Raw genomic sequence first — 144,179 nt, 5'->3', positions numbered from 1 at the left:
TGCTCCCACAGAGTCCCCTACTATTTCCCCTTGGTCAACCGCTGGACCCCCTCACCAATCCATGAGCCTAGTTTCTGAAGAAGCTGCTGAAATTGAAGATTATGAGGCTCCAGAGGAGTGGCCTGTCTGGGGATGGATCTGCATAGCACACTGAGCTCCTCTCTCTCCCTGTACAGCAGATGATCCCTGCCACTGATTCAAGCCATCTTTGGCTGGAAAATAGTCTCAGTCTGTTCTTTTGTGGATTTTGCTGCTCTAGGAGTTGTCTTATGGCATTTGTTTTGATGTATGTGGATGGATTTGTTGGAAGCTTGGAGAGTCATAGCCTTTCCTTCACCATCTTGGATCTGCCATGTGGTTCAGTTTTGAATTTCAAATTATATCTCTCATTCCCTCCCATTTCCCCTCCCTGAAAAGGGAAGCAATCTGGTATAGTTTATACATATGTAAACATGTAAGACATTTTTATATTATTCACTTTTTGGGAAAATAATAAAAAGAAAAAAAGAGGGAAGATAATATTCTTTAGTCTATATTCTGATGCCATCAGTTAGAAAGACAAAGAAAGAGAAAGAAAGATAGAAAATGGTATGCTTCTGTATATTCATATGTTGTCAGTTCTTTCTCTGGAGGTGGATAGTACTTTTCATCATGAGGCCTTTGGCATTTTCTTGAATCATTGCATTGCTAAGAATAGCTGTCATTCACAATTGTTCATTGTACAATATTGCTGCTACTCTGTAAAATGTTTTCATGATTCAGTTTACTTCACTTTGCATCAGTTCATATAATTCTTTCCAGTTTTTTTTCTTGCAATTATCCTGCTCATCATTTCTAATGACACAATAATCTTCCTTTAAAATCACATATCTAAACTTGTTCAGCCATTCTCTAAGTGATGGGCATTGCTTCAATTTTGCGACATGTGAAATTTAATGTGGTTACCTTATTTCTGTCTCAAGTTTGGGGGAAATGACCTGGGGTTTCTAATATATTTGTTACTTATAAATTAGAAGATTTAGCACCAGTTTTGGGCATTAAGCATTTATTAAAGCATACCAAGTGTTAGGTTTTTCGTTTGGGGGTGTTTTTTTTTTTTTTTTTTTGGTGAGGTGATTGTGGTTAAGTGACTTGCCTAGAGTCACACAGCTAGTAAGTGTTAAGTGTCTGAGGTCAGATTTGAACTCAGGTCCTGCTAAATCCAAGGCCGGTGCTTTACCCACTGTGCCACCTAGCTGTCCTATGCCACCTAGCTGCCCTTATACCAAGTATTAGTAAAAAGAGAACACCTGGCTCAGAAAGTTAAGAAAAGGCCTATCTAGCCTAGAGCTCCAGCTTGGCCTGCTTCTTCCTCCAAATCTTCCACCATGAGCCTTTAAAAGCCAAACTGAGAGTAGAAGCTTTCTTTGCTACATGAGGAGAGATGGTCCTTATATACTGATTCAAGATAATTGGCTAGCATCACCCAAATCCATTGGTTCACTGGACTTGAGCGTGGTCTCATGTTGAGGTCAGAATTTACAACCTCTGAGAACAAACCCTCTTGAGGGTCAGGCAGATGTGGTTTTAATTGAATTAACTTTAAGTGAATTAATCAGTGAAGTCAGTCAGTTCATTCAATCTTACCCAATCAATCCCCTTGATCTTGGGCCTTTGGGCTTCCAAAACCCATTATTTTCTCAGAACTTCTAATCTTAGACACTACAAAAAGAGCTCCTCTTAATATTTTTCTATAAATAGGTTCTTTCTCCCTTTTCAGACTCTCTTTGCCATATAAGGGTCTTTATGTCTTGAAATGTTCGTGTTTGTTGATGTTACACTCTTTTTATCCAAACTTTAAGCATTTTCATTGCTTTGCCCAATTCCTGGAATATACCTTCTTTATTCCAACTCCTGGATTTTTTAGTTTCCTTGAAGTCTCTGCTAAAGTTCTACATTCTGAAAAAAGCCTTTCTTAGTTCTCCTTCAACTTGATGTCTTCCCTTTGACATTACCCTCAACTTATTACACATATGCAAGCATGCCCCTCCCCATTGATCTATCACTATCTCTATTTCTATTTATGTATCCCTAATCAAATCAACTAAACAGTTATTGTGTGCCTACTATGTGCTAGACATTGTGCTAAGTGCTAGAAATGTAATCAATAAAAATGAAAGGCTTCCTTGACCTAAGGAACTTACAAGGAGATTATAATGCAATGGGGAGGGGAGAGATAATACACAAAAGAAGGTAGAACTGTCATAGTGAAGACCAGGGGTTTGTAATGATTGGAATGACACTACCTTCTTGCTGGTAAGAGCACCACTGAAGCACTTGGTGCAATCTCAAGTTCCAATAATTTCTTTCTGTAATCTTCTTTGGTAAATTCTCTCCTCGGAAACATGGTGGCCAAAGAAAAATTGCTATAAGTATTACCAACCATCTGTGCAGCAAATTGTCTTGCTTCTTCTAGAGGAGCATCATAATGGATCCGATTCATCAAGGAAAAACCCTGTTTCTTGGAGAAACAAAGGGGGGACTGTAACAATTGGAATGACGCCACCTGCTGGAGACTTACTGTAGAAAAGCTCTGCCATGAGGAGAAGGCCTCTGAGGGGAAGCCATGCAGTCAAGGTCTTTAGCATCAGATAGTGATGTTTGTTCCTGGGTACTGTCTATCAAGGCTACCAGCCAATCAACTTGAGGAGCCTCCCATTTCTGGGAGGAGAACACAAAGTAGGAAGCAGACGTGGGTGAAGGGGTTCTGTCTCTTTTGGTTCCTGACCTTGCCATGGTGGGTCAGATGATAGGGTCTCTTAGAAATAGTTAGATTTTTACCTTTCTCTCTGATCCTGATGCTCTGTAATAAATACTTAAACACTTAAATACTCTTACTAAAGTTTATAATTTATTGGTGACCACTCATTAGATTTTAGATGGTATAGCTAGAATTTTAGCCCCTTGCGGGTTACTGGCATGGGGAATCTTGTTCTGTACAGTTGATACCTTACAGAGCATCAGATGCAGAGTGGAGTGAGCCAAAAATTCCAATTGCTTCTCTCTTTAAAGCATGACCTTGGGAGAGGTTTGATATTCTACCCAGCAATCAGTGGGGAAAAGAAGGTGAGAGCGTTCCTATCAATAAGGCTAAAGTTACCAGCATGGTGAAAAGGTTAGAAATGATGAGCTTAACCTTGGAATTGAGCTAGGCAGAAAACCAAATGCTGAGTATAATGAGAAGATCTACCAATCGTCTATCTATCTATCTATCTATCTATCTATCTATCTATCTATCTATCTATCTATCTACCTATCTATTTATCATCTGTCTCTCTGCATAGTTGTCTGCATGTTGCCTCTCCTATTAAACTGAGTTACTAGAGAGTATGGACTGCTTTGTTTTTTTGCCTTTGTATAACCAGTTTTTAGCACAGTATCTGTAGTTTATTAAGTCCTTAGTAAATGCTAGTTTACTGACTGAGAAAGGGAAAAATAAATGAAAAAAAAGACAAAATGTAATAGTTTGACCATGACACAGCAAGTTGCCCTTTTTTACATAAGGGTGTTCAGTGATTATTTGCTTAGTAGGAATGAACATCATCACCTTATATGAGTACACATCAGCCTACCTATATGGTTATTTTGCTTATTCAGTTATATAGGCCAAATAAAAATGTATGCTAAAAAGAATTAACTAATGCCAATTTTATTATCATTTAATTTCCTGCCACAGAAGTAAGATTTATGAAATGATATATAAACTCATAAATTATTTGTGTAGACCTTGTGTATTGACCTGTGCTATGAATTTCTTACATACTAATGGAAACAAAGGGTGGTACAGAGGAAAAAACAAAAACAACAAAAAAAACCAACAAATGATCCAAATGTAATACATATGGGCGTATGTGTGTGTATATATATGTCTTTATGTCTATGTCTATGTCTACGTTTATGTTTATGTACACATACATATGTATGCATATACCTATTTCTTATTCATGATGTTATTTTGACAGCATAAAATATTTTATTAAATATGTGTGGTTTTGGATAATAGTCAATGCACTTACCTATTATGATTAAACATCAATAACAATAAGCACAAAAACAAGCTAGACTTCTAAGTTACAACTCCCTATGTATGCTCTCTCCATCAATAATAAGTATAGTATGGGGGATTATGGGCCAATGCCTGACTTAAAGTGACTTGTTTTCTAGCCCTGCTTCTATGCCATACTAACTCTATAATCTTAGGCAAGCTACTTACTTTTCTGAGTGTACCAATTTTAATCTCCCATTTATATTGTAAAGCATCTATCAATATATATATATATATATATATATATATATTGTTAGAAGAACTTTCCTTACTACTACCGTCCTATAATTATGAAATAAATGTAATCACAGATCAAGATCACATATAACATGTTTAAACAGAAACTACATTGTTCACATATAAATGCAAATGAGTATAGATGTATGCAAAATTAGACATGTATACATATTGCAAATGTCTTCCATGTGTATGTGTGGATATATATGTATTCATTTTTGTATACATGTATATGTATATATTATAAATGTATATATATGAATGATTGGAATGGAACACATGATTTTACTTGTTCAAGAATTCTAAGTATGTACATTCATTCTATTAATGAAGATAAACCATTTGTAAATTAGGGTCTTATAGAGACTAACATTCTTGGCACACTGAGAAGTAAAGTGATTTTTCTAAAGAATACAGGCAATAGGTATCAGAGGTATGACTTGAACCCAGTTCTTCCTGATTCTAATATAAACTCTCTTCTAGACAATTCTGCCATTTGTGTGTATATTTGTATGTGTGTGTGCATGTATGCCTTACAGAAGTCCAATATCAATTAATCACCCAGATTTAGTGGTGACTCTGTTTTCTTTGAGTTTCTGCTAATAGGAACAAGCTCCGGACTGATCTATCTACCAAGTTGTGAAGGCCCCATTTATAGGTTAAGGGAAGAATGCCATCACTCTTGCTTGAAAGTCAGTATTGATCTCATTGAGGTTTATCATCACCACCAGAGGTATGCCCAAAAGGTATTATATTTTTTTAGACACAATTCATGGTTTCCATCTACTGAGAACTATTACATTTTCCATGACAAAGGGAATAGCCACATGAATAAATTGACAGATTTTATTAATTGTTTTATATAAATATATATGTATATACATATATTCACAGATACATAAAATAAACATTAAAATCAAGTAACTAAAAAGGAAAAGCTATATAAAGGATACCACCAAAGAAATATATAATTGAATGAAGGGCATTGTTCTTGGCTGGGCCTGACTCATTTCAATCCTTTGTAAGTTTAAATTCAATTATAGAAGAAAATAAAACACTCATTTGTCATTCAGCACTTAACAAACAGAAAGGTACTTAGCTATAGCAGGTAAAGGAGAATCAGCAATGATAGTCTTTGAGGACCCCTTAAATTGATTCACTTGAACAAAGCTCCCTTGCCTGAGTAAACACAGAATGATTTACCAAGCAAGTATCAAAACTGCACCCTCACCCTCACTACACTTGCATCCTACATGAATAATCTGAGTGCTTTATCTCCTGAGCCAACCAAGTATCAAGGAAGGTCCCAATACTTTGGAGGAAAAAAAACTAGCCCAACTGAATATTGCTCCTACCATAAAGCAGAATACATCTTCAAACATGTATATAAAGATATGTTGCATGGAGCATATGGAGTTTGCCTTGGTTTAAGGGAGACTTTGGATGAACATCCCATATTTGACATATTCTGTCTAGGTGCTTCTAGACAAGACATTTAATGTTCTAGTGACCCAGAACATTCTCTAAGGGCATAAGATGCAAAATGGGGGATATTCTTTATTAGTAGAAGAAGTTCATCACTAGGAATGATCTAAGGAAAGACTAAAGAAATCAATATTTGTACTAAACCTGTAATTTCACCAGATTAGGTATACACAAACACACACAAGTGTATATACACACACACTCAAGTGTAGCCATTTTTTATAAATGTGAATATTCCCTACAACCATGTATACTACAACCCATAAATAACTCTTCATACATTGTGACTCTAGTTCATGCCTTTCAATACACCTGAAACAGAAGCCCCACATGATGTGCTGGGAGGTCTTCTCTGAATCTCCTTGAATTTGTTTAGATACCCTTCATCCATCTGGTGTCCCTGACTCTTGCTGTTTGATAAGACTATATTTTTTTTCTACTACTACGTTTCTCTGGTGGCATTGTTTATACCAAATCCCTAATTTAATTTCTTGTTTAGTGTGTCATGTGTTCCAGTTTGGTCATATCCACTATCAACTTCTCCATTGTCCTGTTGTTTATTAATATTTAATAATTTAATCTAACTAAATCCTTCAAAGAATAAATTCCATGAATTACATTTTTATATCATCAACAGAAGATTTTAATTAATGAGATGGACCTTTGTTTCAAGAAGAAACTTGGAGTTATGACAAGAACTAAACACTTTTCCAAGGGCAATCAAATGCACTCACTTTTTCTGTTCAATTCTTCACCTAGGTCATTGTACATTTTGCATACTTTTATGCCTTTCTCTCCATCTACACATAAAAGCATGTATTTACTCGTTAAACTGCATGAGAATTATTCAATTTGTACAATAATTTCTTCACTTGTGACTTTGAGTTGCTACTTGTACAAAGATCATGCAATTTTGGAGTCCCTTATTTATAAAATGATCATAGCATGAAGAAATTAATAAAATATTCATTTTGTTAAATTTAACATACATTTAATATTCTGAATTAAGACATCTGGCTAAACACAATGTGATGTGCAACATCTTATCTGAGGAAATTGTTTGCTTTTTTCTTGAAATACTCATTACAGTGATTCTGGAAGTGGCAGAAAATGGGGGTTTTAAATTAAATTAAGTATATCAAAGACTGATTCTGATGAACATAGTTTTTACTGGATGCCTTTACCTAAGAATCTTCAAATACATTTGACAGAATCATTGTATGAACCTTAATAAAGTGGAGCATCTAGGAGAAAAAAGAACATTGAAGGGTCACTAGGGAACCTCAGTTTCCTGACACTGTGAGAGCCTATCTTTACAAGTGATTTATTAAAGGCCACAAGACAAGACTCCTAATATTTGTGAGACTACAGAGAAAAAGTACAAGAGTTCCATCTCTAGAGATACTCCTTCAGATATGAATGTCTTTCAGAACATCGGCTTTGGAACATGTAATCCCACGTACATGAGGCTTCAGGGAGGTTCAATGATTTTTTCCAACTAGAGGCTTATGTTAATCCAGTCAGTAAAGCCAGTAATTTCTTGAACACACAAGGATGGCAGTCTTTTGGGCTGCTTGTGTTTGTTTTGTTCTTATAAACTACATTTAATAGAGAGTGGTCCCTTGGGGCAACAATAAATTTGTCTATAGGGAATGAGCAGGCCATAATAATCTGATTACCTGTGCACTGATTATAATATTAAGGAATAAGGGTGGTTCTAATTACTGGGTTTTATTGTATTTATTTGTTTAGTATGGTTTAGGTTTTTTGCTTATGCAATATCAAATCTCCACAGGAGGTAAAACTATGATAATACAGATGTATCAGATAGATCATTGGGGGAAAATATCAGTAGTAACCAGGATGTAGAGAAGAGGGTAATTGTTCTCAAAAATCTGTTCATAGTGAGTTTAGTAACCAAAAGCTACTACTACTTCCCTTTGGGAAGAATGGCATGGATGTTAATGATCTCAGTCATTAAAGGGGCAATATCATAGATATTTGCCATTGTTGCTGCCATAAATTGAGTTAAGCTTTTAATATATGTTTATAAAATACAAAGAGATCCAACAATAACAAATTGCCAGTGGTGTCACAGAGCTTTTAGCAGAATAGGATTCATTTCATGTGTTGAGTTAGTTGGGGATGGGGGGATGGGGAATGGGACTCACTATCTAAAAAGAGCAAGTTCAGTGTAGCCTAGTCTCTGGAATTATGAAAGAGTCAGATTTTTTCCTCTATAACTTTATATCAGATAAAATGACTTTTCTATTTATAAGATGAAAAAAATGGGAAATTACACACATGGGATCTGTTGAAGAATTTTAGTATTTATATATGTGCCTTGACAACTCCCAGAATAGTCAGTTAAGAAGCCAGTAGCTTCCTCTCTCCAGTAGCTAAAGCCAAGTTCATCTTATCTCTGGTCTCCTTGACACTGCTATATCACTCTTTGATATATTTTATCTGTCTATCTATCTATCTATCTATCTATCTATCTATCTATCTATCTATCTATCTATCTATCAACCTATCTATCTAATCTGTCTATATGTCTAGAGGTAGAGAGTGGATAGAGATCCATAGGAATCAGTTTAAGTGTTTCTTATTCCCCATCATGGAACCTTGTATTGTGTGCTACATATTAACTTTCCACCCTGAACCCCAAAGCTTGTTTTCAAAAGACTATTTGAAGCTACATTTTTAATTCCTTATCTTGGCTAGGAAAATGACTAGCAATGGTTCTGGCAATAGTTCTTGATTAGAAAGCTCAAGAGTATGCCTTTTCTAAGTTCTATCCTCTGTATCTAAATTTTACTCAGAACTCTATAGTTTCTGTCAAAGACTGTTGCCAAATTCACTGTTGTGTTTTGTGTAACTACAAGTTTATTGATTCCTTTCTGTACTTAAAAATGACATCACAATTATGGTTCATGAGCCAGATCTTTGTTTCTTGGTGAAGGGCACATTTTGAGGAATAAAGATACTTGAAAGAAAATGTGTTGGATCCAGCGTGAGAATTCCCAGATTGCTAATCAAGCTGAGATTCATATGAAGGAGTTCTTCAATTTATGCCTATATCATTCAACTTGTTGTCAGTATGCATCATTCAAATAAGGCTCATGAGCAACAACCCTAATGCCTTCTCTGTGCTCATTTGAAGGACAAAATGAATGACAGAGACATAACCTCCTTTAGACCCTTCAAATATTATTCCAAATGTGATATTTAGGGGACAAATTAAACCCCACAGCCTGCTTCTTATAAAACCCTAAATGTGCAGAAAAATTGGACAGATGAAATTAGTGTAAGGTGAAAAATTCAGGCAAATTCAAACAGATAATTTGTACTATTCTGGAATTTTATGTTCAATTAACACATGGTATCTATAATATTATATCTCATAAGACAAATTAGAGGGATTGATAGTAAAAAGAGGGTTACTAAGCATACTTCTACTTGAAAACTATTTATCATGTAGGATCACAGATAGAGAACTAAAATAGACCTTAGCAATAATTAACTACAACCCCCTCATTTAATAGGTAAGGAAACAGGCAAAGAAAGGTCAAGTGATTTTTCCAGCTTCACTTAGTAAATAAACATCTGAAGACATTTTGAACCAAAGGTTTTCTGAATCCAAGTTAAATGCTTTATTCACTGCTCCATGCTTTCTTTGTGCATATCAAAAGATTTAAAAAAAAATTTTACCCCAATTAATATAGTTAATTTATAGAGATAACTGACTCCCTTTTTAGATTACTATGAATATGACTTGGGTGATAAAATGTTTATAGATTTTAGAATTACAATATTGTGTCAATTCTTTAAGTTATAAATATCTGCCAATAAGCTAAACATTTAATAATGAATACCTCATGACTGGAACTTAATCTCCCATTCTCATTCATTATATGAATAATATAGGAAGTGCTCAAGAATGAGTACTTATGTAATGCACAGACTTGATTACATGAAAATAAATGAAATTAAATGCTTCAAAACATTACTTATAATGGGTTAATTCCAACCTTTTTGGTAATGGATCACAGTCTGTCAGTGCTACTTGAGCTGATTTTTTAAAAGTAATAATAATGGTACAGAACAGAAACATACAATATATATTGGTGATATTTGTCATTTTCATCACCCTTCACAAGTTCAGATCTGCAGCTTTTTGCAGTATTAAGGAAGATAGGACCACCTCTGTTTACCTCTGATAAAGTGTTTCAAATTATTGTTTGAAGATTTTCCCCCTTCTGTATTAGGGAGTCACTGCATTTATTTTACTTACACTCTGTAGTGATTCCTTATGATACTGTATATTCTCCTTCTAGCTAACCTTTGAAGGCAAGCTGTCATACAATGATAGTCTTGCCTTTGCCTTAGAGCATTCTTGGAATAGGCTAGATATAGCTGACAATCCACACATTGCACATTTACTGCCATCTAGTGACAAAATAACAAATATCTATGATCACCTCAGCTTTAGTTCTCAGTGAGATATTGATTGGATTTGGTGTTTTGTATGTATGCAAATTTCATACTAGTTGTATTTCAGTGTAGCTTTGCACTCTAAAGGTATTTGCACATACATTCTATACTTAATGTACTTTTTTCTGATCCAGTAGCATCTCTGTAGCCCCTAAATATCTCATGCTTTCATTTTATGTGTTTATGCACTAGTCAATGCATAACTATGCAATAACTATTCATAGACCGGATGCATAAGTGTACCTAATTTTCTTGTCTATGTATTCAAAAATAGTGCTCATGGGTTTTTTTCACCCTATGAAGAGTCTTACTTAGATACGTAGGAGATTGATGATTGCACTAGTGAAGAATTATCCACCCCCATCCCGTATTAATCATATATGCTTCTTGTTCCTAATTTTCCTTAAGTGTTGCACAGAGGAATTACTATTTTGGAAGCCTTTCTTTGATTTTGTTTAATGTCTCTAGAGTTCCAATGGAGTAAACAGGTCATTTATTCATTCATTCAACATACATGTGTTTATCTTGGCCATATAATGATCTTACCTCATGTTCTGCATGTTTTCTGTTACATATTTCAGAAGCATAAGTCCATAAAATGTCAGTGATATGGCATGGCCCATTTACATCCACTGTGTTTCTTTTCTATTGTTATTTGGACTTCTATGTAATTTTGATTCTTTTGGGACTATAGTTTTTTATTACCAGGGAAATATTTTTGTTTAAAGAAGTAGTATTTTGACAGATAAGAAGCTCATGGTCAATCATCACTTGAAGCAATTTCTCAAAAGGGATCAGGCTTTACATTCTCCTAGTACTTAATTATAGCCTTAGGTTATTTAACTGTCCATTTGTGGCATCTGTCCAGGCTATGTCATCTGTCCAAGATAAGTGTGTGTATGTGAATATATGCATGCATATATGTGTATGTTAATATACACACATGTACATATATATATTTATAGAAACATATACACTTATATTCCTATTCACGTGCATACATAGTTTAACTCAGTGAGTTACTTGTGCCACTGAATATCTGGTCTATATATGTTTTTTATTCCATTTATTTTTTCCAGCATGCTGGTAGAAAAATCTAAATCTATTTCAAAAGTCAATGGATTTAGCTGAGATAACTTTATATAGTCCATAGAATCAGAGATTTAGTGCTCAAATGGACCATGGAGGACATCCATTACATTTTCTTAACTGCCCAAGATCATACACACATTAAGAAATAAGCAGGGTTGCAATTTAGTTATATTAACTTCAAATCCAAACCTCTTTCCAATTGACTTTGAGGCTTTAATCAATTACTACAATACATAATGACTTCAGGAGTCTTATTGATATGGACACTCCCTCCATTCATGCAAATCATAGACCAACTATTCTTATATTCCAGGATTCTTTTCCTATGTCCTTCCATAAATCTACCAAAAGGCAGCACAAAATGTGCTGTGTGGAGTGCCATGCTAAAAATTTTGGTCATGAAGACATAAGATACAATGGTATATGTGGGCGTGCAAATATAGGGATGTTTTAGAATGATGGTGTGAAGAAAGAAATGTTAAGATTTACCAAGTAATTAGATATCTGAGTTAAGTTAGAATGAGAACTTGAAAATAACTCCAAGTGGAAAGAATGATGGTGATATTTTTCATTTTCATAATAATTGGGAAATTTGGAAGAGTGATTGGTTTAGGAAGAAAGATAATGCATTCCATTTTGACATAAATTTAAAATCTAGTTTCATACTTGCAATCCAATAAACAGGTAGACTCAAGACTGTAGATGGAAATAGAAATAGGCTTACAACTACATATAACGTATCTAGCAAAAACAAATATAAGGAGGGAAACAGACCTTTAATGAAATAGAGAATTTTAATGATTTCTGATGAAAAGATGAACTTTGAGAAGTCACATAATTTATAGAAAATTTTGTTCTATCGCCTCATTTTGATTTTATGTACTTTATGCCTTTGCTTTTTAGGTGCATTTATTTATCTTGCAGATTGTTGTTGTTTTTAATCCAATCTAAAACTTTTTTTTTCATTTTCTTGGACTATTTAATCCATTCACATTTAAAGTTATGAGATTTAGCTTTATAATTACACCCATTCACCTCTGGTTTTTTTCAGATTAGGTTTTCTTTCCCCTTTCACTTACCTTGTAAAATCAATACTTTTCTGCCATTATTTGAGATTACCTATTTTTAAGGCATCCCTATTCTCACTGGCATTTCTGATCTTACTCTCAAACTTTCTTCTCCCATGCCATCCCTTTCCTTTCTTCTAGAGTTTTTCTTTAATTAATAATTTAATTTTTACTTCTTCTTAACTAATGTTATAATTCTTGTAAAATCCAATGTCCCCTCCCCTTCAGCTTTTTTTGTTTGGTATTTTTTTTTTGCAAATGTGTTTTTCTATGACTTTTTCTAAAAATTATGTCTTTCCCTAAATTTATTAATTCTTTTACCTTTCTATCTATACTAGACCTTTTGTGTTTTTTGTCTAAATAGTTTCTCTGCAATTTCCTTATAGCAATTGTCCCCTCCACTAAGTATATTGCATTGCAGATTATTATTATTATTATTATTTTCAGCAGGGGTAATGAGGGTTAAGTGACTTGCCCAGGGTCACACAGATAGTAAGTGTCAAGTGTCTGAGGACAGATTTGAACTCAGGTTGGTCCTCCTGAATCCAAGGCCAGTGCTTTATCCACTGTGCCACTTAGCTGCCCCCTGCATTGCAGTTTAAAATAACTAACATGTTCTGGAGGAAAAGAATTCATCTTTGAATTTAAAGATTTTAATTATATTTAAATAGATACAAAATATTTTGTTTCTTTGTGGATAAATTACAGAAACTTTTCGCATGGCAAAAGTATGTTACAGAGCCATCAATGTACAAATAATAAAAAAGAAATCAATAATAAATCATCCTCAATTCACTTTTTAAAAAAATTTCCCTAATTTTTAGCTCTGCCAATTCCTGAAAAATTGTCCATCTTAAGAATTTTCCAATGTTCCAGTTTGTACAATCTTTTACTCCCATTTGTCCACCCCAAGATCATTTGTCAAGACATGACATATCTTCTGTTATTGTGGGTATCTCTAGCCCCAGGAGCTTTGAGTCCTCTTCTCTTAAGACAAGATGATTTGTTTCCCTAAAGACTAAATCCCTATAGATTATGCATATTGAAACTCTTTAACTTTCTTTTCCCATAGGAATACTGTTCATTGGTATACCTCATCACTGAAAAAATATTTCCACCCTTTCTTTCTCTGTTACAGTTTCTTCCTTTTGCCTTTTCTCCAGTGGCCTTTTATTAAATATAATTTTACTGCATTTTTATAAGTAAAATTTATGTTCAATATTTCTTATGCTGCATTTGTTTTATGATTTTTAATGTCCTAATAAAAAAGTTTAAGCTTAATATAAGTATCATATTTAGCTGAGAAATAAGTTCACTCCATTCTATTTCCATTGTCTAATCCACAGATTTCTATTATCTACTTAAAAAAAATAAAATTTGCTTAATCCCTTTCCCTTTTGGGGGATGGGGGGTATATTTACCTAAGTCTGAATGGGCTACATTGAAGTCTCCTACTACTGTTATTTTGATGTATAATTGTTATGTTAATTCATGGTAAATATTAATATTGATCCATCATCTATAAAAATTTTCAGTATAATAAAATCCCCCCAATTTCTCTCTTTTCACATTTTTATTGTCTGATATCATGATTAGTACAACTAGCTTTTTAAGGTAATATAAAGAAAAATAGATTGTTGCTCCTTGCCCGTTATTTAAATTTATATGAATATTAATGTTTAAGGAGTGATTCTTATAAGTAATGCACTATAGGATTCTACTTTCTGATCAATTTTCCTATACTCTTTTATCAGTAGGACCCTCCTATTGACATTCACAATTGTGGCTAATGATTGTGTTTTTCTTTCTATCCTATCCTCTGGCTTTTTCATCCTCCTTTGACTTTCAACCTTCTCTTAAAACTTAAAAAGTATAGTAGTAAAATAAGATTTCACTCTGCTTCTGTGCATATGCTTGCTACGTTATCTTCTACTTCTCTGTCTCCGTTATTTAAACTCTTCCAAAGTTTAGTTCCAAGATCTTACATTTACTTTCTTTACTTTTAAATTTATCCACAGAATCCTTGTGTTTCTGAGAAGCCCAAAGTTACCAATCTCTTCAATTGATGGTGAAGAAGCTTCCACTACTTTCCTTATCACTTTATAGAATGTGCTGTTTATGAACACTGCAAAGGCAAAATGCCTAAGCCAAACACCATGAAAAAAAAATGTTTCTTGATTCTTTTGCACAGATAATAAAACAACTCTGCCAAATCTTTTATTTCTTTCCAAGGAAAAAAATGTGAAAAATATTGTTTTGATTCGTCATTTTATCTGTTATGAGTTTATTTACCATGAGAATGTCTAGATTGGTATGATTCAGTTCCTGTGGTAGTCCACTTGACCAATATAAGAAATCTCATATTCAGAGTCCTGATAGGTGAGTTGAATATTTATAGGTCATCTAAAACTGGTGTGACCTTTAGCAACCTCTTCTCCTTAATATCCCATTTCATTTCCATCATCATGTCTTGTAAGCCTCAAGATCAGTTTTTATTTGTATCTCCACTTCATGGATTGCTTGATGGTGATGAGCATGTAAATATTATGCTACTAAAAGTATCATAAAAACTAAAGTAACTTGTTTATATTCAACCCATTGAGTAAATTAGAGACATTACTATTTTATTGTTAAGAAATTTTTAAAAACAATAATAGGAACATCCCTAGTTGTATATATACAATTCAACTATTTATTTTGTCAGATATACATTTTGAACATATTTACATTATTGTCAGCAGGAGAAAAAGCAACTAATGATCATTAATAAGATGGTTTTAGGGGGCAGCTAGATGGCGCAGTGGATAGAGCACTGGCCTTGGAGTCAGGAGTACCTGAGTTCAAATCCGGCCTCAGACACTTAACACTTACTAGCTGTGTGACCCTGGGCAAGTCACTTAACCCCAACTGCCTCACTAAAAAAAAAAAAAAAAAAAAAAAAAAAAAAAAAAAAGATGGTTTTAGGGAGACCAGCCTCAAAATCAACTGTCCAAAAACATTAGAATTTAAGAAAGCAAATTATTTTAGAAAATGATGAGGGATAGTTTTATTTGAATTGCTAGATCACATATGCCACATTAAAGGTTTCTTGTTTCATTAAACTATTTTATGTCCCATGGTATCCATTTTATTTACACATGCTTATAGTAGCAAATGGTATACAATGTCAAAATCCTGTGGGGATCATATTATTCAGTCCATTTTGGAAGTTGTGAAGATTCAGCACACACACTCAAAAATCACTACAGGAACTTTTTTTTTAAATCAGTGTTCTTAATGCAGTTATATTTTCACCTGATTGACATGTCTAGCTTAGTGATATATGCAAATTTATATGCAAAACTGAAACAGGGACAGTGGCAACTCTGTTTACAATGTATCATTTCTCTTTAGCCTTTAAATTTACTCTGCATATAATTTCAGTGTACAGAAACTTTGAAACAACAGAAAATTATGTATAGAAGGCAGGGGCTATTTCAAAGAAAAATTTAGAAGAAAATTTTATAACATACCTTTGGCTTCTCCAAGTTTTCTGGAATAAACAGATAAGGTGTCCAAATAGTAAAATGGGATTGATTTCTTGCATGATGGTCTCCCTTTAAGGAAGACCTTCTTTTTAAAAAAAGAGGGCAGAGTCTGCAAATACCCTTGAAAGTTTGTTTTGTTTAGCTGAATAGTTTTCTTCTAAGTTGTATGTTTTCTTCTAGCTATATACAACATAGGCCATATATTATCTTATATTGCTGCAAAAAAATTCAGAATGAATAACATTGAAAAAGTACTTTTCAAATGAAGTTTGATTTCCTACTTTAGAAAATAACACCTTTGGTTAAAAAAATATTCACTCACTACAATAAACCACCACAATTGTCCCACACTACACTTTTGTCAGCAGTTTGTAATGGGTTTTCTTTTGTAAGAATATATAAGGTAATAAAATATTCTCAGTAATTGATTAAATATGTCTGTTAACATGAATTTATTAACATATTTCCCCAAGGTATTCACTGTGGGATTAGTGTGCAGGTCATGTAGAAAATAAATTATTTCTATGAATATAAAGCATGTAAACATTGAGAAGATGGTATTTACAGCTATAAATCACTTGAATGATTTTTGTGTTAATTTTCTGCAGCTGAAATTGAGGGGGAAAGTTGACTAAATTAAATGTGTAACTTCATAACTTTGAAAATCTTCCCAAGTTTCTCCTTTAGCATGGTGCATTTTTGAAACCTGTATTCAAAAAACCATAACATTAAGTAAGGTTATTTCCAGTAGTTGCTGATAAAGTAGGAGAGCTAGTTTGCCACTGTGTCAACTGGTCTGATTTTTCCAAATGCTTTCCTTTGTTTGACCACTTTCATTTTCATAATCTTTTTGGTTTAGGGAAAATTTCATGGACAAAGACAAATTACACAAATCTCATTCACTATGAATGAGATTTCTTTGTATAATTGCACAGAACAGGCATAGTAGAGCCACAAGAAGGGATCTGAGAAAACTTGGCAGTTCACCTTTGACTACTTAGCTCAGTCATTTGCTCCGGGGCATTATTTTCTGAGAGCTGTTCTGAGACACAATCTTACACTAGATGAGTTAAAAGTTATGATATGATATGAAGAAATTTGAAAATAGCTTAGAAAAGCCATTTCTTCTGGTCTTTTCTAAAATGTACTTTCAAAAATATTGTGTTTTAGCTTCTGGCAAATAGTTCCTCTCCTATCTGTCAGTCTTTGAGAGTGTCGACTTGACAAATTATTTTTGTTTAATTCAGTTTTTCAGTGAAATGAATAGCAACTATTGCTTTGTTGACACATCATTAGTTTTCAAGTTAGGTAAATAATAACCCTTTCTATGTCAAAAATTAAACATTTTCAATAGCAGTTTTTCTGTTTTGACCACTGTCTAACATTTAATCAAGGGAAAATTGCATTTATAAGCATTAGTCCCTTGGTCTGCCTGTCTTTTTATTTACACACACACACATACACACACACACACTATATATATATATATATATATATATATATATATATATATATATATATATCTTTCTCCATATGGCATATTTGTTTCTCCACTAAGAAATTACTTTTTTATGAAACAAAGCAAAAAAAATCCATATTAAGACTTGTGTGAATTATGAAATTATAACAAAATCTTTATTCTGGTAAAGTTATTATATGGTGCAATTTAGGAAGTAGTCTGTTGTGAATCAGCAGAAGAAAAGGGTGGGAGGGAGTAATATTACATTATGTAGATCTTTCAAAGTGACATATACTATTTTCCCAATTGTACTCCCTACCTTGGATAAAATGATGCATTAAATTAATAATTGGTGCATGATGTTAGCAGAACCAGTACATGAGGAGCCTGGTTGCTTTAGGGACAGGAATGAATTTCTATCACTTTTGTTATAACAAAGTCTGCCTTTATAGCAAGTATGTTTTCTTTCCTTTCATTTTTTTTCCTATGGTTTTGAACAGCAGGTTATTTCACCAATTCAAAAAATATATAAATTTCCCCATTTTCTATCACTTCTATTAAAAATATCTTCATATGCAGGCAAATTTCTAAGAGTTAGACTCCGGGGAATTGTCCCCTCTACCCTTCCCTTAACATTTTTTTCTCCATTTATTTTTTGGAATCTTAATATATCCATCTACTCCAGGGTTCTTCAATATTCCCCCACAAGATTAATCTCATTATTTACTTGAAGTGTTTGTTGTTCTTTGGTTTGGTTTTTCTGTCCAAGCAATTTTCTTTAAAACTGGTGTTAGTAAAAGGGAACCAAGATGGTGAAGGAAAGACATTAAATGCACAAAGCTCCTAATACAATTACCCCAAAAACAGCAATAAAAGAACCCCTGGAGCAGAAAAACCCACTAAAAATGGACTGAGATTATTTCTCAGCCATAGACAGATTAAATACGGCTGTGCTGGACTGTGAGTATAATCCAATTGCATGATCCGTGCTGACACAGACACTAGACACACTGTGCCAGAGGAACTTACCCCTCACTCCCAGAGTCTCAGCTGCAGCACCAGCATCTTCTGGAACTGAGGTTGAGATCAGGTGAGAGGGCTGAATGGCTGGGGGAGGGGGAGTGTAGGAGTGTCAGCAAGACCTAGGGAGGGATTCGGCTGTCCCACCCCAGCAGGGAACCAGGAAAAAATCCTGAGCAGCAGGAGGCCCAGGACGAGGAGGTGTGCGGGCTTGTGGGAACCACAGCACAGAAAGCTTTGCTGGTTGGTTAATTAGTAAGTTGGCTTGAGGTTATCTTCAGACCAGAGAACAGGCCAGGTGAGAAAAAAAACCTGCCCTCCCTCAAACTGAAACACCTGGGACCCTCTGAAGCTTGGAATGGTGTAGCTTGGAAATGGGGCCCCACTGTAAGAAGGAGGAAAAAGTCAAGTAAATTAGAATCAGATTTCAATCAGACATCTACTTCTGGCTTGAGAAAATAGGAGAGATAGAAGAAAGATTTAGAGAGAGGGAGGAAAGAATAGAAAAAGAAATGAGAGTGATGCAGGAGAGTAATGAGAAAAAAGTCAACAGCTTGAAAAGTCAAATGGGAAAGGAGATAGAAAAAATCACTGAAGAAAATAATTGCCTAAGAATTAGGATTGAACAAATGGAAGCTAATGGATTTATGAGAAACCAAGACGCAAAACGGGTCCTAGTTTTCTATCAAGGGTCATTGACTGAGGAAGACACAACACTGCCAGTGCCTGTAGCATTTATTGGGGTTCTAGAATTTTCCCAGCTAGATTACTCTTATTTGCCAGTGAAAGATCCAATATTCCAAAATGGACAATCTACCTGTTTCACTTTTTAAAGATTTCAGTACCACAGAGTGCGTGTGTGTACATATGTACATACATACATAGATATATATATATATATATACGTATATATACACACATATATATTTGAATTTGTTATTATTTTATGGATACTGCAAAGTGATCAATTACTTTTTTCAGACTTTGCTCTTCTAAGAATTAGGTATTCAATTATTCAAATTTAGGGCAATTCCAGCAGAAGATTCAACTTTTCATTACAGAAATCATCTCTGAGATGAATTTTACCACCTGATATTATTGCTTGGCATTCAAGTCTACAAGCATTCAACATATATATGCTTGAAACATATACCTATAATATAACATTGAAGTATATTGCAAATTCTGTATAAGAAAATCATATATTTCTCTAAAATGAATCTGTCATTCTCTTTTCTCTCACTCTATATTTTCCATCAGCATATTCTGCTTGGTTTCAACTCCAGGGAATATTATGCTTTCCCCAGGATAAGCTGATGACCTGAAATCTCATAACCATGCAGATTGCCTAAGTTTTTGATGTTCAATACCTTCTTGACTCCCTCAGTTACCTCTGTTTTCTCATTAAAGAGCAACAGGGTGAAGCAATAAATTCTTCCAAAAGTCTTCCTTTATAGAAGACTCAGAACTTTTGAGGTAACTCTCTTTTCCACCAGTGGTTCTACTTAGATTCAATTCTATTTAATGCAATAGGTCTCCACTAGTGGTTCTTCACCCAAATCCTCTGCTTTTTAGCTTGATTTTAAGTATAATCTTACCCCATTAAATTGTAAATTTCTTGAGGGAAAGAACTCCTTTTTTTATTTGTATCTCCAACATTAAATACAATGCCTAGCACAGAGTAGGTGCTTAATAAATATTTATTGACTTTAATTAATTGAATCTATGCAATATACTCATAGAGAATTGACAGTTTAGGTTTGTTTGTTTTTTTTTTTTTTTGCAGGGCAATGGGTGTTAAGTGACTTGCCCAAGGTCACACAGCTAGTAAGTGTCAAGTGTCTGAGGCCGGATTTGAACTCAGGAACTCCTGAATCCAGGGCCAGTGCTTTATCCACTGTGCCACCTAGCTGCCCCCAACAGTTCGGTTTTAAGTTTTTCTATGCTAAAACAATTCATCTCCTACTGGTCAGCCCATTGTTTCTCTATGCTTAGGTCATTTTGCTCACCTTAGAGTAGACTTAGATTGTCACAATTATGTACTACCTTTGAACCATGTCAGTCTCCAAGGAGGAGAAGGGAACTATAAGGTTCACAGTTTAGCTCAGTTTCTATAGAGCCCAATCCCTATTCCAAGTCTTAAATATACTTCTGGCTTGAGTCTCAGGTACCCTGGCTTTTCTAGGCTTCTTTGCAAGGTTAACTGGTTGTATTATCTCACCTTCAGTCTTGTTCAAAGGTCACCATAGCTCACCAGAATGGCCTTTCTAACATGATAAGACCTAGCAGAGCCTGTAACCTATTGGCACAGCTTTCATTAACTTAGATTCACCTGCACAATATGATGAGGTGTTGATATAGGAGAAATGCATGACTAGAAAAAATACGAATCAGTTAGCCTATGGAGTTCCTTATTAGGAAGCTTCAGTGGTGATTTGGTACACACAGTATATCAAGAGAACTAGAAAAAAGTTCCACAACATATTGGATGTACCCCTTGTGCTAAATTTATGGGAAGACAAGAACAAGAGTGACACAGGATGGTAGACATGACTGGGTTTGTTAGCTGTGTCATAAAAACGAAAACCCACATTGATAAAATCATACATCTTCTCAAGTGGTTTTAAATGTGGTTCAATGATTTATATTCTGGAGAACTGCCTTTCACTGAATTCCATAGAATATTGTTACTTGTTCAACCTTTTTTCATTCATCCATGACTCTTCATGACCCTTTTTGAGGTTTTATTGGCAAAGATACTGAGGTGGTTTGTCATTTCCTCCTACAGCTCATTTTACAGATGAGAAAATGGATGCAAACAAGGTTAAGTGACTTGCCCAGGATCACAAAGCTAGTGTCTGAAGCCAGATTTGATCTCAGGAAGATGAGTCTTCCTGCCTTAAGTTCCAGTACTCTATCCATTATGCTATCTAGCTGTCATCCATATTATATTGGTGATCATTTAATCTCTTGCAGGTTAACCTCATTTTACAAATAATTTTCATTCGCTACTATCCCATTTTGTTGATGGCCCACTAATCATCAACAAAAAGGAATATGTACAAACAGAAACAACATATTGAAAAACAGAATGCAAACAGGAGAAAATAAAGTTATTTCAAAGGAAAAGTATTATCCATTACATTCATTTATTTGTAAATAAACTAAGATTAATTTAAAAATCATGGTTATTAGTTCAATCAATCAACAAGCATTTATCGAATATACAATATGCATTGCACATAGCAGTATGTGTAGTACTGTCATGGCCCCAAAATATATTTTCTTTATATTTCCGTGCTTCAGAAGAACTGGGATTTTATGAACAAGGCTATTGTTTTCCTGATGCAGTTAACATGTCTGCTATACCTCACAAGAGAATTTCAAAATTTGTTTAGGACAAAGGATTCATGCCTAACCCATTGAACAAGCATTTGGTGGTAGATAAGCTTGTTACAAGAAAGCCTCCCCTTGTGACTAAAACCCTCTTCAGTTATATAGTAACTTCCAGAGAATATTCTTTGTCAGCAATACCTTTACAATTCCAAGGTTACCTTCATGCTATGATGGAAGAGCAGTAAGATGTTAGTTGATTATAACCTACCCTTAATAATCTAAATATGTAAGTTTGATTACATATTGCTTACTGCTAATATTTTATTACATATAGTTTCCTGTTTATATATTGAACATTTACTTAGAATATGCATTTTATATATTCTTTGGAAAAAGAAATGTGATGTTAAGGAAATTGAATGTGTGTGTGGGCATGTAAACACATACACGCTTACAGTTAAGCTTAGTTTCTTTTTTTAAATGTTTTTTTCTATCGCTTTAGAATTTTATGTTTTTCCCAAATTACAGATTGTCTTACAATATTGCTGCCATTTTGTATGCTGTACATTTTACTTTGGATCAGCTCATGTAAACCTTTAAAGGTTTTTCTGATAACATCCTGCTCATCATTTCTCGTGGCACAATAGTATTCCATTATAATCTCATCCCACAGTTTGTTCAGCCATTCCCCAATTTATGGGCATCTGCCCAATTTAAAATTCAACTTTTTTTAATCTCTTTTTTGATTCCAATATAGTAGTGGTATAAATAGGTCAAAGAGGATGCATGGGTTTTTTAGCCCTTTGGCCATAGTTTCAAATTGCTCTCTAGAACGTTTGAATCAGTTTTCAACTTTACCAAGTGAATTAATGTCTCATTTTCCCCAAATCCCCTACACCACTTTTCATTTTCCTCTGTTGCCATATTATTCAATCCAATAGGTATGACCTAGTACCCAGAATTGTTTTGACCTGCATCTCTCTAATCAATAGTGAGTTAGAACTTTTTTTTTTTCATATGGCTATAAGTAGCATTGATTATTTCTTCTGAAAACTTCATATCTTAGGTCATCTATGAAATGGGGAATGGCTCTTATTTTAATAAATTTGACCCAGTTCTCTATGTGTTTGAGAACTGAGGTCTATCAAACAAACTTGCTTCATTGTTTTTACAATTATTATTGCTAACTGTATTTCCCACCATCTTATTCCCTTCCCATGTCATTTACTTTATTTTCTATTTTCTTTCACCCCCATCCCTCCTCAAATGTTTTGCTTCTGACTTCTCCCTCCCCCAATCTGCTTTCTCTTCTTTCATCTTTACCACTTTATCCCCTTCACCTCCTATGTTCCTGCAGGGTAAGCTAGATTACTATACCCATTACTATACCTCATATATCTATATCTATCTATCTATCTATCTATCTATCTATCTATCTATCTATCTATCTATCTATTTGGATATGGGAGATTTGACTTTTGACTGCTATCTTCTTCTGATGATGTATTTTGATCTTCCTTGTCACCATAGAAACTTTCTAGGGTCAGCATATTTTTCTGTTTGCTCAATTTTCCAGCCTATTTCTTGAGTTTTAACTCCTTCTTAAACTGAGTCGCTGCTTCCAGGTTAGAGGGCACACTGTCCCAAGCTTCAGGGGGGTTTGAGCAGCTGTTCTCTGAGACATTTCTAGGAATTTGTAAGTCCCTAGATTCAAGGAGAGGCATGTTCACCATGTCCCTGTCCTGTGCCCCAGCCTGCAAGCAACCACAGGCCTACTTATCTTCCTCTAACCTGGAACAGAATCCTGCAATTTCCATCATGCCTATGCCCCTCCCTCACCTGTGCTGCCACCAAAGACTGCACCCTGGATCCAAGCACAAGCAAAACAACAAAGTACCACTTCTGTGCCAGCAAAAGGACCCCTTTAATCTCCTCCAGCCAACTGCTTGACCCCCTCACTCTCTGTGGGCTGAGTTCAGAAGCAGCTGCTGCCACAGCCAATTCAGAAGTCCCCAAGGCCTGGTTCTCTGGGGCAGCCTACCTGGGACTAGATCTGTGATAGCATGGCCTGCACAGGGCTGAGCTCTACTATCACCCTGGTAGAACAGACCTTTCTTGCTATTGTTCTAAGCTGTATTTGGCTGGGAAATGATTTCACCTTGTCCCTTTGTGGGTTCTGCTGCTCCAGCAATAGTCTTATAGCATTATTTGAAGGTATTTGGAGTGGGCTGAGGAGAGCTCAAGGAAGTCACCCCCTTTCCTCTACCCCCTGATTAGCTCAGTTTCTAAAGAGCCAAGTCCTTCTTCCAAGTCACAAACCTACTTCTGGCTTGGGTCCTAGGTACCCTGGCTTCTCTAGGCTTTTTTTGCCAGGTTATCTGGTTGCAGTACCCAACCTTTAATCCTAGTTCCAAGGTCACCATAGATCAAACTCTTAGATTATTTATCCTGGAGTTTTCTGTATCTCTACCACATAGGTGGGTGTGACCTCCCTAGACTGGCTTCCTTCATCTTTAAAACTGGCAATACTGAGGGGGTTGTTCTCTTTCTGCTGAGTACTTTTTCCTGCTATGTCTAGAGAGTGAAAATTGCAGTTCAACCAAGGCATGGGTGCCATGAACTGAATATGAACTGGTGAGAGGGGGAAGAATTATTTATATACCATAGGCAATTTGTAGCTATTTCATCTTTTGCCTATGAGAAGAGAAGATAGTCATTAAGATTATTCCTACTCTTCCTATGGGAATGTGCCATATCAACAAGCACTCACAAAGAATTACATGATGATACTATAAAAAAAAGCCTTTATCAAAGTCATAGCACAACCTTTGCCTAATATCTGGTCCATAGCCATGAAAATGTTTAGCAATGAAACTACTAAAAAAATGAGTTTATTGTGAGCTATTATGATGATATTCAATATTAATGTATGTCAAGTACCAAAAAATAATAACAAAAAGCATTACATTTTATTTAAACTTTTGGTATTCCTATTTAAAGGATATATTGTCAATTGGATATTACTAGAAGAAACCTATTTTCTATTCTGATTTTCTTTTCAATCCAAGGTCAAGGTGTTCACATAAGGTATTCCTGTCATTGGAGAGGAAACTGAAATGCTGTCACCTGGATGCCTGACAATTGCTTTAACCATATAGTCTATTACATACTACATTTAAATATATCATATCTTATATATGTGAAAGACAAAGAGTCCCTATGGTAATTTGTAATTAAAAAATATTGAATCGTTTTTTTCAGGGATAAAGAAATATATTATCAAAAGGTATGTGTGCAAAACTTTTCTATTGATTTTACTCATTAAATTTAAGGATTTTTAGGTCAATTAGTAATCTCAATTTATCCAAAGAAACTTTTCCTATTCAATTTAATCAATGTTTGAACATGCTTAATATTTACTAACATAAAGGCACTCTCCTAGGCAGAGAGGGGAAAACAAATTTATAGGAAAATAAAAATGAACAATTCTTGCCTTCAAATACCTTATATTCTAATAATAGAAATATATATCTTATGTACAGAAAGATAAGGGCACTATTATTTATTTGAAGATGGAGAGAGCATTGACACAGGACTGAGTGAATTAAGAATGATACATGAATGAAAGAAGTATTAATTGAACTCTTCCTATGTGCTAAGTTTTAGAAATACAAATAAATAATAACAAGAGTCTGTCTTCAAGGAGTTTACGTCCAATTTTTGTTGTTCAGTTGTGTCTTACCCTTTGTGACCCCATAGACCATATTGTTCATGGGATTTTCTTGGTAATGATATTGCAGTAATTTGCTATTTCCTTTCTCAGTGGATTAAGGCAAATAGGAGTTAAGTGACTCACCTAGGATCACATAGGTAATACATGTCTGAGGCTGGATGAGAATTCAGTTCTTCCTGATTCTAGTCCCAGTCCTCTATCCACTGAGCCACCTAGATGCCTCCTTTACTTTTCAATAGGGAAAGAAAACTCAGGAAAGATGAGGATTAGTCTGAGAAGTCTCAGGGATGGCAAATGGAGTTATAAAGTAATCAGTTTCAAAATGTATTTCAGGAATGTTTTTTTTTGTTGTTGTTTTTACTATTGTTCTAAAATTAAGAAGTAGACAGTATATGCAGGAGGAAAGTGAAGGAAACTGTAGAGTATTAGAAGGTGATTGGTTTCCTTCAACATACAATGGCATGAAGATGCTGTGATGAAGTAAAATTAAATTAGGGGCTAGTTTTATAAGGTAAACTACCATTATTCAGGAAAACATCACATTCCCTGGGCATATAAGTAAAGATTTCACATACTAGATAGAACCTTAACTGAGCCTCACAGAAATCTAGGGGTTCTAAGAGGTAAAGATGAGAAGGAAATGCATTTTAAGCATAGATACAGACTGGTCAAAGGCAGAGAGAATGGAATATTGAATTTGTGTACTAGGAAGTAAACTATTTTGACTAGGTTATAGAGAACGCAAAGCATATTTAAATAAAACTGAGACATTATGTGAGAATAAAACTGTGAAGTTTGTTTGTTTGTTTTGCGGGGCAATGGGGGTTAAGTGACTTGTCCAGGGTCATGCAACTAGTAAGTGTCAAGTTTCTGAGGTCAGATTTGAACTCAGGTCATCCTGAATCCAGGGCCGGTGCTCTATCTACTGTGCCACCTAGCTGCCCCCTACTGTGAATATTTTTAAAGGTGAAATTAAAGAGATTGAATTTTAGCTCAGATATACTAGGGAGTCACTGAAGATTCTTGAGGAAGAACATTGGTTTGAGGAATATAAATTAAATGGAGAGGAGACTAGAAAAGGGAAGGGATAAAAATTGGATGTATTATTTGACTGGTAAATATTATATATGATAAATACTTATTGACTAACTGTAAAGGGAACCCCTGAGAGAGAATACTACTTCTAATAATGCATGTCAATAACTTTCCTGTAACTAACAATCTAAGATAGCTGCCTGGAGAACCAAGAAGTGAAATGACTTGTTTAGGGTCACACAGCGAGTGTGTTTCAGAAATAGGATTTGAACCTGTGAATTTCTGGTTTCAAGGCTATCTATTGGCTATACTATACTGACTCTCTGTGGGAACCTGACCTAAGGTAATAGAAGTATAAGTGGAGAGAAAACATAGACTAAGGGATGTTGTGAAATGAGAATTAATGAGATTTATCAAGTGATTAGGCATAAAGTGTTAAACACAAGGAAAATTCAAGAATGATTGTAAGATTATAAACATGAGTGACCTAAATGGTCATGCTTACCTCAACAGAAATAGGGAAATTTGTAGGAGAGGTGGTTGTAGGTGGCATACATGAGTTCTGTTCTTAGACAATATATTGAGTTTTAAGTGCCAGTGGTATATCCAGTAGGAGTTATGCAGTAGAAAATTGCAGATGCAAGGATTGATTTGAGAGAAATTATGGATAGATATGCAGATCTTAGAGATAAAATCTGAACTCATGGAAGCCTATTAGACAATAAGGGAAGAGAAAGCAAATAAAGAAAAGAACCAGGGAACCCGAACAGCCCCACCCTGAGGAGAAAGCCTGTGACTTAGCATCCAGGAGGTCAGATTGGCATTGTGAAGTTACTGCCTGTTAGTTGTGTCAATCAGTGCTACCAACTAATTAGCTTGGAGCTGTGGGTGAGTAAGACCTGGCTTCTGTTGTCAGAGGGGGCATCTGGGAGAAGCCACTGAGAAGTGGGTCTTTTGGTTTCCAGACTTTGGCTTAGCAGCAGGGGCAGGGAGAATAGGGAGAGTAGACATATGTCATTCTTTATCCACGTGTTTCCCTTTACTAACCCCTAATATACTTTAATAAATACTTAATGCTTAAATATTGGTGCTATACATTTCTAATTTAAGGCGATCACTCATTAGATTTTAGACATCACAGCTAGAATTTTAGACCTTACAGAGGACTCTAATGTTTACTGGATAAAAGATGGATAATTATCTAGCAAGGGGATGGAGAACAAAGAAAACCATACTGAATGAAAGAGAACCAAAAAAGGGTACTGTCATGAAAGACAAAAAGGGTGAAAGGATCCAGAATGAAGGATTGGATCACAATATTAAAAGCAGCAAAAGAACAAGAATTATAAGAAAGGAAGAAAAGCTATTAGATTTACCAGATAAAAATGATATCCCTCATGGGAGTTTTCATTCTGCAACTTGAATTAGAAGTCAACTTGCCAGGGGTTGATAAATGAGTGGATTTATTGATATGCAATAAATGTAGATAGCCATTTTTAAATGTAAGATCTATGAAATTATTGTGTGAAGTGATATGGTTGTGACCCCACCCCACTTTTTAAAGGATAATAAAGAACTAAGCATATCTATAATCAACTAAGATGGAGCCAGCAGATAAGATGATCTTAAATATAAATTAGAGAGAAGGAATGATAGAAGATTTCATATCTTGGTGAAAACAGGAAAACTAAGGACAGTAGTGAAGATTTTAACTTGTTTAAAAGGTGCAACTCTTTCTCATAGATTGGAGTAAGAACAAGTGAAAAAAGATGAAGTAAGGCAATCATTCTTAATCTAGCTCCATAGACCTTAAAAAACTTGGTTAATTGCATTTCAATATATGTGTTTTATTTTACGCACTAAAGTTATTATTCAAGAATGGGTCATAGACTTCACTGGCCTGCCAAAAGACCCCCACCCACCTACCACAAAATACATACAATATTAATATCTTTTAATGTAAAGATTTGCATTTTTCTTTTAAATTCTTGGATTCATGGTAGAAGGAATACCATATTCCTTCTCCTTCTCAGGTTAGGAATAAAGTCTAGGTAGAATTTTCTTCACAGTCAATGAAAATGAATGACTGAGGACATATCTGAGGATCTCCCTAAAGAGCAGAGTTTTGTGTTCTAAGGAAAAAAGAAGTTGTTTGTCTTCCAAAGAATGATATATTAGAGCCATATATAGTTGTTTTTCCAGTGAGGGACAGAACAAGAAAACGATTAATAGGAGGTAGAGATCCCTTGTTCAGGGGTACCAACCTGTTTGTTGCTGCTGCTGCTGCTACTGTTGCTGATGTGCTTTTTATATCAGTAGAGAAGTCTGTTATGGTCCTGGAGATATATCCAAGACATAATAGACAAGCACATAAGACTTGTCAAAATAAATTACAATTATATATTCCTGAAGATTTACAGGGGTACAAATGACTTTCAAAAAGAATCTAAGAGTATTGCTAACACAAATTATCAAGTATGGTTCAAGAAATTGAACACCATAGTGGGTCAGGTTCTGTTTTCCTCACTGTTACCCATTGAAGGAAATTATGAAGAAGAGAAAAGTAAAGTGGTAAACAGTGGGATAAGAAGGTGGTACTCCTGGATTATAGCCTTAAAATAGAAATAGTATCATTTGTTGACTGGAGATTCAGTTTACTTAACAGAGGAAGGTAAAAATAATGTTTTTCAGTTTTTTCAGACACATTACACTCTTCATGACCCTTTCTTTGCAAAGATAGTGGAGTGGCTTCACTTTTCCTTCTTCAGCTCATTTTACAGATAAGGAAACTGAGGAAAACATCATTAAATGACTTGCCCAGAATTTCACAGCTAGTGTCTGAGACTGGGTTTGAACTTAGGTCCTTCTGATTCCAGGTGCTCTATCCACTATGCCACCCAGCTGCCCACCAGGCAAAAAATGTAGTTTCCCGGTATTTTTCAAAACTAATCCAAAGGGTTTTAAATTAAAAAAGGATAGGGGAAGAGGGGGAGGGGTTGAGCTGGGGAGATACACATGGTTTCACTGTTAGTGGGTCCTCTACAACATGGGAGCTTCTCCTTCAGTCTACAGCACTATGCCGGGGGCATCCACTGTGCAAGGTGTCACAGTGGATAAAGCACCAGCCCTGGATTCAGGAGGACCTGAATTCAAATCTGACCTCGGATACTTGACACTTAACTAGCTGTGTGACCCTAGGCAAGTCACTTTACCCTCATTGCCCCACAAAAAGAATAAAGAAAGAAAGAATGACTCGTCAAACTCTATCTCACTTTCTTCTTTTTCAGTCTATTCTCTAATGAAGAGATAGATTTTGTGATTTGAAATTCAGTCTTTTAAATGGACCCTTCATCCTATTCCCTTCTATATCTTCCCTGAGCTTGTCATTTCAGTCATTCTCTGCCTTTGCCTCTATCTCTCTCACTGTCTCTCTTATTTTGTTACTTCTATGACTTCCTTATCTATGGAATCTTTCCTTCTCCCAACAATTATGTTCAGGTCTATCCCATTACTGAAACAAATAAACAAAAACCTTCTCTAGACCTTCTACCACTTCAAGTTTTCACCCCATATTTCCTCCTCCTTTTCTCATCTAAAGTGTTAGAAAAAGGCATCTACTTTCATTGCATCACTTATAAAGAGTCAATTTTCATTATATGTTAGGGGAGGAAATTCTTAAGAATTACAGCTCTTCTGAAATATAATGGGCTACCTTATGAGTTAGTGGGTTGCCCTCACTGCAGATTTTTATGGAAAGGCTAAATACTACTTGACTTCAGTGTTGAAAAGATTCTCCTTCAGATACAATTTAGCCTAGATGGACTCTGAAATTTTACCTATCATCTTTTAATCCTATTTAGTGACTCAAGACTGAGTAGTTATTTCATTAATTTGAAGGATTTCACAAGTAAACTGGAGTGAATTAGTCTGCAAATAAAACTCTTGTGAAGGTCTCGGACTGAATCCCCCATCTCTCATATACACTTACTGAAAGAACATGGGTAGATGGTCCCAATCCTGTTTTTGGGGTATCATATACCTGGTATCCCCAAATTCAGTGTATAATAGGATTTTTTCTACTTGTGTATCCCCCATATTTTTTAGTTGTCTGCTTCTCTTCATGACCTTTCTTTTTTTTTTTTGTTTAGCAACAAACATTTATTTTATTTTCCATTTACATGTAAGAGTAGTTTTCAACATTCATTTTCATAAGATTTAGAGATGCAAATTTTTCTCCCTCTCTTCCTCCTTTTCCAGAAGATCACAATCAGGTTATATATGTACAATCCACAAGTGTTCTTTTTATCAGTTCGTTCTATAGGGGTACATAGTAAGCTTCCTCATTAGTTCCTTGGGATTGTCTTGGATCATTGCACTGCTAAGAGTAGTTAAGTCATTCACAATTGCTCATTGAACAATACTGCTGTCACTACCCACAATGTCCTCTCAGCTCTGCTCACTTCACTATACATCAATGTTCATTAGTCTTTCCAGGTTTTTCAGGGATCATCCTGTTTGTCATTTCCTGTAGCACAAGACCATTCCACTACAATCATATAGCACAACTTTTTCCATCATTCCTCAGTTGATGGACATTCCCTTGATTCTCAATTCTTAGCCTCCACCAAGAGTTGCTATAAATATTTTTTGTACAATTTTTCCCCCTTTTCTCTTTTTCATGATTACTATTGTTAACTGTTTCCCTTCCATCCTATTCCCTTCCCCATGATAATTATTCTATTATCCATCTTCTTTCATCCTATCACTCTTCAAAAGGGATTTGCTTCTGTCTGTCCCCTCCCCCACTCTGCCCTTCCTTCTTTTGCCCCTCTCTCTTTATCCCCTTACCCTCCTATTTTACTGCAGGGTTAGAGAGATTACTCCACCCAATTGAGTGTGTACATTATTCCCTCCTTGAGCCAATTCTAATGAGATTGAGGTCTTTGGGCCAATTCTGATGAGTGTTAGGCTCATTTACTGCCCAGATTAAATAGATTACTCCACCCAGTTGGGTGTGTCTGTTAATCCCTCCTTGGGGCAGCTCTGATGAGTTTAAGATCTTTGAGCCTTTTCTGATGTGTGTAAAATTCATTCACTGCCCTGCTCCTCTCCCATCTCTTCCCCTACTCCTTAAGCCTTTTCCTGTTACTTTCATGTAGGATTTCACTTCTGCCCTTCCCCCTTCACCCCATTGAATTCCCTTCACCCCTAAATTTAACCCTAAAGATGTTATCATCTAGCTAAGTGACACCATGGAAAAATCATCACTCCTGGACCCAGGGGAATCCCATCCAAAACCCAGCCCCAGACACAAGACACTCGCCCACTGTAGGACCCCAGGTATGTCCCCCAGCTCCAATTTTTTTTGTGGTTCTCTAGGGTCCTGTATTTGAAAGTCAAATTTGCCATTCAGTTCAGGTCTTTTCATCACAACTATCTCAAAGTCTTCTTTTTCATTAAAGTCCCATTTTTTGTACTGAAAGATAATGCTGAGTTTTGCTTGGTAGGTGATTCTTGGTTGTAATCCCATTTCCTTTGCCCTCTGTAATATAATATTCCATGTCCTCCGGTCCTTTAATGTAGAAGCTGCTATATCTTCTGCTATCCTGACTGGGGCTCCACAGTACTTGAATTCTTTCTTTTTGGCAGCTTGCAATATTTTCTCCTTGACCTGAGAGCTCTGGAATTTGGCTATAATATTCTTAGGAGTTTTCTTTTGGGGATCTCTTTCTGGAGGTGATCAGTGGATTCTTTCAATTTCTATTTTAGCTTCTGCTTCTAGAATTTCAGGGCAATTTTCCCTGAGAATATTGTGGAAGATGGTATCTAAGCTCTTTCCTTGATCATGGTTTTCAGGTAGACCAATAATTTTCAAATTATCTCTCCTGGAACTATTTTCCAGGTCAGAAGTTTTTCCCAGAAGATATTTCACATTGCCCTCTATTTTTTTATTCATTTGGATTTACTTTATTGTGTCTTGGTTTCTCATAAAGTCACTGGCTTCCATTTGTTCAACCCTAATTCTTAGGCAATTATTTTCATCAGAGAACTTTTATACCTCCTTTTCCACTTGACTTTTCAAGCTGTTGACTTTTTTCTCATGTCTTTCCTGCATCACCCTCATTTCTCTTTCCATTTGTTCCTTTACCTCTCTAACTTTATCTTCAAAGTCCTTTTTGAGCACCTCTATGGCCTGAGACCAATTCATATTTTTCTTGGAAGCTTTAGATATAGGGGCCTTGATGTTGACATCTTCCTCTGAGGGTGCCCCTTGGTCTTCCTTGTTACTGAAGAAACTTTCTATGGTCCTTACCTTTCTCTTTCAGCTCATCTTGCCTTTCTTTTACTAGACTTTTAGCTCCTTAAAGTGGGGCACTGTTTCCAGGATGCAGTATTCCAAGCTAAAGAAGTCCCAGGCAGTATGATTTAAGGAGAATCCGGTTCTTCCCTCACTCAGCCTGTTCCTGGTCCTAGATGACCCCAGACCAACTTGCTAATCAACCAGCTTTGTGTGTTGTGCTTGTTAGCTCTGAGGAGCCTGTGCCCCTCCCCTACCTGGGCCACTGCTACTTGAGATTACCTCCTGGTTCTCAGCAGGGTGTAAAATCCAAGTTCTGCCTTAGCACCAGCATAGACCCTTGTAGTCTCTCCCCTCCCCAGGGCTCACCCCACTCACCAGACTGTGAGCTTAGTTCCAGACGACACTGGTGCTTCAGCTGATTCAGAGGCTCTGGGGTCTCCTTCTCTGGTGAGGACTTCCTGAGACTGGATCTGTGTCAGCGTGACTGTGGGATTGGGCCCAACTCCTGTATTAGCACAGCAGCTCCCTCCTTCAGACCTTCCAAACTGTTCTTGGTTAGAAGATGATTTCAGCACATTCTTCTGTGAGTTTTGCTGCTCCGGGCATTTTCCTTTGGCATTATTTGGATGTTTTTTGGAGCGATCGTGTCATGAGTTCAGGAGCTCACTGCCTTTCCTCAGCCATCTTGGCTCTGCCCCAGAAGTCCTCTTCATAACCTTTCTATAGAAATTGTTTTCCTTTCAAATTCTAGCCATCACTTTCTAGCTCTATTAAAACATAGTATGGTGAAAAATACATTAGCCTTATGTGATTACCCACAGAAAACAGGATAACAGGTCATTACTTGATTGTCCCTATTGCTGTCTTCTTTGGTCAAAAGGTAATTCAATAATATTAAAATCTAATATTGTTATGGAAGAAGATGCTAACTTTGCCAGATATCCAATTTGTTTTAATTTTGATATACCTCATTTTAGCCTATCTTTTCATTTTAATGCATTCTCTATTAGAAATGCTATGTAATTCAAATGGCATTTTTAAATATTTTATTTACTACCATTTATGTGTTTATGAGTCTATTTTTGTTCAAGGAAATTGGTGTGATAACTACATTTTGGGGTGATATAAATTTGATCTCCCATTTGATGATATTCTTTGGATTTTGGTCATCTAAGCTTCCTCGGACCTCATCATTACTTCTAGAAAATTTGGTATGATTTAAAAAAAAATGCATGCTTTCCTGGAATCTGATGTTCAGATTTTTTGTTTCCTAATATTTTTATTGAATTTTTATAACTCCATGTCCCCCTAAGAGAACAATAGGATTATCATGCCTCTAATATTTGAAACTATGTCTCTGAATGCAGCCCAAGAACACATTTTACTTTGGCACCATGTCATGCTGCTTAATAATGCTAAAAATCCAGTTGACTATATCCCCTGACCATTTTCAGATGACTTGCTGGATGACAGAGTGAAGATTCAAAATTTTTCTGCACATATGCATCTTGGCCAGAACCAAATAAAATTAAATTTAATATATATTAAAGTAGTGTTCAAGTTAACCTCACAATCAATGGTGGACCAATGGGCAGAAGGTAGTTCATATATTAAAAAAAAAACAAAATTGAGAATTTTAGTAAAATTTAAATTTAATAGACAAACTATGATTCAGCAGCCTCTCCCCATTTCCACAATATAAAAAATTATAGAGAGATAGAAATAGAGATGATAGAGAGATAGAGATATAGAGATATTCTTAGCATACATTGCAAGAGCAATAGCACTACAGACTAGGGAGGTGTAAATGTTGTTTTATTATGCCTGGTCATACCATATCTAGTTTATTGTGTCTAATTATTGATTTTATATATTAAGACGATTATTAATATATATGCTGAGCATAGAGACAAAGGAGATCAGGATAGTGATGAGTTCTTAGAAGTATAAGATGAAAACCTTGGGATATCTATCCTGAAGAAAAGAAAACATATGAGGAACATGAGCTTTATCTTCTAGTATATGATGGGCAGTAATATTAAAGTGATATTATACTAGTTTTAATTTCCCAATTGAACAGACTAAAGATCAATAGGTAGAATTTGCCTAGGAAAATCAATGAATGAATTTAAAATACTTATAACATGTTAGCTATATACTAAGGTCTATGGACATTTATATATTTTTTAAAAATGAAGATAGTTTATTCCTTTAAGGAGATGGGAACAAATGCCTATTTGAGAATCATGGCAGGGAAGAGTGTTTTGTTCTGGGAAGTAATGTGTATGGTGAACTGAGTCAGAGTTAGAAACTGATACAATTTAGAAAGAACATTTGCATTGATTTGTTTACTGAAAAGCAATAAGAAGAGAAGGTGGAGCTAGATGTTATGAATACAATGCTACTGGGGAATAAAGGGAAGTAGAACTAGGGCCAGTCTAGATATATTGGTCCATATGAGAAACTTTAATCAGCACAGCTGGGCTCCACAGTGGGAATTGTCTGGTCTGGATGACAAGGTGTATATTCAGAAAATGTCCCAGGAATAAAGTGCAAGGACAAATGTCTTATTAATTAGATTAACCCCAAATTAGAATAGAATACCTTGGGTATTCCTTTGGGCATATCTCTCCCTTATTGAATATCTTCAAGTTAAGGCTAGATGACCACTTACCCTTCAAGTATGGCTTGAAATAAATGGCCACTGCAGTCCCTTCAAATTGTGAAACTGAAATTTTTGTGATTAAAAAAAACAAACAACAAACACCTCCAGTATTTTTAAACCTAAGTAGGAAATTTGACATTTAAAAATAAAACTTCATTGTTTAGGCATACAGAAGCTACAGAAAAAAATCAGACCTTTTTTTGATTCTTGATGTAATTATTGTTTCATATATTTGACTTGTTGGGTAAATTCAAGGTTCCTATTAAGTTTGGTGTTAAATAATAATAAATGGTGATTAAAAATTAAATATATCTAGACTAGGACTTAGAGCATGTAAGATAAAAATATCTGTAAGGAGGAATTAATCTAGAACATTTGACAAAAAACTTCTGCTGGTAATTGTACCTGGGATTTATGAAATATATAGCAAATTATTATTTATATGATGAGAGCTTGAAATTTACTGTTACCCTATTGCTGCCGCTGACTATAAATCTTATCCAGGTAACTGTATACAGATTTTGTGAGTAATGACTGAATTGGCAAAGAAATTTCTTTTTTCATGAACATAATAATGAGCTATCTGTTGTTTATATGCATAGCCTAAGTCTTATTTAATTTCCCTACATTCCTTCTGGTTGAAAAATCATTGTACATGGCCAGAGAAGCATGACAAGTCTTTAAAAATTGAATTTACATACTGGGAAATTGGAGGTAAGAACAAAGAGTCATAAGATATCAAATTTTTAAGTCAACCAAAAAGTTTTCTACTCTGACATGATTTTAAGAGTAAAGTGGTTATATAACATCCCAGAACTTTGGTCTTTAAATACCAGTTTGAAGAACTTCATTGATAGGCACATTATTATATCCAAGTGCAGTATATTCTGCTTTTGGACAGTTTCTAACATTGGAAAGTTTTCCTTCATGTCAATGAGAAACATGCTTTTCAATGGCTTCCATATATTAAAACATCAGAACATAGTAATATGGAAGTCCCCTAAAAATCATATGATATCTTTGACTGTATGAAGATAAAAATGGGAGAATAAGAATCTTTAACTACATTGGCTTGGTTGAATCAAATTGGGACTTTGCTTTTCAATTCTTGTTGCCACATTTTAAGAAGGACATTTAAAAATGCAGCAAGGACAGGAGGTTATAACTGGTATAGTAAGGGGATTGAAAGTTATTCAATTGTAGAAAAGATCATAGAAATTTGGGGAGATTTAGCTTGGACAAGTAAAGAATTAGGAAAGAGATGATAATTATCTCCAAGTTTTTGCAGTAATACCATTTGGGAGAATGGTTATACTAGTATAAATTCATCACAGGGAGAAGAAAGGTATGTTTTAATCTAATATAAAGGTGGGGAACTTCTCATCAATCAAACTTTGTATTGTATATGTTCAAATGAATTTTGGCTCACAGGTATAGAACTTTGCATTTATCTGCATTAAATTTGACTATGTTGCTTTGAGAACATCATTATAGCCTTTAGATATATTTTGCAGATATTAACTATTTCAAATATATTGTCTATCATTTTCAAGTTTACATCATCCATTCAAGGCTCCATCTCAGTAACCAATAAAAAATATTGGGCAGATTGAGATAAACTTTATCAAAGAAGGAGGCATATTGGAGACATGGCAGCAGAAATGACTGGAATTTATAAGATATCTGTGTCCTTTTATCTTACAGCTTTGAAGTAACCTTTAAAACAAAGAAATATATTTTGCTAGACTTGGCATACTATTTGACTACACTTTGGCTCTTATTAATCACTATTTCATAAATGATCACACACTCTGGTGATTTAATAATGATTTCCAGAGTTATAGGATCCACCTATTCCAATGTTTGAAAATCATGACAATGTTGCCCCATCTCCAGTCCTATGACACCTTTACCATTCACAAAGATTTTTCAAAGGTCCTTGACAATGACTCAGTAATCATTTTCACAAATTATTCCAGTATTTAGGGAAGTAGATTCTATAGACCTGGTTATTTGACCCCATTGATGGAAGCTAGGCACATTCTTACAATCTATTCATTTATCTTGAGCTTCAGTTCCCCATTAATCATTTTGTCCTTTTCAGTCCAAAGAACATTGCCTCTACAAAAAATGTAGAAAAAAGGATTTAATAATCCTGGCTTCTCTTCAGTGTTTTCCCTTATTATAGCATACCTGTGCTATAACATAAGTGGCATTTATTAAGCTCCTCTTGCATTCAGAAAAAAATATTTATTTTCTGGGGAAGATTAAAAAAATTATATTATCTATGTTACTAAGAAAACTATTAAAGAATATGATACTAATACACTCAGGGGGAAAAACTACAACATAGGTGCATGAGAAAATTGCAAACCAAAGCTCTTTATGAGGTTTGAATGTTGCTATTGCATGTGAGGGTCAGAACTTATGGAAGAATATGAGTTAATTTTCGAAAATGGAATGAGAGCAAGTATTATGGAGAATGTGAAATTGTGTTTAGTTTTAAATAATGAACACTACCTGAAAAAGCAAAGGAGAAATGAGGGAATTCTGAGCACTGGGAGCAATGTGATCAAAGATATAAGTCTGTTATAATACATCATATATTGAAAGATGGGAAATTCATTTTTTTCTAGAATACAGAGTGAATGATTGAAAATATAATGAGATAATGTTGAAGAGGTAATGGATATAAAATGGGGAAGGGCTTAAATACTGGGCAGATCTATTTTTACCTTTTCTTTGTCTGAGATAAGGTTTGCTACCCCTTCTTTTTTGACTTTAGCTAAAGCATAATATATTCTGCTCGAACCTCTAACCTTTATACTGTGTGTATCTCTCTGCTTCAAATGTGTTTCTTGTAAACAGCATATTGTAGGATTCTGTTTTTTAATCCACTGTGGAAATCTCTTCTGTTTTATGACAGAGTTCATCCCATTCATATTCACAGTTAAAATTATTAACTGTCTATTTCCTTCCATTCTATTTACCCCCTTTGTACTTTTCCCCCTTCTTTCATCCTATTCCTCTTCACCAACATTTTCCTTCTTACACCTGCCTCCCCCAATCTGCCCTCCCTTTTATCACTCCCCTCTCTTTTCTTTACCCTTTTCTCCCTTGCTTCTGCCCTCCCTTCTATCAGTCCCCTCTTTACCCCATACCCTTTTATTTCCTTAAAGAATAAGCTAAGTTTCTTTATCTAAATGAATGTATGTTATGCCCTTTTTAAATTAAATCTAGTAAGAGTAAGGTCGAAACAATGTTCACCCCTCCCCTTCTTTCCCTCTATTGTAATAGGATTTTACACCCTGTTTGACCTCCCCGTTCCTCTTTTCCCCATAAAGTCCCTTTTTAACTTATTAATTTTCTTTATATCATCACATCAAAGAAAATTTATATTTATCCCGTGTATAATCCTTCTGTCGGCCCATATATGTATATAGTTCTCAATATTTATAAGTATTATTTTCCCATGTAGGGATGTAAACAGTTTAACCTTATTGAGGATCCCTTATTTTCCCCCTTGTTTACCTTTATAAACTTCACTTGAGTCTTGTATGTTAAGACAGAATTTTCTATTGAGATCTGGTCTTTTCTTCAGGAAACCTTGAAAGTCCCCAATTTCATTGAATGTCCATCATTTCCTATGAAAGAGAATGCTCAGTTTTGCTGGGTAATAGATTCTTGGCCTCAATCCAAGCTCCCTTGCCTTTCAGAATATCATATTCCATGCCTTCCAATTATTTAATATTGAAGCTGCCAGGTCCTGAGCAATCCTGACTGTGGCTCCGTGATATTTATTGCTTCTTTCTGGCTGTTTGGAATATTTTCTCCTTCACCTGATAATTCTGATATTTGGCTACAATATTCCTTGGAATTTTCCTTTTGGGGTCTCTTTCAGGAGGTGATCAGTGGATTCTTTCAATGATAATTTTATCCTCTGATTCTATAATATCAGGACAGTTCTTAATAATTCCATGCAGTATAGTGCCTAGATTATTTTTCTGATCATGGCTTTCAGGCATTTCAATAATTCTCAAATTGTCTCTCCTGATCTGTTTCCCAGGTCAGTTGTCTTTCCAATGAAGTATTTCACATTTTCTTCTATTTTTTCATTCTTTTGATTCTGCTTGACTGATTCCTGGTGTCTCATTGAGTCATTATCTTCCAACTGCCCTATTTTAATTTTGAAGGTATTGCTTTTTTCAGTGAGATTATGCATCTTTTTTTTTTTCCCCATTTGGCCAAATGACTTTTTAAGGAATTGTTTTCTTCAGTCAATCTTTGTGCTTCCTTTTCCAAGCCGCTTATTCTTTTTTCATAATTTTATTGTGTTGCTTTCATTTCTCTCCCCATTTATCTAAATTGATTTTTAAAATCCTTTTTGAGCTCTTCAAAGAAGGCTTTTTGTTCTTGGGACCAATTTATCTTACCTCTTGAGGCTTCCCATGTAGGCAATTTGAGAGTATTGTCCTCATCAGAGTTTGTATTTGCCTCTTCCCTATCTATACAGGAGGTCTCAATAGTAAGAGCCCTTTTTTGTTTCTTACTCATATTACAGCTTATTATTATTATTATTTTAAAGTTGAGATCCACTCCTTTGTCACCAGAGTCACTGTTTCAAGCTTCCTGTGCTGGGGTATAGGGGCTGTGTCACTGGCTTTTTGCACTGAGGCCTCTATGGCTTGTGGATTTCTCACTGCCCTGGGAGCACTGGGATAGCTAAGCCTGGTTTTACCTGTCTTGTGGGTGACCCTCTAGTTGGTAACCTGCCATTTCAACTGGTGCAGGTGGGTTTATCCACTGTCCTGCTGTGCCACCAGCTTGTTGAGCCAGGATCCAGGGGCCTCAGTTGCTAGGCTGTGGCCTACAGCTTCCTGCTGACTTGCCCCACCCACTCCACACTGCACTATGGTGTGCTGCACATCCCTTTTGCCTAAGTGAAACTGACCTTTCCTGAAGTCCTCTAAATTATTTCTGGTTGGAAGACTGTGTCTATCTCTTTGCAGGTTCTATAGTTTCAGAATATATCCAGTCTTGATTTAATGTTCTTTTTGAGGGAACTGAAGGAGAGCTCTGGCAACTTGCTGGCTTCTCTCAGCCATCTTGCAGAAAGTCATTTAACCTCTCTGTGTCTCTGTTTCTTCATTAATATATTGGGAGAGTGGGTATAAATTATTTCTAATGTTAATGCTACTTCTAAATCTATGACCCAAGTTGTTTATAAATGATACAACATGGAGACATGAACCTATAAGGGTTATATAAAATGGACTCAATATTCTTAAAGAAGAATGAGGCTAGACCATATAGTAAAATAATGGGATATGAAGTATGCTTGGCAGTGAGAAGAAAGAACAAAACAATAGACTGTCACTGTAGGAAATTGAGAAGATAAGAGTAAAATAATTATAGGGCAGAAGATAGATCCAAGCTAATGGTATTTACCACAGATTTAGAGGTGTTATAATAAAAAAAAACAACACTGGATTTGGAGTAAGGAAGACTGTAATTTAAATCTTGATTCAGACACTTAATAACTGTGTTGCTTTATCAGTCTCAACTTCCTCATATGAAAATAGAGAAAATAATAGCAATTGCCTCATAGGACTACAAGTGTTGCAACGAACATATGAAATAATATGTGCCATCTTTTATAATACTTAAAACAGTGTAGTTGTAATAGTAATAGTAGTAGTAGTAGTAGTAGTAGTAGTCATGGTAGTGGTAGTAGTACTAGTACTAGTAGTAGTATTTGTAGTAATATCCATTTGTAATGGCTGACAATAGCTTGAGTTCCTATCTATCTCCAGTGACAGTTGGAAATCTGAAAGCAAGAACATAAGATTCATGTGCTCAGGTTTACCAAGAATGAAATTCTGTGCATTTGGAAACAGAAGAAAAACAATAAAAAAAGATTATCATACAAGAACTACATCATAAGAACAGAAGATATGATGTCCACATGTTAAGAGAATGGTGACAGGTGGAAGACTAGAATGTATCACTGGCATTCACAATCTTAAGAAAAAAATAATTAATTTCTCTAGCATGTTGGGTGGAACTCCAGCTTTTTAAGTTTGGGGAGAAAATAGAATACAGTTCTATTCATGGAGTGGTTGAGACCTCCAAATCAATGAAATCATAGATTCATTGGAGTATCTAAGTATTAAATGATTCTCTGGATACAATCTGATAAATACTTCCTTATTACATTGGCTTTATTCATGCAAAAGATTTTTTCACTTGCCTGTTATCATAATTACCACTTTTATCTAGTGATTGCCTCTGTCTGAGATTGGGTTTAAAATTCTCTCCTTTGTAGGGACCAAGTTTTAATTGGGGAGTGTTAGCTAGGCAGCTAGCCGCAACATTGGGGCAAGGAAGGAGACCAACAGCCTCTCTCAAAACAGAGCAGGATTTATTTAACAAGAATGAACTTAAAACACACACACACACACACACACACAAACAGGATCAGTAGGATTAAGGGAAAGGAAATCAAATGGGGAAAGGGAAATAATACAACCTGAACAGCACCACTGCCCAGGAATCAGTTGAGAACACACAGCAGTGTCCTGTCACCTTCTAGCTTCAAGCTAGCATGGCGAAAAAGCTCCCTTCTTCCCAGCAGACCCCAGGGTGCCAACACACAGCCCCCAGCCAATTGGCTGGCCACTCTGACAGTCACATGACCGCCCTCACTGGGCTTCCAATCATTATAATTTTGCCAGGCCCGTGTAGGCTTTGGCAAGTGGTGATGATGTGAGGTGCCAGCACCATGGCAACAGCTACAACCAGTGGGTAGAGCACTGTACTGTTTGCAGAGCCCCAGGCCATTGTGTGTGCCAAGATTTTTTTAAAATTCTAGCCAAAAGATGGGGTCATAAAAACTTCAAATAACAAAGAATTCTTTACACCTTGGAATCTTTTTTTTTTTCAAACAATGAGACTTTTAATGTTGGGTTGTATATTCATTTTTAGTTTTATAGCATATGGTATAACATATTGGTTTAAAATTAATTTCATACAAATTGTATTCCAGGTTTTTAAGTAGTTTATTTTTGTAAAATAAAAATTTTATTCCAATATAATGTATACCCTTGACTTCATTAAATATTGAGTGATAAAGTTAACTTAAAATATATTCATCTAATCTATTCCTGTTATTTACTTTTTATTTTTCTCATCAATTCAAAATTCTTTTGATGAATATATATTTGACATATGTTAGGGTCCAGAAATTTTATTCCTACTTAATTCCTTTTTTCCTGTTTCCATAGGAATTCTAGATGATCTGCTTCTCTATATAAATGTTATTGTTTTTTTTTTTTAATCTGGCTATATAAAGTACCCACTTGGTTGTTTGATTGTCATCCCACTGGATTTACAATTAATTTAAGTAGTATTAATTTTTTATGATACGGACATGGCCATAACCATTAACAATAAATATTCCTCTAGTTCTTTAAGGTGTTCTTTATTAAGAGTTTTTCTAAATAATTTTTCAAAGAGAAAGGGAAGGATAATTGTTTCTAGGCGTTATGGCTGTGCCTTAGATGGTTAACTTACAGGCATTTTATGCCTATTTTAAAAATAATTTTCCTTTCTATGATTTTCTACATTTTTTGTTATTGTGCTATAGGAATTCTCTTGATTTTTGTGGATTTAATTTCTGTGCTGACATTTTGTTAAAACTATTATCTCAACTAATTTATTTCCTTATTCTCTGGACTTTTCTAGGTAAATATGTATCTTTACAAACAGAAAAAAATGTTGTCTTATTTGCATATATTTTTGCCTTTTATTCCCCTGTAGCATTTTTCTCACCAGTATTTATAGTAGCATGTCAAATAACAATAAGGAAAGGAAGAATGCTTAATTTATAACTCTTTTTGCTGGAGATGCCTCTAGTTCTCCCACTGCAAATAATATTACCCTTTGTTTAGGTATCATTATATTAAAATGTTCCTTTCATGCTTTGTAAAAGTTTTAGAATAAATAGTATTTCTTCCAGTCTTTCTTACATTTGTTTTTAAATGTTTTGATTTTATACGATTAATTATTTTAATTAATTTCATAGTGCTGAACTATCACTGAATTCCTGGCATAAATCTAACTTCATTACAGTGAATGAATTTTTGGATTTATTGCTAACTAGGATTTTATTTAAAATGGTTCCATTGGTCCTAATTAATGAAATTAGTCTACAGTTCTTTCTTTGTTTTATCCTTCTCTGATTTAGGTATTAGAACTTTGTCTCATAAAATGGTTCTTATAATTTGAAATTGTTATTTGAAATTTCCAGTTCTGTTAAGAAGTTGTAGAAACAGATTAGAGTCATTGTTAGTATAGACATTGAAACTCCAGAAGTTGAAGTCAGGGTAAGATGAATCTAGTGAATAAAATATTTGAGACATTTGGGAAAATGACCTAGAGTTTTGTGGATGACAGAAGTAAGCATGAAAATAATGTCATTAAAATGCACCAAAAATCAAAAGAAGAAAATATTATTGAGTGTTGGTGTTAGAAGAATGGTTTAAAAGGAACAGTGTGGGAGCAAGATATTTGACTACTGTTCTTCACGGCCTTGAGATTATGAAAAATTAAAAAGATCAACATTTAATAGAGAAGGTTACAAAGGGTACAGTTACAATGGGGTAAGCACTAGAGGGATATTTATTGTTAATGGTTATGACCATGTCCGTATCATGAAAAATTAATACTACTTAAATTAATTGTAAATCCAGTGGGATGACAATCAAACAACCAAGTGGGTACTTTATATAGCCAGATAAAACAACAATAACTTTTATATAGAGAAGCAGATCATCTAGAATTCCTATGGAAACAGGAAAAAAGGAATTAAGTAGGAATAAAATTTCTGGACCCTAACATATGTCAAATATATATTCTTCAAAAGAATTTTGAATTGATAAGAAAAAATTAAAAGTAAATAACAGGAATAGATTAGATGAGTATATTTTAAGTTAACTTTATCACTCAATATTTAATGAAGTCAAGGGTATACATTATATTGGAATAAAATCTTTCAGCTAGAAGAAATGTTGGTGAAATTACAGATTTAGCTTTGATACATACATTCATATTATGCATTTGCCTATCTTATGTTTAAAAAAATAGATGACAAACTCAGTGGTTTCATTTATTATCATTACAATTTATTAATGTAAATTTGGTAAACTGAAACCATCTTTTAAATTTTGATAATATAATTGCTGAAAAACTAAGGATATAGATTTTTTGTGTGTCTTTCCCTTTCCTACTTGGCAATTTGGGGGAGACAGAAATGAGTTTTTAGTTAAAAAATCTTAATTTACTTCAATGCCAAAACTATTCCTCAAGGATAGTTTACATTTAATTTTCATTTTCTGTTCAATATCACACTTGAACCCTATATTGCTAGACCACAGCATGTTCGTTTTTAATGATGCACAATCATTGTCAAAAATAAACTGAACTGGAATCTGCTTAACTCTCTATAAAAGAGTCCCTTTGAAAACTGTGGAGCTGGATTCATTGTAATCCTCTAAAACACTGGACAAAAAAATTGAATGCAACACAAGAAATTATAGGAAACATGATTCCATAATTGATATCAACTATAAGTCATTAGAAGAATAAATTGCTTTCCTCTAACACCAGCTATAATTGGTGAAATAGTCTAGGATTTAGTTATTCAAAAACATGCTTAACTCACATAGAAGAATTTTGGTTATATCCTCCCACCTAGTGCTACAACTCATAGCTTCTTAAATCATGACTAAAGTAAAATAATCTTAGGTATTTACTACTCCCAAAAGAGAAAAGTTCAATTTTAACTTTGACTCATGATTCTGTCCAAAATATGTCCTAATTGTATGGGAAATTTGAACAGTTAGGATGCTACAGTTCATACCAAGACTGCAATTTATTTTAGTTAGGCTGCCACATTGCTATTAAGGCAGCAACAACTTATATATAACACAAACTTGCTAAGATTTATGCCAACAGGCTAAAAGAGAAGAGGCTCTCTATCTCATTACTAATTCCCTGAGTCATGCATTTCTACTTTTTCTTTCAGATTGCTCTGATTAAGTGTCTCTGCTGGTTTGAACTTTCCATGTGTATCAACCTCCTAGCTGGTTTTTACCTCTTGTGACAAAAGCACTTGGAGGAGGTCAAGTGAAGTTGGCAATGCATAGAGTCCACTGTCAGATTCAATAAGTATTACTGTTATAATTTCATAGTAGAGTGAAGTTAAAACTAAACATCTTCTTAATCACCATTTAATCATTATATAATCCTGTCCAGATTTCTTCAGCTGCAATGAATGTATAAATGATGATTAGATCTTGCTTCTTTTCTAGTGAAGTAATAATGTAGTAGCAAATATGTTGCTCTATGGAGAGAATAATGTACTTGTAGTTAGCAATACCTGGGTTTGAAGCATACCTCTGACACTTAACTTTATGACTCTGCACAATCTTTCACAACCACACCTTCCTTACCAGTAAAATGGAAATAATATCATTTACTTTGCATGGCTGTTGTGAGTATCAGATGGTATAAGGTATGAAAAGAGCTTTGCAAACTTTAAAGTACTAAGAGGTAGCCACCAAATCAGAAACATTGGGACTTAAATACCCTATTTTATATATGCTATTAGGTATGTGATCATGAGCAAATCCCTTAAGTTTACAGTGTGCAAGGCAACTTTGAAAGACTAGGAGTTGCATATAAATTCTTCATCTTCAACTACAAATGCTGTATGTGTATTGAGAATTTTCCTAGCCCACTGAAATTAAAGGTTTGCCTCCAACACCTTCCCATAAAATGCACATTTAAGTTATTGTTAAGACAAAATTCTTCATAACTTTATTTTAAAAAAAATGTTTCAAGTTAGTATTTAGTTAGAAGTTATTGCTTTTTTCCCCCACAAATTTGGGACAGAGTATAGTCATCAATCAAAATTCTGTCACTGATAACTAAATCATTCTTATATTTGAAGATATTTCTTTGGTAATTCTAAGATTAGAGACTATTTCAGAATCAGCTTCATCAGTCCCACATTCATAAGGAGGCACTGTATTTTCTATGATTTACCAAGATTATTGTTGTAACAGCTATTTATTCAAATTTTGTGTGCTTAAGAGATGGTTTAAATATTTTTAGTGATTTTTGCTTAAATATACTTAGCTTTGTTAGATCAATAATATAATTTCTTTTAGGACAGAATTTTATGTAGGTTAGGGTGTTATGTTATAATGCATATTTATTCAAAATCATAATAAAAGAAAAAAAAAACCAAATAATTAAATACCTACTTTCTATGTACAAAAGCATTGTCTGGTTAATTAGCAAGTTGGCTTGGTGTTATCTATGGACAAGAGAACAGGCCAGGCAAGTAAAGGATCTGCCCCTCCTTAAACACCAACTTATATCCCCTAAAGCTTGGGATAGTGCATCTGGAAGTCATACCCCACTTTAAGAAGGAGTTAAAAGTCAAATAAGAGACAGGCAAGCTGAGAAGACAGAGAAGGATGAGGCCCATAGAAAGTTTCTTTAGTGACAAGGGAGATTGGGGTATACCCTCAGAATAGGATAGCAATGTCAGGGCTTCCACATCAAAACCTTCTAAGAAAAAAATAAATTGGTCTCAGGCCATAGAAACAGTCAAAAATGACTTTGAAGATAAAGTAAGAGAGGTGGAGGGAAAAGTAAAAGAGGTAGAGGAAAAAAATGGAAAGAGAAATGACAGTGATGAAGGAGTGTCATGAAAAAAGTCAATAGCTTGACAAGTCAAATTGGTCAAATGGAAAAGGAGGTACAAAAGCTCTCTGAAGAAAATCATTGCTTAAAAATTAGGATTGAGCAAATAGAAACAAATGAATGTATAAGAAATCAATACACAATAAAACAAATCCAAATGAATAAAAAAAAAATAGAGGGCAATGTGAAATATCTCCTTGGAAAAACAGCTGACCTGGAAAATAGATCCAGGAGAGATACTTTGAAAATTATTGGACTACCTGAAAACCATGATCAAGAGAAGAACTTTGACACCATCTTCCAAGAAATTGTTAGAGAAAATTGCACTGACATTCTAGAAGCAGAAAGTAAAGTAGAAACTGAAAGAATCTACCAATCACCTCCTGAAAGAGATCCCAAAATGAAAACTCCTAGGAATATCATCACCAAACTCCAGAGCTTCCAGGTCAAGGAGAAAACATTGCAAGTAGCCAGAAAGAAACAATTCAAGTACTGTGCATGGGGGCAGCTAGGTGGCACAGTGGATAAAGCACTGGCCCTGGATTCAGGAGGACCTGAGCTAAAATTCAGCCTCAGACACTTTACACTTAACTAGCTGTGTGACCTTGGGCAGCAAGTCACTTAACCCTCGCTGCCCCACCAAAAAGAAAAAAAGTGAGTCAAGTACTGTGGAGCCACAGTCAGGATAGCACAATATCTAGCAGCTTCTATATTAAAGGATAAGAGGGCATGGAATATGATATTCCAGAGAACAAAGTAATTGGGATTACAACCAAAAATCACCTACCCAGCAAAACTGAGTATAATCTTTTAGGACATTTTTCAATGAAAAAGAGGACTTTCACGCATTTGTGATGAAAAGTCCTGAACTGAATAGAAAATTTGATTTTCAAATATGAGATCCTAAGGGAGCATAAAAAGGTAAACAGGCAAAAGAAATTAAGAGGGATGTTAAAGGTTAAACTTCTTACATTCCTATATGGGAAGATAATACGTCTAACTCATAAGAAATTTCTCAGTATTAGGGCAGATGATAGAAATAAATTTAGACAGAGGACACAGGTGGGAGTTGATTATGAAAAGATGATATCTATAAAGCATTTATTTTTTGTTAATCTTTTTTTATGGGATGGTCAGATTTGGGTGACATGCCTGGGAACCAACAGTGGATAAGTGCCTCGTGACTGGGGCCAGATTTAGGCTTGAGTCTTCCTGGGTCCAGGGTGGGTAATTTGTCTACTGTATCACTTAGATGCCCCATGATGACACCTTTAGGGTAAAATTGAGGGGTGAGAGGACTGCAGTGAGGGAAGGGGAAGGGTAGAGGTAGAGTGGGGTGAAATCCCACAGGAAAGGGCTTATGGAGTGGGGGGGAAGATAGGGGAGGAGCAGTGCAGTGAATGAACCTCACACTCTTCAGAATAGGCTCAAAGACCTTAATCTCATCAGAGTTGGCTCAAAGAGGGATTAACATACTCATTTAATTGGGTGGAGTAATCTATTTAACCCTGCAGTTAAGTAGGAGGGGAAGGGGATAAGGAGGGAGGGGTAAAAGAAGGGAGGGCAGAGTAGGGAAGGGTCAGTCAGAAGTAAATCCCTTTTAGGGATGGATAGGGTGAAAGGAGATAAACAGAGTAAATATCATGGGGAAGGAAATTAGATGGTGGCAACTAGTTAACAATAGCAACTGTGAAAAAGAGAAAAGAAAAAATGTACAAAAAATATTTATGTCAACTCTTTGTAATGGCTAAGAATTGGAGACTGAGGGAATACCCATCAGTTTGGGAATGACTGAAAAAGCTGTGGTGTGTGATTGTGGTGGAATATTATTGTGCTATGGGAAATGAGGAGCAGGAATATTTCAGAAAAACCTGGAAAGGCTCATATGAACTGATGTATAGTGAAGTGAGCAGAACCAGGAGAACATTGTACACTGTGACAGCATCAGTGTTCCATGAGCAATTGTGAATGACTTAACTACTCTTAGCAATACAATGATCCAAGAAAATACCAAAGGACTGATGATAAAGCATACTATCCACCTTCAGAGAAAGAACTGATAATGAATGAAAACAGAGTGAAGCATGCTACTTTGAATTTTCTTCTTTTTTTTTGACTTGAGTCTATATAAAATGACTAATATGGTAATGTTTTACATAATTGCACATCTATAACCTATATCTGATTGCTCACCCCATCAGGGAGGGGGGACAGTAGGGAGGGAAGGAATGAGAGAGAGATAGAATTTGGAACTCAAAACTTTAAATAAATTTTAAAAAGAGAGAGAGAGAAAGGCCTGTTTACTTCATTTAATCATTTATCAATTGGAAAATGGCTGTTATTATTTTTATAAATGTAATTCAGTTCTCCATATACTTATGAATAGAAGTCTTCTAAGATGCTCTTTACAGTCAGTAAATCTTGTGTTAAACACCTAGTAATGTCAGGAACATGATAAGTGTTATACATAAAAAGACAAAAGTAAAACAGGCACTGAGATAACCTTTCAGGGAAGAAGAGAAGCATATTAGAACTGGTGTGGTTTCAGGGCAGGTGAGAAAATCTTGTTCTGACTAGAATAATGATGAAATCTTTTGGGAGGAATAGAAAATAATACTAATGGGAATAAGTGGCAAAGAAGGAATACAAGTACTCTGGCTTTTCTAGGTCTCAAATTATGTTATAAAACAATAGTGATTAAAAAAAATTCCTGAGAAAGGACTCTTTGTATCTCCAGGAAAGCTGGAAATAAGTTCGAGGTGGGGGAGCTTTAAGCTATTAGCTGACTTTCAAATTAATAAATATAAAATAAATAAATTATTTAAATGTAAATGTGCTTTAAAATTAAGAGACTAGAATGTAATATATTTCACAATTCTGGATGAAAATCTATAAGCAGAAAGTGGATAGATGGCTTCATAGATGGCAAAATAAACAAATTATGTCAAATTTAAAACATTTTTCAAAAATAAAATCAATAGAGATAGAAAAAAGAGAATTGAATTGGGAGAAAATATTTTCATTAAACATCTCTGATAAAAGCCTAACATTCTGAATTTATACAGAGTTTACATAAATTATAAGGCTAAGAGTAATTTCCCCAATAGCTAAACTATCAAAAGATATGAACAAACTCATAAAGGAAAAGTAAACAACTTTTCAAAAAAGTAAACAACTCATTCAAATGAGTACATACACACACACACACACACACACACAAAGAGGGGGAAAAAACATCAATGTTGCAAGACTGTGGTAAGATAAGCAACATAATCCACTTGCCATAGAACTACAAATTGAGCCAAACATTTTGCAAGATTATTTGCAACTGTGTAAGAGAAGGAATATTCATATATACATACACATAGATGCATACACATATACATACATATGCATATATATTTTCCCCTTAGCTACCTAAAGATGTACTATGATTTGGATGGAAGACTGAAGTTATAATCAGGAAAATCTGTATTTAAAGCCTGCCTTTTTCTGTATGACCTGTGTTATCATGAACAAACCACTTCTATTTTTTATGATCATTTTATTAACTGTAAGTGAAGATAATATCTTATTAACTATATAAATATGTATATATAATGTATGTGCATATAAAATTTGTGTACATATTCATGCACACATGAATCCATGTGAATATGCATATATGTACATATATAAATGCATGCATAAAGGTGTGCATATATACATCTGCATAGATATATTTGTACATACATATATGTTCACATATACACAGATGATTGGAAATGTCCCCAGATATTTAAGGCACTTGGGGTTAAATGACTTGCTCAGTGTCACACAGCTTGTGTCTGAGGTGAGATTTAAACTCAGGTCCTTCAAACTTCAGGTCCAGTGCTCTACCCACTGCATCACCTAGCTGCTACCACTTTGGGTTCAAGCAAGCCACTTAACTTCTCTGAGCCCCAGACAATCATTTGTAAAATGATGGTAATAACAACTGTCCTACCCACTTAATTGAATTGTTGAGAAATCTAAATAGAATATAACAGTAGAAACCCCCTGACTTTTGCATTTATATCCTCAATGCCTAACACCATATATGGAGAAAAGTAAGCATTAAGTACAAATATTTGTTGATTGGTTGATTGTTTTAAAGCTCAAATTATGGAGTAAATCCCTTTGTGAAACATAAAACATCATAGAAATATCAGCTATTGATTTTTGTCACTTTGAAAACTATTATTCCTAGTTTGCGAATTTTCAGTACCATGATATCATACAAATGTTTTCTGGTTCAAATTTGATGATAACTACTTTTAGCAATGTTGACATTAAAAATTTGAGTAAGATAAATTTATCATGACTTAATTTAGTGGGCAAAATTTAATTATAAGTATAGCTTTGTTTACTCACAAGAATAAATCAAAAGAGATCATAAAAAACTAATAAGATATCAAAACTCATAATTAAATGACAGATTTGAACTTGAATTCACATAGAAGAGATCATTTGGATCTGGAAACATTATTTAAGAAATTCTTCCAAAAACATAATAAAATGAAAAAATTCACAAGAGACAAAAGACATACAGTTCAGTAGAATAAGCAATCATTAATATCACATATGTAGGACAAGAACTATGGGATCTGTCAGCAATTTATTAGCTCTGCTGTGCATGATCAAACCACACACTCTCATTTGTCCCTGAAGCATTTTACTGTAATGTTTTAATGGAAGTGGGTATTCTATCCAAAAGCACAGATTTTTACCTATGAAGAAATACTCCTTCTGTGTAACTTGTCCATATTCCTTCATAAATCTTCCTCATGTCCTCTAGATCTATTAACATTGCAAGGATAATAATACAGCTTGCAGAATATCTGTTATCTCTTATTCTATATGATTGTCCCACTAACTTTTAAATTTATTTTTAATATAGTATTTTTCCAATTACATATAAAGATATTTTTCACCATTCATTTTCATAAGATTTTGAGTTCCAAATTTTTCCCCTTTATCCCTTTCCTCCTCCTCAAGATGGCAAGCAATATTATATTAGTTATATATGTACAATCACATTAAATATATTTCCACATTAATCATGTTGTGAAAGAAAAAAATGGAAGAAAAGGGAAAACACACACACACAAACACACACACACACACACACACACACACACACACAACAACCCAAAACTGAAAATAGTGTTTCAATCTGCATTAAGACTCCATAGTTCTTTCTCTGCATATAGATAGTATTTTCCATCATGAGTCTTTTGGAAATGTCTTAGATCATTTTATTGCTGAGAAGAACTAAGCCTGTCATAGTTGCTCACCACACAATGTTGCTGTTACTGTGTTCAGTTTTCTCCTGGTATTTCTCACTTCACTCAGCATCAGTTCATGTAAGTCTTTCTGGGTTTACTGAAAGCTACCTCCTCATCATTCTTTATAGCACAATTACATTCATATAACACAACTAACTCGTTCAGCCATTGCTGAACAAACTATTTGGTTTGTTGATAAAGGGCCTTGTTCCCTATGTCTCCACTTCAAATATATCACATTTAGAGCACCATCAAGGAAGAGGATAATGATGATGATGATGATGACAAGATAACCTATATTGGATCGCCTACTGTCTGGGGGAAGGGAGGGGAGGGAGGAGAGGGAGGGAGAAAAATTTGAATTTGGAAATATTATGTAAACAAATGCTGAAAGCTATCTTTACATGTAACTGGAAAATAAAATGTTTTTATTAAAAATAATAATCCTGTATATAGTGATAAAAAGTTTACAAAGCATTTTACATATAATACTGTATTTAATCCTTCTAGCAACCCATGTTCAAGTCTCTTGATCAGGGTTATACAGTTAGTAAGTTTCTGAGGAAAGATTTTAATTTGCTCTGTTTTTTATCTTCCCTTGCTTCATTTTCATCTTTGCCTCCATCACCGCAGAGGCAAATTGACAATCATTGGACCGAAAGCCAGTTTAAAGGATGGATTGCCATGGCTAAATAACTCAGCTAACTGTGTTATCCCTCTCCAGACTTATTAAGTTTGAACCCTGGGCAGCATATAGTCTGTCATTCTTACTGTATTCAAGGTTTATTTTTTAAAAATATGGTAGAAATTTCCAGAGCTTGTGTTCAAATATCATAACCACCAAATCCCCAAATCCCTTCTACCTGATGATTTAAGCAGTGGGGGGAGAGCTAAGAAAACTTCCCAGAATTATACAAACTTACAATTCATCAATTCTCTATAATTAAAAAAATGTAGCATTGAACTTTTGAAGTATCAGTGGACTTTATATCTAAATGTCTTGGCCACATTTATTGGAGACTGTTTTAAGTGATGTTTTGTGAATCATAACACTAATCCCTATCATTCAATCAATAATCATTTATTATGGTGTAGTAGATAGAGTACTAGGCCTGCAATCAGGAAGACATGAGTTCAAATCTGACTAAGTTCAAATTACTTATTATTTGTATGACATTAAAAAAAGTGACTTAAATGAAGTCTGCCTCAGTTTTCTTATCTGTAAAATGGGAATAAAAATAGTATCTATTTTCCAAGGCTATTGGAAGGATCAAATGTGATAATACTTATAAAGTATTTATCACAGTGCCTAGTACTGTGCTATATAAATGTTGTTGTTGTTGTTGTTATTATTATTATTATTATGTGCTTACCAAATACTTGACAATGTATTAAACATTAGAGTTACATAGAGAAAAAATAAAATAGTTTTTGCCCTCAAGGAGTTTACATTATAATGGAGGAGCCAACATGTGGATTAATGAATGAATAAGTAAAGTAAGAAACCTCTAGGAATAACTATCATGCATTTTGCCTAAGAGTTTTTAGAAGAGCTATTAGCATCAAACACAATGGCTGAGAGTTTGACTTCTAGTGAGTATACAAAGAAGTCAACATTTTTTTAAATGACATGCATTTGGTATGTGGATGTTTGTATTTCTGCCATAGTCATATGACTGCTGCCTCTTTTCATAGTGCAATTTGGTCCCCTTCCTACAAGAAAAGATAGAGAGATAATAAGAATAACTTTCTCTTCAATTTATCAGGAACAATTCCTTAAAAGTTGTAAGCAAGCCTTCAATGTGGAAAGTGAAGAGGAGAAATTAAAAGATCTGGAGTTTAATTTGAATTCTGAAATGTGTCAAGAAGTTGGAGATGAAGGTAGGAAACTTATATAGAACATAAGTGGGAGAAAGACCACCAAATCCTTGGAAGTAAGAAATGTTTGATATTTTTCCCATCTACACTCTCTGAGAATGAAGTAGCCATGTGTCCTTACAGGCATTATAATGTAAAAGATATAGGGTATTTTTGAGTGAAATATGATAAAATAAGGATCAGAGGAATAAAGAGTTGCACAGTGGTGATGGTGACTCTAATGAGAGATACTGAGTTAGACCTGATACCAATGATGGAAAAGTCTCCTTTATTCTCAGGGCACTCCTGAAAAATGATAAAAAAAAAAAAAGCCTTTTCAATATATGTAAAAATCAATGTCTTATGTCTACTTCTGGTGATTCAGTCAGGTATAAACAATATCCTCACAAGGAAACCTAGAAAGCATTGCTAAAATCTTAGAAAAGAGACTGAAGTCATAGAAACATAAGTGGTATTTTAATTAATGTTTCCATTAAAAGAAAGATTGGCAAATGAGGAACTTAAATTTCATAAATGAATGCTAGATAATAAAGTTGAACCTGAGAATTTGGATTTATAAACTATATGTTTTGATTTATAAAACTGTGACAATATAAAAATGAGAGGCAGTTATTCAAGGAAGAGGGGTAATAATACAGTTGCATAAAGGGTTACAAATCTAATGAAAGAAACTATAAACAGAAAAGTAATAAAAATACTTATGTATATTCAGAAAGCTAGAGGATACAGGGAAAAAAGAAAAGCAGAAGATATACCAAAAATTTTTATGAAATAAAATACAAGAAAGGTAGCAGTGATACAAATCTATAACACAGTTTTCTATGTGAAAATGGACAATGCATGAATAATAAACAAGATCAAATATATATTCTGATGCAAAGAGCCAATTTTCCTATCATAAGTCTTTCTCAGACTTTGTCCATAACTGAAAAAAATACAGATATCACTTTCACATAGCAGGGGTTAGGGTTATGGCACCTCAGCAATCTGTAAAACCCACCTAATTTTTTATTTTTTTTTTGCCCCCCTTCATACCAAAAATGAAGTTTGGATTTTTTTTTAAATTTTATTTTATGTGATGTTTAAAGAACTTTTTCTTGAAAATTTTTTGTTTAGTATTTTGTCTTAGGTGCTGTGTCATCTACTATCCTTCCCATGTCATCTACAGCTTCCACAAAACTTCCCAAAACTTCCCATTTAATTTCTTATTCCAATATGTAATATATTGAAAACACAATGGGGAAAATCATGATGTAGAAGGGATAACTGTATATGCTCTAAAAAATGAATAGTAAATATATGGTGACATGATGATATAAAGAAATGAGTGTAGAAGGTTTAATTGAAGAGAAATAAAATCATCACCACACATGAGTTGGACAGAAAGAAAAAAAGATAATGAATTAAAGCAACAGATCAAAGAGTCTATAACAAAGTCATGTTAATAACTCCAATCAGTGATCAGAGAAGTAATAGGTATTTCAATTATCTATCTATAAATAAAAGATCATATTTTCTATGTCTGCCAAGACCAAGTATCTAATAATTTACTGATATGATTTAATAATATTAGCTTCCTTCAAAGTGAGAAATTTTCATCTTTATTTGATTAAAGGAAAATAAAATTTTGCTTCTGTGGAAATAATGGGAATATTGTATGAAATTATGTATTTATTTGAGAGACTGTAATAGAAAGATGAGAAAAATCAAGAATTGTTTCGTCTGTACCCTACAGTTTGGAAGAAAAGTTTTTATTTATTTATTTTTTTAAAAATGGGTATGAGCTCATTGGCAATAATTCTACAGGAGAAGATTTCCCATAAAATTCTCAGTATACAAAGGGAAATAATTACATTACGTAGGAGTAGAAAGAGGATTCTAAAGAAAGCAGTATGGCTGCACAGACAACTAACTCCACAATGTTAAATAATTTACTATGAAATATGTTATCCACTTCCAGAAAGAGAACTGATGGATTCAAAGTACACATCAAATCACATTTTTTTCTCTTTCTTTTTTGGAATATGGCTGACATGGTAATGTGTTTCACATGACTTCATTTTAACAATTGTTATTTTATTCCATGCCTTTTTCAAGGAATGGAGGGGGAGAGGGTGAAGGGAGGGAGATAATTTGGAATGGAAAATAAAATTGAATTTAAAAAAGTAAGATGACCTAAATTCAAATTATGCCTCTTAGAACCTGTGTAATGTTAGGAACGTTAACTTACCTTGATATACTTGAGATATCTCATTTGTAAAATGGAGGAGAAGGGTTACACTAGAGAGCTTCTAAGGTCTCTTCCAGTTGTGATCTGTGATCCAATGTGTCTAGAATGATATGCATTGTCCTGACTTTAAAAAGGGGGGAAAGGGGGAGGGTGTTCTTGATTCTAGAAGTGAGGATTTGTGTATTGTTTTTAATTTAAAATACTAAACTAACAAGTGCCTGAGTATTTTGTTGTTCTGGTTTCAATAAATCCCATTTGAACACATCTATATGTATGAATTTTAAGAAACAAAGAGGCAGCCTGATGTAGTGGATAGAAAAATTACCTTGAAGCCAAGAAGACCTTACTTCAAGTTCTGTCTCTGGCCCACAGCGGGTATATGACTCTGAATAATTCACTTAATGTCTCAGTGCTTTAGGCAATTCTCTGAGACTATAGATGATAGGTGATAGGATAGATAGAATGACTGCGGAAATAATGTTGAATTGAAGTGGTAGAAGGGATTTCCTCATCTGTAATTTACCTCTACTGATGATATCACAAGCCCAGTCTCATGCCTAGCCACTATCTTAAAAAAAGCTGACTGAGACCTAAATGGATTCAATGACTTGATGAATTTAAAGTGAACTGTCAAAATTAGAATTCTAACAGGCGTTTCTAAAACCAAATACAGTTCTCTATCCATGACACTATCATTTTCATAATAATAACTCCCCATGACAGAATGGATAAATGAGAAATATTTATTCAAGTGGCCATGAAGGCAACTGATGCAGGAATTGTGGAGCACTTAGATCTTGATCAGACATCAAAGATGCCAAGTTCATCCACTATATCCTTGGCCTTTGATAGTTATTTTGACTTTTGTTTGGCCAGTATACTTTTATGACTCTGTAAGAGACAATGAGGCTGAAGATTTTGTGCAACTCTCCACTTAAATCCAATCCCTACCGAAGTAAAGATATAACCCTGTGATATCATTGGTCTTCTTTGAAAATGAAGGACAGACATCAACAGCATTATCTTCATAGGAATCTTCCACCAAAGTCTTGTTCTAACTATAAGAAGTATACATGTAACAATATTTTGTCTAACAAGGTAGACCAAATGATCATACATCCCAAATTGAAGGATTGCACATAGCCTGTTGTAAGATGATATCTATGTTGCTTGAAGGATCAAGCTGGTTAAGTTTGGAGAGGATTATACATGAAAGTTTGGTTTGGCATCTACTGGTTTAGAGTATTGGGTAGACGGAAAAATAACAATCAGTAGACTAGCATGTATTAAGTCTACACTATGTTCCAGGCACTGTGCTGTGTTCTGGGGATACAAACAAAAGCAAAATATAGTTATCAGGACAACTATATACAAACAAGTTGTGTAAAAGATTAATTGGAAATCAACAACAAGGCATAAAGACCATTAAATATGAGGTGTGTAAATTATGTATATGTTAAAGGAATGGATTCAAATAATACAAATAAAATTAATAATAATAGTTTCTTTTAATAGTGCTTTAAGTTTTATCAAGTTCAATAAGTGGTTTCCAAATAACAATGCTACAGGATTATATGTTTGACAAAATATTTTCTTTGCTCTGTTTTGTTTTGAACGATCCCCTTCTCTAAAGCAAATCAGGATCAGAAAAATAACAAGACATATTTATCTTTGAGAGTTGCCCAAGATATTTAGTGGCTAAATGGTTTGCTCAGGGTTACAGAACTAGTATCATAGAGAAGATTTGACCCTGAATGCTGTCTCCAAAATCGGCTCTCTAATTTGCTATAGCATGCTCCAACTCTTGAGAATCTAAAATACAATGATTATCATACATAGTAAAGGGGAGAACTGAAGGAAATCTCCAATGTAATAAACTTATTTTCTATCTAGATAAGCTCTAAGTAGAAGTTTCTCTTGTTACTAATGTATGCATGAAAGCTAGGAAATCAGTAGATAATTAAGCATTGAGATCCAGGGAGATAGAGCAAAATGATCCTAGAAAATAATGAATTATAAAAATCATGTTCTTGTGAGTGCTTTTATGATTTCTTTTCAGAATAGTACTACTAGGACACAACAAGAATTCCCTTTGTATTAACCATAATGATTAATAAGCTATGAATTCTTCAAGGGCAATATGAAAGCATTTTGAATGCAAATGTTCATGATGTTAGAGGACAAATTAAAAACTGAGCTCTAATTAAATGAATTTACTGAAATATGTAACAGGCTGTGGAGCTGATACTATGGGAAGATTTCAGGTAAGTTTATATGGAATTTAAGTGGAGAGGTAGGAAAAATATGTGTCCTTTGAAAGTATACCATTTTTCATAATATAATCTTTCTCAGCATGTCTTTTCAAACTTTTTGACATTTTTACTTAAAGTTTTGTGTTCCAAATTCTATTCCTCCCTCTCTCCCTCTCCTGTCCCTTCCCTAAGATGGAAAGCAATCAGATTTAGGTTATAAATGTCCAATTATGTAAAAAATTTCCATAATTGTCATTTTGTAGAAGACTCAAATAAAACAAAAAAATGAAAGTGATAATAACATGCTTCATTTTATGTTCAATCAATATCAGTATGTTTCATCATCAATTTTTTGGGATTGTCTAGGATCATTGTATTGCTAAGAATAGCTAAGTCATTCACAGATCCTCTTTGAAAAATATTGCTCTTACTTTGTAAAATGTTCTTGTTTTGTTCACTTCACTGTGCATCACTTCATATAAGTCTTTACAAGGTTTTCTGAAATCATCCTGCTTGTCATTTCTTATAGCACAATGAAGCACTAGAGATAAAAGAGAAAATAAGCATGACACTTTTGTTTCCTCTGATGCCAGAAACTCTAGTACGAATCCATTCTTGGAGGCTGACCTGAACCTCCTCGGTTTATCATGTAGAGACCCTCAACTAACATAATCAGAAACATGCACCCTGTTTCCTAATATAACCAATACCTCACAATTGTGAACTCTAACAATACTGATATATGTTTATGAGACTAAACATTTGTCAGTGTAACATTTACTACTAGGTGTTTTGTGTACTTAATAGACATTTGTCACTAGGACAAAAAAAATTTAAGTCCCCACTGCCATTTGAATTTTCTCACCTCAACTTGATGTTCTTGCCATAATCTCCAAAAACAACAAAGCAAAACCACAACATATCATCAAATGTGTTTGTGGTATAGCATAATTTTCATCCTTAGGAAATTAATTAAATTGGGACCTTTTCCACCTTTAGGCAGGTAGGTGGCAGGTAAGCTAGAGCTCTGGACTTGGAATTAGGAAGACCTGAGTTCAAATCCAACATCAAACACATTATTAGCTATGTGACCCTGGGAAAGTCACCCGTTGACTCAGTTTCCTCAAACGTAAAATGTGGATAATAATTTCATTTGTTCAAGGTTATTGTAACAATCAAATGAAATATTTTAAAAGTGCCTAACATACTTTAGGCACTTAATAAATGTTTATTCTCTTCCCCTTCCCTCTCTGGGATGAATAATCTTAAAAGATGAGTAAACAAGTACAAACTAATCTACCACACTGTATCTAAACAACACTGATCACACTGTTTCATATCACACATAATTATCTATCAGGGAGATCTTTTCTTCATCTCTGGCGGTAGACACTTCATGGTTCTCATCTTTCTCATCCATTACCCCTTTAGATTTCTTTGGGTACACTAATCAAAACAATACTATTACTTCTAGAAAGAATATGTACCATTTAATACCCAAAGTGACCTTTACTGTCCACACCCAAATTGTCTTCTTTAGTCATGATTCTACTATATTTATACTTTTCTCTATTATAACGTAAGATCTTTGAATTATTTAGATTATGTATTTGACTTCTTAGTATTTAACATATCTGCTATATCTAAATTATGAATGTTATTTTTATTCATTTATTCATTGATTCAGCCATGTTTTGTAAATTCTCTTTGGATCCTTTCCTTGTTCTTAATCCTATACCATTCCTTTTAAATATGGGTATCCTCCAATTTCTGTCCTCCAATCTCTGTTCTTTCTCTATATTGTCTGTTTCTTTTTCTCCTTCCCTCAATTTTTGTTTGTCTCTTTCTCTTTCCGTAATTTCATGCACTTTTGTGGCTTCAATTCTCATCTTTATACAGATTTATTGCTAGTCACAATTGTCATACTCATATGTATATGTGACACAAAATATGTATACTTTACTTTTAATATTTATGCTAAACACATTCATAGACTATGGTATCAGAGAATTTTAAAGTTAGCACTGTTTACTTGATGCAGGAGGCCTCTTGCATCTGATTCTACTCTGTCTCTCATTATCTTTCTCAGTCCTTGTTTCATAAGTCTGACCAACTCATAAAAGATCAACTCCTAGGAATGTAAATCATATGTAAGAATTATCCTATAAGCTTGAGTTGTTCCCAGAATAATTGTCTCATCAATGAGCCAAAAAAGACCCAAAACAAAGGTATTTTTCACTTAGACCATGTAATTAACATATTTTACAGAATATAAAAGAAGGGGATGTTATGTCCTAGCATTAAGATAAACTTTCTCGAAAATATTTTTCTAATAAAGGAACAGTCTGCCTTACTACGGAAGGTTTCAAGTTGATGTCATATAGGCACTTATAAGGAATTTCAAAGGAGAGATTCCTTTATACAAAGGAGTTGGACTAGTAATTACTAAGGTACCCATGTGCGTTCCAACTTTAAAATGCTATGATGACATAATACATGTTAGCATTTGACATAAAATGTCAATTGTTTATGTCCTATATCAATATGAGCAAAATACTTATAACTAGCTTTAAATTATGTGAAAAATATAAGTGCACTATGTTTATGAATAAACATTTCTCCAGTTATCATGGCTTGGTTAAATGCTCTTCAATAGTACTTCTGTTTAAAGAGTCTATGCATCTATGGGCAAAAATGCATAAAGAGCTGTTTCACCCATTTGCACAGAAGTAAGCTATGGCTAGAGAAGAACTGTGAGTTACTAGGAAACAGTATGAAATATAATTTAATAGATCCTAGCACAGTCACAAAGATGCATTTAATAAATTTTCAATGGAAAGGTGAAAATAGATATGAATGAAACTATCTCCTAAAGAAAAAATATCAATATATTTGGTTATAAACAAAAAATTGTTCATTTCACAATCATTTTCCCATTTACAAAATGTTTATCTTTAAAGCATAACTAAAATGAGATAATTTACTTATACAAAATCAGTGTAACACTTAAATAAAGCATGGTTTCTTAAAGTGTGATTTTAGATTTATATTTCTCTTCCTCAAGCTATCAGTATATCAAGGACAACTGGAGAGAAAATTTAATATTGTTTCTAGGAATCTTAAAAATAAAATGGACTCTTTCTATTTAATGAGCTAAGTTAATCTTCCTTAAAAGCATAAGACCACACTACTGATATAAGGGAGAAACTAAAAAAAATCTTCTTTCTGTTCCATTATGTGCCAAATAAAAGGGGGAATGGAAATATTAAACAATTTTCAAAAGAGATATGCAATTTTTGCTGTGATTTCAAACTTCAGATTTCTACAATTCCCTTACCTCACACTTCATATTTGAATGGAAATTTCTACAGATAACAGAGAAACTTCAAAATTGACTTTGTTATTGTAAATTTGGTCATTAGAAATATCTATAAGATATCCATTCATTACTACCTTGGATATTTCCTTACAAATGGCTTTTTACTTAAGTAGCTCTAGCTCCTAGAAAGGATTTTAGACTATAGAGAAACAATGCAGGAAGGGAAGCTTTGCTGGCTTAAGAGAAGACATAAAGCATTCCAATCAATCTGAGATGCCATGCTTAAAATATCAAAACTCATTGTAGATTCTTCTCATATGTTTCTTGCTTGTCTGACCAAAGATTTAGTAATTATTTTTATTAGACCATTACACCTTAACATATTTTTGTTTTTCTGTTCCTATCATGTGAATCATGTGAATAATGAAAATATCATTCTTAGGCAATAGAACATAATCAGGTAAAAGTGACTCTAAGTAATTTTTAGTTTTTAAAAGGGTATTTTAAACTGTATAGTACTTGTTCAAACTTTAAAAGCAAAATAGTTCTATCATTTTGCTTTTTATCTTGTGTCTATGATCTAGATGAAGAATCTATTTTTACAAAACTTCATTTTCTTTAAAGAAATGTAGTATTGAAAGACATCAGATCAATTCTAAGATTGACTATATTTTCTAGGAAAATATTCAGGTATCTTTCTAAATGTAGACGTGTGGATGTAGAGAGCTGTGAGGTAGGGAACAACATTAAAATAAGTTTTTTAAATTCTACAAAAATAAACAAATAATAAAATTTTGCCTTTTAGGTCTGAAATTTTTGTATATGGGGAAGCTAGGTGGCACAGTGGATAGAGCACTGGCCCTGGAGTCAGGAGGACCTGAGTTCAAATTCAGGCTCAGACACTTAACACTTAAAATCTGTGTGATCCTGGGCAAGTCACTTAACCTCAATTGCCTCACTAAAAAATTTCGTATATTTCTTCTGACCTGCTGGGAGAAATTATGATATAAACCTAAATTCTTCATTATTGTTCCAACTTTTTACCTCATGATTAAATTCTTGTTTCTAAAGTATAGCCTTATAAATTTGCATCTAAAGGCTCCAAAAACTGTAACTAGGTAATATGGATGTATGGTGAAAGTAGTCAGTACTGTTAAATTAACTTTTCCAGATAAATGTGTTTAGTGTTTTCTACTGATAAATCTACAGAATAAGCATACATGTTCATTTAATTGTGTTATATGTATTCAATATTGTAACATAGTTTTTCTTTTTTTTAAATTTGATTTATCACCTTTTAAACATTTCTAGATTGCTCCCTTTTGTGAGAACTCTCTTGTAATAAAATAAGTTAAATAAAATTAATAAAAGTGACCTCATCTATCTGAATATATGTAAAATTTCACATCTGTAACAGCCCCGTTTTTATTTAATAGTAATATATTTTCTCTTCAATCTACCCCACACCCCACTGAAAGAGAAAAAAAAAAACCGCAAAAGACTTCTCATAGTGAACATATATAGTCAAGACAAATCAAAACCCTACATGGCTTTTTAAACAAACACTTATACACTCATCTATACACACACATACATTATCTATATGTACACCTACACCTACATCTACATCTATCTCTATCTCTATGTATGTACACATGTACAATATGCATGTGCATAAATTTGTGTGTATGCATATATACACACATAGTTCTTACTCTTTTAAACTTGTCTGTTTTTACAGTGTTATCATTGCATATTTGCATACTTTTTCAAGTTCTGTCCATTTCATTCTTTAGTTTAAAAAAGTATTCAAAATGGTGCACTTAAAAAATACTTATGTTGGAACTATTTTTTATTTCATTATTCAGTAATTAACATCTTTCCTTTTGAATTCATCTATTTCCCTGTCTTACTATACAATAATGCTAAACAACATTCATATGCTGTTATTTATTTTTCAACTAATGGGAATTCCCTTAGTTTCATTTTACCAACCATAATAAGGTTACTAAACATAGTCTGTGGAAATAAAGCACATTTTCCTTTTTTCTTTGTTCTCTTGAATAAGGCCTATAAGTAATATATTTGGTTCAAAAGTCATGCAATGATTTGATATCTTTTGTCTATAATTCAAAATTACTTTTCTGAAAGGTTGTACCCATTAACAAGTCCACCAACAGTGCATCAATGTGCCTATTTTTCCACTGATCTTCCAACATTTATTATTTTCCTTTTTTTAACATCTTTTCCACTCTGATGCGTATAAAGTGAAATATCAGGATTGCTTTATTTGTTCTCATTTTAAAAAAAGGTTAAAAGGCTAATCGTGATACATAAGACTATTCCAGCTAAAGAGGAGGTTGAGGCTCATGGGTCTCTTGAGCTCCAGCATTCTGAGCTTCAGGGGGATTAGATGATCAAATGCCTGTACTAATTTACCTACACTAAATTCTATATTAACCAACTAGGTTAATAGATGCCATACCTGAAGCAGGAAGAAGACACTCAACTTCCTCGATTTAAATCTGGCTTCAGACAGTTACTAGTTTGTGTGACCCTGGGAAAGTCTCTTAATTCAATTTGCCTCAGTTTCCTCAGTTGAAAAAGGAGCTGGAAAAAGAAATGGAAAACCACTACAGTATCTTTGCCAAGAAAATCTTAAACATGATTGTAAAGAGGTGGACATGACTAAAATGACTGAACAAAAACCGGTTCTGTATTGATAGGAGTGAGGGGAAAACAGCTTTCCTAAAAAGGGGTAAAACGGCCAAGGTTAGAATTAGAACATTTCAACATTCCGATGCTAATCAGATTGAGAGCTCAGTTTGTCAGTAGTCTTTACATTTTCAGCCTAAGAGAGACAAGGCAGCCAGATTTGGAGTTTTTTGTTTGTTTGTTTTGTTTTTTGTTTTTATTTGTGTTTTTTTTTAAGAGAGAAGGAGCTAACAAGGACTCTATAAATTATGTAATCTAATACAGTAAAATGAGGCAAAATGACTACTTTTTGACATACCACAATAATATTACATAATTTAAAACAAAAAGGAAATGACTTATTGTTATCCTAACTATCCATCATATCAATTACTATCAACATTATGAATTATTATCTATTGAATTTTAAAATATTAAGTAATTGAATATTTATTATTACAAATAATTTAAATAAATATAGGAAGAAATACTTCAGTCATTGATTCAAAGCTACAATCGAGTAATCTAAAGAGTAAAGTTGAGTTCCTGCCTCTCCTCCTCCTGACTCACTGCTGTTCGCTCTCACTGAGGAATAAGTCAGTCAGGAAGCTGCTCCACTGCCATGAATTCAAGGACACCAGCAAGACAATTGGGGAGCTGGAAGTGGCCATTCACTGGATCTGGATCACCCTCACCAAGCCGCAATATGAAGTCACTTGAGAAGGGGTGTGCTGACCTGATTAGAGGAGCCAAAGAAAAGAACTTGAAAGTGAAGGGACCTGTTTGAATGCCCACCAAGACACTTCGAATTACAACTGGAAAAACTCCTTGCGGTGAAGGTTCTAAGACTTGGTATTGCCCAGATGAGAATCCACAAACGTCTTATTGATTTGCACAGTCCTTCTGAAATTGTGAAGCAGATCACTTCTATCAGCACTAAACCAGGTGTAGAAGTTGAAGTCACCATTGCAGATGGCTAATCAATCATCTCTTTTTGAATAAATTGATTGCAAGTATTAAAAAAAGAATAAATTTACTAAGTGGCTATGTAATGTCTAATAAGTGTACTTGGAAGTTATTCTTACAATAATTTAAGCACTCATCTAATTTCAGAGAAGCATATGAATCAAAAACAAAAGGTTGTTCATGAAGAAAGAGCAACCAGAATTGGTTTCCAAACATTGTGAAGAGGAAGTAAAGTAATTATGAAGCACATTGGGTGGACCTTTGTGGCAAAATTATCTGTTATATCATTTCTTTGAATATTAGGATATCGAAGGCCTTTTCACAGGTATCTTCTGTTTATTTCTATGCAAAGTTTCTATGACATAGGAGATACATAGAAGTTTTCTAACAATAGCAGTTCTTCTGTAAAATAGGAATAATTTTTAAATGCTTGACAAAATTAATTTGCATATAGATTTGAAGCAACCCTCCTCAACTTTGAAGTTCAGTTATGACTTGTTTTATTTCTCTTTCTGAAACACTTTGTGTTTAATTGGTATCCCCATTGTTTGAAGAGAATTCCAGGAATGTCCCCAGCATTATGGGAGTCCATGCATGAGAGTCGCACAAGATGAACAGACATGTATGAGGTGCAATCTGAATCATTATACTGAATATCAAAATCGGCATAACGATGGTCATTGGAATATTTTTGTGTTATTATAATCAGCCCAATGTTATAGTCTGTTAAAATCTTTTTTTAATGTCATGTTTCTTATTGTATTAGTTTCAAATATGACCTTTGTGTCAATTACAAATTTGGAAAGCATGTCGTATATGTCATTATCCATGCCACTGAAAATAGGGACAAGCACAGATTTCTTGGGTACTGCACAAAATATCTGCCTTACAAGATGACACAGAAATGTTAATAATTTTACTGTGGCTCTGGTCATTCAACCACTTATGAAACCACCATGTATATTGTTTTTTAATGTACAACCTATTTTCTATTCTATTCTATTCTATTTTTACTTCAACAATTCCATTAATCTGTGATCAAATAAATGTGATTATTTCCACCAATCATACATACAGACTGCAACACATTTTTTTTTGGCGGAGCAATGAGAGTTAAGTGACTTGCCCAGGGTCACACAGGTAGTAAGTGCCAATTGTCTGAACCCAGATTTGAATTCAGGTCCTCCTGAATCCAAGGCTGGTGCTTTAACCACTGTGCAACCTAGCTGCCCCCTACACATTCTTTTCTAATTTTATATATTTCCATGTTCTAAAACAGATTTCCTGTTTTCTCAACACCTGTCTGACTTTTGAAGAATCATGAAAAATAGGGGAGGGGTTTGAAGAATGGAGTTGGACAAATATTTTCCTGTGTTTTTTTTAAGATGTTGAAATTTGGTTTGAGCACAAAAATACACTCAGACAAACTAGTAAAGTTGAGACCCCTAGATTTTTTAGAATGCATGATTTAAAAGGTAAAAAATACAAAAATGGATAAATACAAAACCTCCACATGGCCTCTTTTCCCTCTCTTTGCAATTCTGTGTTATGTGTCTTGAAGGTCCATTTTAAAGGTCAGGATTAATACACTAGTCATTGTTTGCATGGTTTCCCAATGAAGTGTGAAGTGTTCTGATAGCTGTCAACAAAATGTCAAGTAACATAGCTTAACAGCACTTAGTATTTTCCCTAGCAACCATTATTTGGTCAGATAATAGTCATTCCACTTATAACTTTGAGAAAACTGTGGATGTTGGAGAAGGTAAAATGAAAATGTTGACTAAGTAATTTTAAAACATTTTCAGAGAGGAGAAACACTAGTACCATCATTAATATACTTTGGCATGTTTTTGAATAATTCCATTTACTGAGAAGAAAACTGGGAGAAAATTATTAAGAAGAAAAGGGGGGATCAAATTAAAGCTACTTATATAAGAAATTTTTGTTTGTTTTAAGGAGATATTGAATGATAGAATGTGAATTAGATGGGAAATTGAGGCTGATCTAATTAACAATTCTGCCCATTTAGAATAGTTTGGGGAAGTATCAGACTGTAATCCTCGGCCACATCATGTATACTAACTTTACTATCCATTTATTGGTATTAGCAGAGCCAAATTCATCAGTACTTCTGGGTCACTACAAATCCTTCACAACAAGGGTAATACTGAAATCACACAAAGATTTCTGCATTCACACAGCAATCTGTATTAAATTCCTTATTTTTCTATCATTCCCTTTTCATCTCACTTTCCAAAGAAGAAAGATTGTATTTTTTTTTTTTAGTGAGGCAATTTGGGTTAAGTGACTTGCCCACAGTCACATAGCTAGTAAGTGTTAAGTGTCTAAGGCCAACTCTGAACCCAGGTCCTCCTGACTCCAGGGCCGGTGCTCTATCCACTGTGCCACATAGCTGCCTTCATGTGCTCTCTCTTTACTAACAGTTAATATGATTTAATAAATACTTAATGCCCCAAACTGATGCTGAAGCCTCTAATTTATAAGTAGCAATATATCAGAAACCTCAGCTAAGTTCCCTAAAACTTGGAACAGAGAAAGGCACTTCCATCTAATTTCAAACAACATTATAGATAGATAGATAGATAGATAGATAGATAGATAGATAGATAGATAGATAGATAGATAGATAGATAGATAGATAGTCAGTACTTTTCAGAGGTAGGACTTGAATCCAGAATTTCCTGGTTTTTAGGTTAGCTTTTTATTAATTATAAAATCAACCAACAATATTTATTAAGTACCACACAGTGCCACATATTGTGCTAAGTGCTAATGACACAAAAAGAGGAAAAAGACAGTCCCTTCCCTTAAGGAACTTAAAATCTACCATACTATCACAACATGTATTTTAGTCAGAATGTTTTTTATGTGAAATTCATAATAGTGATTTGAAAAATGTATTATAAGATTTATGCATATTTACATAAGTATATCATACACATACTCACACACACACATATAAAATTATGTAGAGTGTACAGTCAAATTGCATAGTATATCTGTCAATTTCTGACTTCAAATATAATTTTATTATAAATTTGTTATGGAGATTTGTAATTACACATTTTATTTTCTAAAATACTGGTGGTAAATTTTTATGATTTATTTGTTAAGAATGCTTTCATTCAAGACTTCAGTCTCCTACTAATGCTTTTCTTCCTACAGAATATATCAATCTATGACTATCATTAAAAAAGTTTTGGATAAAAAAGGCAATTTTCCAAGTTGTTAAAAGAAGTTTTCAGTCAATATCCCTATTGGCATCCATGATGACTATCAGCAGAAATCAAAGGAAAGGAAGGAAGGGAAGGAATAAAATTTAAAGTAAGGACCAAGGCAGATAATTGTATTTTAATTTTTTTAAATTTTTATGATTATGTAAAATATTATCATATTTTTAATTTTGTACAAGAAAACTTGATTAAAAGAAAAAAAATGAAAGAAAGTGAAAAATAGCATGCTTCAGTCTGTTGCATCAGAATCAAGTCTTTCTTTTGGGGTGGATAGTATGTTTCATTGATAGTCCTTTCGGATTGTCTTGGATCATTGTATTTCTGTGAATAGTCAATCATTCACAATTCTTAATCAAACAGTATTGCTGTCTCTGTGTACAATATTCTCTTGGTTTTGGTCACTTCACAAGACATAATTTCATACATGTCTTTCTAGGCCTTTCTGAAGTCATGCCGCTTGTCATTTCTTATGGCACAATAATAATCCATCACCATCATATGCCACAGTTTGTTTAGCCATTCCCCAATTGATGGGCACCAATTCTTAGCCACCACAAAACAAGCTGCTATAAATATTTTTGTACAAATAGGTCTTTTTCTCTTTGGGGGCATGATGGCAGATAATTTTAAAGAGTTCATTGTTTAATTCCATTAGTAATCACTAGGCTAAAGAATGCTATAGTTTTTTTCTATAACACCTCCTGCTAACATTTAGCCACTTCTGTCTCTTCCTCTTTCTGGGAATTAGTGGCATTTACCATGGCTACTTTTTTGGCAATACTTTTTTTTCCCTTTAACATGTGCACTTTTATTTGGACTGGTTTCAAGTCAGTGTACAGGTAAAGCTCCTCTCCTTCCCCAAGTACTGCCACCAATCTTAAAATCTGCTAGGAGACTGTAAAGTCTTCATTGACATCTATGTTGGGGGCATGGAGGTGTGGGGGCCAAATTTAATATATGAAGAGTTAATTGGATTGCTTGCCTAAATATTGGGGTCCTGGAGGTAATGAGGGACCTCTAGGTTTAAAGCTCCCTCCCCTCAGAAACTGCCTTTTTAGATATTTCTCCCAGGCCAATAAGAAAGGAGCCTTACAGCCTCTGTTCCGCAGATGTTTTATTAGGGAGAATAAAGTAAACAGCAAAAGTGAAATTAATGAAATCAAAGAAAAGGAAATAGGGAAAAGGAAATATGGTTAATCCTCCTAAATCTAACCTAAGTTTATTCAAAAGAGCAGAGTAAGTTACCACCTGGAGCTTGTAGCTTCAATGGAAAGCACAACTTACAACCAGGCGTGAATGACTCAGCTGCTGATGCTGCTGCTGCTCCTGCTCACCCCACAGCCAGGGAGGAAGAGGGAAGAAAAGGGTGAGCTCTGGAAGAGACTCCACCTCCCCTCAGTGAGCATCCAATTTTCCTCCCCCAAAAGGGGAGGTCCTTCAAAAACTGCCTATGGAGAAAGATTTCTCCTTCTGACCTCAGTAGCATACATAACTTCAGGGCAGACAGGTGTGGCCCCTTCCAAATGAGTCAGCCGAATCCTAATAATTTTACCACAGAGGGAATTTAGGGGAGCATTAATTATAGCTCTGACAGTTGTTTTTTAAAGGAACAAGTATTAAAGATAGAAGATACAAAAAGTTTTTAAGGATTACATAATTTCCATGTAAAGCAGTACTAGTACCTTCCCCTGACTCACTCCCCATCTGGATTTTTGCTCTAGTAGAGAAAGAGAGTCTCCATCAAGGAAAATAATTTTCTGTAACAATGCATTATACAATATTTGGAATGACTAAAAACAAAAAAGCAAAACAAAACCAAAAAAACACAAACAAACAAACAAACAACACAAATGTACAGAGCCCTGAAGATGCACTGTGTAACTGTGGGGATGTTTGCCTCCAACATACATAGACTGCTCATCACCTTCACCATTCCAGTTTTTAAATCCTGAGTCAAAGCACCAAAAATAAACAACAATCCCCACCTTGTAATTAAAGCCTTACCAATCTCATCCCCCTTTTTTGGGGGGGGAGGGGTACTAATATATATATATGCTTTGACCAAAACCAAACAAACAAACAAAAAACAAACCACAAGTTGTCCATTTGGAAGCATTCATGGTAGACAATGGAGGGCCCAGACTCACGGCTCTCCTGCTTGCTAATCCACATCTGCTGGAAGGTGGAAAGAGATTCTAGGATAGAACCCCCAACCCAAAAAGAGTATTTGTGCTCACATGCTGGCAGTGATCAATGATTCTTTGTGTTAGGGGCTACATCCTGTCAGCAATGCCTGGGTACATGGTAGTACCACCAGACAATATGGTATTGGCTACAGATATTTATGGATGTTGACATAATAATTCATAATTCAGTTGAAAGTAGTTTTGTGGATTCCATAGGGTTCCATACCTAAGAAAGATGTTTGGAAGATAACTTTTTGGGCATTGTAATCTCTCATTGCCAATGGTGGTAACCTAACCATAAGGGAGCTCATAACTCTTTTTCAAAGATAAACTAGATACAGCAGTGGCCATCTCCTCTTTCAAGTCTACAGTGATGTAGCAAAGCTTCTCTTTGATGCTACACATGATTTCCCTCTCAGCTGTGGTAGTGAAACTACCTTCTTTTCATCAGAACCTTCATGAAGTAACTGTCAGATCATGGCCTGTCAGACCCAGATGGAGGATGGCATGGGGATGGGTGTAACCTTCATAAATGAGCACAGTGTGGGTCATAACACCACCTGAGTCCATCACAATATCAGTGGTACAACCAGAGGCATATAGGGGAAAGCACACCAAGGATGACAACCTAAATGACTGGGATGTTGAAGGTCTCAAACATAATCTGAATCACCTTTTCTCTCTTAGCTTCGCAGTTAAGGGGGGCTTCTGTGAGTAGCACAGGGTGCTCTTCAGGGACCACACAGAACTCATTTTAGAAAGTATGATGCCAGATCTTCTCTATGTCATCCTAGTTGGTGACAATGTCATGTTCCATGGGATACTTCAGGGTCAGAATACCTCTCTTGCTCTGGGCCTCATCTCCCATGTAGCACACTTTCTGACCCAGAACCACTATCATACCATGAAGTCTAGAGTGCCAAACTATGAAAGGGAAGATAGCCCAAGGGATATTGCCTCCTAAAAAGCCTGCTTTGCATATTCCAGGGCCATTGTCAACAAGAGAGTAGTAATATCATTATCCATGACAAACTTTGATGTGGCAAGTTTAAATCCCTGAAAGAGAGAAGGTAGTGCTGCACCAGGAAGCAGGAGGGAGACAAGTGATTGCCGGGTAGAAGAGCTCATAGCTCTCAGTGATATTTTTAAATTTTTATAGTGGAATTTATTTTTGCTCCAAATGGTGACCTCTCATAATACTGTGAACTGATAGTTTCCAATTATCTTAGTTAAATAAATGTCTACAAAGTTAATCCTAAGAAGCCTTGGGTATTCTAAAACTGATTTATAGAATAGATCTTGAAAAAAATGGGAAATTTAAATGGTGGATTCTCAATTGATAAAAATGGCCATTTTAGGGGCAGCTAGGTGGCTCAGTGGATAGAGCACTCCTGGATTCAAGAGTACCTGAGTTCAAATCAGACTTCAGACACTTAACACTTACTAGCTGTGTGACCCTGGGCAAGTCACTTAACCCAATTACCTCACAAAAAAAAAAAACCAAAGAAAGAAAATGGCCATTTTGTTCAATTTGATTACTATAAGCAAGTATTTAACTTCATGGAAGTGTGTTGACTATTTCATTTCCGTGTATTGATCTTCTTTAACATATCTTTCTCTTTGAAGATAAATTGTATGCCAAATCAAACCCATAGTTATATTTCTTACTTGAAATCGATTTTAAGGCATTTATTTTCTTCTCCTACATTGTTAAAACTATTCCATACAAAATGGAAACCATTTCCAAAGGAATCACAGAATCACATCACTGGAAGAGTCTTTAGTAGCTATTCAATTCATGCTGGTTTAAGAATACTTTCTACTACATATTCAACAAGTGAACATTCATGGTTCATTTGAAGACTTTCAGTAAAAGGGAACTCACTATCTACTGAAGTATATGATTCAAATTTTGGATAATCCAACTTCTTTGGAACTTTGCTCTTATATCCAGAATCTATGTGATAGTGAACTCATTTATCTACTGTTTCTTTTTACCAGGACAGGATAATAACATTACAACATTTAGAGATCTATGGATTGTAAAACCCTTTTTTTGCAGCAACACCATAAGACAGTGTAGGTAATACCAACACTTTATAAAATCAACATTTTAAAGTTTGGTTTTAGGCCACAGAGCCTGGCAATTGGAGGACCAAGTCTCACTCAACCATTTTTTTCCCAATCAGTTTGTAGAATTGTCATCTTCCCCCACACCTCTCTCTTCTACAAAGGATGCAATATTAATGTCTAAATATTGAAAATATATAGAAAAAAATTTCCCTTTCAGTAATCCTATACAATCTTTTGAGAAGAAAGGAATTTAAAAAAAAAAACTGTCTTTTCCTTTTTTTCATGTTTCCATACAGAGAACTAGAATTGAAGAAAAAGTTCATGTTTCATTCAGCAACCTTTGATGAAGCAATGCTGAAGTAACATTATAGTAAAGAGAGAAAAACTCACATCTGGAATCCGTTGATAGCAGCCTCTAGCAAGGGTCTCTGTGTGGAAAGTCTGCTGAAAGATAAAAAAAAATACAGTTTTAATAAATACATTCATGACATTTTTATTCGGAAGTGGGTGTTATTAGGCTGTAAAATCTTAAGCATTTGTAGACATAAGTCCTGTTCCCATCATGGCATTGCTTTTCACTACATAGCTATATTAACAAAATAATTTAAATATTAATATATGGTTAATTTGTAGATGCATAAATTCAAAGTCATTAGACATTTCATTCTTTTTTATGTTTTATCTTGACTAATTTATTATTTTAATTGCTTTTCATGAGTTTCTATTTTAAATGACAAAATATTTTCATTTCATTTCCCCAAATTATTTTAGTATGATTGTACTATATTCACACATGGGGATGCTTTTTAGAAAATAGAAATTTCATTTTTTATTAATTTTATTTTATTGTCACAGTGCTCTCAAATGTACCACAACAATAAACGACACCCCATTGTGTGGATAATGGGCCACAAGCTAAGTTTCAGAAATAGAAGGATGAATCAATTTATTGTTTGTAAGCCATATCTTTCCCTTCATCCACATTTTATGGTGTTGATTTGGAAACACAGCTCCAGTTGATGTCAATCGGATTTCGACAATTAAATCAATGCCACAGAGAAGTGAGATATAGGTGAAAGGTAATTCTACAGACAAGTGAAAGACAGTATTGTAATTATTGTTTTCATCAAAGGATCTTCCTTTTTTCTGAAACTTTAAGGGTAAAATAACAACATACAAAAAGGAATACGAAATATACAATCATATTGAAATGCTATTTTTCTTCAAGAATTTTAAATTTATTTATGCTATTCTATTATATGATTTTGTGTTTTTTCAATTTTTTTATAAGAAAAGTATTTTATTATTTTCCAGTTACATGTAAGGCTAGTTTTCAACATTTGTTTTCATAGGATTTTTAGCTACAAATTTTTTCTCCTTCCCTCCCTCCTCCCCACGGCAGAAAGCAATCTGATATAGTTCATATCTATATCTAGATATCTATCTTTCTATCGATATACACACCTATATATACACATACACATATATACAATCACATTGCACATATGTCTGCATTAGCCTATTATCAAAGAGGAATCAGAGCACAAGGGAAAATCCTCAAAAGAAGGAAAAAACAATGGCCCCAAAGTAGAAACAGTATAGTTTAGTCTGCATTCATATTCCACAGTTCTTTTTTCTGGATGTTGAGAACATTTTCTGTCATGAGTTCTTTGAAGTTGTTTTGTGCTGAGAACATCCAAGTCTATCACCATTGTTCATCACACAATGTTGCTGTTACTGTTGTGTTGTTTAAAAATCTAAGTGTGGGTTCTAATCTGCCACCCCCCAGTTTTGGGGGGAAACTAGCTAAAATAACTGATAAATTCAGCAATAGCTTAGGCTTTTAAGGATTTATTAAAAGATATATTATAAGATAGTGAAGAGAGAGAAAGATTGAGAACAGATTCCTTATAGCATGGAAGCTGATGTCTTAAAACCAAAAGAGGAAGATCCATTCAGCCAGCCTTGGCTTCCTGCTTCATGTCTTCCTCCCCGAAATGGGAGGTTCTTCAAATTAATTGGGTGAGAGTGGTCCCTTGTTGATGTTGCAATCCACAGCCTCTGAGAACATACTCTACTCAGGGTTGGCCATACATGGTCTCAATTTAATCAACCTTAATTAGGTTCAACTACTGAAAACAACACCCTACTCAGGGTAGGTCACATGTGGTCCTGATTTAATCATCCTTAAGTAGGTTCTCAGTCTTTCAGTCTCACCCAATTCAATCAATTCCAAATCAATCTTCAGGTGGGGCTCCTGAGCATCTGCCAAGTCCCATTATTTTATCACACTGTGTACAGTGTTCTCCTGGTTCTTCTCTTCTCAGTCAGCTTCAGTTCATGTAAGCACTTCCAGGTCTCTCTGAACTCCTCCTGCTCATTATTTCTTACAACACAATAGTATTCTTACAACACAATAGTATTCCATTTACCATACCACAACTTATTTAGCCATTTTCCAATTGATGGGCAACCCCTCAATTTCCAATTCTTTGCCACAACAAAGAGAGCTGCTATAAATATTTTTGTACATGTGAGTCCTTTTCCCTTTTTTATGATCTCTTTGGGAAAAAGATCTAATAGTGGTATTTCTGGGTCAAATGGTATGCAGAGCTTTATAGCCTTTTGGGCATAATTCCAAATTGCTGTCCAGAATGTTTGGATCAGTTCACAGCTCCAACAACAATGCATTAGTATTCCAATTTTCCTTTGTTGTCATATTAGCCAATCTGATAGGTGTGAGGATGTTCCTCAGAGTTGTTTTAATTTGCATTTCTCAAATCAATAGTGATTTAGAACATTTTTTCATGTGGCAGTAGATAGCATTGATTTCTTCATCAGAAAACTGCCTGTTCACATACTTTGACCATTTCTCAACTGGGGAATGACTTGGATTCTTATAAATTTGATTTAGTTCCTGATATATTTTAGAAATGAGGCCTTTATCAGAAATACTGACTATAAAAATTGTTTCCCAGCTTTCTGTCTCCCCTCTAATTTTGAATGCACTGCATCTGTTTGTACAAAAACATTTTAATTTAATGTAATCAAAGCCATTCATATTGCATTCCATAATATTCTCTATCTCTAGTTTGCACATAAATTGTTTTCCTCTCCATAGATCTGAGAGGTAAACTACTCCTTCCTCTCCTAATTTATCTATGTATCACCCTTTATGTCTAAATCTTGTACCCATTTTGACCTTATTTTGGTATACGGTTTAAGATGTTGATCTATGACTGTTTTCTGCCGTACTATCTTCCTGTTTTCTCACCAGTTTTTGTCAAATACTGAGTTCCTATCCCAGAAGATGGATTACTATGTTAATTTACTACTGTGTCTCCTGTGCTTAAATTATTCCATTGATCCACCACTCTATTTCTTAACCAGGACCAAATAGTTTTGATGACTGCCACTTTATATTATAGCTTCAAATTTGGTATGGCTAGCCTACCTTCCTGTGCATTTTTTTCATTAGATCACTTGATATTGATTTTTGTTCTTCCAGATGAATTTTGTTATTATTTTTTCTAACTCTTTAAAATAATGTTAGGTATTCTGGTATGGCACTGAATAAGTATATTAAGTTAGGTAGAATTGTCTTTTTATTATATTAGCTAGGCCTATCCATGAGTAATTGATATTTTTCAAATTATATAGATCTGATTTTATTTGTGTGAAAAGTGTTTTGTAGTTGTGTTCATATAATTGCTGGGTTTGTCTTGGCAGGCAGCCTCCCAAGTATTTTATATTGTCTACAATTACTTTAAATGGAATTTCTCTATCTCTTGATGCTGAGCTCTGTTGGTCATGTATAGCAATGCTGATGATTTATGTGGGTTTATTTTATATCCTGCAACTTTTCTAAAGTTCTTAATTGTTTCAAGTAGCTTTTTGGTTGATTCTCTAGGATTCTCTAAGTATACCATCATATCATCTGCAAAGAGTGATAGTTTTATTTCCTCCTTGCCTATTCTAATGCATTTAATTTATTTTTCTTCTCTGATTGCTAAAGCTAACATTTCTGGTACAATATTAAATAATAGAGTTGATAATGGACATCCCTGTTTCACCCCTGATCTTATTAGGAATGCTTCTAATTTATCTCCCTTATATATAATGTTTGCTGATGGTTTTAGGTAGATACTACTTATTATTTTAAGGAAAATTCCACCTATTCTTATGCTGTCTAGTGTTTTTAATAGGAATGAGTTTTGTGCTTTGTCCAATGCTTTCTCTGAATCTATTGAGATAATCATATGATTTTGGTTAGTTTTATTATTGATGTGGTTGATTATGTTAATAGTTTTCCTGATGTTGAAGCAGCCTTGCTATAAATCCCACCTAGTCATAGTGTATTATCCAGGTGATCACTTTCTGTAATCTCCTTTATAATATTTTATTTAAGATTTTTGCAATAATATTCATTAGGGAAATTGGTCATCGTCTTCTTTTTTTAATTTTTTTGCATGGCAATGAGGGTTAAGTGACTTGCCCAGGGTCACACAGCTAGTAAGTATCAAGTGTCTGAGTGCAGATTTGAAGTCAGGTCCTCCTAAATCCAGGGCCAATGCTTTATCCACTGTGCCGCCTAGCTGCCTGGTCTGTAATTTGTTTTCTCTGTTTTCCTCTGCCTGGTTTAGGTATAAAACACCATATTTTTATCATAAAGGGAATTTTGTAGAACTCCTTCTTCACCTATTTTTCCAAATAATATTTACAGTATTGGAATTAATTATTCTTTAAATGTTTGGTAGAGTTCACTTATAAACCCATCTAGCCCTGGAGATTTTTTCATAGGGATTTCATTGATAGCAGCTTGTTCACTTTCTTTTTCTAGACTGGGCCTATTTAAGGATTTTATTTCCTCTTCAGTTAACATGGGCAATTTGTATTTTTGTAAATATTTATCCATTTCACTTAGAGTGTCAAATTTATTGACATATAGTTGGGAAAATAGCTGCTGATTATTGCTTTAATGTATATTTCATTGCTGTTGAATTCGCCCATTTCATTTTTGATACTGGTAATTTGGTTGTCTTCTTTGTTTTATATAATCAAATTAAACAAAGGTTTAGGTATTTTATTGTTTATTCATAAAACCAGCTATTAGCTTTATTTATTAATTCTATTGTTTTCTTGCTTTCAATTGTTTTAATTTCTCCTTTGATTTTCAGGATTTCTAATTTAGTATCTAATTGGGTATTTCTAATTTGTTCTTTTTCTAGCTTTTTTTAGTTGCATGCCCAATTCACTGATCTCCTCTTTCTCTTTTTTATTTATGTAAGAATTTAGAGATATAAAATTTCCCGTAGGTTTTGGTGTGTTGTCTCATTATTGTCATTTTCTTGGATAAAGTTATTGATTGTTTCTATGATTTGTTTTTTGACCCACTCTTTCTTTAGAATGAGATTATTTAGTTTCCAATTAATTTTCAGTCTACCCTTCGATGGCTCTTTATTACATGTAATTTTTATAGTATCATGATTTGAGAAGGATGCATTTACTGTTTCTGCCTTTCTACATTTGACTATGAAGTTTTTGTGCCCTAATACATGGTCAATTATTGAGTATGTGCCATATACTGCTGAGAAAAAGGTATGTTCCTTTCTATCCATTCATTTTCTACAGATATCTATCATATCTAACTTTTCTAACATTCTATTCACCTATTCACCTATTCACCTATTTAACTTCTTATTTATTTATTTTGTGTCTAGATTTATCTAATTCAGAGAGTGGAAGTTTCAGATCTCCCACTACTATAGTATTATTGTCTAATTCCTCTTGTAACTAATCTAACTTCTCCTCTAAGAACTTGGATGCTATACCACTTGGCACATACATATTTAATATTGATATTACTTCATTATCATACCTTTTCATCAAGATGTGCTTTCCTTCTTTATCTCTTTTAATTAGGTTTATTTTTGCTTTTGCTTTGTCTGAGACAAGGATTGCTACCCCTGCTTTTTTACTTTAGCTGAAGCATAATATATTCTGCTCCAACCTTTTACCTTTACCCTGTGTGTATCTCTTTGCTTCAAATGTGTTTCTTGTAAACAACATATTGTAGGATTCTGATCTTTAGTCCACTCTACTATTTGCTTCCATTTTACGGGAGAGTTCATCCCATTCACAATCACAGTTAAGATTATTAACTATTTGTTTCCCTCCATCCTCTTTTCGCCTTTGTTTGTACTCTTTTTTTTCCTTCTTTCATGCTATTCCTCCTGGCCAGTTTTGCTTCTGACCACTGCTTCCCTCAATCTGCCCTCCCTTTTATCAGCTGCTCCTCCTTTTTTCCCCCTGCTTCTGCCCTCCCTTCTATCAGTCCTCCCTACTTTTCCACTTCCCATTTTGCTTCCTTAAAAAATAAGCTAAGCTTCTTTATACAAATGGGAGTTTATGTTATTCCCTCTCTGAACCCAATCTGATGAGAGTAAGGTTGAAACAATGCTCACCCCTCCCTTCTTTCCCTCTATTGGAATATGTTATTTTTGTGCCTCTTCATATAATTAACCCCATTCCACCTCCCCCTAGTCTACTTTTATTCTGTCCCTTAAGTTTAATCACATTAATGTCAATTTAATAGTAATACCTTAATAGAGATATAGATCCTAAGGGTTAAAAATACTATCCTCCCCCATAGGGATGTAAATGGCTTAAAATCATTGAAGAACTTCCCCCCCCACCACTCTCTCTCTCTCTCTCTCTCTCTCTCTCTCTCTCTCTCTCTCTCTCTCTTTCTCTCTCTCTCTCTCTCTCTCTCTCTCTCTCACACACACACACACACACACACACACACACACACACACTGCACCACACCACTGTTTACCTCTTCATATTTCCCTTGAGTCTTGTATTTGGAGATCAAATTTTCTCTTCATTTCTGGGCTTATTTTCAAGAAACTTTGAAAGTCCCCTAATTCATTGACTGGTCATCTTTTCCCCTGAAAGAAAAAGCCCAGTTTTGTAGGGTAGTTAATTCTTTGTTATAATCCATGCTCCTTTGCCTTCCTGAGTATCAAATTCCAAGCACTGTGATCCTTTAATGTTGAAGCTGCCAGGTCCTGTGCAATCCTGATTGTTGCTCCATGGTATTTAAATTGTTTCTTTCTTGTTGCTTGAAGTATTTTCTCCTTCACCTGATAATTCTGGAATTTGGCTACAATGTTCCTTGGAGTTTTCCTTTTGGGGTCTCTTTCAGTAGGTGATCAGTGGATTCTTTCAATGAAGAACTTATCCTCTGATTCTATAATAATATCAGGGCAGTTCTCCTTGATAATTTCCTGGAATATGGTGTCTAGACTCCTTTTCTGATTATGCCTTTCAGGAAGTCCCATAATTCTCAAATTGTCTCTCTTAGATCTGTTTTTCAGGTCAGTTGTCTTTCCAATGAGGTATTTCACATTTTCTTCTATTTTTTCAGTCTTTTGATTCTGCTTGATAGATTCTTGGTGTCTCATGCAGTCATTAGCTTCCATTTGCCCAGTTTTATTTTTTAAGGCATTATTTTCCTCAGTAAGCTTTTGCACCTCCTTTTCCATTTGGCCAGCTTTTTTTTTTCCCTCTCCCTTTTGACCAATTGTACTTTTTAAGGAATTGTTTTCTTCAGTCAATTTTTGTGCTTGTTTTTCCAAAGTAATTCTCTTTCCCTTTTTTCTTCTATTTCTCTCATTTGGTTTTTAAAGGCCTTTTTGAACTCTTCAAAGAAGACTTTTTGGTCTTGAGATAAGATCATTTTCCCACTTGGGTCTCCACTTATAGGCATTTTGACAAACTCATCTGAGTTTGTATTTTGCTCTTCCCTTTCACCATAGAAGCTGTCAATTATAAAGGTCATTTTTTGTTTCTTACTCATAATGTAACATATTTTCAAACTCATAAAGATGAAGTTGGCTCCTGGGGCACAGGGCTCACTGTTGCAAGCTTCTTACTGCTCTCAGCTTCCCCACTCTCAGCAGTGTCAAGCTGCAGCTGCGTTGAGCTGCCAGTGAGTTGGCTGAGCTGCCCTCCCCTTTTGCCCAGGTGATATAGACCTTTCCTGAAGTTGTTTTTTTTTTTTTAATTATCTCAAGTAAGAGTATTGTGTCTCTCTGTCTTTTTGTAGGTTCTGTAGTTCCAGAATATGTTTAGAGGCTTGATTTAATGTTGTTTTTGAGGGAAAGACAGGAAAGCTCAGGCATGTTGCTAGCTTCTCACTGCCATTTTGGCTCCCAATTTTATGTATTTTTAAAAGAATATTATTCTTTTTGGTGGAATATATATATATATAAAACACCGAAGAATATGGGTAAGTGGGAAACAAATAAAAAGAATAATTGTGTCTAATGTTGTAAACAAAATGGAATTCCACTTTCTTGTGAACTTCTGCTTTACTACAGTGGACTAAATGTTATTTTATAGGCCTACTCCACAGTTGTTAATTTAAGAAAAAAAAATTCATGTGATTTTACCCCATTAGATAGAAAGTGCTATGGTGGCAGAGAGTATTTCATATATTTTTTTTAAATTTTACTTTTTTTTTCTCAGCATCTTAGTCTCTTGAACATATCAGGAGTTTGAGAAGTGCTTCTTGAATGATTGAATGAATAAACAAATGTAAAGTTCTTTTGTGAATCAAGTTTAGGTTATCAAATTGAAATGTTGATTCTAATCCTATATCTATGCATGGAATGGAAAGAAAAATGATTTTTTAAAATATTTAATACTATTCGATTGTAAGCTAAAAAATCTTTAGACCCAGTAAATTTCCTTAAGCACAGAGGGTAATCGATGTAGTTGTTAAATTGAATGACCTTTTACATACTAGGCTGATTCTAGAATGACATATAGCTGAGGATTGTCATAAGCCTAACCTTTATTTTGTTTGTTTTTTTAGTGTATAGCTAGAGAGATAAAAATTAATTCAAGCCAGAATAATTCAAAATTCAATTTACTGTGAATTATAAATTGATACCAGCTTGTATTTAATGTGAGCCAAAACTCAATTAATGTGAGGTATATGAGCAAGTCAAGTGTATTAATCTGCTTCTATATCAGTGAGCACTCGCCTATCTGTGTATTGATGTGACATACTACTGACTACTCTATTACCAAAAATTGCATCGTTTGTTAATAAACTCAACAAAATGATTTGGGCAAGAAGAAGAAAGTTTCAGATGGAAATATTGCCAGTAGAAAGAGACAGGCTTGCTATTTTATCAGAACAAAAATCTGATATAATTGAATGGCATGATTATGGTTTAAAATACGACAAGATGTAATATTGCCTGAATCAATCCCATGAAATAGTTTAAATAATGTAGGTGAAATTTGTAAAAAATGATAACAATGCATCTGCTCTTTGTGGTTTCTTAACAACTATAAGGAACATAATTGCTAAAATGACAGCATGAGAGCATCTTTAGCTATGGAAAAGGAAATTTTAAAATGTATTACTTAGAGTAGCCATTAAGACAGAAGCCTCAAGCTTATTTAAGGCAGGGAAAGAAAATGAAGTGGGTAGTGAAGAAAATGTTTTTACAAGTGTTGTTCAACTGATAGCTTAAAAAATAAATTGCATAATTTAAAAATTACTGAGAGGCAGCAAGTATAGATGATGACCTGGAAGCTAACTATATTGATATTCCGAATAAAGCAATTAAAGAAGGTGCTTACAGTGATTAATAAATTTTAATTTCTAACAAACAGGCTTATTCTAGAAAGGAACACTCTCCAGAACTTAGATTCTCTAACAAGGAAAAGGTTCAACCTGGATTTAAAGTTTTAAAATATTATCTAATACTTTTATTGGGAGTTAATATAGAAGGGGGTTTTAAATAAAAAGCAATGACTATTTATCTGTCTCAGAATACTCAAAATATTCTGAGAGGCTAAAACCATAGGTGCCTTCCAATTTTTTGGTGGCCAAAAAGGAAATATTGACTAAAGTTGTTTTTTGTTTTTTTTTTTTTGGTGAGGCAATTGGGGTTAAGTGACTTGCCCAGGGTCACACAGCTAGTATTGTCTGAGGTCAGATTTGAACTCAGGTCCTCCTGACTCCAGAGCCAGTGCTCTATCCACTGCACCATCTAGCTGCCCCTAAAGTTGTTTTCAAAGACTGATTTTCAAGTTTTTTTTTTAACGCAGATGAAAATGTTACAATTGAAAAATATTATAAGAACAATATATTTGAAGTATTATATTTAGTATTTTTTGTAAAGTATAATATTTAAAGTACTATAACTTTAGGAAATTCCTCAAATCATCCAACTACACTTGCCTCATTGTGTGAGAATGTAAGCATGCTTTCTCATTGATATGAACATAAAACTCTGCACTTACAAATGTACATATGAAGATTTAAAGATGAGAAAGACTGATCAGTCTAAGCTGTAAAGATATTTTTAAAGGGCAATAAAAGTGATTTAATCATTTCAGCATAGGCTTATCTTTAGGTATAATATATTAACTTTTAAATTTTTTTCTGCTATTACTCTATTACTCTACAAGAAACTTAAATCAGATATGTTCTTATATGCTGTTATATTATTAAACAGATAAAATGTATTTTAAAATTCATTGCATAGTTCCACCATAGTAGAGCCAATTAATATATTTTATACATAATTATAAATTCAAATAGTACAAATTTAGATGATGTATATGAATTGATGGAACTTGTTATTTTTACTAATTAAGACCTAGGAGAATATTAGACATGCACTGCCATCATTGGCTTTAGAAGATGTAGGTTCACATTACAGCCATGTCATTAGTTACTAGTTGTATGATCTGGAGAAAGTCACTTCATCTCTCACATTATCAATATTTACTTATGAAAATTTGGGAAAACAGTTATTGCCTTCTAGAACTAATGTGGTGATAGTGAGGTTCAGATATAGCATAATCTATATAAAGCACTATGTAAGCCATATAATACTATCAGAGAATGACAGAATTTGAGTCCTTCAGTGGTCCTCTAGGGTAGCCCATTCAAGAAGGGAATGCCCAATGTAAAATATCCAAGCGTTTCCAAGTAAATTTAAAATTTAAACAATATCTGCTTAGAGACTGCTAATGAGGAAAATAGTATCTTGCTTCCTCCTTAGGCAGCCCATTTTACTTTTGGACAACTCTAATAATTAGAAAGTAATTTCTGCCCCTCCCCCCATCACAACTAAATTATTCTTTTTGAAACATTCACTCATTGTTCCTCATTCTGTCTCTTGTCGTAAATTAGATCAAATGTAATCCTTCTTATAAATGACATTCCTTCAAACATTTTCACATATCATCATTCTCCTTGACCCCTCCTATTTTTTTCTTTTCTTCAGACTAAGTATACTCAGTTCATTCAGTTAATCCTCTAATGTTTTGTCATGCTACATGTTTATTTTCTCTTTTGAAGAAAAATATAATTACCCTCCAATGAAAGTTGGCAGCATCTAAGCAAATCTAAAATATATTTGTTGATCGATAAAATTTTATTCACTTTAAAGACTATTATTTGAAACACTTCAGCCACATTGTTCATGGGAGGGGATAAGTTTCTTCAGGTTATAGGATTGGCTATATAGCTGTTTATTTTATATTTAAGTAGCTAAAAGTAAATGCCTCAAAATGGTATTTCTTTTTACTTTAGAAAGCTTAGTATTATAAATTTCAGGTCTGTGATGGGCATAGAAATCTTTATTAAAGGTTTGTAAACATTGTGGTAAAAAAAAAATATGAAAGTTTTTTAACAGTCGGTTAGGATAACTGAAAGACACCAGTTTTTGAAGGACCACCCTTTTGGGGAGAAGACCAACGGCATGAGCTACACACGCCAGTCTGCCTGCTGCGCATGTCAGACTGCCTGCTAGCACTCCACTTCCGGGGTGCGAGCTTAAAAGGCAAGGAGAGAACAGAAGTAGGAGCTTTTTCCTGCTCTGCTGGTCTCCTGACTGCGCTGCACAGGCTGATGCTGACGAGAGTTCGACTGGGCCCGGCTCCCGGTTAGCAGCAGCACACACTTGACACGGCCTCTCTCTCTCCCCAAAGGTGGCGCTTCGGCTTTTGGTGAGTTTTATACAGAATATAGACTAAGCTTAGACTTAAGACAATTTGTATTGTATTTCTACTTTCCTATCCTTCTAATCAACATCACCTTGTGACTACCATACAATAAAAGCTCTAACCAGAAAACCAGAAGCTTCTTCCATTTACTAGTCTGGGAGATTAATTAAGGGAAAGGTTAAAGAGGGGAGATTTATGATCTAATATCCAATTTTAAATCTCACAACATGTATCCAAAATGTATTAACCCCCACAAATTTATTAGGCTACCCCTAAGAAGTGATAACTCTACTAGTGAAAATAAAATGTAGATAAATCAACATCCATTACATAGTTCTTCTATAAAATATTATTGTCTTAAGAAATTCAGGCAATTCTTCTTGAAGGCATCTTTAAGGCTTCTTTAGGGCAATTTTCCAACACCTCTTACAACAGACAAATAGAAAATGACCAGCTATACTAGAAGTTTCTGACAATTTAATTTCATGTATTCTCTCTTAGGAATCAGAACTTCTAAGGGAATTGATGAGCCACCTTTAGTCCAGTTTTGAGGCCTCTTTCTTGCTACTACTTTCTGGTGGCACTGAATTTTGTTTCATTTCAAGATTTCAGGGACAAATCAGACCAGAGCTGCACATTTTCAGTGCTCTCAGTTTGGTCTTATCCAGGGCAAAGACTGAGTCATGCCTTCGGGATCTGATTTGTGCAAGTTTCTGAATTTGGTTTAGGCTTGCTGCTTGGTGGAGGTCCAGTAGAATACTGCTGAAATCAGTCATTCCCAGTCAGGTAGAAAACTGCATATGCATAAAAACAATAATGTAGGAACCTCTTTGACTATACTGACCTACCTTGTTTATCCCACCACAAGCTTTCGATTGTGTTTGGGTCTGGAAATGAAACTCTTCCCTGTTTCCTGGGTCAGAGGCATATAAGTAATATTTTCTTCTGCCCTTCTTTTTGCTCAGTGTATGGCTTGAGATATCTCTTTGCCCTCATACACTGTCTTTATTAGGCCCCCTCCTCAGTCTTCAGTGGAATTATGATTCATGACTGGGTAAGCAATGTAAGAACTACCAGTTAACACATGTATTCATTTCATAGTGTCAGACCCATCTCTACCAGCTCTAGGACCTTTTCTTCTTCTAGTGTATAACTTCAGGTCTGTCCTACCTCCATACTGGAAGATTCTACACAGATGTTCCTAGCTACACCAAAATTGCAGACCTGTCTTCCTTTCATCTTATACTGACCAGGGCTGGGAAAATGACTCACTGTGATTTTTTTTTCTTGGACTTTTTCCAATCATGACTCATTCTGATCCATTCTGTATATCTGTGAAGAAGTTTTGGGGAAGAAATTGGTTGTGCTACTTCCTTCCATTTTCATATTTTGACTGGTCTCTCTTCATAGATATCTCCGGAGAAAGAAGATTCCAATCTTTCAAAGGAAACACTGTAGTCATTGATCATTTTGAAGGTGAAGAATTTTTTTTACTTTTTACTTTTTTACTTTTTACTTTTTACTTTTTTACTTCTTACTTTAATCTTTATTAGATTCCTTACATACAGAAAACTCTTCAATACATAATAACTATTACCAACAAGAGAAATAGAAGCTCATCATTCTGGCACCTAAAACCCTTCATTAATGACTTCAATTTTGTCATGAAAATTGCATTCTATTTTTTCCATTATAAACATTTTATTATTTTCCAGTTACATTTAGAGATAATTTTCAACATGTGCTTTTATAATATTTCTAGTTTCAAACTTTTCTACATTCCTGTCCTCCCTCCCCACTACCCAAGATGGAAAATAATCTGATATAGGTTATATATGTACAATCACATTAAACATATTTCTGCATTAGTCATGTAATGAGAGAAAAATCAGAGCAAAAAGGAAAAACCTCAAAAAAGAAAAAAAAACACAACAAAAGCAATAGAAATAGTATGGTTAGATCTTCATCCAGATTCAACAGTTCTTTCCTTTCTGCATATGGAGAGCATTTTCCATCAGGAGTCTTTTGGAACAATCCTGGACAATTGTATTGCTGAAAAGAATCAAGTCTATCACAGTTGATCAGCACACAATGTTGTTGATACAGTGGACAATGTTCTCCTGGTTCTGCTCATCTCACTCATCATCAGTTCATGCAAGTCCTTCCAGGTTTCTCTGAACTCCTCCTGCTTATTGTTTCTTACAGCACAATAGTATTCCATTATATTCATATACCACAACTTGTTCAGCCATTCCCCAATTGATGGGCAACCCCTCAATTTCCAATTCCTTGCCACCACAAAAAGAGCAGCCATAAATATTTTTGTACATATGGGTCCTTTTCCCTTTTTATGATCTCTTTGGGAAAAAGCCCTAATAGTGCTATTGCTGGGTCAAAGGGTATGCAAAGCTTTATAACCTTTTGGACATAGTTCTAAACTGCTCTCCATGATGGTTAGATCAGTTCAGAGCTCCAGCAACAATGCATTACGGATCCGATTTTTCCACAGCTTCTCCAACATTTATTATTATCCTTTTTTGTCATGTTAGCCAATCTGATAGGTGTGAGGTGGTACCTCAGAGTTGTTTTAATTTGCATTTCTCTAATCAATAGTGATTTAGAGCACTTTTTCATATACCAATAGATAGCTTCATCAGAAAACTGCCTATTCACAATCCTTTGACCATTTTTCAATTGGGGAATGATTTGGATTCTTATAAATTTGATTTAGTTCTAAATATATTTAGAAATGAGGCCTTTATCAGAAGTACTGGCTATAAAAAATTATTTCCCAGTTTTCTGTCTCCCTTCTAATTTTGGATGCATTGCTTCTGTTTGTACAAAACCTTTTTAATTTAATGTAATAAACTATTCCTTCCTCTCCTAGTTTACCAATGGTATCAACTTTTATGTCTAAATCATGTACCGATTTTGACCTTATTTTAGTATAAGGTGTAAGATGTTGGTCTATGCCTAGTTTATGCCATACTCTCTTCCAGTTTTCCCAGCAGTTTTAGTCAAATACTGAATTCCTATCTCAGAATCTGGAGTCTTTGGGTTTATCAAACAGTACATTATTAAAGTCATTTACTACTGTTTCTCCTGTTCTTAAATTGTTCCATTGATCCTCCACTCTATTTCTTCACCAGTACCAGATAGTTTTGATGTCTGCTGCTTTATAGTAAAGCTTCAGATTTGGTACAGCTAGACCACCTGCATTTTTTTTTTTCATTATTTTCCTTGATATTCTTGACATTTGGTTTTTCCAGATGAATTTTTTTTAGCTCTATAAAATAATTTTTAGGTAGTCTGATTGGAATGGCACTGACCTGAACAACTGATATTTTGCTAATTGTTTAGATCTGATTTGATTTGTGTGAAAAGTGTTTTGTAATTGTGTTCATAATGTTCCTGAGTTTGTCTTGGCAAGTAGACTACCAATTATTTTATATTGTCTACGACTATTTTAAATGGAATTTTTCTTTCCATCTCTTGCTGCTTGAATTTGTTGTTCATATATAGAAGTGCTGATGATTTATGTGGATTTATTTTATGTCCTGCAACTTTGCTAAATTTGTTGTTTCAAGTAATTTTTTCATTGATTCTCTAAGTATACCATCATATCATCTGCAAAGGGTGATAGTTTTGTTTCCTCCTTGCCTCTTCTAATTCCTTTAATTCCTTTTTCTTCTCTGATTCCTAAAGCTAACATTTTTAGTACAATATTAAAAAATGGAGGTGATAATGGACATTCCAGTTTCACCCCTGATCTTACTGGGAAGGCCTCTAACTTATCTCCTTTACATATAATGCTTACTGATGGCTTTAGGTATATCATTATTAATTTTTTTTTAAGGAAAGCATTACCTATTCCTAAGCTCTCTACTGTTTTTATTAGGAATGCATGCTGTATTTTGTCCGAAGATTTCTCTGCGTCTATTGAAATAATCATATGATTTTGCTTAGTTTTCTTATTGATGTGGTTGATAATGTTAATAGTTTTCCTAATGCTGAACCAGCCCTGCATTCCTGGTCTAAATCCCACCTGGTCATAGTGTTTTATCCTGGTGATCACTTCTGGTAATCTCCTTGCTAATATCATTTTTAAGATTTTTGCATCAATATTCATTAGGGAAATTGTTCTAGAATTTTCTTTCTATGTTTTTGCTCTGCCTGGTTATGGTATCAACACCATTTTTGTGTCATAAAAGGAATTTGGTAACAACCCATCTTCACCTATTTTTCCAAATAATTTGAATAATATTATTATTAATTGTTCTTTAAATGTGTGTTAGAATTCACTTTTAAACCCATCTTGCCCTGGAGATTTTTTCTTAGGGAGTTCATTATTGGCATGTTCAATTTCTTTTTCTGATATGGATTGTTTAAGGATTTTATTTCCTCTTCAGTTTACCCGGGCAGTTTGTATTTTTTAAATATTTATCCATTTCATTTAGATTATGAAATTTATTTGCATATAGTTTGGCAAAATAGGCCCTAATTATTGTTTTAATTTCCACTTCATTGGTGGTGAAATCACACCTTTCATTTTTGTCATTTGGTTTTCTTCTTTCTTTTTTTAAATCAAATTAACCAGTGCCTTATCTCTTTTATTGTTTTTTTCATAAAACCAGCTCTTAGTTTTGGTGATTAATTCTATTGTTTACTTGCTTTCAATTTTATTAATTTATCCTTTAGTTTTCAGAATTTCTAATTTAGTATTTAATTGGGGATTTTTAATTTGTTCTTTTTCTAGCTTTTAAAGTTGCATGCCCAATTCTTTGATCTCCTCTTTTTCTTTTTTATTGATGTAAGCATTTAGAGATATAAAATTTCCCCTAAGCACTGCTTTGTCTGCATCCCCTAGATTTTGGTATGTTTTCCCATTATTGTCATTCTCTCTGTAATGATTGGAATGACACCACCTGCTGGGGAGTTTCTGTAGGAAAGCTCCGCCATGAGAAGGCGTTTGAGGGCAAGCCATGAGGTCAGGTCCTTGGCGTCAGGAAGTGACATTTGCTCATGGGTACTGTCAATCAAGGCTACCAGCCAATTAGCTTAGAGATGTGTGTGCGAGTACATGGGATGTGGCCAGTTTCACAGGAGGCTTGGGGGATGAAGGATGTATGGCTCACTCTTTTTCCTCAGGACTCTGGTAGAGAGTGGAGCTAAAAATGCACTCTCCCTTTGATAGATAGATGAATTTAGGCTTTTTTCTCTCTCCTCTGCCTTCCCAGTGGCACGAGGAACTGCAGACGTCCCAGGTGTGGTGAGTGACCACAAATTCCTTTGAATTAGCTTAATTGGAAATGAGCTGGGGATTATATAGACTTAGGTTAGAGCTAGGAGAATTTATCTGAATTTCTTTTTCCCTACTTCCTTATCTTTGATTCTTATTAATTTCACCTTTGCTGTTTAATTAATTCCCAAGTAATAAAATCTGATCCTTTTGTGGAAAAGAAGCTGTAACGCTCCTTTCTTATTGGCCTGGGAGAAATATCTAAAAGGGCAGTTCGGGGGGAGGGAGCTTTGAATCTAGAGGTCCCTCATTATTTCCAGGACCCCAATATTTCGACGAGTCACCCAATGAACTTTCCATATATTAGATTTGGCTCTTACAGTTTGGTGAGCCAAGCCAGGAGCTTACAAACCCACCCATCCACCCCTAGCTTGGCCACAAGCCAGCTAATCTGGTGGACTTTCTTTTATCCCTCCCCAACTGCCTTCTCTCATTTAACTAATATCTCTTGCTTTAAAAGCCTCTAAAAGCCTTGCTTCAGGAAAAAAGCCAGTCTACTTTAAAGGGGAACATGTTTGAATATTTTTTCTTCTTCATGCTTTTCCTCATTGGAGCATATTGGGACTACTTAATGTCCAGATTCAATCAGATGGCCTACTCAGTCTCTTCTTGTTGTCTTAAGGGTTTTTCCCTCATCTATGTAGGATGAAATCTATGGCATAATGGGAGAGTCTGTTCCCCTCACTGGGCATATGTTTAATGTTACTGACGGTATTATAGCCAAATTTGAATTTTACCATGAAAATGCTCTAGTGATTATAATTTTAATCCTCTTTATTAGCAATATTATGATGTGGCATTTTTTTCATAATAATGTGGAAAGAGAAAAAAGGATGCGACCACATTAGACCACATTGTGAGAGAGACGCTAGTGCAGCTCTCTCTGCTGGAGATGACCCAAGTTCAGAAACATATCTTGACCAATCTTTAGAATCATATCAGAAGAAACTGTTCCCCCTATAGGAGGCTATAGAATGTACCAAAAAGGGAGCGACAATCAAGTTTAGAAAATACAGTGCCTTTAGCCCAAATGACTTGAGCGCATGGAAAACAATGATCCCTAGATTAGATCAAAAGCCAAAGACTGTAATTTCACAGTTAAGGACTATATTTAATATATATCAACCCACTTGGGCAGATGTTACTTGTCTTATGGAAAATTTACTATACCCAGGTGAGGTCACGGATATTATCTCAGCAGGAAATTATCTGGTAGCAAAAGGACAGACTATTACAGCATGGCATCTCCGGGACCCAAATTGGAATTATAATGATGACCTACAATACCAAGAATTAAAAGATGCTAGAGAAACACTTCTGAAGGGAATGGAATCTTGCTCTAGAAAATCCAAAAAATGGCCAAAATTCTTACACTTAAATCAGGAGTCTAATGAACCACCCAATAGGTTTTACAATAGACTTTGTGAAGCTGCTAAGCAATATACCAGGCTGGACCCACTAGATTTAAAAGATTCCCATGTTGTGCTTAACACATTTGCTTATAATTTGTTGCCAGAAATCCACAAATATTTTCTGATATAATGTCCAGACTGGAGAACTATTACTATAGATAGGCTTAAGGAAGTTGCCACCTATGTCTTTGGCTCATGTAAGGAGAATAAGCCTAAACAGAGCATTCTGGCACCAGAGCTTTCTGGTCAGCCATCTAAGGGCCAACACAAAGACACTAAGTTATGCGGTTATTGTGATAAACAAGGACACTCATTGAGGGAATGTAGAACCAGAAAACATGAACTTAATCGAGCTTGGACTGAAAGCCTTGAAAAGTTTTTCAGGGGAAATCAGAATAATTATGGAAACTTATCAGAAAGGAACTAACTGAGGTAATTATAGGCCTTATTATAGGCAGAATCAAAATGGATATAAATCTTTTCAGAGAGGTACAGAAGGACAGAACCAGAATCAGAGCAAACAAGTATTCCCTCAGAGGGGGACACAGGATTGATGAGACAAAGGGGGGGAATGGAAAATAGATACAGAAAGCCACATATTCCCAGACCCTGATTTTATAAATGCCCTTATACCAATCCTTTCACCTCCCCAGAGTAATGAACCTCATGTGACCTTCAAAGTTGGGGACACGTATTATGATTGTCTGTTAGATGCAGGAGCCTCTAGATCAGTATTAATGAGTAAACCTGACCCTGGATGAGCAGCTGAATGTAATCCTTCACCAGTTGAATAAATCCCTATGGCAAAATCGGGGTACAGAGAAAGCCACAGCATTAGAAAAATCAATGATAATTCAGGAAACCCCTGACACTTTGGCGTGCAGAGAATTGGGTAACCAGTTAAAACAATGTGGTATACCCCACACTCTAGCAGTATGATAATTTATCTTTAACAAACTTTTTCTTCTACAGGTAAACCACTGAAGCACATGGCCTTCTTTTCTGGCCTACCTCAACCTCCCCCACCATTTCCCTTCCCCCACTTAACTCTACTTCCTTAAAAACCATCTCTTTTTTTTTTGTTTGTTTTTTGAAAGGCATTGAAAAGACCTGGAATTCACCACATACTTAAGTTTCCTCATGAACACAAAAGGATGCTTAGCAAACGTTTAGCTTTTTTTGTCTTTGTTTTTGTTTGTGTTTTTGTTTTGTTTTTGAATTTTGTTTCCTTTGTTTTTTTTTTAACTCAATTTTGTAAACTAAGTGAATTTTCAAAGACATTTTAAGTATATGCTGTGGGGTCATTGGGCCTCAGAAACTATCACAATTTTTTGAGAGAACCATGGGTTTGATGAGTTTGTTTATGGGGTTATGTTTTTAAAAATGGGTTATTAAAACCTATTGCTTGATTTATCAATGAACATATTGAATATTGAGTTTTGCTGGATTGAAGTTTTATTTATTTTTATTAAATTGATTATCACTTTAAGTATCTGTTATTGTCATACTAGATAGAGAATTCATGTACAAGACGATGTGTTTACTTGCTCAAAGAAGATTATGTAATAATGTCTAATATCAGCCATTTAATTCATTTATCATTTATATGTCATTTTGACTTGTATACTCTGGGTATGGTTTTGAATTATTGTATATATTACAAGTATATCCTCAGTTATGTAGTATAACATTCCTTTTTACCATCATATCGTCTTTGTTGAAATAAATATGAGATTTATGAATTATGGAAACTTATTATTTCAGAGACTAATTGCTCTTACAATGAGCTAGATGCAGGCCCTAGAGGGAATATATATACAACAGGAGGAGAGACGGGTACACATAAGTCCATGGTTTGTTTATGATGGCGAATATGTAGACCACAATTGCTGGAAATAGTCCAGTTTCTTCTTCTCTCCCTCTTAAAATAGGCTGGTGTTGTGGAAGCTCCAACACATGCACCTAGTTTAACTTAACTTGTTTAATTTTTCTTTCACTCTGTCTGATGGCATGGTCAGAATCCATCCACCTATGGCCTAGCACAATTGCTGGATGTCTTAGAACCATGAGACGGGGTATGGTAACCTTTCCATAACATTATCAAGTGTCACGATGAACACATTACTAAATATGGCCTTGATCCAGACACATGGTGGTAAGAAGTGTTATAGATTGCATAACTACCTCAACTCTGTATTATATAAAGGAGAGGAATGTAATATGATATATAGATATAGATATAGATAGATAGATATAGAGTTTGATTTTGAGTTATATTTTAAAGAACTCTCACTTTTTAATTTGATCATTGACAATGCTATGCTAAGGATTAGTAAAAATCCATCAGTTCAACAGCTAAAGAAGTGGGTCCAGAGGAGGCTTGGGGGTTGAAGGAGGTGTGGCTTATTCTCTTTCATCAGGACTCTGGTGGAGAGTGGAGCTAAAAATTTCGCTCTCCCTTTGATAGATGAATCTAGGCTTTTCTCTCTCTCTTCACCAAATTCTTATTCTCCTTAATAAATGCTTAAAAGTCTAAACTCTTGCTAAAGCTTATAATTTATTGGTGACCACTCATTAGATATTTTAGACAGACTAGCTAGAATTTTAGCCCCTTAGACATGGATGAAGTTATTGATTGTTGCTATGATTTGTTGTTTGAACAACTCATTCTTTAGAATAAAATTATTAAGTTTCCAATTAATTTTCAATCTACTTTTCCATGGTTCTTTATTATATGTAATTTTTATTGCATCATAATCTGAGAAGGATGCACTTACTATTTCTGCCTTTCTGCCTTTGAGTATGAGGGTTTTGTGCCCTAATGCATCAATAATTTTTGAATATGTGCCATGTATTGCTGAGAAAAAGGTATATTCCTTTCTATCCCCTTTCAGTTTTCTCTAGACATCTATCATATCTAAGTTTTCTAACATTCTATTCACATCTTTAACTTCCTTCTTATTTATTTTGTGGCTAGATTTATCTAATTCTGAGAAAGGAAGATTCAGGTCTCCCACTAGTATAGTTTTGCTATCTATTTCCTCTTGTAACTCATTTAACATCTCCTTTAAGAATTTGGATGATATACCACTTGGTGCATACATGTTTAGTATTGATATTACTTCATTATCTATGGTACCTTTTAGCAAGATGTAGTTTCCTTCTTTATCTCTAGTTTTGCCTTTGCTTTGTCTGAGATAATGATTTCTACTCCTCCTTTTTTGACTTTAGCTGATGCATAATATATTCTGCTCCAACCTTTTACCTTTACTCTGTGTGTATCTCTCTGCTTCATATGTGTTTCTTGTAAAAAGCATATTGTAGGATTCTGTTTTTTAATCCACTTTGCTATTTGCTTCCATTTTTTGGCTGAGTTCATCCCATTCACCTTCACAGTTATTCTTACTAGCTGTCTATTTCCCTCCATTGTATTTACCCCCTTTGTACTTTGCCCCTCTTCTTTCACCCTATTCCTGCTCACCAATGTTTTGCTTCTTACCTCTGCCTCCCCCACTGTGCCCTCAATTTTATCAGCCCCCCTCCCTTTTCTTTAGCCTTTTCTCCCCTGCTTCTGCACTCCCTTCTATCAGTCCCCCCTTTTACCCTTTCCCTTTTATTTTGCTAAAGAATATGCTAAGTTTCTTTTTCCAAATGAACATGTATGTTATTCCCTCTTTGAATAAAATCTAGTGAGAGTAAGGTTGAAACCGTGTTCAACCCTCCCTTTTTCCCACTATTGTAATAGGTTTTTTGCACCTCTTCATATGATGTAATTCACCTCATTTCACCTCCCCTTTCTTCTTCTCCCCATAAACTACTTTGTAACCCCTTAATTTTCTTTATATCATCACATCAAAGACAATATATATTTATAACCTCGGTGTATGATCCTGTCTACCCAAATATATATATATATATATATATACAATTCTCAATAGTTATAGTTATTATTTTCCCATGTCATAATGAAAACAGTTTAACCTTATTGAATAATTTTTCCCCCTGTATACCTTTTTAAACTTCTCTTGAGTCTTGTATGTTAAGATGGAATTTTCTATTCAGTTCTTGTCTTTTTATCAGGAAACCTTGGAAGTCCCCTATTTTATTGAATGTCCATCTTTTCCCCTAAAAGAGAATGATCAGTTTTGCTGGGTAATAGATTCTTGACTGCAATCCAAGTTCCTTTGCCTTTCAGAATATCATATTCCATGCCTTTCAATTCTTCAATGTTGAAGCTGCTAGGTCCTGAGTAATCATGACTGTGGCTCCATGATATTTAAATTGCTTCTTTCTGGCTGCTTAGAGTATTTTCTCCTTTATCTGATAATTCTGGAATTTGGCTATAATGTTCCTTGGAGTTTTCCTTTTGGGGTCTCTTTCAGTAGGTGATCGGTGGATTCTTTCAATGAAGAACTTATCCACTGATTCTATAATATCAGGGCAGTTCTCCTTAATAATTTCCTGGAATATGGTGTCTAGACTCTTTTTCTGATTATGCCTTTCAGGAAGTCCCATAATTCTCAAATTGTCTCTCTTAGATCTGTTTCTCAGGTCAGTTTTCTTTCCAATGAGGTATTTCATATTTTCTTCTATTTTTTTTTATTCTTTTGATTCTGTTTGACTGATTTCTGGTGTCTCATGGAGTCCTTAGCTTCCAACTGTCCAATTCAAAATTTTAAGGCCTTATTTTCTTCAGTCAGATTATGTACCTACTTTTCTATTTGGCCAAATGAAATTTTTAAGGAATTGTTTTCTTCAGTCAATCTTTGTGCTTCCTTTTCCAAGCTGCTGATTCTTTTTTTTCATAATTTTCTTGTGTTGCTTTCATTTCTCTGCCCATTTTTTTCTTCTATCTCTCTCAATTGATTTTTAAAATCCTTTTTGAGATCTTCCAAGAAGGCTTTTTGATCTTGAGACCAATTCATCTTCACTCTTGAGGCTTCACATGTAAGCAACTTGAGAGTATTGTCCTCATCTGAGTTTGCGTTTGGCTCTTCCCTGTGTTAAGGGCTAAAATTCTAGCTAGTCTGTCTAAAATATCTAATGAGTGGTCGCCAATAAATTATAAGCTTTAGCAAGAGTTAGACTTTTAAGCATTTATTAAGGAAAACAAGAATTTGGTAAAGAGAGAGAGAAAGGCCTAGATTTCTATCTATTAAAGGGAGAGCACATTTTTAGCTCCCTTCTCCACCAGCGTCCCCAGGAAAGAGAGCGAGACTGAGCGCCAGTCTCTTCCTTCCTCCTCCCACTCGCCCGCGTCACTTCCTGACTACTGGTCTTGCCCTCAAAGACCTTCCCTTCATGGGCAGAACTCTTCTACAGTAAGTATCCAGCAGGTGGCGTTATTCCAATCATTACAGTCCCCCCTGTTGTTCCTCAAGAAACAAAATGTTTCCTTGACGGAACAGTAAAAAGAATATAATAACTATTGCTAATAATATGTGAACAACAATATAGAAAAGGAAGAGAGGAAAGTTTTGTCCAGAGGGGCGATTTTTTTTTTTGTCCTCATGAACCGACGCTTTGACATTAGTCTTGCAAAGGGAGGGCCTCTGCAGAGAATACATGTTACAGATGGTGTATATTATAACAGAAAGAGAAAAAAAAAACAACAAAAACAACAAATCAAAACTGTTCATTTAAAGTCTCTGAAAGTCTTTTCTCAGATGTCCTCTAGGTGTAGTCGTGGAATGGAAGTCTTTTCAGGGGTTGATGTGTGGATACTGGTAATCAGCCAGGAAATTTCCTACAAAATTGAGCTTAATACAACTTTAAAATAGCTTTGTCAATAATCAAATCAAACAATGAAAGTTCTCAAAAACATGTCTAAGGGAATACAGAATCTTAGTTGTTAACACGTGAAACATACAATAAAACAAAAATTGAACCATTCTTTAAAATTACATTATTATTATAGTCCCCCCTTATGGAGAGTAATTGAGAAGACAATTGCTGCGATATTAATTATTAAAAATAATTTTTTTATCTTTGTTTCATCACTTTTTGCATCATCTGCCTAATTATCCTCATGCCATTATGAGAAATTAAAAAATCTAATATAATTGGTAACAGGTGTCAAGGCCAAATTCAACACTGTATTTATCATGACACCTGAGATAATTATGGGGGTTACCATAAAAGAACAGAGAAATGATGGGATATGAACATTCCCACACTTGAGCAATATGTACTGCCCATACAGTATGCCAGGCTTAAAATAGGTGGATGGAATATATGTCCATGCCACCGAACATATTGGAAGAAACTGAGTCAGACTTAATCAGATGCATGGGATTGAGATGTCCATGGCATCAGGCATATAGGAGGGAGCATAGAAGCCAGGTGTAGAAGTGAGATGGGTGGGATGAATACTTCCAGCCATCTGTACAATATTGTGGGGAAAAAGAGAATAAAATATTAAACCAAGAGAATCCAACCTCAACATTTGTCAAAAGCCGTTCCCTTGGCCATACCTTGACTTCATGCATGTCTCCCCTCATGTGATAGTTCAGTGTCTGCTCTTGCATGTATTCCTCTTGTGATTGGATGGCATCTTGGCCAACTGGCATCTGATAACTCAGAATAACGGCAATTAATGTCTTAAATGATAAATTCCCATAATTTAAAATCTCATATGGATTTAAAAATTGAGGATAATAAATGATTGCAAAAAATGTGAATACATCTTGACTCAGAACACAATATATAATTATGCAACAATTTCAAATAATACCCCTTTTTTTTACTTAGTATACAATTACTTCTGTGAAAAATCAGAACATATTTGAATACAAGTTAAAGCACAACACAATCTCAAAGACAACTTTTACAAATGTTCCTCTCTTCTTTTTTTTTTTTTTTTGGAATATGCTTATCAAAAATAATACTTCTAGAATCAATTTACACTTGCCATGGCAAACAATTTGCCAGGGAAATGCTTTAAAGAGTTTGATCAAATAATCAGTTGAGAAAAAATAGCAAAAACAAATAACTCAGAATATGGGAGCACAATACTCCTAGAATTAACATTGTATTATGAAATCAAAACCATGTTTCAAAATTAGATAGATGAATGAATAGAAGAAAATACACGTGGAATAATAAAAGACAATGAAATTCAAACTAGGGAAATCTAAATGAATATGAACTTAATAAGAGTATTACAAAATATAAACTTGATCGCATGACTATAAAAAGCTTTTACAAATATTCTCCTTGTTTTAGAAACTAAGTATAAGACACAATCTCAAAAGCATTAAAATCTCTATGAAAATAAACCTATACCATTAATTCCAAAATGTATATGTAATAGCATAGAAATCCTATGTAACCTCTGAACTGACATTAATAATCTGAGTGAATTCAGAACACTCTTGATTCCGATATCTAAAATCCCCAATACTCATATCAATACCTTGCTGCTTACTTCTACATTTCTGTAAAATATATACCTTTCCATGGCAAAAGAAGCAGAGTCTTGAACTATGTTGATTGTCATTCTTATTCAGCTTAAGTTTTTCTTCTTTAACTCCTCTATATTGTCTGTCGGGCTTTTCACCATACAAATGCTTTATAAGATTACTAATTAAAGACAAAAGCAGGTTAGCAAAATTATGAACAAAACGAGCATATCTGGAATTTAAAGGGTTTTCTAAGATTGTCTCAAAAGCACAGCCAGGCTGGGGAAGAGCTGAGCCTGAAGCTGCAAATGTAGTTAGAGAAAGTTGAGCATGTGCATCAGTTCTCTGGACTTCCCAGGCAGGGGAAGCAATGGGCTTGGCCATGGGAGGAGTAGAGGGTGGGGTTTGGAGAGGAGGGGAGGGACCAGCGCAATTTGAATCAGACTTGATTTTGAACTCAGGCCTGGATTCCTCTTCCCCCACTTTGCCTCCAGGTGCTAGGGGATTAAAAGCTTCTAGAGGGTGGGTCATTGCCTCCAGGCATGCAAAATTAGAGCAACAATTAGTGTTAGAACTGGGAAAAGCTGCAGGAATCTCTTCAGGTTTCTCTGAAAAAGCATGGTTGGGAGAGGGGGAGATATTTCTTTGTGGGAGTACATTGCTGGCTCTTCTAACACAAATAAAAAGAAAAATAGAAAATCCAAAAAAAAAAAGCATTAACATGATCTTATCTCCCATTTGTCTGGTTAAACAGACTAAAATCAAAAATAGGGTAATTAGGGAGTTTAAAAGGTCCATTTGAAAAAATTTAAAGGAAAACACAGCCAGTACGCCAGTACTTAGCAGTTAAAGGGAGAGGGTAGAGAAAATGTCTTACCCAACCAGAAGATCAGAAGAAGACTGAGGTTTAGCTTTCCTCTTCGTGGTCAGCCATCTGTTAAGGGCTAAAATTCTAGCTAGTCTGTCTAAAATATCTAATGAGTGGTCGCCAATAAATTATAAGCTTTAGCAAGAGTTAGACTTTTAAGCATTTATTAAGGAAAACAAGAATTTGGTAAAGAGAGAGAGAAAGGCCTAGATTTCTATCTATTAAAGGGAGAGCACATTTTTAGCTCCCTTCTCCACCAGCGTCCCCAGGAAAGAGAGCGAGACTGAGCGCCAGTCTCTTCCTTCCTCCTCCCACTCGCCCGCGTCACTTCCTGACTACTGGTCTTGCCCTCAAAGACCTTCCCTTCATGGGCAGAACTCTTCTACAGTAAGTATCCAGCAGGTGGCGTTATTCCAATCATTACACCTGTCAACACAGAAGCTCTCAATGATGAGAGCTCTTTTTTTGTTTCTTGCTCATATTGCAGCTGCTTCTTCTTCTTCTTCTTCTTTTTATTATTATTATTATTATTATTTTAAATTGAGGTCCACTCCTTTGGCACCAGGGTCACTGTGTCAAGCTTCTTGTGCTGGGAGATAGGGGCTGTGTCACTGGATTTCTACTCTGAGGCCTCTATGGCTTGTGAATTTCTCACTGTCCTGGACTTGCTGTCTGTGCTTGCTCCTGGCATGTGCTGGGATTGCCAGGCCTGGTCACATCTGTCCTGTGGGTGGTGGCCCTCTAGCTGGCAGCCTGCCCTCTTAGCTGGTGCTGGTGGATCTCACCACTGGCCTGCTGCACCACTAGCCCACCAAGCCAGGATCAAGGGGCCTCAGTTGCTTCCAGCTGACTTGCCCCGACTCTGTCCATGCTGCGTTGCACTGAGGTGTACTGCGCTCCCCCCTTCCCAAGTGAGACCGACTTTTCCTGAAGTCTTTTAAATTATCTCTGTTTGGAACATTTTGACCCTCTCTCTTTTTGTAGGTTCTGTAGTTTCAGATTCTGTTTAGAGGCTTGATTCAATATTGATTTTAAGGGAAACTTGGGAGAGCTCAGGCAGCTTACTGGCTTCTCTCTGCCATCAAAAATTTCATTCTATTACCCTTCAAATACTATGTCATAAATTAATTAAGCTAATTCTATCTCAAAACTCATCATGTAGTCCTCCACTACCATGAATATTTGTATATTACTTTAATTTCTGTAATTATTTTCTTCCACATATCCTTCATTTATAGCAATATTTTTTTCTACAAGTTCATCTCAAATATTAAATTCTGACAGAATCAGAGGATTAGAAAATCTGAAAGTTCTAAGAAGTCTAATTGGCCTTTTACTATAAGATATTCCTGACAAAGAACCATTAAAAATACCAACAAAATGCCTTCTATCAGTCAGAAGTGGAAGATTCCCTCCCATGTAAGGAATAACTTGTTCTGGGACAGAATATTACCCATATATTATTTTTTAAACCAATCATAAAGTTGTATCTTCCTATGCCCTTTCCACCCACTATTACTAGTTATGTTCTGTGAAATATGATGTGAAGTCTTTAGCTGAGAAGTTAGGGGTGGATGCCATGGGAGTACTGAAGATAGGAAAGAACATTTGTAATAGATATTTTGGTCTGTGGAAAAGACAGTAGATTAAGGAGGACAAGTCAGATTGCCTTGCTGCAGTAAGGACTCAATTAAGATTAGATATATTAATGTGTAGTGGAATGAATAAAAATTATTTTTGGTTAAGGCATAATTAATTTCATATATTACACTTGACCCCAGATAGGACAAATAGGAGTAATGGGCAGAAGTTACAAAGTGGAAAATTTAAGGTTGTTATAGGGAATTTCTTCCTAAGAACATTGGCCTTCCAAAAATGAACCAGATTGTTTCAGAGGGTAGAGGACTTCCCTTCACTTAAGGTCTTCATTGAAAAGATGGATGAATAATTGCTACATATGTTGTTGAAGTTAATTTTATTCATGTATCAAATGGACTTGATATTTAAACTGTCTCTCTGGTCTCAGACTCTGGGATTATGAATGGAATGGTTCCCAGATCAACCTAATGCCCTCATTAAAATACTCTAATATCTCCTATCTAATTGAGAAGATCAAAATTAAAATGAACTCAAGTTGCTACTTTATTGATTTCTACTGTATTGATTCTATAATATGACTGATTTTATGCCATATTGATTTTCATGACTGATTCTGCATATGTGTAATGCCACATTTCTATTTCCTGTAGTTAAGCTCAGGAACTTAGTTTTCTGTCTGAGTTAATTTAATGGTATAATTTTTAAAAAGAGAGAGAAAATATATTATCTCTCATACCAGTAGTCCCTGTGACACTTCCAGGACCTTTCTTGTTATCTTTAAGTCCCATAAGTTAACTTAGTACTATCATTTGTCCTTCCTTGTGCTTCCAAAGAGACTGTTAGTTTTGATCCCTTCTAAGATTATAAAATGCAGATGTGTTCCATAAAAATATTAATATTTCTTAATTTTCAGAGGTGGGCATGATTATCCATACCTTAATGCCAGCCCATCTTTTTTTAATATAGCCAATTGTAATGTACCATGACTTCCATGACCCCTTCTCCTTGGAGTATCTCCTCTTCCTTGGGGTCCTTGGCTTTACTGAGGTGGCCAGTTTGACACACTTTGTTAACAGTTATACATGACACTGCTAATAAACTGATCTTGCTCAGAGTTTATAATTCAGTTGATCTTTATTAAATTTACTCAAGACATAGTCTAAAAGGTAATTAATTACATCATGATTTTCTTGAGGCCAAGGATTATCTTTTGCTTCCTTTTGTATTCTCAGCACTTAGCACAATGCTTGACACATTGTAAGTGCTAAATAAAAGTTTATTGATTGAATGATTAAAAAAAAAACATTTTTAAGTACTAATTTTGAAAAGTACTGTGTTACACACTGGAAGTGATATAAAATAAATGTCTTCCCTTCCTCAAAAGTATATTATAATGATATTTTGACATAATCATATATCTATAATATCATGCCCTAACAATATAAATTATAAAAATTCAGACTGAAATATTTAGGTTAGGCACATTAAATATGGAAAATTGTATTAAGGAAAGAACATTTCTCACTAGAAGGGTCAAGGTATATATTTGGTAAGACGTGTCATTTGAACACCTGAAATATATGGTAGGATATTGAGAAGTAGTATTGGACACAGGCATGCCTGAAATAAGCACTAGTCCTTTAGTATGACACTTAATATATATCCTATTATGCTGAGTCTATACAATTTAGATAAAAAGATATCCAACACCATAGGGTTATACACAGTAAGTAAACAAGCATTTATTAAATACTTTGTGTACTACACTATGGCAAGCACTGGAAATACAAAAACAAACATAAAGAAAAATAGTCCCTTCCCTCAAAAAATCCTTAAATTTTAATGCGACAGACATAAAAGAGATCAGGAAAGGGATTAGAAAGTGAGAAAAATGCATGGAATCAGGCATAATGGAATAGTATATAATGCAGTCTGGTGAGAGATGATAAGAATTTTGGTCTGAGTGCTCTCCTTAAATGGTGGTTCTGAGAGGAACTACCCAATCACAGGGAGGGATCACAGCTCAGCCTGTGCTTCTGACATGTGAATTCTAGGGATGAAGTGATCTTGCATAATAAAGAGTTTTTTTGGAGAAGAGTAGAGAAGTCTGCAATGCTGTCTGTGGAGAAATGAAGGCAAGACCATACTCTCCTAATAGCAATAAAAACCTTCTATTAGAAAAGAACCCAGTTTCTTAAAAGCAAGATAAATGATGAGTTTCTTTCCTCTTGTCACTGTGGTCTAAAGGTCTTTTTTGAGAAGCATATTGAAATTATCTATCACATTTGTTCTCTGTGAAACTTCAATAACTGATTTATAATATATTAAGATGTTTTAAGTGACTAGAATTTAGTGGTTTATTTCCCAGCAGCTATGTTATGGATTTCCTTAGTTAGCTTATATCCTTTTTAAGATCATCACATTTACCCTTTCCAAATATTCAGAGTTTATCTCTACTTCATAGTTTACCAAATAAAATATTATAATATGGATACATATGTATACATTATGATATGAAGAAACACACATAGATACACCTTGCATGCATGCATACATACATAAATCTGTGATAAAAGACAAGTTGGTTGGATCGTCACCATAATACTAGAGAGTCCTTAATTATTAAAAGACAACTAATATGCTTATTTAATAAAATATTTTATTTGAAATTCAAGTTTTGGGGAAAAAACGCAAATACCAGCTTTATGCACTTAAATTTTAAAAAGTCAAATATGTTTAAGACAAGATGGCTGCAGTTGGCAAGGAAGTTTATTGTGACTAAGCCAAGGAAAAGTTGTTAAAGAAAATTTTGAACCCTAGAAAATAGGTGATTATAATGGAAAAACTTACAGACCTTTAACCAGAGCCATACTACTAGGCACTAGTGGGATATCACAATTTTATAGTAGAAGTAATAGCAGTCTACAATTTAAAGGCTGAACAATACCATAAAGATTGAAATCCCATGAAATGAATTTTTGTTTATTTATTGAAGGATGTTATAGCAATTCTTTGAGAACTGGTCTATTTCCCAAAAGCATTAAAGTTCACATACCTCCTATAACTTCATGAAATCTCTTCTCCTCTTCTGTCCTCTCCTTCAGTCCTCTCTTCTTTTCTTCTCCTCTTCTGTTCCTCGCTCCTTTCCATTCTTCACTCGAAATATTTACATAAGTATTAATAATAGGTATAACAACAATTTCCTTACATTTCTGTGTGATATCCTGAAATATAACGTATTTAGCAAAGCTATGATAGAAATAAACAAAAAGATTCCATGCCACTATGACAGTAGCTGTTTTTTTTTTAAAGCAGCTCTCCTTTCTCAGTCCTATTTGACTTCATTTTATATGTACTATTTATTATTTATTTCCACCAAAAAACTTCAGTTCTGCATTTGGTACATGCTAAAGAACAGAAAGGTAAGCACCAGCAACTTCACACCATAGATGAGAAGCAAAGGAGGACCAACTCACTGAGTATATTGAGTGGAGAACTGGAGTAGCCATAGAATGGTATTTGTTTGGTAAAGACTGATTTACTATAACAAATCACTTTGAAATTAATAGTCACCAAGGGCACTACTGAAGAGAAAGAAAGAAAAGACACCTACCAAAACAATGTAGGCACCTTCAAGAATTCACTGGAAAAATAAATTATTAAGAAGAGTATAAATAATTTTATGTGCTATTCTTACTAAGACATTGAAATGTTGAATATTCACATGAAAATTTTTGTTGTGACTTTAGCCCAGCAGTTAACCATTAAAATGTTATAAAGGGGATTGGACATAAATATTTCAAGCCCATGCTTATTCTCTAGTTACCTAAGCAGAAGGAGAATACAATTGTTATCTCACTTCCTTGACCAAGGAACCATTATCTCTGCCTAAAGCTTTGGATTGTCTGTGTCCTAAGGAGAAACTAAGGAGACTTAAAGAGAATTTATTTCCTATCCAGTCTATCAGGGAGAATCATGTATTTCTTCAAAAATGGAAGAATTTATTTAACATAGGGGCAAAAACACTCAATAAAAGAGAAGAAACTCTTCTGTATCAGATCACAAGGTGAAAGATTATAACAAAGAAGAGAAAGAAGGCCATTAAATATTTACAATTAATAAGAATAAAGGAAGGAACTATATTTATTTATAAGAATGAAGATATGTATCTAAAAGTGCCATATGGTCTGGGACCACCCAGCAATGGTCAAAGTTAATACAGATATGTGATAATCATTTTTAATTCCTAGATTAGGGTAACTAAGGCAGGTATACATTATGCTGATAATAATAACAAGGCCTATTGTCTTCAGGTAACATGCATTTTTGTCATGGTAGTGATCCTCCCAATGTCAAAACAAAACACTACTCCAATTGTGATGTCTCACATGGAAACAAGTTATTCTGCAGGAAGAAAAAATAAGGTGATTTGAAAGGGTTTAAATTTTAAAGAAAACCAGAGACTGGGTATGAGGAGAGAGAGAAAACTTCAGAAAAATCTAAAGAAAAACTTGCATTAAAATAGGAGGACTCGATCTCAATGAGGATTCATTCTGAAAAAGAAAAGGATTGAGATATGATTTGAAGAGAAAGAATACATGAAGATGAAAAAATAAATTAGTTGGTTAGGCTACATAAATAGGTAAATGTAATTTTAAAATGGTAAGTTAAAAAACTAGTAAACTAGTAAGTTAGGAAAATTATTGAATACATTTAGAAGTTGTTGAGAGAGAAGACAGAAAGAAATCAAGTCATTATTTGTAAAAAAATATTATAACTATTACTGGTAATCAGAAAAAAATTATAACTGTGGGCTATATGAAAAATTATATCTATAAGCTGAAAAATTATAACTGGCTTATAAATCCTGCTGCGGTCGCCATTCAATGTAAAAATTATTTTAACTGGTGGGCTTAATCTATGAACTTCTGGCTGGCTATCTGACTGCTCTTAGCTGGTAAAGCTATAGCTGGCTATTAGCTGCCTACCTGCCTGGGGGTTTAAAAATTCCTCCAGGTTCCTTAAGCAAGGGCCTGCCTCTTACCACACTGCCTCTCAGACTGATAAGCAAGTTCATTTTAAAAAAAATTAATCAAAGCAGGGTTTATTTATATGAAACAAACTTAGAATTGAATACAAAGAGAAATACGCCCTGACTGAGTTTTACTTTCTTTCCTGCTGTTGCCACTGCTGCTTGTACTTAAAACTCCCAAGCAGCACCTCCTTCCCACGTCTGGCCCTTTCACTGTCAGCCATGCCTGCAACTTGCTTAGAGTCCACCTGCATCTCCTTTCTCCATAGTGTCTCCTTCTTCTAGCATCCCCTTTTCTTTCAGTACTGTTTAGACCCCCCAGCATCTCTAACATCTCTCACTATGGCTTCTCCACTTTTACTGTCGGCCCCCTTTACTACCTCTGTTCCTGAATATAAACGTGTGTTCTTCCTCAATAGACCCTCGGGCCACACTGAACCCACCCAAATGCCAAGCTAATTCACTGGTCCCCTAGGGCAGGCTGAGCCCAGTGCCTTGTGCTGTGGCTGGGGGCTAGGCAGAGGAAGGTCTGGCATGTGCCTGAGGTTTTTCGTATACATTCCTACTAAGCGGGGGATGGGTATGCAAGGCTTACCTGTGTGGGGCGGTTTTGGAGAGCAGTAGAACTGGGGGAGGGGTGTGGCCTATTTGGGGTGCCCCAAGCCAATTTCATCCGCTCACATATTGATAGAAAAGGAAGTTATACATCTGTGACATTGTTAAGAAATAGTTAAAAAAAAAGGAACAATGCTACATGGTATATTAAGTGTATACACCTATAATTATTTTTTAAAATTACTAAGAATATAAATCAGAATGAAGGACAATAGAAGTTTTGCAGTAATCTATAACTAGATCACAGTGTTGACAAGATATAAGACAAAAAGGAGATAGGTATCTCAGAGAGCCATACCTCTGTGTCATGCTCTCTTGGTTTCCTTTCTCTAGCACCTAAATAAACTATTTACTCTATTGGTGCCCAGAGTTTCAGGATATGGGAAATTCCTCTTTCCTCTTGCTACACAAAACCTGGAGGTAGGAACTTCTCTTTTGGGTTTTTGTTGTTGCTGTTGTTATTTTTTTTTCTCTCTCTCTCTCCCACCTGACTCAAACTCTCATCTGAGTCATGGAGAGGTAGAGGTTGCCAGCTTTTGCATGTGACAGCAACAGCTAGCCTGGGTCTCTCTCCCTCAATAAAAGTTTGGCCAGATGGCTGGACCATGCTTGGACCCTCGAACTCCATGTTTCTGGTCTGTTTGATCTAAGCTCAAGGCTTCAACCTCATGGCAGCTACAGATGGTGCCTATACATCTCCTCTCACACTCTGGACCTCATATCTCATACTCTCTGGACCAGGCCTTCCCCCCCTCCCTCTTTGTGATTTCTTCAACCGCTCAGCATGAAGGAGTTACAGAAAAATCTTTGCCCCTTTTCTTTATATATAGGGAATTAGAGAATGTTATGGGCCTGGGGTAAATCAAAGAACCTTCTCCTTGAGAAACTAAACCAAAGGACAGACACACCTAAAGAGATAAGTGGCACCTGATCAAAACTGGGTTAAGTCAAGGACCACCACCCTTCATTCCAGTCTCCCCTAACCCTGGGGGAGATAAGATTAGGTGTGGCCGTTGCCTTTCTGGCCTGAGACAGAGAGAGATGGCTTGAGAGATCCAGAGCTGCCCCTCACCCAACTTCCCCCAGCCACCACCGGTGGGGGATGGTCCTCCCCCAATAATGGAACTTTCCACAGTCAGATGATCAACTTATCGGACCACCATTGGTCCATGTCTTCTCCCCATGAGAAGTCCAAGGACTTCTCTCTTGGTTTCCTTTCCCTAGCACCTAAATAAATTATGATTTTACTCTTAAAGAAATAAAGAAAAGAAAAAACAGAATAATTCCAAAACAGTTAGAAGAAAAACTTCAATAAAAAATACAGTTTAAAGAAAAATTTAACTAGGATTCCTGGAAGAGATGAAGTAATAAATATTTTTTTTTTCCTTTTAAGAATTAAATTGTTTATTTTCCAATGAAACTTTTGCACTGGATGGAAAGTGAAAAGAAATAATCAGTATAGAGGAAAGCATTGGAAATTAAATTAACAGCTTGTTGGCAAAAACCGAGAGTTTCCAGATCAAAACAAAACACTACAAGAAATCAGGACAAACATTAAAAGATAAGTATGAATGATCAATGATAAGGGACTAAACAAGGATAAAAGTGTTTGCTATCTTGGGGAGGGGGAGGGGAGAGGAAGTGAGAAAAATTTGGAACTCAAAATCTTATAAAATGAATGTTTAAAACTATGGTTACATGTAACTGGGGAAAACATTATTAATACTGAAAAATAAAATAAAATAACTGTAGACAAAAATAATGTGGTTTCTGACCATTTATTCAGATAAAATTTTCCTTTTCGAAGTTATGTATGCTCACTATTTCTTTTTCCTTCCTTCCTTCCTTCCTTCCTTCCTTCCTTCCTTCCTTCCTTCCTTCCTTCCTTCCTTCCTTCCTTCCTTCCATTCTTTCTTCTTTCTTCCTTTCTTCTGTAGTACCATCCTGGTAGGCCTGGGTCTAGTTAGGGATGCTTTGTTCCTGAGGGGGACACTATGACCATGGAGAAATACATTTGATCAGCTTGCTGGGGTCAGTTAGAGATTACTTTTTCCTTGGAGAAGCAAAGTAATTATATAACCAGGTAGTAGATTCATCAAACATATAAAAAAGCAGCCACCCAGAAAGCTGGACTCCTTGAATTTATACCATGAGTTTAGTTGGGAGCCAGTCCTGTTTACTATGTGATTAGGACCAGGTAGTGACAATAAATCTCATTAAAAATGTGGAATTTTTATTATTCATGTTTCCAAATAGCTAATATCATCATTTTCCAGTCTGTTGTAACTTTTGAGTCTTGGGTCTCTCCCCCCACTCCCTTCTTGCCTCTATAAAATTGTCATCTTTTTTGTTTGAGGAGTTGAAGTTAGACTTCTTCTCCCAGCCATACCTCTATGTGCTGTCTGATTAAGGAACATGCCATAAACTTGTACCTCCCTGGGAGCTGAAATATAGGTTTCTTCTCTTGGCCATACCTCTGTATTCCAAATAATAAAAACTTTTACTTAAATGTTGATTGGATTGTGTGGGCAAGTAATTCTTAGAAAGAGGAATATTTTCAGAACCAATTTTGTGGTAACACTTCCCTCCTTCCTTCCTTTGTTTTTTTTTTTTCTTTCAATTTTTTTATCCTCTACCAGACATGAAATAAAATGGACATAGAAAAAGGATTTCACAAGAAACTATCTCTTCAATGTATCTTACTTTTTCTTTTTAAGTATTTCATGAATTAAAAATGGAAATTTTAAAGCTATACTATTTGTCAATATTTTCTTCTGTAACGATTAGAATGACACCACCTGCTGGAGACTTACTGTCGAAAAGTTCCACCATGAGGTGAAGGTCTCTGAGGGCAAGACCATGCATCTTTTCTTTGGTGTCAGGAAGTGGCATTTGCTTGTGGGAGGGAGAAGGGGGAGCCTGGCGCTCTGACTCTCTTTCCTGAGGACTCTGGCGGAGAGCGGAGCTAGGAATGTTCTCTCCCTTTAATAAATAGAGGAATCTAGGCCTTTCTCTCTCTCTTTACAAAATTCTTATTCTCCGTAATAAATGTTTAAAAGTCTAACTCTTGCTAAAGCTTATAATTTATTGGCAACCACTCATTAGATATTTTAGACAGTTTAGCTAGGATTTTAGCCCTTAACACTTCTGCTCTTCTCTCCATTCTCTTCTGCACTTTAAAAAATGAATTATCCTATCTCCTTTCTTTACATATTTTTGGCATTCATATTGCTGGACTCTCTTTTCCTCCCATAGAAAAATAAAATCATAGTTCAGAAAAAAAAATTAGACCATTGGCAATATTTGAAAATGGATATCTTGTTAATACGAATATATGGATCACCTAGATTTGATGGTGGTACCTTATTATTCAAAGTATTTTTACCAGACCCTGGATAAATACCAGCAAAATTTCCTTTGCTCAAAGACTTCAAAGTGAACTACACACTCCCTATTTACTTTCTCCAAGAGAGTAAACGGGTTTGGATGTCCCTTTGAAATTCCCATTCACTATCTTCTTTCTCCAGGAAGTAAAGAAAGACCTCCTTGTCTCTGATAATACAGCTCCTGTTTCCACCTATCTAACCATAGCATCTGCTTTAGGTTGAGCTGTTAAACTGATTTGTATTGTTTAACTGATTTACATTTGTAATTGCTTGAGCTTTATCATGCCAATGAAGTTATTCTGTAACCTATGAGCAAAGAAACCTTAAAAACCCTTAGAAGGAGAGGGTCTCTGGGCTTCCCTCTTGGGAGGGGAGACTCCAAATCATCATGTGTTATATCTTTCTTCTTGAGATAAAATACTAAATTAATATTATGTTTTTTCTGGTTTGTCTTGTAGGAAATATTAAATTCTCTGATCTGGTTCTTAACCATGTTCTCTGATCTGTTTATTAATTTTGTAGGAGAGATTAAAGATCATTTCTCTGATTTGTTTGTAGGAGACAGGCAGATACAAAAGTTATATTTTAATATTCAACAATCTCATAATGAAACTTGAGTCTATCATATTTCTGTCCGAAGATGGATAGACTGCTTTATTGTCTACCCTTAGAATCTTAGTTGGTGATCATATTGATCATATTTCTTAAGTTTTTTTCCCTTTGCATTATTTTTGTTATTGTCTAAATTGTTCTCATTCTGCTCACTTAACTCTGAATGAGTTCACACATATTCCACACATTCTTTCAGGTTTTTCTGAACCCCCCTTTTCTTATAATAATATTCTATAATAGTAATATGCCATAATTTATTTATCTATGCCTCAATTGATGCCATAATAAATAAATGGATACATTAATAATAAATAAATCTGGGACAGCTAGGTGGCACAGTGGATAGAGCAATGGCCCTGGATTCAGGAGGACCTGCATTCAAATCTGGCCTCAGACACTTAACACTTACTAGCTGTGTGACCCTGGGCAAGTCACTTACCCCCAATTGCCCCACCAAATAATAATAATAATAATAATAATAATAAACAAATTTAAAAGGTTGTTATAAATATTTTTGTATATATGAATCCCTTTCTTCTTTCTTTTTGGGCTATAGGTCTAGCTATCAGTATAGTGGCTGTGTCAAAAAGATTGTACAATTTAATGAATTTTGGTACAAAGGACCAAATTGATTTCCATAATATCTGGAGTAATTCTCAGCTCCACCAACAGTATATTAGTATCCGAGTTCTGCTTAAGTAGATTTAGACACAGGGGTTGGAGCACTGCAATTAACTGGTTACCTTCCCTTAAATGGATATATCCAATTGATTAAACAGAATGTCTATTTGCCCTTAGCAGTTTCCTATTTTTAAGAACAATAACATTTAATATTAAATAACATTTATCATTAGAAATTCATTATGCTAATTAAGCTAGTTTTTCATTTTTGAGATTTTTTTCTCCATTCTGGTTAAAGGGATTTTATCATTTACTTTCATTTGAAAGGCCAGTCAATATACTTCAATGTAACTAATTAAAACTGTTCCCTGTGGTCCCAGTATCAAAGCTGTGGTTGCAACAACTCTGTAATCACCTTGATCTCTCAAGAAGATAGAAGCTGTTGCTAATCCCCAAAGCATATAATTTCTTTTCTGGACTTTGTAAATTAAATGAAATAGTACATCCCTTTGTGGTTTTACACAGAGGATCTGTCCTACATGAGTTTGAGGAAAAGAGGCAAAAGATCTGAATTTTAATACTTAAGTTTTCTATTTACAAGCCATGTGACTTTGTGCAAGTTCTATAACTACTCTCAGTTTATGTATCTGTAAATTGGGAAATAATAAAAAAATTGGCATACATAAACATAGTTCTATACACAAGTTATTTCACTTGATAATAACATCCTTTCCTCCTTACCCTGTGAGGTATGTGCTAAAGAGATTATTATCCCAGTTTTGCACATGAGGATTAAGAAAAAGATTGCTCTGGCCTAGGTCTCACTCAGGTTGTCCCTAGGTTCTTTAAATTCAATATTAGAACAAAATGAATCACTTGCAGTCATTCATGAGTTAAGAAAAGGAGCTTTACTTAGCCATGGCAGGAGGCTATTCAACAAGGACAGGTATTGAGGACATTTAAAATTGAATAGGCTAAGCTAAACTCACCTTTCTTTTTTTTTTTTTTTTAAGTGAGGGTTAATTGGGGTTAAGTGACTTGCCCAGGGTCACACAGCTAGTAAGCTAGTAAGTGTCAAGTGTCTGAGGCCGGATTTGAACTCAGGTACTCCTGACTCCAGGGCCAGTGCTCTATCCACTGTGTCACCTAGCTGCCCCTAAACTCACCTTTCTAAGTAGACTATAATTTTCTACCTGCCAAAACTTAGAAGGTGTCAAGAATTCTTTACTCCTGTTTTATATCAAGGCAACCAGGAAGTGATATCAACTGTCTAAGCCTTTAGTTCTCAGACTCAATCAGTTCTCAGGGATAATTTTAATTTCCTTTAAGGAAAACAAACCAAAAACCAAAAACCTAATTTATATGAGAGAAAAGATGAAGATAATGCTCCTACCGTAAAAGTGAATTGACTTTCCTATGAATGAGCAGCTCATAAGTGTTTAAGGTTGGATTTGAATTAGTACTCTATTCAGAGTGCAATACTTAATTTGAAAATAACACCTGTCCTGCTTTCTTTCCTTTGAGGGTTGCTGTGATATTTACATGATAATATATGTGGTGTTATTAGGTAAACTATAGTTTCTCCCTCAATACTTTCTGTCTTGATTATCTCTAAAGTTCCTGTGTGAAATGACCATCTCTATATAGGTTGTTCCCAAATATCTATAATCAATCCTAACTTTTCTCCAAAGCTCCAATTTCAAATCACCAATGTAGTTTAAACATCTTAACCTCAATGTGTCCAAAATAAAATTTATTAATTTCCTCCTAATCCTCCCACCTCTGCTCAATTCCCAGATTTCCTATTATTGTTGTTATAACCTCATAGTTACCCAGGTCCCCAAACAAAGTAGCATCCTCGCTTTCTCATTTGCACTCCTCATACTTACCACCCACATCCAACCTGTTGTCGTCTTGTCAATTTTATCTTAACAATGCTTTCATACATACACACATACATGTGTACATATGTATGTAATGCATGTGCATGTGAATATGTATATATGTGTGTATGCATATACACACATGTATTTGTGTATATATAGATCAATAGATATCCTCTATATGTAGATATAGTTTATATATAGATATCCTATATATTTATATCAATATCTACCAATCTACCTACCTAACAATCTATCAGTCTATCAATCAATCTATCTATCTATCATCTATACATATATATATCCTCTCCTTTATACTCATAAAGCAGCCTTCCAGTTCAAGCCTTCATCACTTCATTACTTAGCTCTTGCAATATCCTTCTGGTTGGTCTCCTTACTTTAAGTCTCTCCTCACTCCTGCCCACATGCTTCTATAGTGTTTTTCCTAAAGCACAGGCCTGACCATATCACACACATACACACACCCCATATCCACATTGAATAAGCTCTAATGTCTCCTAATTACCTTCAGCATTAAATATGAAATCCTTTGTCTTTTAAGGCCATTGATAACCTAGTCTGTTAGGACAGAGCTTAAACTTTTTTTTACTTGTGACTCATTTTCACCTGAGAAACTTTTATGCAACACAAAGTATATAAGTATAAAAATTATGTATAAAAAACAAACATTTACTGCCAAATGTTTCAGGATCCCCATATTCAGTTATACAACCCCATATGGGGTTACAATCCACAGTTTAAGAAGTTTTTTGGTAGGGGCCAACCAGTGACTCAGTGGATAGAACACTAGACATGGAGCCAGGAAGACTTGAGTGCAAATCCAGCCTCAAACACTTCCTAGATGTGTCCCTGGGCAAGTCACTTAACATCTGATTGCCTGAAAAACATGAATCCACTAGAGAAGAAAAAGGCAAAGCATTCCAATATCTTTATCAAGAAAACGCCAAGTGGCATCAGGAAGGGTCTAAAAGGACTGAAAAACAACCTCATCCCTTTCTGCCTTCCAGTTCTCTAACACTGTACTCCCCTCTGTGTAATCTATTATCTCTACACACTTCTCTTATTGCCTACTGTTTCTTGTACACAACAGCCTATTTTCCAAATGTGGTATCACATCATTGGCCCCCATGCTTGGCATTATTTCTTCTTACCTTCTTCTCCTTACTCATTTGGCTTCCTCCAAGTCTCAGCTCAAATCCCAACTTCTTTTTAAGTGAGATAAATTTTGTTTATAGTTCTGGGTTCCAATTTTTATCCCTCCCTCCCTGAAGCAGTAAGCAATCATATATAGGTTATACATGTATGATTATGTAAAACACTACCCTATTACTCATTTTGTGTAAGAAAACTTGAATAAAAGGAAAAAATAAAGTGAAGAATAGCATGCTTCAGTCGGTGTTCCATCAATATCAGTTCTTTCTTTGGAAGTGGATAGTGTGATTCATCATTAGTTTTTTGGGATTATCCTGTATCATTGTATTGTTCAGAATAGTTGTCTTTCACACTTTTTCATTAAACAATATCGTTGTCTCTGTGCACAATGTTCTCTTGGTTCTGCTCTCTTCACAATACATCAGTTCATACATGTCTTTCCAGGACTTTCAGAAATCATCCTGCTTGTCTCTCGTTCTTTTTTCTTTCTTTTTTTTTGGGGGGGGGCCGTGAGGGTTAATTGCCCAAGGTCACACAGCTAGTAAGTATCAAGTGTCTGAGTTTGGATTTGAACTCAGGTCCTCCTGAAACCAGGGCCAGTGCTTTATCTACTGTGCCACCTAGCTGCCCCCTGCTTATCATTTCTTATAGCACAATAATATTTCATCAACATCAGATGCCACAGCTTGTTTAGTCATTCCCCAATTCATGGACATTCCTTTGCTAATCCCAACTTCTGCCACAGTCCCCCCCTCCCAGGTGACACCTACTACCAATGTTTTCCTTTTGATATTAACTTCCATTTAAATAGTATAAATATTGTATGTATATTTTTTCATGTTGACCCCTTTACAAAATTAGCTCATTTGGGGTAGGAACAGGGTTTTACTTTTTTGAAATATGCATTGCTTAGCATTGTCCTTGGCACATAATTGGTATTCAATAAACATTTGGTGACTATTAACCATACAAATATAGAAATAGGAGTGAATTAACATACTAAATATAATTACATCTTTTTTTGTTGTTTTGCAGGGCACCACCTAGCTTCATCAATATAATTACATCTACAATATTAATTCAGAATTTATAACAATAATGTTATTTGTATTTAATGTTTTGTTATTATTTCATATTCTGACAAGTAAATCAGTACATTTCTATTATGAACATTAAAGGAAAATAAGATCTAGGGTAAATGAAAATTCATCCCAGTTCTTTAAACCATATTTGTACATATTCCTCTGTCTCTACATTCATTCCTTTAACCCTTTAATTTATTAAGAAAAATTAAATATATGTATATATACATACATATATATACACATACATACACACAGATTAACTTCTGACTTAAAATTTTATAGAATTATTTTCAAAATGAAATTCTTAACAATATACATGACTAATTCTGATTGTCATTATTTTGTATTCTCAAGAATTTTTCCATATGTTACACCTATTTTGGGGCAACAAATAAGTATGAACTCTTCCCTCATTCTTTGCATTGGAAATTCTGGCCAGCTCCTGAAGATCTTGAAGTCACAGGGAATGACTCATGGATAACTGAGTTTTCTGGGGGACTGAAGATTTTTTAAAATCTAAGCATTTTAGAAGCATATCAATCTAAATCATATAACCTCCTCACTTCTTCAAGAAGTAACTGTTATTTTAATTTTGGTTGGGGGCTCAGGGTTATTCATTTTCTCAATCAAGAAACATTAACATCTTACTATTTGCAAAGGAATGTATTATATACTCTAAAGTTCTATCAGAAAGAACCATTAGAGCACAGTTCTAGACCTCACAGAATTCAGTCTAATAGGAAAAGAAGCCATCATAGATAAGTATAATGCACAAGACTAGGATAAAAGATTTATAATTGAAAGAAGTCTTGGGGGGCAGCTAGCTGGCACAGTGGATAAAGCACCAGCCCTGGATTCAGGAGTACCTGAGTTTAAATCCGGCCTCGGACACTTGACACTTACTAGCTGTGTGACCCTGGGCAAGTCACTTAACCTTCATTTCCCTGCCAAAAAAAAAAAAAAGGAAGAAAGAAGTCTTGGATTTTTATCTAGTTCACTCCAACACATTTCATGGCTGAAGAAATTGATGCCCAGAGAGATCAATTATTTTTTCCAAGAAAGGCTATAACACAGTAGCCATCAAGATATTTGAATATGAGAAGTAATAATAACTATATCTTCATTAAAGGTTTTCTTCTCAAGGATAAAAATTCTTATTTTCTTTCACCTTTCATCCCATTCATAGGATGCAAGAGCATTCACTACACTGAACAACTTTATAAAGACTCACTACAGCTCATCAATATTCTTCTAATCATTTGCCGTTGAGAATTGAATATGCTACCCTATAGGTCTTTTAACTAGTACAGAGTACACTGTTAATATTGCCTCACTTTTCTGGATATGATACAGTCATTAACATGATATATTGTATTACACACACATATACATATAGATATACATATGCATATATACATATATGTATATATTATAAGATATTATGATGTATAATAAACTTGCCCTCAAATATAGCTCTCAAGTATATTTTATGGAAATTGTTTTGAAGCCAGGTTTCCCCTATCATGGTTTTACAGTTCCTTAGGGGATAGTTGATTAAATTATTATAAATCATTTAAATCTTTTTTAGGAAATCATTTTTTATCCTTTCTAACATGTCTACTCTTTAAGCATAGGTTTGGATTTAAGAGACATAAGAATGGGGCAGCTAGGTGGCACAATGGATAAAGCACCAGTCCAGGATTCAGGAGGACTGGAGTTCAAATTCAGCCTCAGACACTTGACACTTACTAGCTGTGTGACTTGGGCAAGTCACTTAACCCTCATTGCCCTGCAAGAGAGAGAGAGAGAGAGAGAAGACAAGAGGGATACCACAGGAGAAACAAGGATTCAGAAAGTGGGAGGGCATGGAATAATGACATTCTTAACTTAAATTCTGTAACATTACTTGGAACCTTCCAGTAGTCAGAAGAATAAGTGCTGTTGGTGTCAGCATTGCCACACAGGAGGGTTTCATACCCAGACTTTACTGTCTGTTAAGGGTCTAATGTTTTCATGATACAATATTTCAATATTTCATTAAATCTGTGATCTCATCCATATGGGTACATTAGCTTTCCCCCTAAACCTTCCCCTCTTCCTTAATTTCCTCTTTACTATAAAGCAAAGCACTATCCTTTCAATCACTCCAATTCACAATCTATGTCTTTAAATTCTTACTCTCTCTCGTCTCCCATACACAATCAGTTGTCAAGTTTTGTCAATTTTATGTCCACGATATCTTTATATAATTCTCTTCTCTCCACCAACATCATACAATTCCTATAATCACTATGGTAAAATCAAGACAAGTCAACAAGCATTTATTTATTTATTTATTTATTCACTCATTCATTCATTTATTTATTTATTTATTTATTTGCTTATATATTTATTTATTTACTTATATATTTATTTATTTATTTGCCCACTTATTTATTTATTTATTTATCTATCTATCTATCTATCTATCTATCTATCTATTTATTTATTTATTTATTTTTGGCGAGGCAATGAGGGTTAAGTGATTTGCCCAGGGTCACACAGCTAGTAATGTGTCAAGTGACACATTTGAATTCAGGTCCTCCTGAAACCAGGGCTGGTGCTTTATCCACTGCACCACTTAGCTGCCCCAACAAGCATTTATTAAAGTGCCTACTATATATCAGGTGATATGATAAGTATTAAAATACACAAAAAAAGTAAAAAACATTCCCAGCTATCAAATATCATATAGTCTAATGGGAGAACTGAAACACAAATAATTACACACAAATTAGAGATATTCTCAGAAGAAAAGACAACTTATAAAGTAGAATTAGGAAAGGTCTTTCCCCTCTGTTTTTGTTTTTGTTTTAGTTTTGAGGGGCAGTGGGGGTTAAGTGACTTGCCCGGGGTCCCACAGCTTGTAAATGTCAAGGGTCTGAGGCCAGATTTGAACTCAGGTCCTCCTGAATCCAGGTCTGGTGCTCTATCCATTGTGCCACCTTGATGCCCTAGGAAAGGTCTTTCACACAGACTAAGACTTGAAGGAAGCCAGGAGGCAGAGATAAGGAAAGATTCCACAACTGATGGACAGCCAATGAAAAAAGGATTAGAATTAGGAGATACAGGGTCATGGATGAGTAATGAGGCCTATGTCACTGGTTCACAGAGTGTGCAAACATCTGGGAGTAAGCTGCATGAAGATTGGTAAAGTAAGAATGTGCTAGATTATGAAGGCTGTGAAAAGCCACAGAAGACTTCATATTTGATCCTTGAAAAAATAGGGAATAAATAGAGTTAACTAAATAAGGTGGTGTTATTGTTGCTGAAGAAGAAGAATTTCATAGCTGAGATAAGGATGGAATGGAGAGGGGAGAAAGAAGGTTACTGTAAAAGTTCATACATGATGTGCCAGTATCAGAGAAGAAAAGAGAATGGAACATGAGAAGTTGGCCTATATCTAGTTTCCATATTGTTCACTACTTTTTTCCAGGATTATTTATAAAATAATAAGTACTAAAGCATATATATGTGTTTATTCTTTTGAGAAAAGGAAGTTTTTTTTTTATAAGAAAAGCATACATGATTTTTATTTGTTCATGAGATCACAGACAGCCCGTGAGTCTAAGCCCTTATATTATATAGGAAGGTGTCTCCTTTCTTCACCCAGCTGGGCTGTGGTAGAGCCAGGGGTTGGGGGTTAGAACCCCATTCCTCTGGCTTCAAGCCCAGTTCTATTTCCACCACCCCACACTGCTTTCACATGGTCTCTAATCAGAGATAAAACTCAGTGATGATGACAGAGGCTAAGGAAGAAGCCCTTGGTCAGCTTGTCTGTATTCAGATGTCCCCCACAGAGCCAAAACACACCCCGTTTTTTCTATTACCTGTCTTGTAATGAGCTATTTAGAAGATCCCTTTCCAAATGATCCAGCCTAGCCTGGCCAGTCCTCCGGGATGGCCTCATGAGTGGGGTCCTTGTCCTTCTGGACACCGGCTTCAGGATCATTCACTGCAACCTTTGAGAGTTCAAAGGTGTAGCAGTAGGTCCTCTGCCCTCCACAAGCACACCGGCCACCCGGCCAGATGCATAGTGCTGTTGTGGCCAGAAGCACATGACACAGACAAAGCCATCCCCTGGGGAGGGGGGCGGGCAGAATGACACCGACCTTCTGGGGATGAGCAGCCTCTTGGAGCTCTGTGAGGCTGGAACTTGGAGGGCCAACGCTAGGGCTAGGCTGAAGCAGCTCCTGGGAAAGTCACTGGAATGCATATTCAAGATGAGTCACTACCACAACACAATGACCTGCTGGAGGTTTTGATACTGATTAAAAGCTGGACATATTGGCAATGATCACTTAGGAACAAAACTTTCCCGGAAAGATAAAGGGAATGTGATATATTTTAATGGCCACTACCCCAAATAGTTAAAAAAAAAGTTGCATGAGAAAAAAATGCCCAAGAATCATCTCTTTATAAATAAACCAGTCCATTTCAGTTAAAAATATGAATTTATAAAATACTTGAATTCATCCAAAATTATATGCATAGACATTTAATTTTGAATAATCAGGGAGTAGCAGCAGAAACTTAAATATGGTAAAAGACTTTCTCAACAATAAATACAAAGGCTATTTTGAGTGCAGAAAGATTTCTCAAATAAAGATAATAGCAGGCATCCTAATTCGTACAGAACCAGGTCCAGCTCTATTCAGTGATACAGGTCATCTCTACTACACAACACAACCATTAGGAGGCAGTGCCTGTTTGCAAATCACGTCTATTTAGAATGGACTTAATTGGGACTGTCCATTCTTCTCTTGGCAATTCATATTTTCAGGAAAATCTAGAGGGGAGCATGGAACTTTGTGTGTGTGTGCCCATGGCCTGCTGAAGCTTCTCCTCTTTGGCTCTGTGACAAGGGCAAATAGTTCTCTTTTCCATGAAGCTGCTGAGAAAGTCGTCGTCGATCTCCATCTTTCCCTCCAGGAAGTCCTCTGAGAGAGTGTCGGACTCCCTCAGCCTTGTGGACTGCCACCTTTAGCCTTGCCTAGAGGGTGTTCCCACTGCATTTCTCGCTAAGCTCATGCTGGCTGTGCATCTTTTTGAAGCCTGATTTCATCTGGGTGAGCAGTTCATACTTGTCTAGGACCATCTGCCTCTTGACTTGTAGGCTAGGCTCTAGAAGGAGGTTTTTCCGGGCAAGATGTTCGACGCTCTTTACCAAGTCGTCCCTGTCGGTGATGACCTGCTACATCTGCGGCAGGGTGGACAACAGCTCCAGCAAGGCTTCTTCTTGCTCATTGATGTCTTTTAACTGTGATAGGCTGATTTCTGAGAATTCGGGAAAGCATCAGGGATATCAGGAAATATTTTTAAGGTACTATCCCATAAGAAAAGTGTCCAGCCTCTTGCTCTCTGTAGACACAGAAATTAAGAATGAAAGAGATCAAATGGCTTTCACAAGTTCAGGGTAGTACAGTCAGAATTTGAAATCAGATTTTATAATTATAATCAATCAATCATCAAAAAAAATTAAATATCCACTATTTCCCCAACATTGTGTAAGGCACTGAGGATACAAAGACAAAGGGAAAGACAACCCCTATTCCCCCAGAGCTTATATTTTAACAGTTCCCAAACCAGTGTTTTCTTCACCACTATACAGTGTACTTCTAGGGCTGAAAATATATTTTTCACTGTACTTTATTTAGCTTTAAAGAAATGGATTATGAATACAATTAGGGATAATTTTAAGGCTTTAATGGAATCTCTCTTCATCTAAATGTTGTATAATCATGTTACCAGTGTTTATAACTTTGATCAGATTAAAATACTTGAATTCTTCTTAAAATATAGATAAGATATGCAGAGGGAAAGAAATGGTTTGTGATTTATCCCCCCCCCCTTAGGTTCTAAAGTTTTAGGATTTCCACATTCATGTTGAAAGGTTTTTTTAAGAAGTTAATGTAAAAGTAGTAATGAAGTCAAAGATATAAACACAATTAAGAAAAATGTAGTTTATTATAAAACAGAGGTACATTTACATATTGATGACAATTGTGAAAATAGAAATAGGCAAACAAATATAACTTTTTTTGTTTTAAACAATTCATTTTCATCAATGGGAGAAAAAATACTAAAAAGCTTCATTTTCTAAGGGCATTGTTTGATTCTGTCCTTGAATATAAAGTAGAGTTATATTTTACGTAAATGCAGTACTTGTACATTCCCTGATTTATGAAGCATTGATGAAAGAAAACTATGCACTGCACCATACAACATCAAAGTAATGTCTCCCTGCCCATGTAATTCACACAGGAATTTCAATACATAAAATATGAACTTTAGATTAAGGAACAGACAAAGGCAATAAGGTCAGACACTGAAATTAGAGAGGCATTTTTGAATCTCTTTTTCTCTGAATATTGCTATTGTTTCCCTATGAAGAAATTATATATATATATATATATATGTATATATATGTATATATATATGTATGTATGTATATATATATATATATATATATATATATATGGTTAGCTTTGTAAGAAGAATTTAATTTAGCAGATATGTATGTATGCCTATACCAATATCATTTATATATAACAAAATTATATATAAACATGCCCATATATAACATATACCTGTGTGTCTTTTTCACATAAAGCTTACCTTTCAATAAATTTTCAGAGGAAAATCCATGCAAGTTTACTTCAAATAAAATCTATGGTGGTTGTTTTTTGTTTTTTGTTTTTTTACTGGAGTCTTACAGGTAAACTCATCAAACCTGAATAGAAATCCCCTCTAGAACATCCTCAGCAGGTTGGGTAGCTTCTGCTATAAGACATCTATGGATACATAGTTTCTTCACCATCCCCTGAGATGGTCCGTCATACTTTTTGGATAGTTTTAATTATGATGATTTCCCTGACATAAAGTTGAAACCTGACTCTCTGCCCTTTCACACAATTGCTATCCTACTAACTTCTGTGTCCAACTCCTTAGCACAGAATCAGACACAGAATTAGCCATTTCATAAATGACAGTAGATTGACTGAAAAACAAAATAAATATAATCCCCCTTCCACACGATGGGTTTTTAAATTTGAAAGTTACTTCTGAAGCCACTCTTACTCCTCCAGACTTAGCAGTTTTTTTTTTCTTCAGCTGATAGTTATTTGACATCAGCTTCCTACTCTCCATCCTCTGCATCTATTCTCTTCTATTGCTGGTCTTTGCAAAAATGTGATTAAAATGTAAGAAGATTGGAAAGGTAGGAAAGAGTCAGCTTATAAAGGACTTTTAATGCAAAACAGAGGATTTTATAGTGCATAATCGTAATGATAGAGAACCAATGGAGTATATTGAATAGGGGAATGACATTATCAGATATATACTTTATACAGATCTCTTTCACAAATGAATGAAGGATTGAGTGTAAAAGGGAGACTTATGTCAGGGAGATTAACCAGCAGTCTATTGTAATAGTGCAAGTGTAAGGCAGTGAGGGTCTGCACAATGGTGGTAGTAGCTTCAGACTAGAAATGAAGGTGTATGTCTGAGTCATTATGAAGGTAAGACAGGGAGAGTTTGATAATAAATGAGAGAATGGTGATGATAGAGGCAAGACACTGCTAGAGAAGATAGAATGGAATGATATTACTTGTGTATGTATAAGGGTTAGCCATGGAATGGAAAGGCATCTGCATTGCAGGGTTGCTTTGAGAGTCTAAAGACTATATAAATCACATCTTCATGTGAGACGTAGGTGAAGGAGGAGATAGTGGCAGAAGACATTTAGGATATGTGAGGTGAGGAGGAGGGGAGAAGAGTAATAGAAAAGGGGTTGACAGATTGTAGATCAAGGTGAGGGTAAAGAATTGGTTTGGGCCTGCTGGGCAGTGGGAGAGATAGAATGACAATAGATTATAGCGAGATAAGGGAATTTCAGAGTTCATGAACAAGGAAGTAGTGCATTTATAGGTAATGGCAAGGTCAAATATATCTGTTTTTCGCTGAAGTGGGGTAGAGGTCATTGAAAATGAGTAATTGGAGAAACTGGGAGTTAATATTGTTTGAGAGAATATGATTATATAGGTTGAATTCCCATAATATGAGGCAGAAGAGGAGGAAAGACTATGGGCTATTTATTGAATTCATTTCAAAAAGAAGGGGAATGTACTATAGTTTGGTAGTCAATAGTCAATGATGTGATGGTAAATGTTTAGGAACTGACTCTTCAAAAGTACAACACACTTTTAAGCTGAATATATAGTATTAATATTTTCTCCATCACTTTCTTAAGTCTAGAAAATGCATCATTCAAGCACTGCTTCCTGTTGTTGGTGCATGTCTGAAGTTTAAATTCCTGTGCTAAATAGCTAAGAATCAAATCTCATTGATATGAACTGAATTCAACCCATCACTGACAACAGCTTAAAGAATTTTGATTGGGTGGTAGATATAGACTAAGCAAACTTCAAAAAAAGAGAGAATACTGAGTGATGGTAATAGAAGGTGAAGTTGAATGTGACCATGGGGCACAAAAAGTATTCTAATTCCCTGACCTCCACCAATCAGGGGAATGAGTAAAAGTGCATCTAGTACTAGAAATTGTGACCAAGGAGGTTGTGTTATCAGAAGGGAGCCAAGTTTCACTGAGAGCCAGAAGTTAAAAAGAGAGAGAAAGAAAAAGATTTAAGACAAAACACTTTTGTTACTTGGCAAGCATTCCAGAGGACACAGTGGAAGGGATGAATAAGTTAAAGGTGGAAAGTTAGAGTCAAAGATGAGTTGAAAGAGAATGGAATAAGGGAACTGGAATTTGCAGATAGAGAATATAGTTTGTTAAAAAAACAAAACAAAACAAACAAAAAACAAAAACAAAACAAAACAAAACAAAAGCCAAAGTCCAAAATAACCACTTTCTTTCTCTCTTTATTTCTGGGTCTCCCTGTCTTACCTACTCTCTAAGTTCCAAGCTATTCATACAGACAGTCTTACTAGAGGTAAACGTGATAGCTTTTAACTTCTGCATTTTCAACCTGGGTATTTGCCCCTCTTAAGCAGCCTGATGCTCACCTGCTTGTAAAATACTTAATACTGGCTATGGACTTAGTGTAGACACCCATTCTGCCTAGGTGATTGCTATTTGGACCTTTAAAAATTAAGGAATCCACCATCTTCATCCTCATCAGGATCAAAGCTTGTAGCTGTGTACAATCACTCCCTGGTGCTATTAAGATTTTGAACAAAAAAAGACATTGGCTGAAATACAGCTTTTATTATACCATGATCATTATGCAGGGGTATATACTGAGCTTGCTGTGTACTGGGGCTATTTGAAACTAATAGAGCACCACATCCAAGGAATGTTGATAGAGGCACATGATAGTACAGGGCATAGAGCCTGGGCGCTGGAGTTAGGAAGACCTAAATTCAAATCTGACTTAAGACTCTTAGTTATATGACTCCAGGGAAGTGACTTAATCTCGATTTATAATTTTCTCAACAATAAAATTGAAATAATAATAGTGTCTAACTTTCGGGGCTATTGTGAAGATCAAATGAATACATATATGATTGTTCCCTTCCATTTGATAAATATTTGCACACACATACTATATATACACACACACACACATATATATATATGTATCAATGTTGTATGTACATATATACATATGTGTATACATTTCCACATATGTATATATGTGCCACTAGAGACATAGTTATATATTTTTACATATCATGTCTCAAGGTTATCATCTTGATATCTTCTTTTTAGCATTTTTCTTTTTAATTACAGAAAAAATATAAGTAATACACTTATTCTATTTGATGAAGATGTGAACCTGAGACAGAAAGGGAAACCATTGGATGAAAAAAGTAGAAACCAGAAAGAGTACAGCAAGTTGCAAGGAATATAAGAAGATGAAGTTCATTTATCATCCTACATATGTTTGAACTGTACTGAGATTTCAATCAACTAAGCCTCCTAAGTCATATCTTTTATGAAAGTCAACCTCAAAAGTTCAATAAAGGAGAAACTTGGGTAGTTGGTGTAAGAATTGGTTTGGTGGCCTCATCTTTGGCAAAAATTAGAAAGCCTTAGGCCCTCAGGGTTTTTCTCTGTATGAGCTGGGCTAGGGCCAACCCTGCCCCTTCTGTTTCAGCGACAAAAACCCCATGGGCCTCAGAGCCAAGTTAAGCAGCACAGAAAAAAAAAAAAAATCCTGGGCCCCTGAAGTGGCGCAGTGTGGATCGTGTGGAGGCCCCCAGCATGCAGCAGGGGGCACAGCTCCCTTGAGCACTGGTCATGGTATGCATGGCTCCCTCAAGGCCCCTGGCTGTGGTCTGGGGGTGCCAGCGAATAGCTTGGTATGCATGGGCTCGGCCCGGCCCAAAGTTCATGTGAGAGAGAAGGGTTTTATAGCTTGGGGGGTAGGGACGCTAGGGAGGACTCTACTGAGACAGTGAAGGGGAGGACTGAGAAAGGAGACACAGGGAGATGGCGAACAGAAGAAAGAGCGGCAGTTGCAGGGGAGCTGAGAAGGAAAGAGGCTGATGATGAGAAAAGAAGAAAGGGTTTCCAGTGAATTGAATGAAGGTGGCTTTTGGCTAAGAGGGAAGTAGTGGTGAGTGCAAGGCAAGCAACCATAGAGAGAAACACCCACAGAGAGAGATGAGATTTCACAGTGGCAGGGAGAAAGTTAAACACAGTCAGGCTGTATATTTTACTTACTTTATCCTTATCTCTAAGTTTATTCTTATCAATAAACCCTGTTTTTTTTTTTTTTAGATTGAAATAGGCTTTTTCTTATCAGTCTGGGAAAAGCAGTTGGGGAAGAGGCAGGCCCTCACAGATTGGGTCCCTGTATGGGGCTTAATTAACCGGGGGAATCATTTAAACCCCCTTTAAAGACTGGCTTAGGCAGCTAGCAGAAGTCAGATAGCCAGCCAGTTATATAAAAGTCACATTGGTATTCATGTCCAAATAACTTGGAAATTTTAATTGACTGAAATTCCAATATGATTCAAATCTGATTTGCATGCCAAAAGGCTAATATACTATATAACCTCTAATAACATATTGCCAGAAATGTATAGTAGTATTCATAATGAAAGGATACAATACTTCACTGTCTTCTGGCCTAATCAAAGAATGGCCCACATTTACAAGGGAAATATTTTATGATGGTAAACACACTGAGTAGGCAACAAAGATAGTGAGGTGACTCAAAACTATGCCTTATGACAGAGTTCATTGAAAGAAAAGATTCTTTTAACTGAAAAAAAAGTAAGAATACTGGGAACATGATTACCACAGTCAAGTATTTGAAAGACCTATCATATAGAAGACAATTGATTCTGGTTTTTGGCCTTTAAAGGTAGAGCTATGAGCAGCTGAGTTTTTGCTTAATATAAGGAAGAAATACTAAAAATTGTAGCTGCCTGGAAACTGTTAACATTATGTCACATGATCCTTGTCATTGGAGGTGTCATTAGCACAGATTGTCAGGAATTTTATAGAGGGAGGTCATGAATCAACTACGGTTAAGCACTGTACGCATTCCCTTCCAATTCAATGACCATAATTCTGAAACATCTATCTGAATTTTCTTAGAGTTCTGCTACTACAAAACTGGCTGTCCAGCTTACTTTTTGGTAATTTTAAAATTTGAAATTATAGTCTTTATTTAGTGATTGAGATATAAGCTTTGATAATAGCAATCAGAATATTGTGATACAAAAGAATGACAATATGCATTTTGTAAAGTGGATTATTTATTTTCCTATTTATACTTGCTCTTCTTGCTTTCTTCTCCATTTAAACTTGTTTTCTATTTTCACCTTTTCTTGACTTTCATATTTCTGTCACCATTGCAACAATTCACATTACTTTTTATCTAAATTTAAATTAACAGGCATTTATTTTCTTTCCCTCCCATTTCCTCCAAATGAACAACAGAAAAATAAAACTCAACAAATATGAATAATGAAATAAAGCAACTTATCTTATTTGCCATGTCCAAAATTATGTCATATTCTGCATTTTTAAGTCATTACCTTTTTGTCTGGGTGTGGGTAGCTTGTTTCATCCTTTTTTTTTATCCCCTAGGGTTTGTCTTCGCATTGGTCACAGTTCTAAAGTCTACCTTTTTTTTCCCCTTCATACTGTTGGCATGTATTTTTTTTTCTTGTACTGTTTGTTCACTTCATTCCACATGAGTTCTTAGAGATCTTCCAAGATTCCTTTGAAACTGTCCATTTCATCCTTTCTTATGATAAAATAATATTCCAACATGTGGGTATGGACATAGTCTACAGGTTTTAGTGGACATAAAAAGAGTTACTACAAATATTTGTGTATAGATACCTCTTTTTTATCTTTCTTGGATTTTCTGAGTGATTTTGTGACTGTTCCTTTATCCTTTATATTTTGCATCAATTACCAAATCCATTTTAACATTTTGACTCACACCACCCTATCTCAGACACTAATCTTGTATTATTTATACTTCTAACTAGCATCCTTGTCTCTGGTATTTCCCTGTCTAATATAAGATATATGGTACCTACAACTCAGTCTCTTAAAACGCTGTATTAATTTAATACACAGATAAAATGTAAATTCCTGAGCATTGAAAAGCCTTATATAAGCTATACCAAACCTACTTCCTCCCGTTATCTCATGCTACTTTCCTTTATACATTCAATATTCCCAAATATGACATATATTTTTCTATCCCTGTGTTTTTCTTCAGGCTATTCCCTTTTAAAAATTTCTCATGCATATCAATCTTTTGACACCCTTCTTGTCCTTCAATTTCTAATTCAGTTGCTGCTTCTTCCATGAAGCTTTACTGTTCTTTCAGCCGGAAGTGATATTTCCCAAATCTTAATCTTGTCGCATTACTCAGATTGAATATAGCTTCTAATTTGTATTAATATTTATATTTTATATTTCTCATTTAATCATGAGTTCTCTGAGGGTAAGGAAAATATCTCATTCCTTTTTAAATACCAGGGCACATAGTACAATATTTTGCACATAGTAGGTCCTTGATAATGCATGTTAAGTGAATGAATCATTTTATAAATTATTATTTTATTGTTTATTTTGCAAATATTATTTTCATGTTACACATTTTTTTTGGTCCCTTGATAAAATATAAACCTAGAAGAGGAATCAGAACTCATTATCAATTGGCCATTAAACATATTTTGAGCTCTGATGATATTATGGTACTCTAAAGATGTCTAGTTCCAAATAGATGCCCACAATATGATATCAAATTATTCATGAGGTCACCAAGACTAAATCTCCTACCTAATGCAAGGATCTTCCTCTAGCTTCAGAAAATGATCTTATTTTTTATTTTTAGCATATGCTAGAAAAGGATTTGATGAGGGGGAGGGGAGGCAGAGCCAAGATGGTGGAGAGAAGCAAAGAAACTAGGGATTTGCTTGACTTCCCAGTTTCTATTGGAAACAACTTTAAAACCAAGCCTCAAAATCAATTCTGGAGCTATAGAACCTATAAAAAAGACAGTAAAAGAATATTATAGCTTGAGATAACTTTTAAGGACTTCAAGAAAAGTCTGTCTCACTTGAGTAAAAGGGTAGTGCAGGTCAGCACAGACAGTGTCAGGACAAGCCACCAAGAAGCTCTTAGGCACAGCACTGATCAGTAAGGCTAGGTTCCTCAATCCTGGTTGAGTAGCTAATGGCAGAGCAAGCCAGCTATGAGGCCTCTAAACCCAACACAGAAGGCAAATTGCCAGCCTGGAAACAGCACAGAAAACAGGTATGACTAGGCTGGACAACATCAGCACAGGAAGCAAATCTCAAGCTGCTGAAGCCCCAGAACAGAAGACAAGTGTTCAGGCATGTGGCCCATAGCACAAGAAGCTTGGGGCAGTGACGCTGGTGCCCCAGGAGCAGAGCTCAACTTTTTTTTAAAATAATAAACATTTTATTTAAAGTTCTCATTTCAGGGCAACTAGGTGGCACAGTGGATAGAGCACTAGCCCTGGATTCAGGAGGACCTGAGTTCAAATCCAGCCTCAGACACTCACCACCACCTGGAATTAGCAGATCCAAAGAGAACCAGCTGTGCAGTGTCCCTCTCCCTCTCTCACACATGCCAAATTGAGAGCTCTCCCCCCTGCTTTCTCCCCAAAGCTCCCTCTACAATAGGAAAGAGGGCCGTCCACACACACAGCCCCAAGTTAATTGGCTGTCAGATCTGATTGACAGAATTAACAGGCCACTCTACAAATGCAAGCCAGCCTCTTCTGGACACCAAAGACCATCTGACTTGCCCTCTCTAGGCTTCTCATCATGGTGGGGCTTCCCTACAGTATAATTTGGTCAGGCCCATGTAGGTGTGCAGGTGTCCAGTGTGATGTCAGCATGCACAGGCATGCACCTGGGGAGTCAGCATGCATGGGCACATGCCGGGGTTTCTAATTTTAGCCAAAGATGGGGTTATAGAAACCCCAAATCATGATTAATTCCTTACACAAAGAAGCCTTCTTGGAAGAGCTCAAAAAAGGTTTTTAAAAATCAAATAAGAGGGGGCAGCTAGGTGGCGCAGTGGTTAAAGCACCGGCCCTGGATGCAGGAGTACCTCAGTTCAAATCCGGCCTCAGACACTTAACACTTACTAGCTGTGTGACCCTGGGCAAGTCACTTAACCCCTATTGCCCCCCCCCAAAAAAAAAGAGAGAGAGAAAAGGAAGACAGATTCAGGGAGATAATAGACAAGCAAAAAAAAATCAAATAAGAGAGGTAGAAGAAAAATTAGGAAACAAAATGAAAGTTATGCAAGAGAAAAAGAGCCACAGCTTAGAAAATGAAGCACAAAAATTGATGTAAGAAAACAATTCCTTGAAAAATCAAGTATAATTGGATAAATGGGGGGAAATCTACTTAAAACACCTTTTAAAAGATCTTTTTGTACAAAAATATTTATAGCAGCTCTTTTTGTGGTGGCTAAGTTGGAAATCAAAGAAATGCCCATAAATTAGTGAATGGTTAAACAAACTGTGTTATGTGATGGTAATGGAATATTTTTGTGCTATAAAAAATGACAAGCAAGATGACTTCTGAAAGGCCTGGAACGACATGTATGAACTGATGTATAGTGAAGTTAGCAGAATCAAGAAAACATTGTCCACAGAGATAGCAGTATTGTTTGGTGAAGAACTGTGAATGACTTGACTCTTCTCAACAGTACAATGATCCAAAACAATCTCAAAGGACTATTGATCAAACATACTATCCACTTCCAAATAAAGAATTGATATTGATGGAACAGACCGAAGTATGCCATTTTTCACTTTCTTTCATTTTTTCTCTTACTCAAGTTTTCTTGTACTAAATGACAAATATGGTTATGTTTTATATAATTATACACATATAACCCATATCTGAGTGCTTGCCACCTCAGGAAGAGGGTAGGGGAGGGAGGGAAGGAGGGATAAAAAATGGAACTCCAAACTGTAAATAAAAAAATTTTTATTGCACTTTAAAAAAAATTAATTAAAACAGCTCTTAAAAAGTTGAACTGGTCAAATGGAAAAGGAAGTACATGAGCTCAAGGAAGAAATAATTCCTTAAAAATTAGAATTGATAAGGTGAAAGCTAATAACTCTATGAGAAATCAAAAATTAATATAACAAAATAAAAAGAATGAAAAGGAGAATGAAATGGAAAAAGAACTGGAAAAATAGATCCATGAGAGATAATTTAAGAATTTTTTGGACTTCCTGAAAGACATGATTATAAATAGAGCCTGGACAGTATATTTTAAGAAATCATCAAGGAAAACTTCCTTGGTATTGCAGAAACAGAGGATAAAATATTCATTGACAGAATCCACAAAACACCTCCTGAGATACCACAATGAAAACACCAAGGAATATTGTAGCCAAATCCCAGAATTATCAGGTGAAGAATAAAACACCATAAACAGACAGAAAAAAAAATTTAAAAAGCAAGGATCCACAGAGCCACAAAGGTCTTATAAGCTTCAAAATTAAAGGGTAAGATGACTTGGAATATAATATTCTGGAAGGCAAGGGAGCTTGAATTGCTACCAAGAATCAACTACACAGAAAAAGGGAGCATAAACTTTCAGGGGAAAAGATGGGCATTCAGTGAAGTAGGGGACATTCAAACTTTCCTGATGAAAAGGCCAGAGGTGGACAGAAAATTCAATCATCAAATACAAGACTCAAGGAAGCATAAAAAGGTAAACAACAATAACAACAACAACAACAAACACATGTTATTCAATAAGGTTAACCTTTTTACATCCCTACACAGGAAGATGTAACTCTTGAGAACTGTTTCCCTGTTAGGGCAGATGGAAGTACTATACATAAAAAGAGAGTGTGGGTATAAGTTGACTTTGATGTGATGATAAAAAAAAAATTAATTAATGGGTGAAAAAAAGGATTGTACTGGAAGAAGAGGAAAGGAGAAGGCAGAAAAGGGTAAATTACATCACATAAAAAAACAAAAAAGAAATATTACAGTCGAGGGGAAAAGGGAGAGGGTAAGTATTGTTTGAACCTTACTTTCTTTTTTTTTTTAATTTTTTGGTTGGGCAGTGAGAGTTCAGTGACTTGCCCAAGGTGACACAGCTAGTAAGTGTCAAGTATCTGAGGCCAGATTTGAACACAGGTCCTCCTGACTTCAGGGCTGGTGCTCTGTCCACTGTGCCACCCAGCTGCTCCCTGAACCTTACTTTCATTGGTTTTGGCTCAAAAAGGGAATAACATACACACTCACTTGGGCATAGAAATATATCTTACCCTATAGGAAATAGAAGGCAGAAGGGTAAACAAAAGTGTGGTGCTGATAAAAAGGATAGTGGAAGTAGGAGGGAAATGGGGGAAAAAAAGGAGGGGGTTAAAGGAAGGGAGGTCAAATTGAGGGAGGAAGGGGTCAGAAGGAAAATGTTCATAAGGAAGGGCAGGGTAAGAGAAGAAAAAAATATAAACAAGGGGGAAAATAAGTTAGAGGGAAATGAATAGTAATCATAACTGGGGATATGAATGGGATGAACTTTCTCATAAAATGGAAGTGGATAACAGAGTGGGTTAAAAACCAGAATCCTATGATATGTTGTTTATAAGAAACACATTTGAAGCACAGAGTAAAGGTAAAAGACTGGAGCAGAATTATGCTTCAGCTGAAGTAAGAAACAAAACAAAACAAAAACAAACAAAAAAACAAGGCTAGCAATCCAGATCTCAAAGAAAAAAAAGAGATCTAAGGTAAGAAACTGCATCTTGCTAAAAATACATACATAACGAAGTCATATAAATACAAAACATATATTTACCAAGTGGAATAGTTTCCAAATGCTTAGAGGAAAAGTTAAATGAGTTATAGGAAGAAATACACAGCAAAAGTATACTAGTGGGGAATTTATGGGATGCAGGCAAAGTAGTTCTTAGGGAAATTTTTCTATCTCTAAATGTTCTCATGAATTAAAAAAGAGAAATGAATTGGGCATACAACTAAAGAAGCTAGAAAAAGAACAAAATTAGGAATTCTGAAAATCAGAGGAGAGATCAATAATAAACGAAAGCAATAAAACTATCTAATTAATAAATAAAATTAAGAGCTAGTTTTATGGAAAACCAATAAAATAGATAAACCCTTGGTTAATTTGATTTGTATAGAAAGAAAGAAGAAAACCAAATCACCAATATCAAAAATGAATAGGGTGAATTAGCCACCATTGAAAAGGAAATTTAAGCAATTATTTGGAGCTATTTTGCCCAACTGTATGTCAATAAATTTAACAATCAAGTGAAATAGATAAATATTTAGAAAATTATAAATTTCTCTGATTAACAGAAAAGGAAATAAAACACTTAACCCTATTTTAGAAAAAGAAATTGAAAAAGTCAATATTGAATTCTAAGAAAAAATCTTCAGGGCCAATTGTGTTAAAAAGTGTATTCTATATCCCTCTACAAAGCCCACTCTCTTCTGCCATTTGTGAATTCTCCTGGGCTCTACATTTTCTGGACAGAACCAAGATCACCAACCTTCATTCACCTCCTGATTCTATTCCTGACGTTTCAGATTTCAAAACAGTATAGGGAAGAAAAGCTACTTTAATCTTCTTGCTTACCTTCACCCTTCTTCCAACTAGATGGTCTATTTGATAGTGTACTGAATGCTCATTTACTTAGCTGTATGACTCTGGGTAAGTCACTTAACAATTTGCTGCCTTAGTTGTTTTGTTTGTTTGTTTTTATCTGTAAAATGGGGATAGTAATCACACCTACCTGCCATGGTTATTGTGAGTATAAATTGAAAAAATATTGAGATAATATTTTAAAGCTTTGCCAGTTTTAAAGTACAATATAATGTTGTGTATTATTTTCTATGTTGTCTTCTTGAATTAAAATGTTAGTTTCTTGATCAGAGGGAAAAAAGTGTATTCTACCAAACATTTAAAGAACAATTAATTCTAATACTATGTAAATTATATGGAAAAAATAGGTGAAGAAGGAATCCTGCCAAATTCCTTTTACTAGACAAATATGGTGCTGATACCTAACCCAGGAAGAGCAAAAACAAAGAAAATTATAGATCAATGTACCTAATGAAAATGGTTTTTTGCAAAAAAAAATATATATATAAAATGCCACCAAGGAGATTACAGCAATATATGAAAAGCCTCATATGCTATGAACAGGTGGAATACATACCAGGAATGCAAGGCTGGTTTAATAGTAGGAAAACTATCAGCATAATTGACCACATCAATAACAAAACTAACCAAAAATCATATGATCAGCTCAATAAATGCAGAGAAAGATTTTGACAAAATACATCACCCATTCCTATTAAAAGAGCATAGGAATAAATGGAACTTTTTGGCAAATTATATGTACACTTTATTTATATTCAGTTTCATATTTAAAATACACCTTTTTGTGTTCTGTTGTACATGGGAATACTTTAGAGTGCAAATTCTAAGTTAGACCATTCCCCTCCCCACAATACTTTGTGTCTTAGCTCCAACAATTCTCAAAGAGTTATTCCCTATGAGTTTGCATACTGATTCAGGGAAATTTATACTTTCTCCAGAAAAGGATCCATCTTTACCAAGTCTAGAACTTCAGGATTTTCACTGGGCCTGATTTTTTCCCCTTATAAAGGACCTGGATCCCTTCTATATCGTCGCTGAGCCTGAAGACTTATGGGACCTGGTATTGATAGTTGGGTAACATGATGGAGATTGAATCCTGAGAGTGTCCCAGGCCCAAGGCATGGCCTATTTTGTGAACAGCCAACAGGAAGAGGTTAGTCCCCTCCTCAGAAAATGACCAATCTTCATCACTGTCAAAGTGGATGGACCTGGAGCAGAAGCATGAGCTAGGATATTTCCTTTTCCATCAAAAGGATAGGCATCACCATTATCTCCACTCAGGAAAGGAAACTCTATGTCAGAATCTTGTCTATATACTCTTAGGAATTTCAAGGGGGTCACACTGCTCCAGACTTCTGCTACCTTCTGCATATTTTCAACTGTCTTACAACTCATGCCCTCTGTATAGTTGATGATACTGTAGCTTATGCGGTTTGTTTGTTTTTTAATTTTGGGTTTCCCAGGATAAAAAGGAGTCAGTAATATCTTGGACCCCGCACCAAGCTTGGTGTATGAAAGCCATCATGCACTCATCCAAACAGCCAGTTTCTTTCAGCCTGAAGAAATGCTTCAAGAAGAGTAATTGATCCTCCAGAGGATTCTTCTTCACTAAATAAGAATCTATGGAAGTAATCCTTAAAGAAGTTCAAATCATCATTGACAGTTATGGGGACAAGTGGCAAGGACAAATACCAGGGCAGGAAAAAGGCAAAGATGAGAAGAGTAAAAAGCATAATTCAAGTTCCAGTTCTACTGTAGGCTATCTGGACCTTTCTTTAAATTAATAAGCAGTATTGATCTAAAATGATCAGCAAGCATTATAGGTAACAGAGATAAGTTAGACATGTTCCCAATAACATCAGAGGTGAAGCAAGGATATCCATTATCTTCACTATTATTCAATATTATACTAGAAATGTTAGCTATGCTAAGGAGAAGAAAAATAAATTTAAGGAATTAGAATAGGCAATGAGAAAACAAAATGTTCACTCTTTGCAGATGATATGATGGTACACTTAGAGAATTCTAGAGAATTGACTAAAAAATTACTTAACACAATTAACAACTTTAGCAGAGTTGCAGGATATAAAATAAACTCACATAAATCATCCAAATTTTTACATATGATCAACAAAGCCCAGCAGCATGAGATAGAAAGAGAAATTAATTTAAAATAACTGTAGACAACATAAAATATTTGGGAATCTACCTGCCAAAACAAACCCAGGAACTATATGAACACAATTTAAAAACACTTTTTACACAATTTTTACAAAATTAAAATCAGGTCTAAGCAACTAGAAATATAGCAATTGCTCATAAATAGTCTGAGTTAATACAATAAGAATCATAATTCTACTTAAATTAATTTACTTATTCCATACCAATCAAACTACCACAAATTATTGTATAGAGATAGACAAAATAATAACAAAATTCACCTTGAAGAACAAAAGGTCAAGAATATCAAGGAAATTAAAAAATGCAAAGGAAGGTGGCCTAGCTATCCCAGATCTAAAACTATACTCTAAAGTGGCAGTCATCAACACTAATACTGGCTAGGAAATAGGGTAGTGCATCCTTGGAATAGGTTAGGTACACAAGATACAGTAGCAAATGACTGTAGTAACCTACCATTTGACAAACCCAAAGACTTCAGGTTCTTATTTCTATTCGACAAAAACTGCTGGGAAAATTTGAAAACAGTATGGCAGAAACTAGGCATAGATAAACATCTCAAACTGTATATGAAAAAAAAAGGTCAATATGGGTACATGATTTAGACAGACAGATTAGGAGAGGAAGGAATAGTTTACCTGTCAGATATATGGAGGGGTAGAATTTTGACCACGCAAGAGATAGAGAATATTATGAAATTCAAAAAGGATAATTTTGATTACATTAAATTAAAAAGGTTTTGCACAAACAAAACCAATGCGATCGAGATTAGAAGGAAAGCAGAAAACTCGGAAACAATTTTTGCATCCTGGGTTTCTGATAAAGGCCTCATTTCTCAAATATATAGAGAACCAAATCAAATTTATAATAATAAAAGTAATTCCCCAATTGAAAAATGGTCAAAGGATATGAACACAGTTTTCAGATGAAGAAATTAAAGCTATCTATAGTCACATGAAAAAATATTCTCAATCAATTGTGATTAGAAAAATGCAAATTTAAACTACTCTGAGGTACCATATTGGCTAATGTGACAAGAAAAGGAAGATGTTGGAGATTTGAAAAACATGGAAAACTAATATATTGTTGGTGGAGTTGTGAACTGATCTAATCATTTTAGAGAATAATTTGGAACTATCCCCAAAGGGCTATCAAATTTTGCCTACCCTTTGGCCCAGCAAAATCAGTACCAGATCTGTATTGTGAATAGATCATAAAAAAAGGAAAAGGACCCACATGTAGAAAAATATTTATATCTGTTCTTTTTGTGGTGGCAAAGAGTTAGAAAATGAGGGGATTTCCATCAATTGGAGAATGGATGATATATAAATATTATATAACACTATTTTGCTATAAGGAATCATGAGCAGACAGATTTTTGGGATGGGAGGGCATGGAAAGACTTACACGAACTGATGCTGAGTGAAGTGAGCAGAACCAGGAGGACATTTTATACAATAAGAGCAAGATTGTGCAATGATCAACTATGACAAAAGTAGTTCTTCTTAGCAATAAAAAGATCCAAGACAATTCCAAATGACTCATGATGAAAAAAGTTTTTCACATGCAGAGAAAGAACTATGAAATCTGAATGCAGAGTGAGGCATACTATTTTCACTTTCTTTTTTCTTTCTTGTGGTTTTCCCTTTTGTTCTGATTTTTCTTTCACAACCTGACTAATATTGTTCTGTAAAACTTATCAGACTGTTTGCTGTCTTGAGGAGGGGGCCAGAAAAGAGAGGGAGAAAAATTTGGAACTAAAAATCTTACAGAAATGAATGTTGAAAATGATCTTTACATGTAACTGTGAGAAAATAAAATAATATTAAATGAAAAAGGGCTTATAAAAATCTATAAACTTTTTTAATATTTTCAAAATAATAATACATCACTTTGAGATTTTTAACATATCTATGATTGAAGATGTAGTGTGATACAGTAGAAAGAATTGTTGAGAAACAAATGATTTAAGTTAAAATTGAACTTTAGAAATGACTGTAGATGTTATTAATATTGTTATTATGCCTTTTGCTGTTATTGGCATTATTAACAATGTTTTAATTTTGAGAAAATAACCTCTATCAGCCTTTTTTTTTTTTAGTGAGGCAATTGGGGTTAAGTGACTTGCCCAGGGTCACACAGCTAGTAAGTGTGTGTTAAGTGTCTGAGGCCAGATTTGAACTCAGGTACTCCTGACTCCAGGGCCAGGACTCTATCCACTGTGCCACCTTATCTGCCCCCTCTCTCAGCCTTTTTTTGCCATCAGTTTTAGAATGAAAATATTAAGTAGCATGACTCTGTAGCCTCATCCAACTCTTAATCTCTGACCAACTGAAAAGTCTAGCATGAAATTGACACACACCTAAATTCTGATTTTTCTTTGAAAAGAAAATCATTGTTTATTACTTTCATATATAGTGTCTACAACCAGGCTATAAATGGTTATGTAGGGCTTTTAAAATCCTTAAGTAAATGGCTTACTAAATATAGATAAAATTTAACTAATATCAATTCTTTGTAAATGATTAGATAGCTCATTGTTTGAAAAGCATTTTTTTAAAATACCTTGAAGGATACCCAAGGAACCTTATTAGCATTGCCTATTTTCTTAGCAAATGCTTTCCCTAGAGATAATGTCAAGGGAGATTTCAAACTTGCCCTTGTCCAAATGATCCCAACTTAACATCTAATGAAGTCTGAATTAATAAGGATTAACTACTTTCCTTTTTAATGCTTTTCTATTCTAGTTTTTCCTCTTCATGTATTCATTTTTGGTTAACTTTTTTTTTTCCCAAAAAGATTTATTTTTAAAATTAGCAACTAAGCAGATGCTTAGATACAGCTTGGGAGAAATCGAGTGCTGGGAAGATTTCAAGCACAAAGTTTTCAAATATATTTTCCTTGGCTTTCTTTGTTTGAGGCTATGTCTCATACACAAATAAAATCTCTCTTTTTAGTATGGGTCTTACTTTGTTTCAAAGATCATGTGCATCGTAAATATGCACATATACATATAAGCATATACATATATGTGTGTACACACACACATGTATATATATATATATACATACATATATACATATATTTATATCTGTTTGGAAGTGTGCTTTTACAATGAAGTTGGTCCATGATGATTTACATCATTTTAATATAATTTTGCAACCCAAATCGTACATGTTTAATATCTGTATATGTCTCTTAATGGATCTTAAATTACCATATCTATTTAAGTTTGTATGAAACTCCTCCTCTCAGCTTTTCTTAAATTAATAATTATTCTGTTACTAACAGACTTTCACCGTCTGCTTTAGTGCACTGGAAGCTTATATAAAACGTGTGGCAACATTAACCGAGAATCATTATATGCTACCTAGCATTCATTGTTCAAAACATTAACCCAAACACAGGGAAACAAATGAGACCATGAAGATATTGCTTTTGTTGTAGGTAATAGAAAGGCACTAAGCATGGAAGCACAACTTTCTCATCACCCCACTGATACCACTTGGTGTCTGCATCAAGGGGGTACTCACTGCTAACCTGGCAGTGACTTCAAATAACAGGCATATAAAGCCCTATGGATCTTCCCCCTCTTGTGTTTTTACTCTTTGTTGTTTCTTCATTCCTAAATTCCAAATAGTTCATGGGACTCTTGGGTGTAGAAATAACAGCTGGATTCTTCACCTGAACCCAAGATACATTTAACTCCTCATTGGAGCAAGAACCTCTATGCTCCTGTCCAACAGGGGAAAAAGCAAAAACAAAACCAAAATATGTTATGCTAAGCTCTACTAAAAACCTCCAAAAAAGATGCCTAAAAGGCTCATTTTTCTAATTTAGGCAGATTTCATTAGACATTCTGACTTTTCCATCTGTATAATAGGACTATCCCAGAAGTAAAAATTAATTTACTTGGTCCTTTGATTATGTGGATCATGATTTCATTGATGTAATTAAGGACCTTGTTGGTGAGGAAACTTCCTCCAATAATGTGGATCAGAAATGTGTAATTTTGAAGGATTGTTGAAATTTTTTTGTGTCATGGACCCTTTCTACAATCTGATGAATTTTATAGATCCCTTTCTCATAATATTTTTAAATGTATAAAATAAAATACATAGGATTACAAAGAAAACTACATATATGTATATAATATACATATAACAACTCTGGGGGCCAAATTTAATATGGGAAGAATTAATTGGGTGGCTCACTGTAATATTGGGGTTCAGAAAATAATAAGGGGCCCTTATGCATGTTTATAAGATGATGCCCTTTGCATTTTGGAATAGTTTGATTTGAGTTCCCTTCTCATTTAAATTAGAATCTGCAATAACTTATATGACCCAGACTGTGATTCTTTTTTACTTGAATTCATTACTTCTGGCTTCTTTGACATAGAAATAAATGTTGGCATTTCATTATTACATTCCTGAGACTTTCCTTTTTGGGGTCTGTTTCCACAGTAGAAAAGTGGATTCTTCATATTTTCACTTTTCCCTCTGGTTCTAATATATCTTAGCAGTTTTATAATTTCTTAAACTATAGATCTCAGGCTTTTCAAGAAAAAAAAGTCATTATTTTCATGGACTCAGATGATCCTTAAATTACCTCCTCTTGATCTGTTTTCCAATTAATTTATAGTTTATAGCACACATCTTTCCTTTTCTTACTTATTAAAACTGTTCTAATATTTCTGGTTACTTCATAAATTATGTAGATTTTTGTTTAGGCAATTCTAATTTTCAAGGAATCTATTGTTTGTGCAAGATTTACAACTTATTTTCCTTAAAATTATAGAGCTTTTATCTCATGCTTTATTTGTAATAGATCTTTAGAAGGCTGTTTTGAAAAAAAAAATTCTCCTTTGTGTCTATGATTGCAATCATTAAGAAGTTACTTTTTCTTCCTATATCACAATTCATGATACCTCTGAAATTATAATTCTTTATAGTGTTTTGTATGTTCTTGTGGTTATTCATCTCTCTAGGCTTAAGTACTAAAATATGACTTTTTGGCAGCCCCACCCTCTTTTCCCTGATCAGTTTATGTTAAATGGCCTGTCTTGGTATTGACCTAGGGTATCTGGGTAACTGAACTAACCTATACCTCCTGAGTTTATACCAGATCTTTGAGTTTCAGAATACTGGATGTTCAGGTATATTTTTGATAATTCCCTCTAATGTCTCAAGGAATTTGGAGCTCTTAGGCATCAGTTGTCTCAGGTAGATTGCTATCACTTGCGGGTGGTCACCATCAAAGTTTCTACTGTGGATTTATAACCATCCTGTGTTTTTGTTGTTGTTGTTGTTGTTGTTGTTGTTGTTGTTGTGTTATTGTTTTTTCCCCCTGTGAGCTCTTCAGGTCTAACACTCCACAGGTCCACTACGCTACCTAGTTGCCTTATAATATAAAGTGCTTTACCAACTATAAAATATTATATCTTGCAAGTATTCACCCAGAGAACTACTCTTCCTATGTAGATTTCAGTTGGAGAGCAATGGATAATTGCAAATAGATTTGTTCTTATGCCATGTATCTGATTTGATAGTTCCTGAGCCTCCTATACTCTTCGTAAAGTTGAGAAAAGGGATAAAGCAAGATGTCTTGTAGCTAGGGAAGTGTGTGTGTGTGTGTGTGTGTGTGTGTGTGTGTGTGTGTGTGTCAGTAATAATCTCTAAGACATTGTTAAATTTAATTGATTAATATGGGTAAACCTTATTTCTCCAATAAGACCATAGATTTTTCCTTCCTTCATTCCTTTCTTTTTTTAAAAATGTGTTTTATTCCTGTAGCAAGAAAACAAGACCATCTAAGACCCATATCCCTCCAGCAGAACCCGTTATGTTTCATATGTTTCAGTCAGGAAAATAAGGGAGGGTCAAACACTCTGCTCAGGCAACAGTTGAACTGACCCCAAATTGGGGTTGAGGGGGAAAGTGGGGAGGATGGAGGCAGAAGTCCTACCTGCACCTGACCTGTCCCATCCTGTCTTCTGTACTCCCTGCCCTCTTCTCACAAAAGCTGGGGTTTAAAAGCTGCACAAGGATCATCACAAAAGGCAGAGGCCTCTCCCAAAGGGCAGTTTAAAGAAAGGGATAAAGGGAGAGTTTGAGGGGCTGGAGGAGGGGAGGGAGGAGTTATAATCCTGCAGCTCTTTCAGGTAATTATGATGCTTCCCTTTGGCCCAGTCAGTCATTTGGATGAAGCCCATGAGGGAGAAAAGAGCCACAAGGAGGAACTGGATCCTGTTGGCAAAGTCAATCGAGGATCATAACTAATATTTGTAATTGGGCCACTACATCAGCAGGAATAGCCACGTGAAGGGATTCTTGGTCAGGTAAAGTATCTTCCGGGTTTTGGAATCTCAGCCCAGCAGATCTGAGGATTCCTCAGAGTGATGTAAATGGAGAAGTTACTAGCTGGCTAAGCACAAAAATGAAGGCCATAGATTTTCAAGAAAAGCAAAACCAACCAAACAAAAACCAGACTGCATATGCCTTTTATATTCTTATATGGTTTATAGAAACACTTTTCATAGTGGGTGATAAAGCTGGAGTTACTCATTGATCCAAGTCTCTGCCAGACCACCTTATAACTCCCATCCTCCATCACATAGACATCTAGTCTTGGGTTATTTTGGTAAATGTTTAAAGACTTGGGGCAGGGGGGTGGAAATTGTGACCCACTTTTAAGTTCAATCAGCATTCTTATTGTTTCATCAGTTCCTTGAATCTAGGTAATCAATGAAAAGAATTACTCAAGGTCTTATTTGTAGTGTTTGTCAATTTTTGAAGTGTAAATATCCATGCTGAAAAATTAACAGTTCTTATGAACTGGCATAAGCTGACTCCAGCTCACCCCCTGAAACATTTCATTAAGATACTTCAATTTTTCTATAACACAGACATCTAATTAAAAGATGATTATTGGAAAAAATTCCTTTTGTCATTTTTAAGAATTAGAACTATCAGGAGCAGAACCAGAAGAACATTGTACACAGTATCATCAACATTGGGTGTTGATCCACTGTGATGGACTATATTCTTCTCACCAATGCAGTGGTACAGAAGAGTTTCAGGGAACTCATGTTAGAAGAGGATCTCCAAATGCAAGGAAAAAAATAAAGAACTGTTCAGTAGATGCTGAAGGAACCATACTATTTCTTTTGTTTTTGGTACTGATGTTTCTCTATTTTGAGGTTTTTCGTCATTGCTCTGATTTTTCTCTTATAACATGACTAATGCAGAAATATGTTTAATGTTATTATGTGTATGTATATGTATATGTATATATATATATATATATATATATATATATATATATATATATATATA

The 144,179-nt window shown here is 34.9% G+C and overlaps 3 pseudogenes; all 3 read right to left on the bottom strand.

The window, feature by feature from the left end:
• Positions 1–66,668: 66,668 nt before the first annotated feature.
• Positions 66,669–107,341, bottom strand: LOC122747257 (annotated as a pseudogene).
• Positions 107,342–121,320: 13,979 nt separating this feature from the next.
• On the bottom strand, positions 121,321–123,680 carry LOC122747246 (annotated as a pseudogene).
• Positions 123,681–135,625: 11,945 nt separating this feature from the next.
• LOC122747235 lies at positions 135,626–136,397 on the bottom strand (annotated as a pseudogene).
• Positions 136,398–144,179: the final 7,782 nt, after the last annotated feature.

This window comes from Dromiciops gliroides, chromosome 1 (assembly GCF_019393635.1).
Source record: "Dromiciops gliroides isolate mDroGli1 chromosome 1, mDroGli1.pri, whole genome shotgun sequence".
Lineage (NCBI taxonomy): Eukaryota > Metazoa > Chordata > Mammalia > Microbiotheria > Microbiotheriidae > Dromiciops > Dromiciops gliroides.
This window is presented reverse-complemented; position numbering and strand designations above follow the sequence as displayed.